At 46.2% G+C, this 144179-nt stretch overlaps 2 protein-coding genes across 2 annotated transcripts in view; both read right to left on the bottom strand.

Annotated features, from left to right (window-relative positions):
- Nucleotides 1–18138: 18138 nt before the first annotated feature.
- RBM19 (RNA binding motif protein 19) lies at nucleotides 18139–60666 on the bottom strand. The gene is made up of 25 exons (XM_075568826.1): nucleotides 60555–60666; nucleotides 58424–58606; nucleotides 58212–58343; nucleotides 56926–56958; nucleotides 56394–56598; nucleotides 54272–54495; nucleotides 53827–53901; nucleotides 53239–53317; nucleotides 51675–51746; nucleotides 51232–51432; nucleotides 49330–49460; nucleotides 48788–48906; nucleotides 47472–47568; nucleotides 46989–47099; nucleotides 45304–45504; nucleotides 43463–43577; nucleotides 38015–38175; nucleotides 37536–37596; nucleotides 37111–37190; nucleotides 36919–36974; nucleotides 31611–31727; nucleotides 30539–30644; nucleotides 27149–27269; nucleotides 22273–22370; nucleotides 18139–18889 (listed from the first exon to the last, which is right to left on the bottom strand). The coding sequence occupies exons 1-24, from the start codon at nucleotides 60588–60590 to the stop codon at nucleotides 22288–22290; spliced, it is 2799 nt and encodes a 932-aa protein (XP_075424941.1). The 5' UTR covers nucleotides 60591–60666; the 3' UTR covers nucleotides 18139–18889; nucleotides 22273–22287.
- Nucleotides 60667–125097: 64431 nt separating this feature from the next.
- TBX5 (T-box transcription factor 5) overlaps nucleotides 125098–144179 on the bottom strand; it is a 49010-nt gene continuing 29928 nt past the window's right edge. Inside the window, 3 exon segments of the mRNA XM_075568827.1 lie at nucleotides 125098–127353; nucleotides 135176–135405; nucleotides 138400–138491. Of these exon segments, the coding sequence (XP_075424942.1) occupies nucleotides 126782–127353; nucleotides 135176–135405; nucleotides 138400–138491 (894 nt within the window). The 3' untranslated portion in view covers nucleotides 125098–126781.

Consider the following 144179-nt stretch of genomic DNA (forward strand, 5'->3'; position numbering starts at 1 on the left):
TCACTACTATTCCAGTATTATCCTCACCCACCACCTGCACCGCTTCATCACTGCAACTCAAACCCGCACTACATCTCACTACTATTCCAGTATTATCCTCACCCACCACCTGCACCGCTTCCTCACTGCAACTCAAACCCGCACTACATCTCACTACTATTCCAGTATTATCCTCACCCACCACCTGCACCGCTTCCTCACTGCAACTCAAACCTGCACTACATCGCACTACTATTCCAGTATTATCCTCCCCCACCACCTGCACCGCTTCCTCACTGCAACTCAAACCCGCACTACATCTCACTACTATTCCAGTATTATCCTCACCCACCACCTGCACCGCTTCCTCACTACAACTCAAACCCGCACTACATCTCACTACTATTCCAGTATTATCCTCCCCCACCACCTGCACCGCTTCCTCACTGCAACTCAAACCCGCACTACATCTCACTACTATTCCAGTATTATCCTCACCCACCACCTGCACCGCTTCCTCACTGCAACTCAAACCCGCACTCCATCTCACTACTATTCCAGTATTATCCTCACCCACCACCTGCACCGCTTCCTCACTGCAACTCAAACCTGCACTCCATCTCACTACTATTCCAGTATTATCCTCACCCACCCCCTGCACCGCTTCCTCACTGCAACTCAAACCCGCACTACATCTCACTACTATTCCAGTATTATCCTCCCCCACCACCTGCACCGCTTCCTCACTGCAACTCAAACCCGCACTACATCACACTACTATTCCAGTATTATCCTCCCCCACCACCTGCACCGCTTCCTCACTGCAACTCAAACCCGCACTACATCTCACTACTATTCCAGTATTATCCTCCCCCACCACCTGCACCGCTTCCTCACTGCAACTCAAACCCGCACTACATCACACTACTATTCCAGTATTATCCTCCCCCACCACCTGCACCGCTTCCTCACTGCAACTCAAACCTGCACTACATCGCACTACTATTCCAGTATTATCCTCACCCACCACCTGCACCGCTTCCTCACTACAACTCAAACCCGCAATACATCTCACTACTATTCCAGTATTATCCTCCCCCACCACCTGCACCGGTTCCTCACTGCAACTCAAACCCGCACTACATCTCACTACTATTCCAGTATTATCCTCACCCACCACCTGCACCGCTTCCTCACTGCAACTCAAACCCGCACTCCATCTCACTACTATTCCAGTATTATCCTCACCCACCACCTGCACCGCTTCCTCACTGCAACTCAAACCCGCACTACATCTCACTACTATTCCAGTATTATCCTCCCCCACCACCTGCACCGCTTCCTCACTGCAACTCAAACCTGCACTACATCGCACTACTATTCCAGTATTATCCTCCCCCACCACCTGCACCGCTTCCTCACTTCAACTCAAACCCGCACTACATCTCACTACTATCACAGTATTATCCTCACCCACCACCTGCACCGCTTCCTCGCTGCAACTCAAACCTGCACTACATCGCACTACTATTCCAGTATTATCCTCCCCCACCACCTGCACCGCTTCCTCACTGCAACTCAAACCCGCACTACATCTCACTACTATCACAGTATTATCCTCACCCACCACCTGCACCGCTTCCTCACTGCAACTCAAACCCGCACTACATCGCACTACTATTCCAGTATTATCCTCACCCACCACCTGCACCGCTTCCTCACTGCAACTCAAACCTGCACTACATCTCACTACTATTCCAGTATTATCCTCACCCACCACCTGCACCGCTTCCTCACTGCAACTCAAACCCGCACTACATCTCACTACTATTCCAGTATTATCCTCCCCCACCACCTGCACCGCTTCCTCACTGCAACTCAAACCCGCACTACATCTCACTACTATTCCAGTATTATCCTCCCCCACCACCTGCACCGCTTCCTCACTGCAACTCAAACCCGCACTACATCTCACTACTATTCCAGTATTATCCTCCCCCACCACCTGCACCGCTTCCTCACTGCAACTCAAACCCGCACTACATCTCACTACTATTCCAGTATTATCCTCACCCACCACCTGCACCGCTTCCTCACTACAACTGAAACCCGCACTACATCTCACTACTATTCCAGTATTATCCTCCCCCACCACCTGCACCGCTTCCTCACTGCAACTCAAACCCGCACTACATCTCACTACTATTCCAGTATTATCCTCACCCACCACCTGCACCGCTTCCTCACTGCAACTCAAACCCGCACTCCATCTCACTACTATTCCAGTATTATCCTCCCCCACCACCTGCACCGCTTCCTCACTTCAACTCAAACCCGCACTACATCTCACTACTATCACAGTATTATCCTCACCCACCACCTGCACCGCTTCCTCACTGCAACTCAAACCCGCACTACATCTCACTACTATTCCAGTATTATCCTCACCCACCACCTGCACCGCTTCCTCACTGCAACTCAAACCTGCACTACATCTCACTACTATTCCAGTATTATCCTCACCCACCACCTGCACCGCTTCCTCACTGCAACTCAAACCCGCACTACATCTCACTACTATTCCAGTATTATCCTCCCCCACCACCTGCACCGCTTCCTCACTGCAACTCAAACCCGCACTACATCTCACTACTATTCCAGTATTATCCTCCCCCACCATCTGCACCCTTCCTCACTGCAACTCAAACCTGCACTACATCTCACTACTATTCCAGTATTATCCTCACCCACCACCTGCACCGCTTCCTCACTGCAACTCAAACCCGCACTACATCTCACTACTATTCCAGTATTATCCTCCCCCACCACCTGCACCGCTTCCTCACTGCAACTCAAACCCGCACTACATCTCACTACTATTCCAGTACCATCCTCACCCACCACCTGCACCGCTTCCTCACTGCAACTCAAACCTGCACTACATCGCACTACTATTCCAGTATTATCCTCACCCACCACCTGCACCGCTTCCTCACTGCAACTCAAACCCGCACTACATCTCACTACTATCACAGTATTATCCTCACCCACCACCTGCACCGCTTCCTCAATGCAACTCAAACCCGCACTACATCGCACTACTATTCCAGTATTATCCTCCCCCACCACCTGCACCGCTTCCTCACTGCAACTCAAACCCGCACTACATCTCACTACTATTCCAGTATTATCCTCACCCACCACCTGCACCGCTTCCTCACTACAACTCAAACCCGCACTACATCTCACTACTATTCCAGTATTATCCTCCCCCACCACCTGCACCGCTTCCTCACTGCAACTCAAACCCGCACTACATCTCACTACTATTCCAGTATTATCCTCACCCACCACCTGCACCGCTTCCTCACTGCAACTCAAACCCGCACTCCATCTCACTACTATTCCAGTATTATCCTCACCCACCACCTGCACCGCTTCCTCACTGCAACTCAAACCCGCACTACATCACACTACTATTCCAGTATTATCCTCCCCCACCACCTGCACCGCTTCCTCACTGCAACTCAAACCTGCACTACATCGCACTACTATTCCAGTATTATCCTCCCCCACCACCTGCACCGCTTCCTCACTGCAACTCAAACCTGCACTACATCGCACTACTATTCCAGTATTATCCTCCCCCACCACCTGCACCGCTTCCTCACTTCAACTCAAACCCGCACTACATCTCACTACTATCACAGTATTATCCTCACCCACCACCTGCACCGCTTCCTCACTGCAACTCAAACCCGCACTACATCGCACTACTATTCCAGTATTATCCTCCCCCACCACCTGCACCGCTTCCTCACTGCAACTCAAACCTGCACTACATCGCACTACTATTCCAGTATTATCCTCACCCACCACCTGCACCGCTTCCTCACTGCAACTCAAACCCGCACTACATCTCACTACTATCACAGTATTATCCTCACCCACCACCTGCACCGCTTCCTCACTGCAACTCAAACCTGCACTACATCGCACTACTATTCCAGTATTATCCTCCCCCACCACCTGCACCGCTTCCTCACTTCAACTCAAACCCGCACTACATCTCACTACTATCACAGTATTATCCTCACCCACCACCTGCACCGCTTCCTCACTGCAACTCAAACCCGCACTACATCGCACTACTATTCCAGTATTATCCTCACCCACCACCTGCACCGCTTCCTCACTGCAACTCAAACCCACACTACATCTCACTACTATTCCAGTATTATCCTCACCCACCACCTGCACCGCTTCCTCACTGCAACTCAAACCCGCACTACATCTCACTACTATTCCAGTATTATCCTCCCCCACCACCTGCACCGCTTCCTCACTGCAACTCAAACCTGCACTACATCTCACTACTATTCCAGTATTATCCTCACCCACCACCTGCACCGCTTCCTCACTGCAACTCAAACCCGCACTACATCTTACTACTATTCCAGTATTATCCTCCCCCACCACCTGCACCGCTTCCTCACTGCAACTCAAACCCGCACTACATCTCACTACTATTCCAGTATTATCCTCACCCACCACCTGCACCGCTTCCTCACTGCAACTCAAACCCACACTACATCTCACTACTATTCCAGTATTACCCTCACCCACCACCTGCACCGCTTCCTCACTGCAACTCAAACCCGCACTCCATCTCACTACTATTCCAGTATTATCCTCACCCACCACCTGCACCGCTTCCTCACTGCAACTCAAACCCGCACTACATCTCACTACTATTCCAGTATTATCCTCCCCCACCACCTGCACCGCTTCCTCACTGCAACTCAAACCCGCACTACATCTCACTACTATTCCAGTATTATCCTCACCCACCACCTGCACCGCTTCCTCACTGCAACTCAAACCCGCACTACATCTCACTACTATTCCAGTATTATCCTCACCCACCACCTGCACCGCTTCCTCACTGCAACTCAAACCCGCACTACATCTCACTACTATTCCAGTATTATCCTCACCCACCACCTGCACCGCTTCCTCACTGCAACTCAAACCTGCACTACATCTCACTACTATTCCAGTATTATCCTCACCCATCACCTGCACTGCTTCCTCACTGCAACTCAAACCCGCACTACATCTCACTACTATTCCAGTATTATCCTCACCCACCACCTGCACCGCTTCCTCACTGCAACTCAAACCCGCACTACATCTCACTACTATTCCAGTATTATCCTCACCCACCACCTGCACCGCTTCCTCACTGCAACTCAAACCCGCACTCCATCTCACTACTATTCCAGTATTATCCTCACCCACCACCTGCACCGCTTCCTCACTGCAACTCAAACCCGCACTACATCTCACTATTATTCCAGTATTATCCTCACCCACCACCTGCACCGCTTCCTCACTGCAACTCAAACCCGCACTACATCTCACTACTATTCCAGTATTATCCTCCCCCACCACCTGCACCGCTTCCTCACTGCAACTCAAACCCGCACTACATCTCACTACTATTCCAGTATTATCCTCCCCCACCACCTGCACCGCTTCCTCACTGCAACTCAAACCCGCACTACATCTCACTACTATTCCAGTATTATCCTCCCCCACCACCTGCACCGCTTCCTCACTGCAACTCAAACCCGCACTCCATCTCACTACTATTCCAGTATTATCCTTGCCCACCGACATGGTAGAGTAAGCAGGGAGAGAGCTCTATATAGCGGTATCTCAGTCTACAATGGATCCCCTCCTATCCCACTACTGATCTATCCCACTGCCACAGTAGGTCTCTTGCTGCTACCTCTCCTCTCCCAATATCTACACATCACTTCCACTGCTTTCTAACCCTGCCCTGCACCTCTTCTGCAATTCCAGCACTGGGCTCTCCCATCCGCAAACCACAGCCCTCTCTGCTATATCACTACTGCCCTCTGCCCCCCAGCAGATCTGTCGCTGTATGTTAGCCCTGCAGCTCCCTCTGCTGTACACCTGCACGGAGACACTAACACAGACAGGTGCACAGCAGGACAGGATTGGGGTACTGCAGGCTATTCTGCAACATGCAATATGTATACATTTACATATATGTACACATAATACAAACACACAAATGTGTATTTATGTATGTGTGCGTGCGTGCGTGCGTGCGTGCGTGCGTGCGTGCATGTGTATTTATTTATAAAATGTTTTACCAGGAAATAAAACATTGACAGTTACCTCTCGTTTTCAAGTATGTCCTGGACACAGAGTTAAGATGAATATATATATATATATATATATATATATATATATATATATATATATATATATTATAAATCAACACACACGTGTATATCCATATCTCGGAGAAGGCACTCCTATAATTAACAAAGCCAAGGTGTCACGGATGAGTGAGTGTGTTCAGCATATAAGATAATAGATCCAGCACAATTGGAGTTTACAATATAGGTGAATCTATTAAGTGGCTTGATAAATTCACCTATATTGAAAACGGCAAGTGTGCTGGATCTACTCAGAGACACGTTCAAAGCAGTGAGATTTACAGTATTATCTTCACATTTCAGACCACACTGAAACATTGAGCTAACACAATCTCACTATGTTTAACATAGGAGTGCCTGTCCTGTTTTGCTTTTTGTGTACTTTTTGGACGCTACGAACACTTTTTTTTATCTTTATTCCATTTTTTTTATTTTACGAGTGCCCTGTGTCTGATATATATTATAATATATATATGACAGAAAACACAAAGTATACCGCATCAACACTATTAATAATGGTGGCCCAAAAACTGTCCTGAATTTATGATAAGATATCAAAAGGCAGTGGTGCTCAAGGATAATTAACGAGAAAGTATCCTTATAATGAAGCACACGGGCATACCAGAGATAGAATTAGTATAACAAATGTATTATTATAAAAACAGGGGGAGAGAAATATATAAAAGAGGAGGGGGACTCACAACTGACAATACATATATACCATGAGGACAAAGGCACATAAATTGGTCAAAAGATCACCAGTGGCTATTCCAAATATGTTCAATCCAATGAGTAGGTGGCTCTATGACAGGCACTGTTCTATAAAGTAACACATTCTGCAGAACTGTGAATAATGGGTAAAGATATGCCTATAGTGTACCCTAGATTCACATGGAGACAATATTGCCTAAAGTAAGAACAAGGAATCCAGGACAAGAGCATGTATCACAATATTGTACAATTATGATACATCACCACAATCTGGCAGATTGATGAAACCAAAAAACGAGTTGCAGAGGCCTCTTGTGATGGAAAAAGTCAGGGGTCCCCCTCCACAGACTCCCACTCCAACGCGTTTTCGACAAACAGTCTTCTTCGGGGAGGGGAGTTGTGGGGAATGAGCATAGTATTTATAGTGGAGTCAGGGAGTTTGAAATTCAAGTTTCGCGCCAAAATCAGGTCAAAAACAGCTGAAAGGTATGGTAATAATGAAGAGGGGCGTAATCGCGGTGGTACGACTGACGTGTGTTCAGCATATTGCCTTTGTCCTCATGGTATATATGTATTTTCAGTTGTGAGTCCCCCTCCTCTTTTATATATTTCTCTCCCCCTGTTTTTATAATAATACATTTGTTATAATAATTCTATCTCTGGTATGCCCGTGTGCTTCATTATAAGGATACTTTCTCATTGTGACAAAGTAAGGAAACAAACGTATAATCTGACACTGATCGACAGAAGAGCCATAGAATCACTAATGGCCAACCACAACATAACAATCAAACCTGCGGACAAGGGAGTAGCAGTGGTCATAATGAACACCACAGACTTCCTGCGGGAAGCACACAGACAACTCTCTGATGCAAAGTATTACACCCAACTGCAGGAGGATCCAAATAAAAAATACATGAGAGAACTCAACGGGATCATTAAAACACTCCCGACCCACACAAGAGAACAAATTCTGGACCTGATACCAGCTAACCCAAAACCTGGCACATTTTACATGCTCCCTAAAATTCACAAAGAGGGTAACCCTTTTTATCTCTGGATCTGGCACACTGACTGAGAATATTTCTGGCTGGGTGGAGGGCATTCTAAAACCACTTGTCAGGAACACACCCAGCTATATCCAGGATACCACCGACCTGCTAAAGAAAAACTTAATGCCATTGCCCCCTCCCAACAGGAACACTACTAGCAACCATGGATGTAGAGTCACTTTATACAAACATCCCCCACGAGGATGGGATTTCAGCCTGCAGATACTGTCTGGGACCGCAGGAGCCACTCACAGCGACAGTGACTAAATGCTAAACTACTTCACATTTGGAAATGACACATACCTCCAGACAACCGGGACCGCTACGAGTACTCGGATGGCGCCACAGTATCTGTTCTGCGCAAAACTGGAAAGTGACTTTCTTGCCACCGGTCTCTTGAAACCCCTTACATACCTTTGGTACATCGATGACATCCTCCTGATTTGGACCTCTGGTGAACAGGACCTCATACAGTTCCATGAGAACTTCAATACGTTCCACCCGACCATCAACCTCAAACCCATCCATTCCCCGGACGAAGTACATTTCCTAGACACCACCATCACCATAAAGAACAACCAACTACAGACTTCTGTATACCGCAAATCTACAGACAGAGCCAGCTATTTGAGGGACAACAGCTTCCACCCCACACACACCAAGCATGCAACCATCTACAGTCAAGCCATACAATACAACCGGATATGCTCCGACAGAGCAGACAGAGGCCAGCGGATTACAGCCTTGAGATCGGATTTCATAAACTGTGGATATAACCATAGAATTGTAGACCAGCAAATCCACAAAGCCACCAGAATACCAAGAAGTGATCTCCTTGAATACAGACAGAAAGAGACAAGCGACAGGTGACCTTTGGTGGTCACATATAAACCACACCTAGAAGCCCTACGCAAGATCGCCAGGGAACTACAACCCATTCTCCAGGAAGATACAAGGCTGCAACAGGTCTTCCTTGAAACACCCTTATTATAATACAGACAACCTCATAATCTCAAGAAAATGATGGTGAGGAGTAAAGTATTCAACAGTAGAACTGAATGCGGGACAAGACCATGCCAGACGCAAGATGCAAAACCTGCGCAATGCGCCACACAGCAGGCACAATACAAATACCACACAGGAATCTGGGGTACACAATCAGAGGAAGGTTCACCTGTTCCTCCAGCAATGACGTGTACCTCATCATGTGCATGAAATGCCCAGGGGGCTGCTACTACATCACAGCATCACACGCGGAACCAGAGATAGTCCTGTCGGCAAACATTTCTCTGACTCTGGCCATAAGATGAACGATTTGAAGGTAGCCATACTCAAAGGTAATCTTGGAACACCGAAAGAGAGACGGTTGCATGAACACAAATTTCTGCAACTGTTCGGGACACTTAGCGGTGGCCTAAACAGAGACCGCAGCTTCTACCCTGACACAAGAGAACGCTCTTCCCATGACTGCTAAAGGCCATTTCTATACATACTGCGCTATATGAATGCACACACAGTTGTCTCTTACACATACAAATGTACAATGTAATTCTATCCCTATATACCAATAGGGACCACATAGTATCTACACACATTAATAGTAATGCAACACCTTCTTACATTTCCACACCTACCCACACCATTGGTATACACTCCCACTCAACACACCTTTTGTAAAGCGCTGTATACACTGTGGGCGCTTTATAAATGAATACTTGCACACATACTCTTACATCACTAACATTCAGGGCCCATTTGACACATTAAGTCATAAAACTCATACTGCACAGGGGGAGAGATTGGCTTCAGTCACAGATACATTCCAGGATGCAGTTTGTAAGTAAAAAGCTCTCTTGCTTTATTCAGTGTAACATCGCCGGAAGAAGAGATCAGTGTATCTTGAAAGCTTGCACAAATAAAAGCATTTCGTTAGCCACAGAACGGTATTGTCTATTCATTTTTGATTATTAAGCTTGGCAAACACGGTACAGATACATACATACATACATACATATATATATATAGTTATGTTTAGATTATAATTTTTTTTCTGGAAAGTACCACATTTAGACGAATGACAAAACCCCAGGGTTAACCTTTTAAGTGCCGGGGGAGCCTGCTTAATAGGATGTGGCGGGGGAGAGAGAGGGGGTGATAGGGTGTGTGTACAGATTTGTCCTGCCCTTTGAGGGTAAGAGAGAGGACAATTGTGTGGCGTCCCCCGGGGAGTTGTCCCCAGCCTGCTGCGAGCTGGTAAACAAAACGATTTTGCCGAGATCTGAACCAGCGGCTCACGCAGATAGCGCTAATCCCTGCGGCTTTGATCGGAGGCAGAGGGGGGCCGAGGGGGAGCATTATGCTGATGCTGACCCACACATGTCTCTCTCTTGCTAAGGCCACAGCGACTTCCCACAGGAGCAGCTACAGCGGGACATGCCTTCTCTTAAAGCCCAAATTATCAGACAGGCCGGCTAGAACGTCAAAGCGCTCAACATCTTTATATTCTCCCCCCTTCGCTGCCGGAGGGGCCTGCACCTCAGTGCAGAGCAATGTGTTGCAGGCCCAACCGGAAGGGCTAACAGCAGTTTAATAATGGAAAGGTTTTCTTTTTTAAGAGGTAATTTTAGGAACCCACATTGACTTTCTTGTCTTTCATCACCCCTCACTCTCCTCTTTATGAACCACTTTCTTCTCCCCTCTTTTTCTCTCGCCCCCTCACTCTTCTCGCCCCATTTCCTTTCCGCTCATTCTCTCCCTTCATCCTGTCTTCACCTTTCCTCTATTACGCTACCAGTCTCTCCATCTTCTCTCTATGAATATATTTTTCTCTCGCCAGCTTCTCCTTTCTCCCCCTTTCTCTCTTCCCCTCCCACTCTCCCTTCTCTCTCCCTCTCCTCTCCCCACTTTCTCCGGATTTTTCCTCTCTGCTTGCTTCTCCCCCCCCCTCCCTTCTCTCTCTCTCTCCTTGCTCAGCTTTCTCTCACTGAGCAGTAAAACTGATTAACCCCGGGTCATCCCCCTCTCTCCCGCTCCCCATCGCTCCCAGCTCTTCTCCTCTCCTCTGATTTACATGCTGTGTTCCGCTCAGCACATTTGCATATGATTCTACGCCGGGATTTGTGTTTTAAAGGGACTGTACGCGTGGCCCAAAAAAAAAAAGATGCAGGGAAAACGCAACGAGCATGAATTAAGTAAGAGGCAGTGAGCTGGCGGTGCAGAGGGTGTCAGTACTGAAAGATCTGGGGCAGTCGGTCTTGGCTAATATTTTGCAGGTGCACACTTATTTGGGGGGGGGGGGGGTGGGGCGTGGAGGGGAAGAAATGCATTGCAGGGTGATGTGACATCTGTTGCTGGTGCCTCCAGCACTGAATAGGTTAACCCCACCGATACACACACACACACACACACACACACACAAACCGAGCAGTGCACACAGAACGTGCTCACAGACCCACGCATGCTTATATACTGCAGATATTGTAATCCTGGTCTCTTATTTCTTATAGGGCCTGTTTGCATGTTTCCTTTACTGATGAAGGTCTCAGTGTGAGACCAAAAGGTCGATGTGCTTATAAATATGTACGTTTATTTTCATGTCTGTTGCCCGGTACATATTATTGCCATGCTTTGTGTGTTGTGCTGCATACACAGACTCTTAGCACCTCTGCAATTTCTGCTTCCACACGTTCCTTTTATTGGGAGTGTGGAAGGATATATAGAATTGCTAGTGTAATGCAACAATGTGTTAAAAGGCCATTGCTGTGGGTGTAGGGGAGCAGGGAGAAACACGGGCTCCAGTAACAGCACAGATAGCAATGTCCCACTGGAGGTTTCAGTTGCTGTGTGCAGGGTGGGGACATTTGAGGAATAGTAGTGGATGTAGGGAGTGTTGTTGTTTTTTTTGGAAGGGGGGGTCATAAACTCTTACAGTGCCAGTGACAGCTGAGAGCACCTAACCGGTTTGAATTTGGAGGTTAGCGCTGGAATAGAAGGGAACGCTGTGGCATAAGATCTTGGTGTTTTTGAAGAAAATTGTGGGAGGCTACAGTAATGGTACAGCGGTGCTGTGTCAGCACAGGAATAGCAGAGCAGGATGGAGATGTAGTGACAGAGCTGTGTGTGTGTGTGTGTTGCGTCAGTATAGGAATAGCAGAGCAGGATGGAGATGTAGTGACATCTGTGTGTGTTGAGCTAGCACAGGAATAGCAGAGCAGGATGGGTTGTAGTGACAGAACTAGGTGTGCTGGGTCAGTATAGGAATAGGAGAGCAGGCTGGAGATGTAGTGACAGAGCTATGTGTGCTAGGTCAGTATAGGAATAGTAGGGCAGGATGGAGATGTAGTGACAGAGCTGTGTGTGTTTGGTCAGCACAGGAATAGCAGAGCAGGATTGAGATGTAGCAACAGAGCTGTGTGTGCTGGGTCAGTATAGGAATAGCAGAGCAGGATGGAGATGTAGTGACAGAGCTGTGTGCGTTGGTCAGCACAGGAATAGCAGAGCAGGATGGAAATGTAGCGACAGAGCTGTGTGTGCTGGGTCAGTATAGGAATAGCAGAGCAGGATGGAGATGCAGCAGATGGATCATCACTAAAATAGCAGAGCAGGATGGCGATGTAGTGACAGAGCTGGGTGTGTTGGGTCAGTATAGGAATAGCAAAGCAGGATGGAGATGTAGTGACCGTGCTGGGTGTCTTGGGTCAGCACAGGAATAGGAGGGCAGGATGGGGATGTAGTGACAGAGCTGGGTGTGTTGGGTCAGCACAGGAATAGCAGGGCAGGATGGAGATGTAGTGACAGAGCTGGGTGTGTTGGGTCAGTATAGGAATAGCAGAGCAGGATGGAGATGTAGTGACAGAGCTGGGTGTGTTGGGTCAGTATAGGAATAGCAGAGCAGGATGGAGATGTAGTGACAGAGCTGGGTGTGTTGGGTCAGTATAGGAATAGCAGAGCAGGACAGAGATGTAGAGACAGAGCTGTGTGCGTTGGGTCAGTATAGGAATAGCAGAGCAGGATGGAGATGTAGTGACAGAGCTGTGTGTGTTGGGTCAGTATAGGAATAGCAGAGCAGGATGGAGATGCAGCGATGTAGCAGATGGATCATCACCGGAATAGTAGAGCAGCTCTGCTCCCCATGACCCCTCACTGGATGATCGGGGGAGATGGGGTCCCCAGAGCTGTGAAGGTAGTCTGCCCCCCACCCTGGGGGAGCGCCACACGTTGACAGGAGGCCAAAACCATTTAACATCTCATCAGCCATCGGGCAGGCAGCATCCCTGGTCCGTCTGCGGGCAGCTGTCACCGTGGCAACGCTGGGGCTCAATTTCACAAATGTCACATTGCGTTAGCATCTTCACACTGCTCCCCCGACCTGTCCCAGCCCCGCTCAGGAGATCCTGCATGCTGACTGCAGCCTTATTAACCCTTCACTGGCAGAGACCTCACTCCTACAGATCTTTCTCTATCACTCCTAGTTACACCGAGCTCTCTCGCATCTAGTTACACAGAGTTCTCTCACTCCTAGTTCCTCCGAGCTCTCTCGCATCTAGTTACACAGAGTTCTCTCACTCCTAGTTCCTCCGAGCTCTCTCTCACGCTCCTAGTTAAACTGAGCTCTCTCTCATGCTTAGTTACAATGAGCTCTCTCTCACGCACCTAGTCAGATGGAGCTCTCTCTTGCTCCTAGTTACACGCTCTCTCACACTCCTAGTTACACTGAGCTCTATCTCTTGCTCCTAGTTACACCGAACTCTCTCTCCGCTAGTTACACAGAGTTCTCACACTCCTAGTTACATGGAGCTCTCTCTCACACGCCTAGTTACAGAGCACTCTCTCTGCTAGGTACACAGAGCTCTCTCTCTTGCTCCCGGTTACACAGAGCTCTCTTTCTGCTAGTTACACGGAGCGCTCTCTCTTGCTCCTAGTTACACAGAGCTCTCTCTCTGCTAGTTACACGGAGCTCTCTCTCTCTTTCTGCTAGTTACACAGAGCTCTCTCTCTTGCTCCTAGTTACAGAGCACTCTCTCTGCTAGTTAGACGGAGCTCTCTCTCTTGCTCCTAGTTACACAGAGCTCTCTCTCTTGCTCCTAGTTACACAGAGCTCTCTCTCTGCTAGTTACACGGAGCTCTCTCTCTGCTAGTTACACGGAGCTCTCTCTCTTGCTCCTAGTTACACAGAGCTCTCTGCTAGTTACACAGAGCTCTCTCTCTGCTAGTTACACGGAGCTCTCTCTCTTGCTCCTAGTTACACAGAGCTCTTTCTGCTAGTTACATGGAGCTCTCTCTCTCTGCTAGTTACACGGAGCTCTCTCTCTCTTTCTGCTAGTTACACAGAGCTCTCTCTCTCTTGCTCCTAGTTACAGAGTACTCTCTCTGCTAGTTAGACGGAGCTCTCTCTCTCTTGCTCCTAGTTACACAGAGCTCTCTGCTAGTTACACAGAGCTCTCTCTCTTGCTCCTAGTTACAGAGCACTCTCTCTGCTAGTTAGACGGAGCTCTCTCTTGCTCCTAGTTACACAGAGCTCTCTGCTAGTTACACAGAGCTCTCTCTCTTGCTCCTAGTTACACAGAGCTCTCTCTCTTGCTCCTAGTTACACAGAGCTCTCTCTCTGCTAGTTACACGGAGCTCTCTCTCTTGCTCCTAGTTACACAGAGCTCTCTCTCTGCTAGTTACACGGAGCTCTCTCTCTGCTAGTTACAGAGCTCTCTCTTGCTCCTAGTTACACAGAGCTCTCTCTGTGCTAGTTACACAGAGCTCTCTCTCTTGCTCCTAGTTACACAGAGCTCTCTCTGCTAGTTACACAGAGCTCTCTCTCTGCTAGCTACACAGAGCTCTCTCTCTGCTAGCTACACAGAGCTCTCTCTCTTGCTCCTAGTTACACAGAGCTCTCTCTCTTGCTCCTAGTTACACAGAGCTCTCTCTCTTGCTCCTAGTTACAGAGCACTCTCTCTGCTAGTTACACGGAGCTCTCTCTCTTGCTCCTAGTTTTACAGAGCTCTCTCTCTGCTAGTTACACAGAGCTCTCTCTCTGCTAGTTACACAGAGCTCTCTCTCTGCTAGTTACACAGAGCTCTCTCTCTTGCTCCTAGTTACATAGAGCTCTCTCTCTTGCTCCTAGTTACACAGAGCTCTCTCTCTTGCTCCTAGTTACACAGAGCTCTCTCTCTTGCTCCTAGTTACACAGAGCTCTCTCTTTTGCTCCTAGTTACTCAGAGCTCTCTCTCTTGCTCCTAGTTACACGGAGCTCTCTCTCTTGCTCCTAGTTACACGGAACTCTCTCTCTTGCTCCTAGTTACACGGAGCTCTCTCTCTGCTAGTTACACGGAGCTCTCTCTCTCTTGCTCCTAGTTACATGGAGCTCTCTCTGCTAGTTACACGGAGCTCTCTCTCTTGCTCCTAGTTACACTGAGCTCTCTCTCTGCTAGTTACACAGAGCTCTCTCTCTGGCTCCTAGTTACACAGAGCTCTCTCTCTTGCTCCTAGTTACACAGAGCTCTCTCTCTGCTTGTTACACGGAGCTCTCTCTTGCTCCTAGTTACACAGAGCTCTCTCTCTTGCTCCTAGTTACACAGAGCTCTCTCTCTTGCTCCTAGTTACAGAGCACTCTCTCTGCTAGTTACACGGAGCTCTCTCTCTTGCTCCTAGTTACACAGAGCTCTCTCTCTTGCTCCTAGTTACACAGAGCTCTCTCTCTTGCTCCCAGTTACAGAGCACTCTCTCTGCTAGTTACACGGAGCTCTCTCTCTTGCTCCTAGTTACACAGAGCTCTCTCTCTTGCTCCTAGTTACACAGAGCTCTCTCTCTTGCTCCTAGTTACTCAGAGCTCTCTCTCTTGCTCCTAGTTACACAGAGCTCTCTCTCTTGCTCCTAGTTACTCAGAGCTCTCTCTCTTGCTCCTAGTTACTCAGAGCTCTCTCTCTTGCTCCTAGTTACTCAGAGCTCTCTCTCCTGCTCCTAGTTACTCAAGAGCTCTCTCTCTTGCTCCCAGTTACCCAGAGCTCTCTCTCTCTTGCTCCTAGTTACTCAGAGCTCTCTCTCTCTCTTGCTCCTAGTTACACAGAGCTCTCTCTCTCTTGCTCCTAGTTACTCAGAGCTCTCTCTTGCTCCTAGTTACACAGAGCTCTCTCTCTCTTGCTCCTAGTTACACAGAGCTCTCTCTCTTGCTCCTAGTTACATGGAGCTCTCTCTCTTGCTCCTAGTTACATTGAGCTCTCTCTCTTGCTCCTAGTTACTCAGAGCTCTCTCTCTTGCTCCTAGTTACACAGAGCTCTCTCTCTCTTGCTCCTAGTTACACGGAGCTCTCTCTCTTGCTCCTAGTTACTCAGAGCTCTCTCTCTGCTAGTTACACAGAGCTCTCTCTCTGCTAGTTACACAGAGCTCTCTCTCTTGCTCCTAGTTACTCAGAGCTCTCTCTCTGCTAGTTACACAGAGCTCTCTCTTGCTCCTAGTTACACAGAGCTCTCTCTCTGCTAGTTACACAGAGCTCTCTCTCTGCTAGCTACACAGAGCTCTCTCTCTTGCTCCTAGTTACACAGAGCTCTCTCTATTGCTCCTAGTTACACAGAGCTCTCTCTCTTGCTCCTAGTTACAGAGCACTCTCTCTGCTAGTTACATGTAGCTCTCTCTCTTGCTCCTATTTTTACAGAGCTCTCTCTCTGCTAGTTACACAGAGCTCTCTCTCTGCTAGTTACACAGAGCTCTCTCTCTCTTGCTCCTAGTTACACAGAGCTCTCTCTCTGCTAGTTACACAGAGCTCTCTCTCTTGCTCCTAGTTACACAGAGCTCTCTCTCTTGCTCCTAGTTACACAGAGCTCTCTCTCTTGCTCCTAGTTACACAGAGCTCTCTCTCTTGCTCCTAGTTACACAGAGCTCTCTCTCTCTTGCTCCTAGGTACACAGAGCTCTCTCTTGCTCCTAGTTACACAGAGCTCTCTCTTTTGCCCCTAGTTACTCAGAGCTCTCTCTTGCTCCTAGTTACTCAGAGCTCTCTCTCTTGCTCCTTGTTACACGGAGCTCTCTCACTTGCTCCTAGTTACTCAGAGCTCTCTCTCTTGCTCCTAGTTACACAGAGTTCTCTCTCTTGCTCCTAGTTACTCAGAGCTCTCTCTCTTGCTCCTAGTTACACGGAGCTCTCTCTCTTGCTCCTAGTTACACTGAGCTCTCTCTCTGTTGCTCCTAGTTACACGGAGCTCTCTCTCTTGCTCCTAGTTACACGGAGCTCTCTCTCTGCTAGTTACACGGAGCTCTCTCTCTTGCTCCTAGTTACACTGAGCTCTCTCTCTGATAGTTTCACAGAGCTCTCTCTCTTGCTCCTAGTTACACGGAGCTCTCTCTCTGCTAGTTACACAGAGCTCTCTCTCTTGCTCCTAGTTACACAGAGCTCTCTCTCTTGCTCCTAGTTACACAGAGCTCTCTCTCTGCTAGTTACACGGAGCTCTCTCTCTTCCTCCTAGTTACACAGAGCTCTCTCTCTTGCTCCTAGTTACACAGAGCTCTCTCTCTCTTGCTTCTAGTTACAGAGCACTCTCTCTGCTAGTTACACGGAGCTCTCTCTCTTGTTCCTAGTTACACAGAGCTCTCTCTCTTGCTCCTAGTTACACAGAGCTCTCTCTCTTGCTCCTAGTTACACGGAGCTCTCTCTCTGCTAGTTACACGGAGCTCTCTCTCTTGCTCCTAGTTACACAGAGCTCTCTCTTGCTCCTAGTTACACGGAGCTCTCTCTTGCTCCTAGTTACACAGAGCTCTCTCTCTTGCTCCTAGTTACTCAGAGCTCTCTCTCTTGCTCCTAGTTACTCAGAGCTCTCTCTCTTGCTCCTAGTTACTCGGAGTCTCTCTCTTGCTCCTAGTTACTCAGAGCTCTCTCTCTTGCTCCCAGTTACTCAGAGCTCTCTCTCTGCTAGTTACACAGAGCTCTCTCTCTCTCTCTCTGCTAGTTACACGGAGCTCTCTCTCTTGCTCCTTGTTACTCAGAGCTCTCTCTCTCTGCTAGTTACACTGAGCACTCTCTCTTGCTCCTAGTTACACGGAGCTCTCTCTCTCACGCCCCTTGTGCAGATCCTTTTTTGTTAGCGTGCAGGCTAAATGAGCAGTCTGCCCATTACTAGCCCAGCCCAGGCTCTTACTATTTAACAGAATCTGTGTCATAAATATGGACAATGGGACTTTTAATTAAATAAGCAGCTCATAACGGCCCCCGGGCCTAACAGTCTTTGGTTTAAATATGATTCATCGGACACCGGCTCCTCACTTTCTCACCGTCAGGGAGCGCCCATATCGCCACAGAGCTGGCGCGTGACAATGCCCTGGGAGTTCCGTGGCATGCCACTGGTTGACCTTGCCACGGTCCCGCCGTGTCACTTAACCCCTTCGCTGCATGCAAGGCACTGAAACACACAACTCCGCTGCCACTTCTTTATGGGCACTATTTCAGTTTCCACACGGGTACAAAAGTGGAACATATATAAATATAAAAATACTTTAGAGACACATCCAGGCCAGGAAATATACTTTAAACATTTTAAAACCAGCAAATCTTTCCCTATTGAGCCACTGAAGTTGTAAAATAAATCCACGGTGCGTATTACCTGATGTTTACTCCACTCCTACAGTATGCAGGTATAATTAACCTCTTGGCTACCACAGGGGCCAGGAATACAATGCTGCGGGGTCACTTTGCCAATAGAGTTCAGTGAGCAGACGAAGGGTTAATACAGTCCAGTGGTTTCAAATGCAAAGGCCAGCATTGTCACATGACCGCTTCAGTGGGTCCGTAATGCATGGAGTGGGACCCGCCACCTTGATGTCCCCCTGCCAATGAGGTCCCGCACATGTAGAGGTCCCACACTGGTGTCCCTTAGAAAGCGGCAGAGCCGAGGTGAAGGGTCACAGCCCAGGGAACCTGCAGGGAGGAAAAGGATTATTCTGGCTGCCAGGAACAAACCAGCTACACCTGTCAGGGCCCTGCACAGGCAAAGCGCCGGACTGAAGTGCTGCCTGCGCTGATCAATCGGACACGCGGCGAGAAATAAAGAACGTATGTAGTGTTATGACACACGGTGCTATGCGATGCACACACAGCGCTATCCGATGCACGCGAACACAGCGCTATGCAATGCACGCAGACACACGGCACTATCCGATGCACACACAGAGCGCTATCCGATACACGCGCACACACGGCGCTATACGATGCACACGCACAAACAGAGCGCTATCCGATACACGCACACACGGCGCTATCCGATACACGCACACACACGGCGCTATACGATGCACACACAAAGTGCTATCCGATCCACGCGAGCACACAGCGCTATCTAATATATACACAGCGTTATCCTATGCACGCGCACACTGCGCTATCCGCTGCACGCGCGCGCACACTGCGCTATCCGCTGCACGCGCGCGCACACTGCGCTATCCGCTGCACGCGCGCGCACACTGCGCTATCCGCTGCACGCGCGCGCACACTGCGCTATCCGCTGCACGCGCGCGCACACTGAGCTATCCGCTGCAGACGCGCGCACACTGCGCTATCCGCTGCACACGCGCGCACACTGCGCTATCACACTGCGCTATCTGATGCATGCGGGCACCGCTATCCGCTGCACGCGCGCGCACACTGCGCTATCTGATGCATGCGGACAACGCTATCCGATGCGTGCGCCAACAGGGCTATACGATGCACACAGTGTTATCCAATGCACACGCGCGCACACAGCGCTATATGATACACGCGCACACAGCTATCGAATGCACACGCGTGCCAACAGGGCTGTCTGATGCGCACACACACACACGCACACAGCGCTATCCGATGCGCGCACACAGCGCTATCCGATGCACACACACAGCGCTATCCGATGCGCACACACAGCGCTATCCGATGCGCGCACACATCGCTATCCGATGCGCACACACAGCGCTATCCGATGCACACACACAGCGCTAGGCGATGCACGCACACAGCGCTAGGCGATGCACGCACACAGCGCTAGGCAATGCACACACATACAGTGCTAGGCAATGCACACACACACAGCGCTAGACGATGCACAAACACACACACACACACACACACACACACACAGCGCTAGACTATGCACACACACACACAGCGCTAGGCGATGCACACACAGCGCTATGCGATGCACACACACACAGCGCTAGACGATGCACACACACACAGCGCTAGACGATGCACACACACACAGCGCTATGTGATACACACACACAGCGCTAGACGATGCACACACACACAGCGCTAGACGATGCACACACACACAGCGGTAGACGATGCACACACACACAGCGCTATGTGATGCACACAAGCAGCTTCTCTGTTTTATAAACCCTATACTACTTATCCCAGTTCCTACTCTGCACACACACAGCATCCTATGCTAATCTCATTTCGTCCTCTCCACATACACACAGCATCCTATGCTAATCACAGCATCTGTTCTGGCAACACACACAAACATTAAATAAACAAGAAAGAGCCCCAAACACACACATAGTAGGGGAGCGTGACATGCAAAGTAAGAGAGACACGGGAGAGAATAAGGGTATACAACAGGGAACATGAAAATGGTATAGGGGAGAGGTACAGAAGACATGGGGGGAGGGAGAGGGGGCGATACAGGGGGAGAGATGGCACTACAGGGCGATAGGGGAAAGAGAGGTGGAGAGCGGGCGATACAGGGGAAGGAGGCTGTGAGAGGAGGGGTAAAAGAGACCATCTGGCCGCAGTGTTACATGGAGATTGCTGGTATTAAAAGGTTCTCGCGGCTGAGTGGAACCAGGGGACGGCTGGTGTAATGAGATGACAAAACGCTGCGAGTCTGGGATGAGCGCGGCACGGTCACAGCGCGGCACTCTCAGCTGGGTAATTTGTAAGTGTCAATCTCACCGTGCCTGCCGGGGGGGGGGGGGGGGGGGGTGGGGGTGGGGGAGGGAAGCTGTGGAGCATTATCCCACCTCATCTGTCCCAGGCTAATACCGAGTAGGCCGGACAGCACATACTGCAAGGCCACGTGTGAATATATCCATCTATATACATGTATATGCATATGTGTGTGTGTGTGTGTGTGTGTGTGTGTGTGTGTGTATATATGTATATATGTATGTATATATATATATATGATAATTTGTGCGCACACCTAAAACACCTCCCAGTTGTACGTGTGGGTGCTTTATAGCATCTAACGGTGCTCTTTGATGTTGCTGCTTAATGTCTGAGGTCCCACACGCCATTCTCACAAAGGGAGAACAACAAAGACAGTGACATAAGCGCAAACCACAAAAAGGAACATTTGCTACCTAAGTAGGTGTACGTAATGAGAAATTAGTCTCTAGAGAGAACGGGACTGGTCGAAACCAGAAGTGAAAGTCCAACTCAAAGGGACGGGATGGTGGCGAGAAAACGGGTAAAAATTTTTTGGAGTTGCGCTCCCCTCTCTCCATTCTAACACGGACCTACATCATCGTACCCAGGAGGTCTGTGTTCCCGGCTTTAGTCTCCGCCTGAAGGTTCCAGCTGATGAGCCCCGAGAGTGATTCTCAATACGCGCGTTTACCCGTTTTCTCGCCCCCATCCCGTCCCTTTGAGTTGGACTTTCACGTCTGGGTTCGACCAGTCCCGTTCTCTCTAGAGACTAATTTCTCATTAAGCACACCTATTTAAGTAGCAAATTTTCCTCTTTGCTGTTTGCGCTTATGTCACTGTCATATACATATATACACACACACACACACACACACACACACACACACACACACACACACACACACACACACACACACACACACACACACACACGTAGTTCCAGCCATGCCCTATGCGCAAAACCTCAACAAACAGCATGGCCAGTGCCAGTCCGAGCTATCAATGTCACATATATTTTAGGCAATGGACAGGGACAGTACCAGGCTCCCCCTAACATAGCTAGCACATGCGCAAACTCATCACTGCCCACCCAAACCTTCCATGTACACAAACACACTGCAGACTGTGAGGGCAGCAGCGGTATCAGGCTGCTCCAATGCCCTTCATACAGATAGTCAATGCCCGCCAAACAAACCCTGGTAAGCACCGTCCCCCCATCTAAGTATACAAAAGACCGAGGCCAAGGGGCAGCAGCAGTGCCAGTCTACCCTCCCTGTATCTCCACACCATCGCGGCATGCCGAGTACAAGGACAGTGCGCACAGCTGCCTCCCCCTATCCCTGGCCTGTCAGATCACCCCCCAGAGAGCATGCTTGTTAGCTAGGAGCTCGTACACAGTGCTCTGCCTCCTACTCATCCTTATCCTCCTGCTCCAGGCTCTCGAGGAAATCATCCATCACCGTGGAGGCCTTCCTTCTCTTCTTTGGAGAACCTGTATGAGGAAGTGGGAGAGAGGAGGGGAGAAGGCAGGGGCACGGGAGAGAAAGTGGGGGAGACACAGGGGAGAGAAGGGGGTGACAAGAGATAAGGTGGGAGAGACAGGGGGCACGGGAGAGAAAGGTGAGACACGGGAAAGGGGGCACGTGAGACAAGGTGGGGGAAACGGAAGAGAGGGGGGACGACACAAGGTGGTGTCACGTGAGAAAAGGGGGAGACAGAGGAGGGACACAGGAGAGAATGTAGAGATAGGAGCGAGGTAGGAGAGAGAGCGGGGACACAGGGGAGAGAGGGGAGGAACACAGAGGGAATAGGGGACAGACGGGGGAAACACAGGGAAAGAGAGGGGGTGAGACACAGGGAAGAGGGCAGGTAGAGCAGAGTGTTATATCGTGCAGACATCTATTCCACCCTTATGTTTCCCTGTTCAAATTGCCTATGTTTCCCCCAATGTTTTTATTGAAAAATCATGCCGTCATTTTTCTTTTGGACACATTTTGCTGGAAGACCATTTTTTTGTTGGAGTAAAAAATGGCTGGCATTGGGACGTTTATAAATAAACCTCTCTGGCACTGAGCTCAGGTCACCGATAAAAGCTGGATGCGTTCTAGACTTGAGGGTGTTATGTTGTAGAAGTGGTACCCAAATGCCCCAGTTTTGCCTGTATTCTCTACCATTGTTTTCTGCCCCTCCTTAAGGAAACCCACACTGAGTGACATGTTTACAGAGCGCGGAAAACTAGTCAATAGTAATTAACCTGCGAGGAGACACAGGAGCTGACAGAGAGGGAGAGAGAGATGGAGAACGTGGGGGGGGGGGGGGGAAAGAGGGAGAAAGAGGGGGGGGGGAAGAGGGGGAAGAGGGAGAGAGGGGGGGAGAGGGAGAAAGAGGGGGGGGGGAGAGGGAGAAAGAGGGGGAAAGGGAGGGGAGAGGGAGAGAGGGGAGAAAGAGGAGAGGGAGAAAGAGGGGGAGAGAGGGAGAAAAAGGGGGGAGAGGAGAGAGGGAGAAAGAGGGGGAGAGGGAGAAAGGGGGGAGAGGGAGAAAGAGGGGGCAGAGAGGGAGACAGAAAAAGAGAGGGGGGAGGGAGAAGGACAAGAGAGAAAAAGAGAGGGAAGAAAAAGAGGGGGGAGGCGAGAAAGGGGGAGAGGGAGAAAGAGGGAAGGAATGAGGAACAAAGAGGGAAGAGAGAAAGTGAATGAAAGAGATGGGAATGAGGAATAGGAAGACGGAGATAGTAAAGAAGTGGGCGAGGAACATATTAGTATATTAGAGGACATGTAATAACAGATTCGCTCAGCATGACATGTTGCAAGTGTCAGCATTCTACATGCAGGGGGTGTGCATGAAATCTGATGACCTAATTTCCCCCCCCCCCCCCCCTCCCCATTTTGTGGAACGGCCGTTTTGTCCCCAGCACCAACATGTAGATAGGAAGTTTTGAGAACATATAACACAGAACTCTCCCGCTCCCTCCTGCACCACTCAGGGTTCTTACAGCAAGAGAAAATGTACAGACTTTCAGAGATTACTCATCAAATAAAAATATCACTCGTGAGCACATTCACTCGTCTCAGACAGGTCGTCAACCCCCCCGCCTTTCCCCATTATCTCCCAGCTTCCAGTGCTTCCAGTGAAGAAGCCAGGGATTCTGGGTAACGACATGCAAATGAGCACAGTGGGTTCACCTTTTACTTCTTGTCCATTTCAACATGGGACCCCTATCTGCGTATGCCTGCCGCATTACACAGCTTTTCAGCACAGCCTGGGTTAAAGAAGTGTATAGCCAGTAACCCTAAGGGCAGACAGCAGTTTTGACCTCTTGGGTTGGTTATACTGGCTTTGCGATGTGATGCTGGGATAGGTTTCAACTACACATTAAGTAAGTTATGGTGGGTAAAAAAGTAACAAAAACCCTCTACCATACAGTGCATAGCAAATAAATATCCCACTTGTGAGCACATTCACGTCTTAGAAAAGTCTGCTACCACGCCCTTCCCCATTATCTCTTAGCATGTGTCCACTACAGCTAGGGATTCTGGGAAATTACATGCAAATGATCACTGTCACCTTTTGCTTCCTTCCAGTGACGTAGCAATAGCCCAGGGATCCACGCTCTTGGGTGACCATATTTGCGGCTGACTGCGCATGCGCAAATCTGCTCGCCGACTGCGCGAATGGCACTTGCGCAATCGCAACCGGCAAGCTCCGATCGCGCATGCACACGAGCAGCCGGCAAGTGCCGATCGCAGATGCACAGTCAGCGAGCAGATCGTCAGATTCGCGCAGGCGCAGTCAGCAAGTGCCGATCGCGCATGTGCACGAGCAACCGGCAACATTTTGCACAGGGGGGCACGCGCATGGCCCGCTACGCTACTGCTTCTTATCCCTTTTCACATGGATCACCCCTATAAGCTGACGCAAGAGATAATTTAAAAATAGCTCAGGGCAAAACGCGTAGCTTAGTGGTGAGAACACAGCCTTTGAAGTGGGTGAACTCAGTATCAACCCCAGTGTCAGCTCTCCTTGTGACCTCAGGCAAGTTATTTTATCTCCCTGTGCCTTAGGCACCAACATTAGATTGTAAGCTCTACGGGCAGGGGCTCCTTGTGCCTGCAAAATCGTATGTACAGTGCTGGGTACACTGTCAGCGCTATACAAGAAAAAATCATTTATTAATATTATTATATTTGTTGTATGTTGAAGGCCCCAATCCCATGTAGTCGGCCAGTTGAATGTCTTCTGGGCCTCACAATGGGGAAGTGTTTGTCAATCAAGTGTCTTGGTTTCCCTTACCACCACCTCTCCCCCCCCCCCCACTTCCTTATCAGAGAGCCAGTAAAGATAAGGGGAGGTGGGGAGGGGGGGCTCTGGCTGTACAAGCTCTTGCTGATCACACAGGGACATCTCACACAAGGGAGCAGCCAGAGGCAATCACCCCCTCCCGATATACTTAGGCACAGTCTATAGTGCTGTGCGCGCGGAATTTCAGTTGGCTGACGTCAGTCATCCTTTCTATAGAAGGGCCGCGCGCGCGCGCATAACAGGGAGCGGGGAGCCGACAGACGGCGGCGAAGATGAAGAAAATCATTTTTCGCGCCGATACCGGCGCTGAAATGTATGTATATGTGTGTATGCATGTATGCGTGGATGTGTGTTTGTATGGATGTGTGTGTGTGTGTGTGTGTCAATGATTGCGGAACTAAAAAAAAAAATATATTTATTAAACTTTTATTTTCTTTAAAAAATCTTGCTTAGGTCTTCCTTTCACTCACACAACCCATGCACACACAAACACGCATACACACACACACACACACACACACCCATACCCACGTACACACACACACACACACCCATACCCACATACACACATACACCTCCCTGCTCTATAAACATGAAAAGCATGCGGCACGTGCACACGCGGCCGCACGCTGTGTATAACAGTCCTTAGAAGTGTTGGATTTGGGTAAAATAGGTATTCATTACCCAGATGTGACCCCTTAAACATGTCACTTCGGTCCTAGGAAGTATTGCCCCTGTAAGTTTGCACCCATGAAACATCCCAAGATGGGTCCCACACAGAACAGCCCGGTCTTTAGTAATAATATAAATATATATACATATATCATTTGTTATACACACACACACAAACACACACACACACACACACTATATAGGTATGCTTAAAAGAAACCCATGGGAGTGAAATTATATATATCTTTTTTCTTCTAAGCATACCTGTTTAATATTTTTTTTTTAACAGTTTATAGATTATTGAATGAATTACACAATGGAGCGTTCGTTCTCCTTTTTGGTGTGTGTATATGTGTATATATATGTATATATATATATATATATATACACACAGAGAGGTCATGGTGATGGCCCCTTGGGTCATAAAGGCACAGATCAAACAAACAGCAGATTTGTTGTTGCTTGAGAAACCTTTTCATGGCCCAACATGTCTCCATAGCTAGAACTGTGGTGCACAGAGCTTTCTGCGATCTTTTCTTCTGTCCTGCAGAGACCTGCAACATGCTGCCGGTTCTCCACACGCTATCACGTCTAAAAATAAGCTTCTAGAACATTGATGGGCAAAAGGCAACCCTCAGGGGGGCTTCACCAGTGCCCCCCAACCTCTGGCCGCCCCAAGCAGCCCTCTCTCCCGATGCAGAGGGAGCGGAGATGTTGCTGGTGTGGATTGTAGCTTCTCCCTGCTCCCTCAGCTGCTTAATGACCGTGCCCTGATAAATAACGTGTTGCCCTGCTCCTCTCTTGGGCTGATCACTAGTTCCCAGTGTAAGGAGAGAAGCAGGACAGTATTCATCCCGGAGCTGGGAGAAGCGCCTACCCATGGCGGCAACGTGCCTTCTGCCTATATATGATGCGTGTGTGCGTGTGCGCGCGTGTGTGTATGTGTGTGTGTGTGTGTGTGTGTGCGCGTGTGTGTGTATTTTGTGTGGCCAGCCAGGGCAGGTGGAATGGACTGGAGGCCAGTTTCTTTGGGTCTTAGTCATTAGCTGTGATAGTGCCAGTCACAGCAACACCGCCTTTCATTATCTGCCCCGTGTCTCGCCCCTTCCTTCACCCCTATATGTCTCGTCTCCCCTCTTTCTCTTCCCTGACTTTCTCCCCTTCTCTTCCCATCCCCCCGGGTCTCCCCACCCTCGCTCCCCTTGGCATGCCCACCTCTCTCCCCTGGGTTTCCCCCCCATTATATCGCAGTGTAATGACCAAGAACCAGTGCGTCTGCTCCTATGTGTTCCTGCGTACCGTGATATTGCTCCGCGGTTTTCCTCCTCAGTGACTCCACGCTCTCCTCCGCCTCTGCCCACTCCAGAACCAGCCTGCGTCCGTATAGATGGGTACTATGGCATAGGGCGCTGAACGCTCTCTGTAGGGACATAGGGAATTCCAAGAGGTCAGTATCACAGGCAGCAATATACATACACCTATATCAGTGTCGAGATACAATAGCGCTTGATGAGCTGGTTTATCTAGTCCTAGCGGTTTGACTCTATAACCTCTAGGTCTCCACGCCATGGGGGATTATAATCTGAGTCCAATAAGCTTGTTATTCTGATCTGTGTGTAGTCAGAGGTCCGTGTGTCTGTCCCTCTTAAGATGTGCAGCTTAGAGGAGAGACGGGAGAGGGGGAACACGATCGAAACTTTCAAATACCTAAAGGGGTTCAACAAAGTGCAGGAGGGAAACGTATTTCAAAGGAGAAGCGATAGAACAAGAGGTCGTTCTCTGAGGCTGTAGCATTGGGTATCTTTGTCTTTTGTTGTATATATTTGGCCACGCTCATTACCACTCCTTTTGACACACACAATTTTTTTAAATATTATATATATATATATATATATATATCTATATATATATATATATATATATAAATATCAGAGGCAGCACTCCAGGTAAGTGGTCAAAAGAAATTTGTATTAACAAGACATCTTATCCAACGTTTCGGTCCTCGTGCGGGACCTTTCTCAAGGTGATGTGATGTGATGACCTTGAGAAAGGTCCCGCACGAGGACCGAAACGTTGGATAAGATGTCTTGTTAATACAAATTTCTTTTGACCACTTACCTGGAGTGCTGCCTCTGATATTCGTTTTCGAACGGTATCGTATTGCCTATTCTATACCATACAGGATTTGCACTCACATTGTTTAAACCAGACGGAGTGCCTATTGTTCTGCAACATCTACTATATATATATATATAGTATATACTGTATATATATATTTACATACATACAATGTGGTGGGTTCTGGGGTTAGAGCTTGCTGGAATTGTGTGTTTATTAATTTTCAACTGTATCAGTTGTTTGGAGGTTAGTGACCGCTCCTCCCAGGGTCTAAGCTCATCCCATCCTACTTTTTAAGTAGCAGGTTTTTCCATGTACCTGTGCAGGACAGGTCCACTGAGGTCATTCTCCCTCCACTGCAGAGGTAAATGAGAATGTTCACAGGTAGTGTTAGGACCTGCATACTGGTCACGCCGTGACGTGGCTGCATACTGGTCACGCCGTGACGTGGCTGCATACTGGTCATGCCGTGACGTGGCTGCATACTGGTCATGCCGTGATGTGGCTGCATACTGGTCACGCCGTGACGTGGCTGCATACTGGTCACGCCGTGACGTGGCTGCATACTGGTCACGCCGTGACGTGGCTGCATACTGGTCATGCCGTGACGTGGCTGCATACTGGTCATGCCGTGACGTGGCTGCATACTGGTCATGCCGTGACGTGGCTGCATACTGGTCATGCCGTGACGTGGCTGCATACTGGTCATGCCGTGACGTGGCTGCATACTGGTCATGCCGTGACGTGGCTGCATACTGGTCATGCCGTGACGTGGCTGCATACTGGTCATGCCGTGACGTGGCTGCAGACTGGTCATGCCGTGACGCGGCTGCAGGCTTATAACGCTTTGGTCAGAGGGTTTAAATAAATGACCCTTACTCATGAGAATACTGACACTGAAGTATTTAACCATGTATTTTGTCACATTGGATGTAGCATTGGGTAGCTTTGTCTTTCATTCTCTGAGGCTGCAGGGCGGCAGACTAAGGGATTACTTCTTCACAGAAAGGGAGGTGGATTCGTGGAATAGCCTCCCAGCAGAGGTGGTAGGGGCTAATACAGTAACATGCTCGGGATAGTCAGACGTTTATGCTAATTACGGAAGAAAGTCGAGGATCAAACAAGGTCTGAGGTTTCACTGGCGCTGAGAAAATGGGCAGACACGATGGGGCCAAGTTGTTTCTTATCTGCCGTCAAACTCTGTTCCTATGTTAGGAGACTTAGAGGTAAGGCTCTCTATGTTCCTTCAAACCCCGAGTCTTAGGCCACGGGCATGGTCAGCGCTTAGGTTCTGACCCGCGCTGACGCTCGACAGTGAGCCCCTGCAGCCGCAATGAGAACGGCTTTAGCAGGGGCTCGAGCGCACTCCCGACAGTGAAATTTTAGATTGAGAGCTGAGTCCGCACACGTGACCTCCAAAGCAACCAATGAGGAGAGGTGAGTGGAGCAGGGGGAGAGATGTGGACGGGAGCGGGGTGAGTTGTTGCGTGGGGGGGGGGGGGGGGGGAGGAGAGAAGTGTCCCAAGGGGACGCGGGAGAGACTGGCTGCCAGCGGGGTGGGTGAATTTATGCTCGGGGGAGTTGGGGAGGGGGGGGGGGGGGGAGTGTCCCAAGTACCGCCTCCCTCGCAAGCGCGCTCACTGCCTCGCCGGCCAGGCAAAAGCTCCTGCTTGTGCTGGCCACGCACAGCGTGAGCGCGCCTCAGCATGAGAGGCAGGAGTATGGACGCGGCCTTAGAGGCATGTGTTGGCCTTCGCTTGCATCGAGTCCTAGAGGTGAAGGGGGCTCGGGATGAGAGAGAAGAGAGAGAGCGAGAAGAGAGAGAGAGAAAGAAAAAGAGAGAGAGAGAGAAAGAGGAGGGGGCGACCGTCTGAGCCAAAGATTGCGAGAAGTGAGAAAGTTAAAAGTAATAATGAGCCGGGAAGGCTGTAATTAGACTGAGATCTTGTGCCAATGTAAACAGCATGTAAACACCACCCTCCCTCCGCCTGTTTATTTAAACAGGCGCATCACTTGTTAATTGGAGAACAGTCTGTGTGAAAACAGCTATTTAAAGGGGGGATGACAGGGGGGGGGGGAAGAGACGTAAACAGGATCCCCGCATCTGGAGGAAAACAGAAAGAAGAGCAGGCACGGGGAAAACACAGGGAGGGAAAGAGGGCTGTATAAGAGGGGAGGGAGAGAGCGCTCTATGAGGGGAAGGAGCGAGCAGTATAAGAGGGGAGGAAGGGAGAGAGAGCTGTATAAGGGGAGAGGGAGGGATGTAGAAGAGGAAAGGAAGACTAAATAAAGAGAGGTAAAAAGAAAGCTTTATAAGTGAGGAGGGAGAGGAGGACTCTATATAGCAAGTAGCAGGGTAACAATGGACCAACTTCCATTCCCTTAAATAGAAGCCAATGCATTATTCCCTATACAAAATGTTGGGGATACCCAGCTACAGAGAGAGCACCTGGTAAGATATGCTGATACTAAGCCCGGGCACAGACATAGCCGTATACTGGGGCACAGGTGAGCAGCTGGCAGGAGGGGGTCACTGTGCACTGGTTACTCCCGATCTGAGACTGTCCTCACCTTGGCATCTTGTTTGGTGACAAAGTCCACAAAGCCAAAGCCGCGGTGTGTCCCAGTGCCCGCCATCTTCCTGGGCAGGCGCACCGTCTTCAGCTCGCCAAACGTGCTGCGGAGCAAGACAGGAACTGGTTAACAGGGCGGCGCGGGACCCCTCACCCTGCCTGCCTCGGACTACAGAACCCCGTCTCACCCAACCATTTGGACAAGGCACTGGTCTTTGAAGGGGTTCAACACAACCCCGACTTGTGACATTGGGCAAATCCCTTCATACTCTGTACCGCATGAGACTGTAAGCTCTTGGGGACAGGACTGAGCCACAGTATTAGACGACTGTTATTAATGGCGGGTTTGAGAACATGTAACACAGAACCGTCCTCGCCCCCCCCCCCTCCCCCTCCCCGCACAGCTCTCACCCCCCTTCTCCGCTCATGGTTCTTACTGCGGCCAGTAATCCTGTTACATGAAAATAACGTATCTAATGCGGGATGCATAAAATCCTCATCGCAATGTTCCCTCCGGCTGGGAAAATAATCTCGGTCCAAGGCGGGATATCTCTGAACCCCCAGCGTCCAGCCTGTGTCAGCATCTACCCAAGAGCCCGTCAAAAACTGCGTAGAAGGTGAAGCATGTAGCTTCCCACCAAGGTCACATGGAGCAACAGAGCATAGCCGTGCGTGAACAGTAGGGCATAACTCTGTGCAGTCCCTAAACACAGTGACATCAAAGTGACAAGGTCACACAACAAAACAGCGGCGGATTAAGACCATACACCTTGCAAAACCCAACACGCAGCACAACAGATGCATGCAGCAACAAACATGACAACGTGTTGTGGGTCTCATTACACATAGCAACACACACACTGCTTCACACAACACAATGACACAGCCTGAGCCTTATCACGCACACCATGCTAAAAAACAAAACAAAAAAAACCCCGGTACGCAGCACAATCAGTGCAAGGGCTCCCCCTGCTGCACCGACCTGGGAACACCAGGGGTTTAAATAACCTGCAAGGAAGGCAGCATGTTGGCAGCTGTAGTGCCATGCTCCCCTGGGCCGCTCCCCTCACCTGAACAGCTCTCGGACCTCACGGACGGTGGCTTGGAAGGGGACATTCCGTACGAGAATCTTTGAACTCTGCTGTTTCTTGGTGGTCTGTTTCTTGCGCTCTGTAGAAACTGATTGCCTGTGAAGGAGGTGACAGCCAGGAGTTAGAAGCTCGGTACTGTCCTTAGGCACATGACTGCACTTATTGTCTCTATGATAACTTGCTTACGTGGCCTTAAATATAGAAGTAACCCTACAAGTAAAATAAATATTTGAATCAAGGAAACGTGTGGCATTAAAAATGCAGCCCCCCCCCCCAAAAAAAACCTCCCACCTCAAAGAGAATAAAAAGCTGCATAATATAGAAAAGCATTTTTTATTAATCGTAGTTGTATTTCAAAAGATTTTACATTCTTAGGCCGCGCTGACAGTACCGGCGACGGCGACGCTGACGTCACACTGCAGTCGCTGAAAAAAATCAAATTGACGTGACTTCCAGCGATCGCGACCAAGCCGTCGTGTCGCTTCTACTATAAGCGCACGCAACGGGTTCAGTACATTTGTTTTGACACGATGTCGCACAAACTGGGGGGGGCAGTTTTTTTGGGGGGCGGCACGGCGGTTACAGGGGCCCCACGCTCTTCAGCACGAGGCCTCTGAAAACTCACCTACCCGGCTTCGGTCCACACGTCTCCATGGCAACGGGCGTCAAATGATGCTGCGGGGTCACGTGACATGACCCTGCGGCGTCGTTTGTCGCTGCATTAAAGCTAAGGCCCAGGGGGAGAGCAGGCACGGGAGGTGCAGGAAGTTTGCGCACCCCATATCTGGATCAATATACTGGAAATCTATCAAAAACAGGCTCAAGACCTACCTGTTATCCCTGGGAATTTAATTAATGACCCACAACCTGTCCGGCATTTAATACCTAAAGTACCGTCCCATCCTGTATTGGATCTTTCCTTGTGTTCGGTCTCATTTATAACCTTAAATATTTTGTTCTTTTTCCCTTTTTGTAACTGTGAAGCGCTTTGAGTCCCGTTGGGAGAAAAGTACCATATAAAGTTATTATTATTAAATACAAATGTAGGATGAGTACCTGGCGTCTAAATTTAACATGGCCTGAACTCGATGAGAAAAACAAACGTGAGTATATTCCTGCGCACCAGATAATAGATTAATGAAATAATGTCAATATTAGTGATTATACAATATAAACAGTGATGGAGTGATGACTTCAATAGTGAATAAATCCCTATTGAATCGTGATACCAGTGATCACACACAAAATGAAAATGTACCACCTGTATAAATTGAGATGATGCTGCTGCTTACAGAGGGTGGCCCAAAATCCTATGAAGCTAGTATAAGAAAAAAGAAAACAGAGCAAACATCTCATGGTGAAATATCTAATGATTATGTTCGTTAACCATAAATGAAGGTAAGTAATATGCGTACATCAATTCAAAAGTTTACAAGCAAGACATGCTATGGACATGTTACCAGAGTGGCAAAGGACCCCCAATCACCAAACCGGTCTCTCCTTCCTGCAGACTGCAGCCAGGTCAATGTCCCGGATCTCCTCGTTCTGTCCAGAGTGGTTCTTACAGGCGACCAACGGATTGATATCCTCGGTTTCCTTGCTTCTAAGGATGGCGGTTCCTGGCGTGGTCGGGGTCTATTTCGCTAGAAAATTACACTCCTCCATTGTGGAGTACTACTGTAGGGACACACGCTGACGGCAAACGCCGATTCCTCCTTCCTCACCTTGGCGGCTACTAGTGACGTCACCACCTAAGTCACGGCTATGGTGGATAGGACAGTCAGAATATGGGTATTGCCGAACGGAGGCTAGAAACAGCGTGTCTGGTGTCCATAGATAAAATGATGAGTATGCACTGAATAACAGATAATCCTACGCGTTTCATAGTGGAACTACTTCTTCAGGGATAATGATTACACAACATAGAACACCATATATGCCCAGCGGGGGCAGGGGAGGGGGTTGTGTGATTGGACCAGGTAGGGGACAGTTTCTGTCCAATCATAACACACCACCACAACAAAAAAATTAGAGAAATCGGAATGGGAATTAGAGAGACACCCGAGAGGTCTCAAAAGATGTCATTCACCAGAAGAGGGACGAGAGGAGGGAGGGCGTCCTATACAACAAAGAAAGATCAAAAATGGGAGAAATGACCAAATCTAATAGGGTTTTATTTTTTTAATTTGTCCTCAGTCATCCTTACAGAACATTAGGAACATATTTTAAAAAAGGGCCCCTTTTTCAAAATCTTGTGGTCCCAATGGATTTCAGTTATTTTCTGATGCATATAAGTTCACAAGAAATCTTACGTTAAAAAGACACTTTTTGAAGTCAGATTTAGGCACAACATCTGAAATTTCGGAAGGTGACATTGCAGTGCAATTGAATATTGATCCAATACCTTGCCAACATACCAATTTTAAACCACAATCAAAATTTTATCCTACACAATCAAAAGGCAGTTTTATTGATTAATTTTTTAATGTGGTAAACAATGAATTTATGGAGATGGTCAAGAATCTTGCCTCCAAGTGCAGATCTAAGAAGTCACTAGTAGCCGGCAAGGTGAGGATTAATCGGCGTTTGCCGTCAGCTACAGTACAGTCCCTACAGTAGTACTCCACAATGGAGGAGTGCAATTTTCTAGCGAAATAGACCCCAACCACGCCAGGAACCGCCATCCTTAGAAGCATGGAAACCGAGCCTATTGATTCGTTGGTCGCCTGTAAGAACCACCCTGGAAAGAACAAGGAGATCCGGGACATTGACCTGGCTGCAGTCTGCAGGAAGGAGAGACCGGTGTGGAGATTGGGGATCCTTTGCCACTGTGGTAACATGTCAATAACATGTCTTGCTTGTAAATTTTTTAATTGATGTACGCATATTACTTACCTTCATTTATGGTACATGGATATAATCATTAGATACTTCCCCATGAGATATTTGCGCTGTTTTCTTTTTTTCTTATGCTGAACTCGATGGACACATCTTTTCGGTCAACCTCATCTACTATGTAACATGTTCCGGCAAAGATGGATGCAGAAATATGGTTTTACTAAAACGTGAACAATTTGAGATTTACAGTACCAATTCCAGACTAAAACACCTTGGAGTCTCAATGAACAAATATATATTATCCCAAGTGTAGGTTTTTTCTTTTCATTTTATGGATAAATGTAAGATAAACGCATATCCATTGTGGAGGGATATAACTTTTTGTTATGATTATTAATTAGAAAGAAACGGTTTGGTTATAATAATAAATATTAGAGAAATAAAGATTTTGATCAAATAATTCATATATATTCCTTTTTCTTCCTCTCCCTTGCTTCATAGGTTATACAGCTGAACCCCGTTATAACGAGGTGCTCGGGTTCCACATAATGAGACTGCGTTATTACCGGGATCGCGGGGGAAAAACAAAATGGCTGCCACGATCAGGGGTTCCTCGTCCGCCGGAGGGGGAGAGCTGGGATCATTTTCCCAGCGTTCCCAGACCCGGCGGCAACCCCACGCACGATTTACCCATCTGGCAGCTCTCGTCCTCTGCTTGGCATCTGGCAGCTACTGTACCAGCTCTCTGACTCTCTGCTTCAGCTGTCAGCTTCCGGCTGATAGTTCAGCGCGAGAGCCAGCTCCCTTAAAGGGACAGTGTGTGTGTGTGTGTGTGTGTATATGTCTATGGGATCACAGCAATTGATCTAGAGTATCCATTTAATTTGCAGTCCACATTGAACCTGTAGCACATATACAGTATTGTATTTGGCATCTGCAATAGTCATCCAAATCCCTGAATGCAGATATCAGTACACAGTTGTACTCGGGCAGCACAATAGGTAAATAGAGTCAATACTGCTTTGCGATATAAGTATAGTACAGTAGATGGTACTGTACATTCCTGCATCTGCGTTGATCATATAATGTGATATCAACGCTGATGTCAATGGAAACGTGCTTAAAACAGTAGTAGATGGTACTTTCCTGCATCCGGGTTGATCATTTATCATTATCAGTGCTTAAATATCAATATAAATATCAATATCAGTGCTTAAAAGCTAGATTTCCTGTTCTTGTGTATCTATGTAGTTCTACCTAGTAAGCACCTCACTCATCACTTTATTAGCTGTAGCGGGGTATCTCTTGTGTTGCTCGTGTGTGTCTCTCCCAGTGTGTGTCTGTTAGCAATAAAGCATTGAATATTTGTATTAAATAAATGCAGCTTACCGTTTAAAAAATGGGAGCCACGCTTACACCGTGTTGTAGCGGATCACGCTATAACGGGGTTGAGCTGTATTTGTATTGTTACTGATTATAAGGAACCATTCATTAAATTATTCCTTAATGTATGTATCAAGTATTATTAGCACTATGTATGCACTTAATTAGTATATGTAAACGAATCCCAAGCTGGATATATTTTTATTGATCGTTTTGATATGTATTTATATTTGACAATTTGTATTTGGGGATTGTTTGAAGTATAGTTTGGCATGCCCTTGACAAAGTGATGAATCACGAAATGTGTCCGGTTGGATCAGCTCACATCACCACACTGTGACATCACTACACACAACTGAGAGGGCGGAAGTAAAGAAGTACGGGAACACAATGGAAAATATAGGCACAGAGGGAGGACCACTGTAGTCCGGCCGGGTATCGATCAGCAATTCTGCATTTCCAGCAAGACCAGTTGCTACCCGAGTGATTCATAAACTGGTACATTTTTGCTACTATATCAGAATTGTCTGCACTATTGTTATAACAGAGTGACTTTTTACTTACCTTGGTTGCTTTTAGTCTCGCTTTTATCGTTACAGATAACAAGACCCTTCTTTTGGGGGGCTTTACTCCCCTACCTTACCAGGACGGATAGACTTAAAATATATATAAAATGTATTTATTATTAAAGTCATTTGTTTGGTCCAATGATAAACCAGGATAGTTCTAGACCCTATGTTAAACTAAAAGACCATTTTACTTAATAGATATTTATACATATATATTTAGGCACTGTACCGTGTATGAGTTTCACTGGATGTGCTAAAACTGAGCTTTGTCTGTGTTTTATGTTCTGTCTCTGGTTTTAAATATATTGCCATGCTCAGTAGCACTCCTCTGTGACACTCATATGCTTATATATATGTTGTGGTTATATTGGGGGTTCAATAGGAGCTTGTTAGGTGTCCATTATGTTTTAGTTCTAGACCCTCCCTGACCCCCAAAATAGTCCCTGCACTGATGCGGCCCCGGAAAACAGGGGTGGGACACACGGACACGCACTCACCTGGTTGCCCTCTCAGACAGTTTCACCTCCAGCTGGTGCCCATCCACAGTGCAGTGCTAAGGGGGAAAAAACAGAGGGCACGTCACAATGAAGCAGAGCACCTACCAGCTGTGCCCAGTTACAGATGCAGCGCTTATTTACGGCACAGCCCACTCCCCACCCTCCATACCCGATGTTGCAGAACGCAGGTACCTGAAGTTGTCGCAGAGCTTTCTGTGCCTGCTCCGCTTTCGGATACTCCACAAAGCCAAAGCCCATTGACAGGAGAGAACCTGGTGGGGGGTGGGAGAGAGAGAGGGAGAGACCTCTTTTCACATCCATCAAACTGCAAATTCACATGCTACTTTATAAAGCATTACTGATTATGAGAAAAGTTTTCTTCTTGGAGAACACAGCATGGTTATAAAGCTAGTGACATCTAACCGCTTCTTCAACTACTCTAGAAAAGTTAATTTGTTATAACGGCAGCAATAGAAAACCCAGAGTAGTGTTATAAAGTGAATTTTAATGTTCAATGAACATTATATTGTAGCTTCACAATGCATGACGTATGTCCTGAGCTTGTACAGGGGGCTTTTTCCTGCATGGTTCCTCTGGATTGTGTGGAAGATGCTCACCTGATTTATCCTTCTTTCGTGAGATGCTGCAGCTCCTCACAGCTCCGACCTTAGAGAAGACCTGGAGAGAGGAGAGAACGCGAGGTGCGAAATGTCATACACCTAACCTGTCAAGAGACCTGCAGACTATCGCTCCCCACAGCTGACAGAATCCAGCAGAGTATCACACAACCAACCCTCACTCCTCTTCAATGCCTGCAGAGCATTGCTCAGGTGTACCTCACGCTACCAAAGACCAATGTAGTATACCACACCCCAGCCTCGCCCCTGGACGAGACCCGCGCACACTTCATCCACACCACCCTGTCAGAGACCGGCACAGTGTCTTACAACCAATTCATCCCCTTCTAGAGCATCACCGGCAGCCTCTTTATACCCATGGCCTGCAGATCATTGCTCCTTTATCACTCCCCTGCCGATTGGATACAGAACATTGCGCCTTGAACCCTTTCCATCTGAGAGCTCTTTGCAGGCTGTACCTCTTTCAGGGTTTCCTCGTTTGTGCTGAAGTTCAGGTTTTTGACGAATAAAGTACAGCCAGGAAGTGTCTCCTCCTCCTCCTCCTCCTCTTCTTCTTCTTCCTCCTCCTCTCCATCTTTCTCTATCCCGCTCTTCTCCTCTGCTTGGGTCTCTGCACCCTCTGCGAGAAACAAACAGGAAATGCTTCAGAAAACCTCCCCCCGGCTACGCAGGAAACAGGGGCAGGACTGCTGGCCAGCGACAGCTTGGGAACAGTGATGCTACAATACTGGAGGCGTATGACGAGCAAGGCAGGGGCAGACCTCACCAGAAAGGAATTAACGAGGAACACGGCAGGAGAAGAGTCTCTCTCTCTGTTGTTTGAAGCTACAGAAAAAACAGTGCAACGCAATGAGATAGGATGGGATGGCGTAAACACAAGATGCTACGGTGCAGATGGAGTTCTTTTTATTCCTTCCTTTTAAAGCGGCATTATCTCTTTTTCTTTTGTGTTCCGGTTTTGAAGCAGGGGGGTCTCCATAGCGGAGCCGTTTTAATTTCAGCTCCGGGGACCCGCTGGTTCCCAAGATACATACTGAAGGGTCTGCCGGTAGAAAATGTTTGTGCAAAGGTCCACCGAGCCAATAGGAAGGCACGTCGTCATCCCTTGCTGCTTCCTATTGGCTGCATGCCGCGGGAACTTTAATACACCGTGAGCGCCTTTAGTGGTAAGTATCTCGGTAAGCAGGGGGTCCCCAGAGCTGAAATGACAGCGGTTCAACTCCGGAAACCCCGCCTCCCATCAAGGGGGGGGGGGGGGGGGGAAATATAACGACCCATTAAGGTCGAAACAGTCTGTCTGTGGGTGAGTTTACTGGCTATGCATCTTAACCCCATCTCTGCTACAGAAGCTGTGATATACAGCAAGCTTAAGCCTATAAAGGGGAACCATGTTGAATGGTTTTGAAGCAAAAGGTGGCACTGTGTGCTCATTTGCATGTCATTTCCCAGAATCCCTTGCTGCCGTGGAAGTGCTGGGTGATACAGTGGGTGCGTGTGTCAATCAGTGGGTGCGTGTGTCAGTCAGTGGGTGCGCGTGTCAGTCAGTGGGTATGTGTATCAGTCAGTGTGTGTGTGAGTATGCGGACACGGAAGGGGTCTGTCTGAGTCCCCCGGCCCCGAGCAGCCCCCACTCTCTTCCCCCTTCCCCCCCGCCGGCCAAGGTACGGAGACAGCGGCCGGATTGTGTGTGTGTGTGTGTTTCTCTTCCTTCCTCCTCTCCGGTGACTGCTGGTGTTGGAAGCTGACACTGCTGACGGCCTCTTCTGCCAGCAGTGACGTCACTTCCGTCACCATGCAGTCCCTTTCCTGCCAGGGAATTTTTCTCATCTGATAGGTGCCGCTAAAGAAATTTTGCTTAAAAAAAGGCCTCTCAGAGGCAGGTGTGGTGCACGGTAAAGGTTAAATAATTACAGTCTGTAAGGATCCCTAGAGATCCAATACACCGACACAGCACAATTGATAATCACAAGAAATGGTTTATTGGGTCCAAAATGCACACACGTCTGACGTTTCCATTCCCTGAAGAAGGTCCCCCTGGGGACGAAAACGTCAGACATATGTATGCATTTTGGACCCAATAAACCCTTTTTTGTGATTATCACTTGTGCTGTGCCGGTATATTGGATCTCTAGGGATCCTTACATAATATAATATAACATAATATATATATACACACACACACATACATACAGTGGGTTTATTGGCTTTGCATCTCATCCCAGGCTATGTTTAAAAGCTATGTTTAAAGCAGCATCCATTGGCTTAAGCGTTTTCCATGTAATGTGGTCTTGAGACAAAAGGTGACACATTGTGTGCTCATTTGCATGTCATTTCCCAGAATCCCTTGCTGCAGTGGAAGCACTGTATGCTAGGTGATAATTGCGAAAGGCAGGGTTGCAGACCTGTCTAAGACATGTGAATGTGCTCACAAGTAATATTTTTATATGCTATACGGCGGAGGGTTTTTAATCTCCTTTTCACCCACCACAACGTAAATAATATATTTTTTTTTTTGTAAAGGCAAAGCTCCTTTAAATTACTAACGGGGTCAACGTCAGAACGATTCAATGCAACCAAAAATTGCATGTATTATGGAGTTTCACACATCCCACTCCCCCTCCAGAGTAATAAGGGTGATTAAGCAGCGTTCTCATTATCTTTGTATGTATTTGCGCATGCTCGTCCTTATTTGCATGTCATTCTGTTTATGTAATTATTAAATCTCTGCACCCCCGCTGTGGAACAGGTGGTCGCTTTACAAATACAGGTTAATAATGAACCCTCTTCCCTGGATGTCGCAGACTCCTTTAGCACGGAGCGCCCTATTCTGTATAGTCCCAAGCAGCCGTTCGAGCCGTTTTTCGGCTGCAAACCACTATTGAAGTCAATTGTGATTTTGGCCCCTAACTATATAGAATGACGCCCCTGATGAAGTTGAATAGGCAAAGCAGTTTCTTATTACACAATAAATTGGTGCAGCTAAGCCCCTATTAACCCCATCTCTGCTACAGAAGCTGTGATATACAGCAAGCTTAAGCCTATATAGGGGAACCATGTTGAATGGTTTTGAAGCAAAAGGTGGCACTGTGTGCTCATTTGCATGTCATTTCCCAGAATCCCTTGCTGCAGTGGAAGTGCTGGGTGATACAGTGGGTGATTTCAGAAACACTGAAATGCATTTCAAGCTTTTTTTTTTTTTTATAACTGTAAGGAGCGTCTCATTGAGTAAAGACACCGAGTTTGAATCGGGGGAACCTGGTTCAAATCCTTGTGACCTTGGGCAAGTCACTTTCTCTCCTTGTGCCTCAGGCACCAAAAACAGATTGTAAGATCTACGGCGCAGAGACTGTGTCTGTAAAAGTCCTATGTGCTGCGTACTGCACATTATACTGTAATGTGACCCACACTGAGTCCCATTGGGAGAAAAGCGCTATATGAAATAAAGTTATTATTATAACAGAGATACAATTGGATTTCTGCGGGTTCCTTGTCAGCTGCATACACAATAAGGTGTGCTGGGTAATCCTGGAAAATCTCTGCCCTCCTCCTCGCTCTCTTAGGAGTGTAATATAGTGCGTGTGCGCTACCGTGCACACGCGCGTCAATCATAATCGACTGTGTATAAACCTGACGTTCTATACTTCCGACGCACGCACGTACGTACGGCAGTGAGCGTTGAGCCGGCAGATCGGAGGAAAGACATGAAAAGTGTCTTTTCACGCTGCTGTCGGTGCACGTCACGCTCTATTAACCAATCACAGCGAGGCTGCAATTACTTTGTATTTTGCGCAGAAGGGAAAGGGTCAGGGTGTTGTATGCAGCAAATGAGGACAATGTTAAAGATGATTAAAATCAATCACAAAAAAGAGAGACCGCTGCTGGATCTTTGATTCTAACTGGTGGAAAAGTAATATGGTTTATATGCAATAGAGAAATTAGAGAGAAAAAGGAGGAAAGGAGTAATTTGTAATGTCAGCAATGTTGTTCTTCACCTTCATAAGGAATGCCTTATTTAAGTAATAATCCCCGAAGAACAGGGCATTACTGGCCAATAAGAGTTGAAGGCCCGAGGCGAAGCCGAGGGACTTTAACCCAGCCAGGTCATTATTGGCCAGTAATGCCCTGTTCTGAGGGGATTATTACTATTATAGGCTAAATATAGCCTTTTTTCATAAATAATAGACACTTTTGTATAGTTATATAGATTTTTTTAAATTAAAATAAAATGGTAAATACATGAAACCACCTCTATATACGTTTACACTGCAGATATCTATATCCACACACTGCAGCCCCCTCTGTGTACACACACACACACAGCAGCTCACCACACACAAACTGCTGCTACACACACACACACACCACCTCCTCTACACACACAAGCACACCACACACACACACACACACACACACTGGAGCTCTAGACACACAACATGGCACCTCCTCTACACTCACAACACAGCACCTCCTCTACACTCACAACACAGCACCTCCTCTACACTCACAACACAGTACCTCTACACACACAACACAGCACCTCTACACACACAACACAGCACCTCTACACACATGTTACACCCATAAACACTGCTGCTGACGCTGACACTGACACACACACACACACACACAAACTGCTGCTACACATACAACAGTACAACACACACACACACACACACACACACACACACACACACACACACACACACACACACACACTGCAGCCACAATCAAAAATGCTGCCACTTACTAAACTTTGCACTCTCCCCCCCCCCACCTCTACACACAACACAGCACCTCTACACACAATACAGCACCTCTACACACACCCCACTGCACCTCTATACACAACACAGCACCTCTACACACACAACACACACACAAACACTGCACCTCTATACACAACACAGCACCTCTACACACACACACACACACACTGGAGCTCTATACGCACACAGCACTTCTACACAGATATACAACACAACAGCACACACTTACACACAAACTGCAGCCACAAAGAAACTGCAGGCAGCCACTGACTCCTCCCCCTCCCGAGCGGACAGATTTTCTGAGCAGATTCAGTTGAATTGGGGGGGAAGAGGGGGAGGGGGGTGAAGGGGCTCCAGTGTGTGTGTGTCAGTAGCAGTGTTTATGGGTGTAGCAGCAGAGTTTGTGTGTGTGTAGAGCTGCTGTGTGTGTAGAGCTGCTGTGTAGTGAGTGTAGAGGAGGTGCTGTGTTGTGTGTCTAGAGCTCCAGTGTGTGTGTGTGTGTAGAGGCACTGTGTTGTGTGTGGTGTGCTGTTTTGTGTGTGTGTAGCAGAAGTTTGTGTGAGAGCTGGTGTGTGTGTGAGAGCTGGTGTGTGTGTGAGAGCTGGTGTGTGTGTGTGAGCTGGTGTGTGTGTGTGAGCTGGTGTGTGTGTACACACAGAGGGGGTGGCAGTGTGTGGATATAGATATCTGCAGTGTAAGAGTATATAGAGGTGGCTTCATGTATTTACCATTTTATTTGAATAAAAAAATCTATTTAACTACAAAAGTGTCTATTATTTATGAAATATGCCTACATTTAGCCTATAATAGTAATAATCCCCTCAGAACAGGGCATTACTGCCCTGCTTCGCCTCGGGCCTTCAACTCTTCCAGCCAGGGCATTATTGGCCAGTAATGCCCTGTTCTTCGGGGATTATTACTTAAATATAATTATAGGCAACTTTTTCTTATTTTCTTATTGCTATTGCCGTAACTAACAGATGTGATATATAATGTTATGCTTATTACAGGAGCCGGGTGTGATGTCATAGCCACGCCCATCTGTTGCTCACAGCACAGACCTGTACACACAAAAAGTGTGATTCACGCGCACGAACAATAGCACACGTGCGAGCGCGCCAACTATACAACAAGCCTTACCTGCTTCCTGCTCGTCTGGTAGTTGTTTATCTGCTGGTTCAGGTTTCTTCTGGGCAGGGGGAGTGCTGAAAACGTTCACGGGAGCCCACTCCAGGTAGAGAGGGACGTGCTGAAACTGATGGGGAGAGAGTGGGAGAAACGTACTGATGGGGAGAGAGTGGGAGAAACGTACTGATGGGGAAGAGAGTGGGAGAAACGTACTGATGGGGAAGAGAGTGGGAGAAACGTACTGATGGGGAAGAGAGTGGGAGAAACGTACTGATGGGGAAGAGAGTGGGAGAAACGTACTGATGGGGAGAGAGTGGGAGAACCGTACTGATGGGGAGAGAGTGGGAGAACCGTACTGATGGGGAGAGAGTGGGAGAACCGTACTGATGGGGAGAGAGTGGGAGAACCGTACTGATGGGGAGAGAGTGGGAGAAACGTACTGATGGGGAGAGATTGGGAGAACCGTACTGATGGGGAAAGAGTGGGAGAACCGTACTGATGGGGAGAGAGTGGGAGAAACGTACTGATGGGGAGAGAGTGGGAGAACCGTACTGATGGGGAGAGAGTGGGAGAAACGTACTGATGGGGAGAGAGTGGGAGAACCGTACTGATGGGGAGAGAGTGGGAGAACCGTACTGATGGGGAGAGAGTGGGAGAACCGTACTGATGGGGAGAGAGTGAGAGAACCGTACTGATGGGGAGAGAGTGGGAGAACCGTACTGATGGGGAGAGAGTGGGAGAAACGTACTGATGGGGAAGAGAGTGGGAGAAACGTACTGATGGGGAGAGAGTGGGAGAACCGTACTGATGGGGAGAGAGTGGGAGAACCGTACTGATGGGGAAAGAGTGGGAGAAACGTACTGATGGGGAGAGAGTGGGAGAACCGTACTGATGGGGAAAGAGTGGGAGAACCATACTGACGGGGAGAGAGTGGGAGAAACGTACTGATGGGGAGAGAGTGGGAGAAACGTACTGATGGGGAGAGAGTGGGAGAAACGTACTGATGGGGAGAGAGTGGGAGAACCGTACTGATGGGGAGAGAGTGGGAGAACCGTACTGATGGGGAGAGAGTGGGAGAACCGTACTGATGGGGAGAGAGTGGGAGAAATGTACTGATGGGGAGAGAGTGGGAGAAACGTACTGATGGGGAGAGAGTGGGAGAAACGTACTGATGGGGAGAGAGTGGGAGAACCGTACTGATGGGGAGAGAGTGAGAGAACCGTACTGATGGGGAGAGAGTGGGAGAACCGTACTGATGGGGAGAGAGTGGGAGAAACGTACTGATGGGGAGAGAGTGGGAGAAACGTACTGTAGGGAGGTGTGCAGGGTACGCAGCGAGGAGGTGGAACGAGGCAAAGGAGACAAACACTAATTTTAAAGATGTGAAAGGAGCAGTTCCTTCTGTTCGTTACTTTTGGGGGAGGTATGGGAAGTAGGGGGTCTTTGTGGCTGAACCGCGTTCATTTCCGCTTCGGTGACTTCTCTGGTTCCCGAGATCCTTACCGGAAAAGGGGCCGCTTGTATCATCCCCTCCAGGGGAAACAAAATGGCGTGTAAATCTCCTATGGTACTCGGGCCACCCGTCGCGGCTTACTATTGGCCCACGTGATGCAGCTATTTTTAACAACCAGGAAATAACCGGCGGCACCTCTCCCGGTACGGATCTTGGGAAGCAGGGGAGCTGAAATTAACACGGTTCAGCCACAGAGACCCCCTGCTTCCCACCTACGTATATTAAAAAGTGAATGGGCCATAAAGTGTCTTCAGGCTCTGGAAGTTGTCTTAACGCCATAGCACTGCTTAGCAAATATGGGCTGGGCTAGATCGAAGGCACACGTAACATGGTGGGTTACCTTGGTGTATGCCAGCTTGCTGAATGCCCGCTTGGCCTCGGTGGGTTCCAGGAACTCCACGATGGCGGTGACGCCACCCTCCGGCAGCAAAACCCGACCCAGGTCCCCGAAACGCCCGAACACCTCCTGCAGCTCCGCCGCCCGTGTGCCGGCCGGAAGGTTCTTCACCAGGATCACCGACTTGCTGCGCGGCCCTGTGGCCTGGACGAGGGAAGGTGGAGAGAGGGTCAACAGGCGTCATGAAATCCAATCTGTAACTTTCCTGCTACTACAGCATCCCCCCCCTTCCCTCCCCTGGCACTGGTGGGGTCATTCATTGGGGGAACCGGTACCCCACATTTATACAGGAAATCCTGGGTAATAACCGCTTTGCCTTCAGGAGAGGGGGGCAGCAGCACCCAGAAAAGTGAATTAAAACTAATTTTATCATATACAAGTAAATGCATGAATATAACAGCTACCAAGATTGTTATCTTCTACACATGTATATGTACATGAACATAAATATATATGTTTGAACATTATATATGTACACTTATATAGATATACGTATGTATCAGTAGCTTACAGTAAAACAAATGTTAACATGAAAACACAAGCTAATTTAATCCTATAGTAGTAGAAAAGGGTGTATTTCCTGCCCCTTACTGCCCCGGGCGTTGTACTCCCCCAGCAGGGGCATTACAGCACAGTACAGGACTGACTGCTCTGACAGTCGCCGGGAGGTCGTGTGCAGGCATTTCTGCACGTCGGGAGTGTGTGTGTGTGTGGGCTCTGCTGCACGTCAGGAGGCTGTGTGTGCACAGGCTCTGCTGCTTCCCAGGAAGCTTATGTGTGTGTGTGTGTGTGGGTTTTGCTGCTCGCTGTGAGTGTGTGTGCTTGCAGATCTACTGCTCGCCAGAAGTTAGTGTGTGCGGGCTCTGCTGCTTGCCGGGAGGCTGTGTGTGCGGGCTCTGCTGCTCGCCGGGAGGCTGTGTGTTCGGGCTCTGCTGCTCGCCGGGAGGCTGTGTGTGCGGGCTCTGCTGCTCACTGGGAAGATATGTGTGTGCACGTGCAATGCTGCTCGCTGGCAGGCTGCGTGTGTGCAGGCTCTGCTGCTCGCTGGGAGGACATGCGTGCGCGTGCAATGCTGCTTGCTGGGAGGACATGCGTGCGCGTGCAATGCTGCTCGCTGGGAGGCGGCGGGTGTGCTGGCTCTACTGCTTGCTGAGAGGCTGTGTGTGTGTGTGTGTGTGTGTGCGCGTGCAATGCTGGTCGCTGGGAAGATGTGTATGTGCAATGCTGTTCGCTGGGAGGCTGTGTGTGTACGAGCAATGCTGCTCGCTGGGAGGCTGTGTGTGTGTGTGCAATGCTGCTTGCTGGGAGGCTGTGTGTGTGTGAAATGCTGCTCGCTGGGAGGCTGTGTGTGCAATGCTGCTCGCTGGGAGGCTGTGTGTGTGTGTGTGTGTGTGCAATACTGCTTGCTGGGAGGCTGTGTGTGCAATGCTGCTTGCTGGGAGGCTGTGTGTGTGTGTGTGCAATGCTGCTTGCTGGGAGGCTGTGTGTGCAATGCTGCTTGCTGGGAGGCTGTGTGTGTGTGTGCAATGCTGCTTGCTGGGAGGCTGTGTACGTGTGTGTGTGTGTGTGTGTGTGCAATGCTGCTCGCTGGGAGGCTGTGTGTGTGTGGATTCAGTGATGTTCTTTACCTGACCAAAGGAATCCAGGCTGACCCCGTTCTGAAGGAGGAACTGGCGCACATCTTGTACCAGCTGGGTCTCCCCCAACGCTACTCTCACAGCAACGCTGCCCTTCCCTTCCTGAGGGAGGGAGGGAGAGAGGGAGGGAGGGAGAGAGAGAGGGAGGGAGAGAGAGAGGGAGGGAGAGAGAGAGGGAGGGAGGAAGAGGAAAATGTAGGCAGTTAAAAGTTATACACAAAATAATATATATATATATATATATATATATATATATATATATATACACACATACAAAACTATATAAATATACTGTATAAAGTTTTGTCCCAATCTATGGGATTATGAATCTCTGCTACTATTCGGACCCCTTTGAACGTGTGAAGCTCGTGTATGAGCCACATCTACAGTAGGAAGAGCTCTTATGTTCCCCGGTATCGCCGCCTGCATAGGAACAATCTATTCTCCCAGCAGGTGATGAGGACGGACACTCACGTGATCCAGCACTTGGCTCTTGCTGGTGCTGTACTTCTGAGCGATCGCATCTGCCACTGAGCTGGTCCCCATGAAGAGCGTATTCCAGTTGTGAGAGCTGATGACAGGGAGGCGATATTGAGCAATTTGCTGATGGAGGGTCCTGCTACACATTACTATGTACTGGGTATAACTTTACTTGTTCTACTCGAGACCTTGGACATAACCCAGTGGTTCCCAATTTGTTTGAACTGTTTTGCCTTTAGGACTCCCTTCTGTATTTGATGCACAAAGTAAGGCCGCGTCCAGACTGATCTCGCGCGATCTGCGCGATCAAACAGATTATGGGTAATGCGATTGTGTATAGTGTGCGCGCGCACCCTGAGTGCAGTTTGAGGAGACAAATTATTTTGTATTTGCCGCACGATGGCCGGGTCACTTGAGCGGTTCGCCCCAATGAGGGCGAACCAGCTCTGTGATGTCACGCCCATGCCCCCGACACACGCCCCTCCCTTCCTCCCCGTGCGTGCACAACAGCACATTTTTACAGGCCAGGAATCGTCCCAGCTACATCAGCACGTGACGTCACGGCGCTCGGCGCGCGCGAAATCTGTCTGGACGCGGCCTTTGAGCAACAGTTGGGTATTTTGCCTCCATAATCCCCGATAAAACCGTAAGAGCTTCACTTTGTGGAGTATATTAATTGGGTTATTGATGCAAAGACACTCTCCTATCTTCCTCTCTCTCTCTGTGCCTCTCTGTCCCCTTACGTATCATTGGCGCCCCTAAGGGGGTGCCCGCTCCGCAGGTTGGGAAAACCAGACTTAACCTCATCCTTCATTAAAATCCCCACCGTAACACTTCAGGCCATATTTATTAGGCAGTCTTCTATCACAAGACACTTTCAGTCAAGTCAAAGTGTCTTCCAGCGCCAGAAGAAGATGTCTAATGGCAGAAGACTACTTAGTAAATATGGTCGTTAATCTTCCCAGACCCCGAACCATCACCTAGTTCTTCTCTACCCACTTTCCTCATCTCTAATGCCTCAACCCTTTCTTATATTCATCCCTCCATAAGTACCCAGAACAAGCAGCCCTTAACCTATTCCTTGTTGGAAAGTCCACTAACCACAAACTTGTCCATTCTCTGCTGCAGAATCGCTGAATACTGCAGATAAGGGGCGACGCTCTTGCACCGCAGGGTAACCCGGTGGCACCCAAACTATTGCAGGTTTACAGAACAACCCTTACGGTATCTATACACTGAATGCACTCCATGCCCAACACGGCATGTCACCTCCTCCTGTATTCCCGGGTCTCCTGGTTTGGTCCTTGTACCTGGAGCTTTTGGCTTTGTCTTTTAATGCCTTCTGCTTCTTGAACGCAGAGGACTCCGCTCCCGGCTCCACCTCTTCCTCCTTCTTCACGGTGGAGGGTAGGACATGAAGCATCCTGCCCTGAGGGAGGAGAGAGGCCAGTGATCGATCACACACACACTCACTCACACACACTATACACTACAGCCTTGCCTTTCTGGAACTTATATTTGAAAGAACTCTATTTGCAATAGCTTAGCAAGCACAGGGTTAAAACCGAAGGTCAGCAGCTGCAAGAGCATTAAAAGACAGTTCTAAGGAAGGCATACGGATGCCAGAAAAAATGGAGACGCGTTAGAGCCCTTGTGGGACTTGTGTGTCTAAATCTGTGGATTCTAATGTATGGAGGATGTTTTGGGGTGGGGGGGTTATCCCTGGTGCCTGCAACATCAGTAAACATCTGAAACCCCAGCACACACTGTTGAGCCTACAACCCCACATGCAGTGTTTGCTCCCATGCCCTGCATGTTCAAGATGATACATTCACCCCCAAGCACTCGTTACCTGGAAGATCTGTCCGTCCACCTCTGCGTACGCCTTCACCGCGTGCTCCGTGATGAGGAAGGTGACGAACGCAAAGCCCTTTGGCTTCTTGGTGAGGCTGTCAATGGGGAAATGGATCTCGGAGATGGGACCTGAAGGGAAAAGGGGGGAAGAGACGAGACTTGAAATATCCGGAAACGTCTGAACGTAAAGGGACTAGAAGGGCAAAAATCAGGGAGGGGAGACTGATGTTCCTGTTGTCCACACCGTGCCTCTCCAATGCATGAGGAAACTGGGGACTTGGTACCCCGAAACGTTGTGCCCCCTTTGTCTCCTGTATACTCCAAATGTATATACCAAATGTATCCTATATAGACGTCAGTTTAACGGTCACAGTGAAACCAGTGATTGCACTAGGACACGGTGAGTGTGTGTATACACACACACACACGTGTATGTATATAGGCAGTGTTCGACAAACCTATACATTTGCACGCCCCGGGTGAGTGGATTTAACATCGTGGCGAGCTCCTATTGGCCCAAGCAGCACACGTGTGGTACTAGGTGGCGAGTAGATTTTTTTGTTCAGCGAGTAGATTTTTTGGTGATTTGTCGACCACTGTATATAGGCATAAATACACACATTTATACAGGCACATATGTTTAGCAGGCTTGGCATTATTTTATCAAAGGATGTAACCAAACGTCTCCTTTGTCTTACAGATTTAGTTTGCACTATGTATATTTATTTCCCCATGTATTGCTATCCCAATGGGAGAAGCGCAGGGTTTCACTTTCTGTTTTTCACATTTGTATGGCCAATCCCTTCGCCAGCAGCCTGCTCCTTACATGGAGAAGCGCGGTGAATATATATTTGTTTTACATTTTCTGTTGGGCCAAATTAAATCCTTAGCAGCACGCTCCTAGAGGGCACCATTATTAGGGTGCGAATAATGTATTTAGCCAAATCACCTGCAACTGCTTATAGAGCAGCTTGTGGGAGGCCAGTCCCTCCTTTTTCAAGGTATATAATCTCCCAGTAAGGTGCCTGTAAATTCACTTTTCACTATACTTGCATACAGGTAAGTAGCTTCACTGGTATATACCAGTTTTTAACAGCACTAAGTTACATAAGCTTATGTTTAGAATATTAACCCCTTCAGGGTATATTTCACAGAACATTTGTATGTATTTAGCATAGGGACCTGCAACTGAGATTTACCTTGACGTTGGTTAGCAGGCCTGTCATTATTTTTTCAAAGGATGTAACCAAAAGTCTCCTTTGTCTTACAGACTTGGTTTGCACTGTGTATATTTATTTCCCCATTTATTGCTATCCCAATGGGAGAAGCGCAGGGATTCACTTTCTGTTTTTTCACATATGTGTATATATATGAAAACTCTCCAAATAAAAAGCACTGCATAGTAAATATGGCCCCAGGTCTGTAGACAAGTCAGTTCACCGCAGAGCACCCATATAGCACCCATACGAAACAAAAAAGCGCAAGCTTACAGTTTCAGCCATTTTTCAGTATACAAGCGTGTGGGTTTGTATATATTTGCTCACATACATCCTCTGCGACTTGAAGGGACAGCAGTTCCCCGAAACGCGTTGTGACAGGAGTGGGGTGAAATAGCCTCACACGCCTCTTATTTCACTTGCGTGAATAAATCTACCCGTTTTGCAGACAGCGTGTGCGTCGACATCTGTCTTTTTCTGAGTGCTTGTTCCTAAACCATGTTTTTGTGTTGCTTATAGTGCGATATCCAGGAACGGCAGCACCACTATATTCGGAGGCAACTTTTGATACTATGTGGTGAGTGCAGAATAGCCCCTATTATTATTATTACATATGTATGTATATCCATGAGTGTGTATACAGATGTATAAAGACACACACACACACACACACACACACTCACCATATTTGGAGAAGAGTTTTTCCAGGTCGTCCTCGCTGCAGCTATATGGCAGGTTCCTGACAAAGAGTCTCCCGGACTCGGACACGTCCTCCTGCAGCTCTCCCTCCCTCTCCCGCTGCTCCCAGGGTCTATCTTGGGCCTTTGCAGGGATCCGGGGCTCCTGGGGTCGCTCGTCCCGGAACACCTCAATGTACCGCCCGCCTGAATGGGGTCCAAGGGTTAGAACAAGCCCAGGCTGCCGACTTCCATGTGCTCGCCAACACAGCCTGCAACCAGCCACACAGCACCTGCCACTCTCCCTACCCATCCCACCCCGGCTGTGCGATGCCACCGGGGTCCAGCGATCACTTCCTCCCTGTCCTCTGGTTTACAGCCAGCCCAAACAGCTCACACTGTCATCTCATGGCTCTATCTGCCATGGTCTGACAAGCCAACCTCCTCACCCATGTAATCCTTGTTCCTTGTCAGAGCTTTCTGCACCGCCTCTTCACTGCTCAAATCCACAAAGATATAACCTGGGAGAGATAGAGACACAGAGGGCGAGATGGAGAGATAAAAGGATTAGCGGAGTAGTGGTAAAGAGAGATGGTTTTTAATACACACACAAGCTTATCATTTCAGACATTTAAACTCTCAGTGAATTTGGACAAATCCCTTTATTTCTCTAGGGCGCCTGTAACTGATTAATAACACTGGATTTCTACCCTCGTGGCGCAGCAGTGTGCAAAGTGGGGGGCGCAGGTTGCAGAGGTCCAGCTCTCTTCCCAGAGGCATTTAAATTAAATGACCGGGGGGGATCGCATGTTGGCTCTGCAACTTACTTACCGGGGTTCAGACGCGTTGCTGTGACGCGTCGCCATGGTGTCAAATGACACCGTGGTGTCATGCTGGGTGACGCCACATGACTGTCTCCATGGCTATGAGGTCTCATGACCCGCGGCGTCATTTGAAGCCGCCAAACCAGGTAGGGGGGGTGCGAGAGCGAGCGCAGCTCTAAATGTTTGCGCTCCCCTGCTCTAGGGGTTGCTGCTCAGACCAGTGAAACAGAAATGTACACCGCCACAGAGCTGGCTCTGATTAGTGTAACTGTAATGCGAAGGATTACAAGCCTGGGGAAGGGGGGGGAATGGGGGGAGGGGGTACTGGTTCAGTTATAGGGTTTGGCAAAGTTATGGGACTTAACACCACAGAAACTACAGTACTTGATGTCTGGTTACATGGTTGATGAGGGAAAAAAAAACACATGTCTATCGAGTTCAACCTATGCTAACTTTAGACAGATACTTTATCCTATATATTTTTACTTATAGTATATTGATCCCGAGGAAGGCAAACAAAAAACCCCAGTGACACATTATCCAATGATGTCTCATAAGGGGCAAAATAAATTCCTTCCTGGCTCCAAATAACGGCAAATCGTGTTTCTCCCTGAAAACCTTGACTTTATAAAAAGATGTCTATTGTATCTGCCATCACAGTCTCCATGGGTAATGAATTTCACATTGTAACTGCCCTTGCTGCAAAGAACCCTTTCCTTTGTTGCTGGTGAAATCTCCTTTCCTCCAACCTTAAGGGATGACCCTGAGTCATTTGTACTGTCGTTGGGATGAATAGTTCTTTTGAATGCTCCTTGTACTGTCCCCGAATATATTTGTACATAGTTATCATATCCCCTCTTAGACGCCTCTTCTAATGTAAATAAAACTAATTTAGCCTCTCCTCATTTGACAGATTTTCCATCCCCTTTATTCACTTTTCTAGTTCCATAATGTCTTTTCGATGGAGTGGTGCCCAAAACTATACTTCATATTCAAGGTGTGGTCTGGCTATTTCTTTATGCAGTAGCATAATTATACTGCCTTCCCTTCCATTTATACCCAATTTAATGCAAGATAAGATCTTATTTGGTTGCCGTTTCCTTAACTATGAGATGTTTTCATGGATGTGCGAAGTGTTGGAGTGTGAGTCTCAGTGTCACTCTCAAAGCAGGTCTAGCTGGGCACTTACCAGTCTTGTTCCCGTGAGTGTTCCTCACTATTCGGATGGCGACTGGTTTTATTGGCACGAGGAACTCACGGACGTTTTGCTAGGAAGGGAACACATCATAGGTTTGGGTCACTTTGTGACTGTGTGAAAAGTACAGGCTTAATGGTCCTTTGTGTCACTCACACACTCTGCCGAGTTTCAAGGGACAGAGTCTTAGGGGCTTATTCTAGATCAGCCATAGCGCCAATCTGGCTATTTTCGGAAACTTCCGCTGAAAAGGGTCCAATCGGCCACTTTGGCTGAAATAGAATAAGCCCCTTAGACCTTTTCCTGTGTCAATGTACAGTGAGGAACAGATGGGAGAGGCTGTACATTCATTTAGTCACTATGTTACTCTATAAAAGGGACAGACTAGATGGCTCTCTCGTGTGTGTCACTGCATCACCCTGCAGTAGGACAAATATACGGGCAATAAATCTGTTCTGCCTGTTTCATCTTGCAAGGGGAGGGACAGATTAAAAGGGCCATAGCTTCCTTCTGTCCCCCCGTGGTGGGCTGGCTTGACTGCCTTCTGTGCCCCTATGTCAGTCTGTGGCAAAGGGGACTCACTTCTGTAACGTTGAAGGGTGCTCCTCGGAGTTTGACAGTGTAGGGAGTGGTGGGTGAATTCGGAACAGCAGGTTTCTGGGGGAAAAAACAAAACAAGAATATGGTCTCTGTATATATGGGATTGTGAATGAACTGACCATGCACGCAACGCTCGAATACAATACAAAAAACACAAGCGCCAGGCCGAAAATAAACATAATAATCGGAAAAACAAATAACATTCCTTACACAGCGCTGTACATAGTATTTTGCAAGCAAATGAGTCCCTCCCCAGAAGAGCTTACAGTATCATTGTGGTGCTCAGGGGACAGGGACGTGCATTAAGATAAAGGAATTTCTGCCCTGGAGAGAGGGCTCGAGAAGTAAACTCGTGCAGCCAGCTCCTTGGCAAGAACTTATTGCAGCCATGCTGTTAAAACACTATTACGTTTGGATTCTGACTCACCTCTTTCTTTGCTACTTTGCTCTTCTCAGATGAGCCCTGACTTTTGTCCTTTCCTGCGGGTTTTGACTGTGTAGCCACCTTTTCTCCCTCTGGCGTCTCCGTCTCCTCTTCCTCCTCCTCCTCTTCTCCAGATGTGGGATAGGGATCCTTCACCACTTTGGATTTAAGGTATTCCATGTCGGAAATCTCCAACCGCAGGGCGAGCTTTCCGGCAGCGTCCTCTCCTTGCACCCAACGAGAGACAACATGCATTACGATGAACAAACATACAGTATTACAATTCACATATAGTGTCGACTCTGTACTTAACATTATGGGGGAAAACGAGGGGATAAAATGCACCCATCCACATATCCACCTACCTTTCCTTCCATATGTCCATCCATATATCCACCTACCTATCCTTCCATATGGCCATCCATATATCTACCTACCAATCCTTCCATATGGCCATCCATATATCTACCTACCTATCCTTCCATATATCTACCTACCTATCCTTCCATATGGCCATCCATATATCCACCTACCTATCCTTCCATATATCCACCTACCTATCCTTCCATATATCCACCTACCTATCCTTCCATATATCCACCTACCTATCCTTCCATATATCTATCTACCTATCCTTCCATATGTCCATACATATATCTATCTACCCATCCGCTATTCATCCACCCAAGTGAGGAGATAGTGGACTGTACTTCTGAAAGGCTTTCCTGAAGGACTGTTTTAGGTTAGCTTTTGAAGGGAGGGAGAGTTGATAGCTGCCAAATAAAGATTGGTAGGGAGCTCCAGAACTGGGTTAAAGCAAGGGGAGAATCTCTTCAGATGGCAGGTGGGATAAGCCACATTTCTCCATTTGACAAAACAGGTAACTCATGTCAAACACATACCACAGAGAACTAGTATGCCAGTTGCTAATATAACTGTTTAATTTGAGCCACTACCACATAGCATACGTTATAAAATGCACAAACATCGATATATGAAGATATACTGATATATATTAGAAAAGAAAAAAGAGAAAGAGCGCATGCCCCATAGCATAATACAGTACATTTATTGGGAAAGGGGAGGGGGAGGGGGAGGGGGGGTAGAAAATCCACTCACAAGGATAGGTTAAAATTAAGCAGTGTGTGAAATATATCACCGCCAACTCTGGTCACTCAGCCTCCAGACCCTGCAGTCCAACTCTCACTTGAAGCTGCTGGTAGATGTTCTCTGGTGCATGAGTAGAAAGGCTCCTTAAAATCAATGATGCAGTCTTTGAGTTTCAGGAAAATCTCCAATCTCTGCTGGCCGCAATGTATATCAGCGCTCTATACGGCCTGTCATGCGCTTGCGTGATGACGCAGTTCCGTTCCCCAACGCGTTTCGTCACATGCTGTGACTTTCTCAAAGCAACCCATGACAGGCCGTATAGAGCGCTGATACACATTGCGGCCAGCAGAGATTGGAGATTTTCCTAAAACTCAAAGACTGCATCATTGATTTTAAGGAGCCTTTCTACTCACGCACCAGAGAACATCTACCAGCAGCTTCAAGTGAGATTTGGACTGCAGAGTCTGGAGGCTGAGTGACCAGAGTTGGCAGTGATATATTTCACACACTGCTTGATTTTAACCTACCCTTGTGAGTGGATTTTCTACCCCCCACGCCCCTTTCTCAATAAATGTACTGTATTAAGCTATGGGGCGTGCGCTCTCTCTCTTTTTTCTTTTCTAATAGGTATCATCTGGATGTGGTTCATCCTATTTGAGAGCTGCCAGAGATCCCCTCATACCAGGACTATTTTTTCCTATTTAAGGATTTTCACTCAAGGACTGGTTTTTATATCAATTTTTCTTTTTGCTTGTATTTTATGTTATCACATGTTTTTGGAGTGTTGTCTTAAATTGTTTTTCACGAAATAGGAGCACATAATATATGTTATATATATTTATTTTAAATTGTAGTATACACATTTATAATTTTTAGTGATTTTGCCTATTTAGAAATATTCATTTAAATTATCATTAATAATATCTTTACACTATTTCAACACTTCTTATTTGGCGCTACTTCACTCCCTTTTCTTTTTCATTCATATACTGATATATATATATATATAGAATACCTGTGGCATTGGGGCTGTCGTCTTCACCCCCCTCCTCCTCACTCACACCACTCTCGGAGTCGGAGTCAAAGTTCAGGTAATCGTCCCTCGAGCGGCTCTTTTCTTTCCTGATCCCGACTTCCTGGGTGTCATTGCTCCAGGTGGCTGTTGTAGTTCTGTTCTGGTGCACGGAGAGGAACTCCTTGAAGTCATTGTCCCCTTCCAGCTGCAAGAACCAAAAAAGGGGACATCACCGATGAGCATTACCGAGAGAATCAAAGAAAAGCTACAGTGCGCATTTGCTTATCAATACAAATATACTGCAGCTGCTTTGTTCTATGGATCATCCCACTATCAAACACAAATTTACTGCTGTGACCAGAGAACCTAACCGAGTCCCTGTAATGTTTCCAATGTCATTCGCATTCTATAGCTTTATGCCTTCCATTCCGGACACTTTGTAACAGACTCGGATATAAATCAGGGTGAAAGTAGCAATCCCTTTGCTTCCCATGTACACTATGTAACCATGACATAGGGTTGTGGCACTTACTTCTTCCAAGGCTGTGGCTTTCTGTTTTTTAGGCTGGGGAGAGACAAAGGATAAGGAAACACGGATTAGCCAAGCAGTTAGAAGGCATAGCATGGAGCCGGTCATTTATTTGGATAAACGTATTTAATAATTGAATTCATTAATTATAGGGAAATGTTCTTATAATAGAGAGTCATTCCAAAATAAGGGGGAACCAATGGGCAGGTGTTCATTTTATTGGGATAGTCTTTTAAATGAGTAGTTGCTATACAGAAGTATTTTCTTAAAGTGGAAATCCATCTTTAGACCAAAGTGTACTAATGGCAGTGACATGTTTAAGGGGTCAGTCCCTCCTAGGAGCAAAGTGTACTAGTGGCAGTGACAGGGTTAAGGGGTCAGTCCCTCCTAAGAACAAAGTGTACTAATGGCAATGACATGTTAAAGGGCTCCATCCCTTCTAGGAACAAAGTGTACTAATGGCAGTGACATGTTTAAGGGGTCAGTCCCACCTAGGAGCAAAGTGTACTAGTGGCAGTGACATGTTAAAGGGGTCAGTCCCTCCTAGGAGCAAAGTGTACTAATGGCAGTGACATGTTAAAGGGCTCCATCCCTCCAAGGAACAAAGTGTACTAATGGCAGTGACATGTTTAAGGGGTCAGTCCCACCTAGGAGCAATGTGCACTAATGGCAGTGACATGGTTAAGGTGTCTGTCCGTCCCTTCTATGACCAAAGTGTACTAATGGCAGTGATATGTTTAAGGGGTCAGCCCCACCTAGGAACAAAGTGTGCTCATGGCAGGGTCATGTTTAAGGGGCCACATCTGGGAGATTGGTGCCTTTTAAACCAAATCTGACATCTATAAGTGTTTTTAAAGTTAGTTTGTAAACATGGTGAGACTTGGGAGCAGTGTGATTCCCTTTGGCTGCTCCCTTTTGTCTGATGTCATGGTTTGTTCAATAGAGTTTGCACAGGCAAAGCCCCCCTCCCCCTTATCTTTAATTCTCTGATAAGGATAGGGTAGGCTAAGGTAAAAGAAAACACTTGATTGGCAAAAACTCCCCCATTTTGAGGCCCTTAAAAAATGCCATTTTAAATAAATTCCCAGACAAAAATGATGGCAATTTTTTGCTTTTAGCCAGGTTAGATTAGTTTAGGGAAGCCAATTGAGTTGTTAAACTGTTTAGAAAATGTTGTTTTCAAGACGGCGATTTAGGATTGCACTGTTAAGAGTGGTGTTGATATTGGGAAATCTTCCTAAAAAAGTGTAGGTTATTATAGGGTTCACTGATGTGTGGAGTTAACTCACTGTCTTGGGGTCAGCAGGTGTCTGCTTTGTCCCCTGCTTCTTCCCAGAATCCTGAGCCTTGGCCTCTCTCTGCGAGTGTTTACTCCAAGCTTTGGACTTCCCAGGATCACCAAATGATTTACATAACTCCACCTTCGGAAGACAAGACAGGGTGAGTTCAGGGTACAGTTGGCATCCACGTTACAGCACAAGATCACAACAGCCCCACTCACCGAGACCCGGGACGTGTCGATGAAGCTCTTGTTGAAGTGGCTGAGAGCTTCTCTGGCTTCATCTTCCGACCCAAAGCCGATGAAACCAAACTTCCGAAACTTGCCTTCCTTGGTGTATTTGAGACTGCAGTCCGTCAACGTGCCGAAGGCAGCAAAGAGGTCCCGGAAGCGGTCTTCCTTTATCTGGAGCACACAGGTAAATAAGGTAATTTACACAGGTAAATAAAGGACTTGTTCAGCCTTACCGAACCAGCACACAGGTAAATAAGGGACTTGTTCAATCTTACTTAACCAGCAGCCGGATGAAGGACTTGATGAGCCTGAAGCAGCACCAGAATAAAAGACTTGTTCATCTTAGGCCACGTTCCATAGTCAGCACGACTTCGCGCGCCGCAAACAAAAGGCAGGGAGTCAATCAATGGGGACGGCCATAGAGCGCAGTCATGCACGAGAACGATGGTGCAGCCAATTTTTCGCAAGACATTTTTGGGGTTTTGTTGAGCGCGACGGACGTGTCAAGTGCGTGGTTCAGCCAATGAGAGTGAACAGCTCACGTGACGTCACGGGCACGCCTCTGACATGCCTCCCAATCGCATCTCCTCCACAGGCAACGGATCGCCTCTGCAGCAGGCGCTTGACTCCATGCGCTAAAACTATATTCGAGGGCTTACCGTAATATTCCAGTCTATAATTTACCATACCCAAAATGATAGAATGGGTAAACAAAGGCAGTGCTGCCTGCAAATGATGGAGGAGGCTATTGGTAGCAAAAAAATCCTTTTAATGAATGAAGGGATCAAACATCACCCCTGGATCACCCAGAAAACGCTCACCTACGCGTTTCGGGCCGTACGCCCTTTATCATTGGATAATGCATTCCGGCGTTGAAAAACGGCCCTTAGGGTTGCATTGTAAAGCGAAACGTTGGATAACGAGGACTACCTGTACCGGCTAAATGAGAGAGGGGGGATGTATTCGAGCCGGCTGCTGGGTAAAGAGACACTTCCAACACAGAAACATATACACCCTCATTGCAGAAGGAGTGTACCTGTTCCGGTTGAGGAGAGGCAATTCAGCGGGCACCACGAGGCAGGGAAAAAAAGTTGCGGAAGCTGGACTGTGCTGTATAACATTTCCTTTATTAAAGCATAGTTAAAAAGAGGGTGAAACGCGTTACAGGTGCAGGGGTATGCTTTTCCCCCCCTCTTTTTAACTATGCTTTAATAAAGGAAATGTTATACAGCACAGTCCAGCTTCCGCAACTTTTTTTCCCTGCCTCGTGGTGCCCGCTGAATTGCCTCTCCTCAACCGGAACAGGTACACTCCTTTTGCTTACTACATCAGCCATGGAGCACACAGAACCGGCGTCTATACCACATGTGAGTACAAGTGCTGCTTAAAGAGAGCTACCCCAGGCATATAGGTTTATCTAGTTCAGGGAGACTGCAGAGGTCAAGGGGGGGGGGGGGTTCAAAGACTCCCCACTTACAACTCCGCACATCTCTGCCATACCTTGTGCCATCTAGGGGGTTTATGCATATAGCCTCAAGCATGCATCATCACACCAAGTGATCCGGTTTAAATGTAGTCAGAAATATTCATTCTCCAATTATTGTGGGTTTATACAAAGCTCTGTAGCACTGGTTGATTGGGGCCATCCACCCCATATACTTTTTTACACCCTCATTGCAGATAACCCCAAATGTGGACCACCTCGCCTGCTCATTGTACATGTAGCTGCTGTAAAGCATTAGACTTTATTTCATCCCTGATTTTTCTCCACTTCCACAATCTGCTTGAGTCTACCCAAGAGGATTGTATTTCCTTTACTATATTATATCACTCTACTAGCCTCAATTACATACACATTACATGCTGCGGATTTAAAGCGTTCGGGATTGACGTGTGTGTGTGTGTGTGTGTGTGTGTGTGTGTGTGTGTGTGTGTGTGTGTGTGTGTGTGTGTGTTTTTGTTGAGAAACCCAGGAAAGCTTATTTTCTTAGGGATGTACAATAAACTCCATATTGTAAACCTATTAGGATTGGAGCTGAATACAGACTGGAGGAGAAAGACATTCCCTCCCTATAACATTGCGTTATTTAACCACACACTACACACACTAACTGCGTACCCCGCTCGGGAGATTCTTTACGATCAGTCGCGACATGTTGCTCAGTCGCTTCTATATTCCGTCTCCCAGTGGCAATTCACGCTTTCCTCACGGGCGCCGCCATCTTGTTTGAGTCACGTGACCAGAGGGGCGGGCTGGCGGTTTCTGAGTGCGCAGGCGCAGGCACTCATCCTCAGTGTGGGGGTAGCACAGGCTCGCACAGAGTGAGGGGCAGGCAGAGCTGCAGTGAGTGTGAGTGTGTCCTGAAGTGAGTGACTCGTTGAAAGGATGTTTCACTCAGGTGTCCCACTCAATATAAGGCTGTCTCTTCAGTGGCTTGCTCATTATAAGGCAGTAAGGATCCTCACTCACTGGAATGCGGTTACATTCATTTGGAGGCTGTCTGATTTATTTAGTCTTATTGGAAGATCGTCTCTCCTATAGAATAAGTCTCATTGTGAGCCTGTCTCCTATAGAAATATCTCATTCATTGTGAGACTGTCTCATATAGAATTAATCTCATTCATTGTGAGACGGTCTCCTATAGAATGTCTCATTCATGGTGAGTCTGTCTCCTATAGAATGTCTCATTCATTGTGAGGCGGTCCCCTATAAAATTAGTGTTGCTCATTTTTAGACTGTCTCCTTTAGCATTAGTCTCACTCATTGTGAGACTGTCTCCTACAGAATAACTCCCACTCATTGTGAGGCTGTCTCCTACAGAATAACTCCCACTCATTGTGAGGCTGTCTCCTACAGAATAACTCCCACTCATTGTGAGGCTGTCTCCTACAGAATAACTCCCACTCATTGTGAGGCGGTCTCCTACAGAATAAGTCCCACTCGTGAGGATGTCTCCTATAGAATAAGTCCCACTCATTGTGAGACTGTCTCCTTTTTGAATGTCTCACTCCTTGTGAGGCTGTCTCTCCTTTAGAGTGAGTGTCATTCATTATCAAGCTCTCTCCTTTAGTGTCATTCATTGTGAGGATGTCTCCTATAAAATAAGTAGCTCATGTTAGACTCCTATAGAATAAGTCTCACTCGTGAAGCTGTCTCCTATAGAATACGTCTCGCTCATTTTGAGTGTCATTCAGTGTGAGGCTGTCTCCTTAGAGTGAGTCTCACTCATTGGAAGGCTGTCTCTGATATAGAAAATGAATGAGTTTTATATATATATATATATATATATATATATATATATATATATATATATATATATATATATATATATATATATAAAACTCATTCATTTTATGTATATATATATATATATGTATATATATATATATGTATATAACAGATATAGCCATGTTAGTCCAGTTGAGATAGTGCAGAATAAATGAGTACTTCAGTATTAGGTGATAACTTTTTTATTTGGACTAACAATTTATGTCATAGGACAAGCTTTCGAGAGTTCTCCTCTCTTCCTCAGATCAGCAATACTGGTTTATAAAGGAATCTATGGCTAAAACAGAGGTTAGGAAAGCAGGGAAAAAAACAGATGTAGATAAGGTGGGGTGAGAAAGGGATGTCTGAAGACATAGGAAGGGTAATAAAACGGTGACAAGGGACAGCATGGAGGAGGAAGGGGATGCTGTGGGGGGTAGGAATGTGTGGATAAGGACATTGGCAGAGAGGCAGGCAGGATGATTACACACAATTCTGATAGTGTGTGAGAAACCTCATATCCGCATTAAGTCCCCTTGTTTTAGTGTCAAAGAGTCTTATTCTGAGTTCAAATGTTTTCCGTTCTTGGGTGCGTTTAAACATTCCATTGAGGATTTTGATTTTTAAATAATTTATGGAATGATCTGGTTGTGAGAAATGATGTCCCACAGGTGAGCAGTATCTTCCTTCTTCGTGGTGGAGTATAGTGTTTGTGCATATTCATTCTGCCTTGAAGTTTTTGGCTGGTTTCACCAATGTAGCATCCTTGGTCATATTTGTTACATTGTATCATATATACTACATTCCTGGATGTGCAGCAGTATGATCCTTTAACATTGAGTCTGCGCGTATAGTGACAGCGACGCAACGTCGCGGCAAATCAAATGCATTGCCGCTGTCGTGTGCCCTTATAGTAAGCGCGACGCGACGGCTTGGGCGCGATCGTTGGAAGTCATCTCAATTAGATTTTTCCAGCGACCGAAGCCTGCCGTCGACGTCGCCAGCACTATAAGTGTTCCATGGTAGTGACTGGCTGTGGGATCTTGGCATATATGTTTGCAGAGTTTGCAACGGGTGTTGTTGCACGGTTTTGTGCCATTATCAGTGTCTTTACATTTGTTGTGAAGTTTTCTGCTGACTAATTTCTGTTTGCGGTTTGGTGGTTGCCGGAATGCAAGAATGGGAGGTTTGGGAAAGATTTCTTTTAATGTTGCATCCTCTGCCAGCATGGGTTGCAGATCTTTGATTATTTTTCGTATACCCTCTAGGGTAGGGTTTTATGTGGACACTAGTGATATGCGTGTGGTAGGTTCTTTCTGTCTGTATTGTAGCAGGTGTTCTCGTGGGGCTTTTAGTGCAGATGTAATAGTTTTGGCAATGGTCTTTGGTTTGTATCCCTTCTGCCTGAACGATTCGGTCAGGGTTGTGAGATGCCGGTTTCTGTCTTTAGTGTCAGAGCATATGTGGTGGTATCTTATAGCCTGGCTGTGTATGATAACTTGTTTTGTATGAGTGGGAGGGAAGCTGGAGGTGTGGAGGTAACTGCATCTGTCTGTGGGTTTCTTGTATACAGGTGTGTGTAGTTTGCCATCTTTCAGTGTTACTGTTGTATCTAGAAAGTTTACTAGGTTTGCCGAATAATCCATTTTGAGATTAATTGATGGATGGATTGAGTTCAGGGACTCGTGGAATTGTTTTAGGGTTCCTTCACCCTCTGTCCATATTATAAACAAGTCATCAATGTATCTGTAATATTTGTATGGTTTGTGGGGGCGTGTAGTTAGGAATATTTGTTCAAGATTTGCCATGAAAAGATTGGCATATTGCGGTGCCATCTTGGTACCCATTGCAGTCCCCATTAGTTGTAGGTACATTTCCTTGTTGAAGCTGAAGTAGTTGTGTGTGAGGATGTATTCTATCAGTTTGGTAATTACTTCAGCGATTTATTTCTGATCCAGGGGAGATGCTGTAAGGAATTGCAGGCGTGACACAGTGCCATCCTTGTGGGGGATGTTGCAGTGAAGGGACTCGACATCCATGGTAACTAGCAGTGTGTTGGGTGGTAGTTGGTTGATGTTGTTAAGGTTATTCTTATTGCTGACCTGAGGAAGAGAAGAGAACTCTCGAAAGCTTGTCCTATGGCATAAATTGTTAGTCCAAATAAAAAAGTTATCACCTAATACAGAAGTACCTATATATATAGGCCATGCTGGCGGCGTGTGCAGCTGTGATCCCCGGTCTGTGCAGAGCTGCAGGGGGAAAGACAGGGCAGGTTCCATGACATCACCCGGCAGGTTCGCCCTCAATGGCTGAATCGCCGGGGACGTGGCTAGCGCTCTGTCGCCAGTTCTGAAGACAGTTTTACTGTTTTCAGAAAAATCTGGTCGCGCAGCGCGGTGGACAAGGCAGCAAGTGGGCCCAGCCCCATTGAGGGGCACCGTGGACCACCCTCTTCTCCTTCACATTCTTCATACTCTTGGTATTCGGAATAAAGCTCTATCCTGGATCTCCTCTTACCTCTCCCATCATACTTTCAGTGTCTCTTTGGCTAACACCTCCTCCTCTATTGATCTCTCTGTGGGGGTACCCCAGGGCTCTGTCCTGGGACCCCTTCTCTTTTCTCTTTACACACTCTCTCTAGGTGACCTAATCACATCTTTTGGGTTTAAATATCACCTCTATGCTGACGACACACAAATTTACCTTTCAATCCCTGAGTTTACACCTGCTATACAGACCAAAGTTTCTGAATGCCTCTCTGGAATATCATCCTGGATGGCCATCCGCCGACTGAAACTTAACATGGCAAAAACAGAGCTCCTTATACTTCCTCCCAAACCTGGCCCTACTACCTCCTTCCACATTACTGTTGGAAATACGATCATTCACCCAGTAGCCCAAGCACGCTGCCTATGGGTTACACTTGATTTCTCTCTCTCATTCTCCTCTCATATTCAAAACGTTTCTAAAACTTGTCGCTTTTTCCTCTGCAATATCACAAAGATACGCCCTTTCCTCTGTTACTCGACTGCTAAAATTCTGACTCAGGCCCTCGTTCTCTCACGTCTCGATTACTGCAACCTCCTGCTGTCCGGCCTTCCTGCCTCTCACCTGTCTCCCCTACAATCTATCCTAAACGCTGCTGCCAGAATCACTCTACTCTTTCCTAAATCTGTCTCCGCATCTCCCCTCCTGAAATCCCTCTCCTGGCTTCCGATCAAATCCCGTATCTCACACTCCATTCTTCTCCTCACTTTTAAAGCTTTACATTCTTCTGCCCCTCCTTACATCTCAGCTCTAATTTCTCGCTATGCACCATCCCGACTCTTGCGTTCTTCTCAAGGATGTCTTCTTTCTACCCCCTTTGTATCTAAAGCTCTCTCCCGCCTTAAACCTTTCTCACTTTCTGCCCCGCACCTCTGGAATGCCCTTCCCCTCAATACCCGACTAGCCCCCTCGCTATCCACCTTTAAGACCCACCTTAAGACACATCTGCTTAAAGAAGCATATGAATAGCACTGGATAATCCTGGACACATGATACATAAAGCTTGGCCCCCTGCAGACGCACTTACCAGAACTCCCTCCTACTGTCTCTGTACGTTCTCCCTACCTACCAATTAGATTGTAAGCTCCTCGGAGCAGGGACTCCTCTTCCTTAATGTTACTTTTAAGTCTGAAGCACTTATTCCCATGACCTGTTATTTATATTATTTGTTATTTATATGATATGTATTACTACTGTGTAGCGCTATGTACATTTATGGCGCTATATAAATAAAGACATACAATACACTTCTTGTCCCTGCAGCAGGCACACCGGGACAGCTACAGCTGTATTGTATGAGTGAAACAGCAGAGGGCAGCAGAGACCTGGCAGACCATGCTATTGTTCCAGTGTTTCCCCAACGATTTTCTACTGCAACCCTAAAAAATAAATAATGTTTTCCTTGTGAACCCCTAATTCAGTGGTTTCCAACCTTTTTTTTGGTTAAGGAACCCTATGTGAAATTCTGAGGAACCCCCAACCCTCTCTTATAGCGCGTTTGAGATCAGATGCATTGCACATTCTTCTGTAATTGGTACAATTTACAATGACCTGAAAATTACAGGGAACCCAAGGGCTCCTAGGAACACTGTCCTAATGAATAAATCTTACTGCTGACTCATCAGACTGTCGCTATCAGAGCTGTGTGACTGATCCCAGGCAGTGTCGTGTCCTGAGCCTGTGGGGGGAACACGCGCTTAATAAGTCCCCGAACTGCCCGTCAGTGTGTGCAGGCAGCATGGGGGTGGGGGGAGGGGGGTAGAGCTGTCACTCACTGCGGGAGCTTCCAAAGTCACGTCCCACAATGCCTTGCCGCTGTGGATGCAAAGCATTCTGGGTAAAGACTTTGGGAGCTCCTGCTGTAATGATAGCTACATCACCCCCACGCTAAGGTGCAGTTTGGGATCTTACCAAGTGCGCAGTCCCCACACGGGCTCAGGACCCCGCTATACTGCCCGGGACCCGCCATTGCACATTTTATTTGGCGAACCACTTAGAGACACCTCCCCAACCCCCTGTTGGGAATCACTGGTTTACAGTGAGCTATGGCTGGGAATATGCATGGGTTGGTGGTAGCTAATTATGTGCAAGAAGGCCGGATCACCCCGCACCAGCATTAAATGAGGACTATAGAAATAGGCTAAAGTGCTCTAATGCAGGTATTAATGAAAATTACATGTGCCAGACCACTAAACAAGGTATAAGGAATGAGTAATAATTAGTACTTAATGTCCAATGGTATGGGTACTATCCTCCTGAAGACAGGTGGTAGATGGTACTCGCCCACCCACCATCAGTCTCATTGGCAGGTTCCCCTGAACGATATAATACTCATTATTCCCTTGAAGTGGTAGGCAGGCCGTGCAGCTTCCAATGTATGGTAGATAAGGTAATAAAGGAAGGAAAAAGCGCACAAGCAAAAACGGAGCAGGAAGGACCCAAAATAAAAAAAATGAATTAAAAGGGCACTTTAATGTGACAAAGACTCATCCAACGCGTTTCGAACGTCACAACGTTCTTTTTGAAAACGCGTTGGATGGGTCTTTGTCACATTAAAGTGCCCTTTTAATTCATTTTTTTGATTTTGGGTCCTTCCTGCTCCGTTTTTGCTTGTGCGCTTTTTCCTTCCTTTATTACCTTAAATGAGGACTAGCCCTTTGCTACCAGAGGGGCATGCAATGTTTTGCAAATGGGCCTCTGGCAGTCAAATGGTTAAAATACGACACAGGCAAACCTGTTTTTACCATATATATATATATATATATATATATATATATATATATATATATATATATATATATTTGTATGGGAAATACTATATTGGCAGATTAAGAAGTGTAAGTAAATCTGATTAAATTAATATGAATTAGGCATATAAAAAAAGGGACATTGTGGGTTATTCATGAAACTGATAGTGCTGATCGGGGCAGTATCACACACAAACTCCCATGGAAATCGATCGGCACTATCAGAGTTCAGTGACCAACCCCCTATTGCGTCTATTTCACTGTGTTTTCAGCTCTCAAGAAGCAGAGTCCAGAAGGATACGTGGGGAATCTCTGCGTTCTGCAGCCTCTCCGCCCCGTCACCAATCAAAGAGGCCTGGCTTCAGTGGACAAAGTAAGGAAGTCTCATTTTTATTTTTATTTGTGCTGTTCTGACACAATAAATTCTATGGAAAATCCGCAGTGCCCTGGATCATCTATTTTCACTAAATATAGGAATTTATAGACCGGTTTCTCTGAACCAGGAGCGCCGGTTATTGCAAGTATCTTTACCTTATATATTTTCCGGTGTGCAGTATAGCTATCTATTACTCATTTTTATTTAATCATTAATATATACATATATGTTATTCCTGAGTGCTGTTGGTTCTCCCTTCACGTGCCGTCACATCTTATCCCCCGAGGTGATGTGATTGTCGTCCCTGTTTTACCGACGCTGCGTGACTTCCCACCTCAAAGGCTAGCGCGTTAACCTGAGTAGTCCGTCCCTTCTGGGTCTGTGCAATGCTGGAGGATGTTATAACGTTGCTGATGTTGTGGTAATGTGGAATGCCCATGGGTAGAAGACAGGGAGGGCACCTGAAGAAGGCCCCGTAAAGCCTAAGGCCTTGTTTATACCCGGTCCGTGTGATCGCCCTCCTGACGTCACTAGGGCGATGCGCGTGCCTGAAAGCTTCACTGCAGGCAGGAGGCAAACGGAGGAGACAGGGAGGCGTGGCGGAGGCGTGGTTGCGAGAGGTTCGCCCTCATTGGCTGAACCACTCACGTGACGCGGCCGCCAAAATCAAAAATGAAAACCTGCTTGGTAGAAGCGCGAAGTATAGGCAACTGCATTAGGTTACATTCATTTGTTCCAGCCGCCACCGGTATAAGCACCGCCCAAGGCCGCGATTATAGTGCGGGCGCGTGCCACGGACACAGATGTGTGTTCCTCAATGAGGCCACCCATAGCGCGCGCGCAAGCGTGCAGAGCGACCACGCGAGCTAATTTGGAAAATACAATCCAAATTGTTTTCTTCGCGCGATGGCTGCGTCACAATCACGTGAGCTGTTCAGCCAATGAGGGCGAATGGCTCACGTGACGTCACAGCCACGCCTGTCGCCTCCCGCTGCCTGCAGTGCATGTTTGGCGTGTGCGTGACTTCACGCGGTCGCGCGCGCACGCCGGCACTATAATCGCGGCCGAAGGCGACGCTACATTGGTCCATTTTCCCACGCAAAATATAATTATTTAAAGCCGCATTTCCTCTTGTTTGTTGCTTTATGTTTCTTGCCTGTACGGTAATGCAGTTATCGAAGCTGCCAATCCACCCGTTCTCCCGCCATCCGTTCTCCCGCCACCCGTTCTCCCGCCATCCGTTCTCCCGCCATCCGTTCTCCCGCCATCCGTTCTCCCGCCATCCATCGGTGAAGATTCTGCTTCCCTGGGCACGCAATATGGCTGCCTATCTCAAAAGAGGAAGTGGCACAACTTCCTAAATAGTTGCTATAGCGGCCCAAGGAAGCTTAATACATTAAAACTCATTACAATGGGCATGAAGTGTGTGGGGGGAGGGGAAATGCAGTGAGTATTATCTGATACTACACAACTGATTTGTATTTATGTCATTTTTTTAAACATTGTATTTTGAATAAAATGCTGTTTTAAAATGATGCTAGCGCCTATTCTTTTCTTAATTTTGATTGCTGATATATCATTTAGAGTTGACCCTTTAGCTGCCAGATGGGCTTACAATGCATTGCTGCGCAAATGGTTACAAATGTTCCCTGGGTGAGCGCTTTCACCAGCATGCTGTGCTGAGCAGCACTGCTGTTAATACTCTTGGGGCAACTCATCTTCCTTCATACCCCAGAGGCATCTGTTGTTTCTATAACCATGTTGTATAGACGTGTGCTCCATCCTTCCACTCAGTGGGGGAACTCTGCTAAGGTATAGGGAATATTCACTGGCAGCTGGGGGGCACCTGCAGCAGATAAAGGGGATTATCAGGGACAGGTTTGACCCGCAAGTTCCACCTGTGCCAATGAAGTCAGAGGACTTCCGCAGGCACGGTCAGTCCTGGCTTTGTAGCTCTGATTTTATTCAAATGTCTTGGTGGGGCACTGCGGATTTATCTTGGGACATGTATTGGGAGCGTATGGTACAAAAGACTAGCACATGTTAAGGGAGCTCCTCTCCGTGTGTGTGTGTGTGTGTGTGACACTGACGGAGCCCCTCACCCTGTGTGTGTATGACACTAACAGACTGACGGAGCCCCTCTCCCTGTGTGTGTGAAACTGACGGAGAACCCCCTTCTGCGTGTGTAACACTGACAGACTGACTGAGCCCTTCTCCCTGTGTGTGTGACACTGACGGAGAACCCCCTTCTGCGTGTGTAACACTGACAGACTGACTGAGCCCTTCTCCCTGTGTGTGTGACACTGACGGAGAACCCCCTTCTGCGTGTGTAACACTGACAGACTGACTGAGCCCTTCTCCCTGTGTGTGTGACACTGACGGAGAACCCCCTTCTGCGTGTGTAACACTGACAGACTGACTGAGCCCCTCTCCCTGTGTGTGTGAAACTGACGGAGAACCCCCTTCTAAGCGTGTGTAACACTGACAGACTGACGGAGCCCCTCTCCCTGTGTGTGTGAAACTGACGGAGAACCCCCTTCTAAGCGTGTGTAACACTGACAGACTGACGGAGCCCCTCTCCCTGTGTGTGTGAAACTGACGGAGAACCCCCTTCTAAGCGTGTGTAACACTGACAGACTGACTGAGCCCTTCTCCCTGTGTGTTACAAGGACAAACTGAGGGACCCCCTCTCCCTGTGTGTGTGACACCAACAAATTGAGGGAACCCCTATCTGTGTGTGTAATACTATAACTAATAAGGAATCTGTGTTCTGATGTTTGACACACATTAGACATTTATTAGGTAAACAGTGAGATAGTGAGAGTCGGAGCACAGATGTTTGCAGAATATTCAAAGGCTCAGAAAGGTTAAATAAAACAGGATCAGGGAAGCTTAGGGACCGCACAGCACAGGGGACAAGGTGACCGCTCACCTGAGGGCAGAGGAGACCTCAAACCTTCATGTCATTTCCGAGAGGGGGACAGGAGTGGAGAGGAGAGCTGGCATGCCTGGTGACACTCACAGCCCTTGTCCTAGCTGCCACAAGGCGCCTGCAGGGCGCTGCTTACCATGAAGGTGACCAGGGAGGTTAGAGAGACCTGCTCCTTTGGTCCTGTGTCCCCTAAGGTGACTCGTGTCACGCTGTGCCTGTCCTTATTCAGTGCCACTTCTTGCAATCATCACTGCAGCTCCCTGTGTCTGGAACCAAGCAGCTGCTTAACCTAGCACGCAGCCTGACCATTGGTACCTCTAGGACTTGTATGCCTCATAAGGGGAGCACAAGATAGGTCGGCTTAAAGGACAGGCAAGACAGAGTCAGATCTGTAGGACACAATACTGTGAGTGTCTCTCTTCTCCTGGATGTCTGTCACTCTGTGGGTGTCTATCGGTCTCTCTCTCTCTTCTCATTGATGTCTCTCAGCATTTCTCTTCCCCTGGATGTCTCTGTCAGTCTGTGGGTGTCTCTCAGCATCTCTCTCTTCCCCTGGATGTCTCTGTCACTCTGTGGGTGGCTCTCAGATAAGCCCTGAACGCCCCCAACAGCTTTATCAGCTGGGACAGAGCGCACCCCTCCTTATGAAAACAATCAGCAGAGAGATGAAAAGAGAGAGTAAGGTCCAGGAGATGGCGGTGATCTACTTCACCTGCTGCACATGCGTGCTACACACACACACACACACACACACACACACACACACACACACACACACACACACACACACACACACACACACACACACACACACACACACACACACACACACACACACACACACACACACGTGTCCTGGGTAGAGACATTCTCCTTATATGTTCTTCTTTGTCCAGTTCACTTGCTCTGTATGGCATTGAGTTAGCACTTCAGGGTTTGGGTTACCAGGCAGGGATTGGCTGCTTTGGAGGTAGAATAGTATGGGCGAGAAATATATATATATATATATATATATATATATATATATATATATATATATATATATATATATATATATATATATATACACGTCTGACATCTGAAAGCGAAGAGGAGTGACACAGATACGGGGCTCTGTGCAAGAAGATAGATGAAGACAGAGAGGGAGAGAGACTGCAAAAGCAACAAACAGGGAGATAAGGGGAGCGTGGAGCAGCCGCGGTGTGTGGTCACCGTGAGAGCGACAGATACAGTGACACATCACATCCTTTATTTCTGTATACTGGTAAAGGTGCATTCAGCAACACTCTGCAGAAGGGAAGTTATTAAAGCAGTAATGCTCTGCAGATCTCTGGTATGGAAGGGGTTAATTCCGCAACGATCTGCAGGGAAAGAGGTTATTAATGCAGCGATACTCTGCAGGTGGGGAAGGGGTTAAGACAGCCCGTCCCGATTCTTGGGGTATCCCAGGGGAGTTTGACCCGCTGGGTGAGCAGCAGATGACAGGGGGATGTGATTACAAGGTTTGCACTGCGGTTTGTTCTTGTATGTACATCCAGCTAAAGTGATAAGAGCTTAATACAGGCACTTCAGAGAGGCCTCCCGGGGCAGGGCAGAGAGAGGCCAAGGGGTCAGAGGGCACCGAGCTCGAGATGTCCCTAACCGGAGAGCAGCTAAATTGTGGATGGCTACAGAGTCTGAGGAATCACCTACTGGGAATATAGAGAAGCTACACAGTGAGTGAATCAAGCTCCCCCTATACCCAGGACATAAGTCCATGATGAGTAAAGAGAGGAGACCTTTGGTACGGGCACACAGACTGAGCTGTCTCTTATCCCTTAAAGCAGCGTTTCCCAAATGAGGTTCCGCGGAACCCTGGGGTTCCGTGAGGTAAAATTAAGGGTTCCGCTAAAAAATATTAAAAAAATAGGCCGCTGCTCCTCCTTCGTTTAACCGGAGCCTTTGGCAGGCTGCGGTGTCCGGCGGGGGCCCATCCGGTTGGTGGAGGCGGCAGGCTGCGGGAGATAGCGGCGTCGGAGCGGCCTGCCGGGGGTTCACTGAAATCGATCCCAGCAATTCCAAAATGGCCGCCCGGACCGCACGGAGCGCATAGGCAGGGGATCAGAGGAGACCAGCTGTCCTGGAACTAGATTCCATATTCCTCTGTCTCTCCTTTAGTTTATGGGATTCACTTCTCCCTTGTTCAGTTGCCTGTCATTTTCCCCTGTCACAGCAGCTTGCTGTATCAGAAATGCAACATTATTGCTACATGTTGTGGTTTCCTTAGACATTTCAGTGAGTTGCTATAGCAACCCCAGCCTTTCTCCCAAATGGGCTAGTCTGCTTTCTCCCCCTCTGCTCTGCCCACAGATGGTCTGTCCCCAGGCTATCTTGCTACCCAGAATACATTAGGACTTCCTTTCCACCATCATCACTGGCTTAGTGAGTACCCTCTGTAACTGCTCTAGTGGCAGGATTACCCTTTTCACCTGTCCTTAACTACAAAGCACCCACAGAGAGACATTATCTAAACACCAACATCTCTTCACAAGTGCCTGTCTTTTATGCTGCTTTCCCCAAATAAAGTGAAGAAAAGATACAGGACTTGTTGTGCTTTGAAAAGAGGGCCGAGTTGAACCTATCTGGGCTAATCATCCTACACATGACCCTGGCCTCCAGAATACCGGCAGAAAGCAGATCGGGAGCTGGGTCTCCTCTCCCCCCCACCCCTTGCCGGTGCCCGTGCCAGATATATCCCCAGAGGCAGTACTTTGCAGCCGCGAGGAGGGACGGAGACACCAACACCACTGTGGGCTCCCTGTCCCCCCAACACCACGGGGAGAGAGGTAGTACGGAGCAGCACAGCAGTGAGTGGCCGCAGGTAGCATTCGGGTAAGGAATGGGAGGAGCAGCAGCCGAAGCAGGTGTAACTTTCAATTTAAAGGTATTTGATCTTGAACCAAGAAAAATGTTCACCTGCGGCACGTTTTTTTAAATTTTTTTTAATGTGCTAAGCTAAAAATATTTAAGGGGTTCCATTATGTTATTCAAAATATAAAAGGGTTCTGTAACTACATTTAATTGGGAAACGCTGCCTTAAAGCATCACCCAATCATAGTTTGGTGAAGGAATGGTGCTCAAAAGTGCTGTGGTCCGTGTACATTAAATGGAAGGGGAGCACATACTGTACTGGGTAATGACTATTCAGATTATCACAGTACTAAGCCTATAAGGGGGCTCTAGGATTACCCTGAAGGTTGGAGTGGGTTGCCCAGAGACACCCTCCCCTACCTCATTGGGTTGGCCCCAGGTAATGTACTCACGATACTTTTATCCCCCAGTGGCTCCCTTCCAAAGCGTGCTGCTGTATCCAGGTAAAGAGTCCAAATGCGAAGAGTGTGCAGCGCACAGCAATGAGTGAGGAAAGCAGGTCTGGCAAACGAAATCCCTTATTGAGAAGCCATAAAATAGAGGGCTGCAACCCTTCTACGCGTTTCGTGCTAGTGCACTTTATCAAGAAGTCTTGATAAAGTGCACTAGCACGAAACGCGTAGAAGGGTTTCAGCCCTCTATTTTATGGCTTCTCAATAAAGGATTTCGTTTGCCAGACCTGCTTTCCTCACTCATTGCTGTGCGCTGCACACTCTTCGCATTTGGACTCATCACCCAATCATACAACTAAAAAGAGACACCCAAACACCTGAAGGGATGGGCACCCCCAGAGCGGTCTCTTCCAGTGGATATCTCTGTCACCCCCAGAGCTGTCTCTGTCACTCTGTAGGTGTGCCTCAGCCCCTCTCTGTCTTTCTGTGGGTGTCTTAATATCTGTCTGTCTCTCTTTGTCTTGATGTCACTGTGGGCGTCTCTCTCTTTCCATATATGTCTGTCACCCCAGAGCCGGAGAGACGGGCGCCCCCTCCCCCCCCAGAGCCAACGAGACAGGCATCTACGTGCACCCCACGAAACACCATGTGCAGAGCAATTTGAAAAAGACACCACACCACATTTTAACCTTGTGTTTTGCAGCCACAAGATGCTTTTCAGTCTGCGACCATATACAGCTCTTTAACCCTTGCTGTGCTAGAAGGCCACCCTCATTGCACAGTCGAGCACCACGAGTGTTAGGTGAAGTCCAGACCCTATAAAATTGGGAGACGGAGGACTCAGACAGTTAATGCTCACTCCCCCCAACCCCCTCTCCTTCCATCCCTGCGCTCAACTACATGCGTTATCATTTGCCCGCTACCTCGGCCTACCTGTCAGTGTCCACCTGCCTGAACACACAATCGTTCCTTGCCTCTCTCACGGGTCACGGAGCTTCCAGAGAGAAAAGCGTCTCTCTCTCTTCACTTCCCTGACCTGTTCGTTTTGTCCGCGGTTATTTTGGGAAATAAAAGCTTTTCTTTTTTTTGTGGTTTGTTTTCTTCGGAAAACACGAAAATTGCCATTTTATACCTCTCTGCCCAGCCAGCTGGAAAAATAGAGTGTGTGTATGTGGGGGGAGGTGGGGGTGAGAAAGACAGACAGACAGCATCCTCCTCCCTCTCTCTCTCCTCAACTTCGAAATACACACAGACAATAAGTCCCTTACCTTTTGTAATGCACCAGTGGTGTTTTGTAAGGTATAAGGTGTGGGGATTGTAAGGAAAGAAAAAAAAAATAACATTTTCTCTCATCGACAATATGTAATCCAGCTTTAAATAAAGAAATGTGGTAGGGGGGGGGGAAGCATTTATCCACCGGTCTAGGGCATTTTGGTCGTGGCCGTTTTGCCGCAACCAAATCACCGACGGTGTTTAGCCTCTACTCACCTTGCTGCCGGGACCTCTCGCCGCCAAGGTATGTCCCTAATCCTACCCTTTACCATAAAACCCCCCTAATACGCTACCCCTTACCCTAATCCCTTGTCCTAAAAATCTTAACCCCCTACCATAAAAAGCTAACCCCTTACCCTAAAGCCCCTAATACCAACGCTAACCCTTACCCTAAACACCTTAACCCCCTACCAAAAAATCCTAACCCCTTACCCTAAAGCCCCTAATACCAACGCTAACCCTTACCCTAAACACCTTACCCTAATCCCTTATCCTAAAAATCTTAACCCCCTACCATAAAAACCTAACCCCTTACCCTAAAGCCCTTAGTACCAACGCTACACCTTACCTTAAACACCTTAACACCCTACATTAAAAACCTAACCCCTCACCCTAAACCCCCTATCCTTAACCCTCTGCCCTAAAGTAGGTCCATAATTAGAGGATGACAGGGCTATTGGGTCAGTTAATCAGAGCAATCCTGGACTCTGCATTTGTGCTTAAGGCGCATGAGGGTGCCCACTGAACCCAGGGGCAAACACTGGAAGAAGCGGGCACTATGGGCCTTCCTTGGTCTCACTGACTGCCCGCACCATGGCACCCCCAAACCTCAGTCCGAAGACACAGGATTAAAGTCCAGATTTAGAGTTCAGATGGGTCAGGGGTCACAGGGCCAACAACACTGTTAGTTGTAACATCAGACACTGCGTTCAGGAGATATAAGCGTTTGAAATATTAAGTGTCTGTGAGGTTAAAATGGAGCTCTCTCCGGAGCCCAGTGCAGTCTACAGGTTACCATGGTAATCTCAGCAGATGAAGATGAAGGAAATTGTAATTTTTATAGAGCAGGACCTTTTTTATGTTGTCTTTTCTAACATTTACATGGGAAGATCTGTCTAAATCAGCAAAGACGTTACTCTGTCATGTATGGGCGGAATTACTGGAGAAATATGTTTTTTGAACTACATATTGAGCAGAGCTATCAATGTTATTTATTTTGTTAGATGATTATCTCTGATGAGTAGAGATATCTTCAACCTCAATTGCTAAAAAAAAAAAATATCCCTGAAGTCCATCTATATGAACAAATGTACAATAGGCACACCTAAATGAAGTACTCCCGCAGTATTAGCGTGTGCACGTATCATAAACAATACTCAAGACTCATACATTTACCCAGACCAATGGCTCGGAGAAAGTATACAGCACAGCTATGCAAGTTATATTTTTAAAATGTGTATTTAAAGATACAGGTGACGGTGTTTCGTCCTCTAAGGGATTCTTCCTGATGAAGGTCCCTTCACCTGTGTCTTTTAAATACACATTTTAAAAAAAATATAATATAACCCTGCTCACCCGGCTCTAAAAGGAAGTCACATCAGATTGATGCAGTGCTCAGTCTCAGGCCTTTGCAGGGTGCTGGGTGGGTGCAGGCTGGGCGTGGGTGCTTGAGTATAACAAGGATGGACGCCAGGCACTTTTATAAACAAAAAGGTGCTTTATTGGAAATCCATCAATAATGCATCACAGACACTGCTGGTCACGGCACAGGAACTTGTGGCAAAGAATAATATTCCAGACTTCATCCCCTTGTAGCTCTCACTCCTACGCTGGGGCGGTTCTTAAACTTGTTACTCATAGTAAGAGATAAAGTGACAGTCTCTTGAATGGGATTAGTAATTCTGCACTAGTGGGCCCTTCTGGCATACACTTTAGGCTCCTGATTTAGCAACGCACTGCTGTGTACTACATACAGTACTTTCTCCATACCTGTTTGAACTGGAATGCACAAGGAACCTTCCGGTTGGGCGGGTACAAACATACTCCGGAGTTACTATGCCGAGAGCTCCTTACCAAAAGTATTCTTCCTCCTTTTCAATAGCGAGAACAATTGAGAGCCTTTACTGCTGGCGCTTACTTAGGGGCACGTTCCTAGCTGAAAACAACGAACTGTGACAGGACACATCTTAATACACTTGGCTATACACACACACAAACCCATTTACAGGACTCACAGTGAGGACCCCAGTCAAAACTCTGAAGACCCTGCTTCTAGAACATAGGGTGGAGCTTCATATACCCTCTATACTCCCTATAGTGACGTCACTGGTCTGAAGACATACAAGGGAGTGGCAATCCCTTCTGCATAAGCATCCTACATCACATAATGGGGAGTAACCTGAATGAGGCCTCCCAGTTAACCCATTAAGGCCGTTAACCCCTTAACTGAAATAGTAGTCCCCAAAGAGGGGGCTACAATAACTTTTACGGCTGTGCTGTATCCTTTATCCACGCCTTTGGTCCGGGTAATGTACGAGTCTATCTCTCTTTCTATACATTTTTTTTTTAAAGTTATTTTTTATGTGTTCACTCTTATTTTTTTTTTACTAATATGACATTGCAAAAATCAGCGGGTACAGTTTTGCTGGCTAATTGTCTGTACTTCTCTAGCAAGGAGAGAAGAAAGCAGAATCATTGAAATGTTCAAATTTAGTTTTTTTATAACGTTGAAGTTTCCCTTCTTCCTATATAAATTAGTTGCTACATACACACCATCCCAAGGCTTTCCCACTTTAATCCGGAAGAAAACAGAACAGAAAAAAGAGTTAGTGTATCAAGGGCATTACATTGACACTAATTGAGGCATAGTTTGTGCAGCATTTTTTAGAAGCCGCGTGTCCGTGTGTCACTAATTCCTCGGACAGGAAAAGGGTTCTTTGTGTTGATACATACCACCCTATTCAACATATTGCCGCACAGTGAAAAAAGCATCAACTTTTCATCTATGTACATCAATGGCACTATATAAATAAAGATATACATACATACATTCATACATACAACTTCAATTTAAGGATCCACAGAGCTCTGTGAAGTCACTTAACATGGCATTAACCTAACTTCACGTTAAGCCATGTTTTCTCCTGAATAGTGTTAACTGTAAGGGAAATACATATCAACTAAAACAGGGGAGGCCAACTCCCGTCCTCAAGGGCCACGAACAGTTCAGGTTTTAAGGATATCCCTGCTTCAGCACAGGTGGCTCAATCGTTGAGCTGTTGGTGGCCCTTGAGGACGGGAGTTGGCCACTCCGGCTGTAAAGTCAGTTTAGGTTAACGCGAAGACTTACGTTAGTTACGTCATTGACTCCAATCCAGACCCTGATATGGGGCTTTAACAGGTTGTGGGTAGGTGTGACATCACATTATTTCCCAGGGTTTCCCCCCCGTCCTCTCTCTCAACCGAAGCTAAAGACCAATTTCAGTCTGGATCGGAGTAAAACGAAGACACGTTATAGGAAGATAACACAACATTGTGCTACAGTAACGTGACGTTAACCCTATGCTAATGGGATGTAGCACGGACGCTGTTCCATATAATTAGCTGGATACGAGCTAACCTCAGGGAACAGAACCTCCGCTCCTGTTTTAGGCAACGTTACCTTATGAGTAGACATTGATGTGCTAGGCTGCGCTTATAGTGCTGGCGACGGCGACGTCAGGCTGCGCTCGCTGGAAAAATCAAATTGAGATGACTTCCAGCGATCGAGACCAAGCCGTCGCTCCGTCGCGCTTACTATAAGCGCACGCGACGGCGGCAATGCATTTGTTTTGATGCAACGTCACTGGCACTACAAGCGCAGCCTTATGTTAACTGTCTGTTACCCCAGCTCCCACTGTATTGTGTTGGACTCCCGAAATCTACGTTATGAGATTGCCAGTCTTGCTCTCTGCTTTCCACAAGGTGGCGCTAGAGTGCTTGGGCGCAAAGTAAAAGGGGCCGTGGAAGGATGCATTAAATTGGTGAAACATTACGTCAAGGGCAGTGAGAGAGCCCTGTGTAAACACTGCTGCCTTTCCTTTCCCTCGACAGACGTATTTGGCTTACACCTCAATAAAAAAAAGCTTGCTAATCGCATGTCTTACTTTTCATGCAGATCATTAGCCAGGGAGACTAAAGCCGCCTCAGACCCCGGCAACTTTAGTTTCTTTATACTTTAGGCGGAACAAAATAAATCAAAAGTATGGCAGAAGGTGCAGAATTGAATTCCATCACCATTCGGCATTGTTGAACCTTTTCAGTGGTGCTTACCTCCGCGTCAGGTGATCGCTCCTGGTCCCAGGATACAGGACATAGTCGTTTCAAATCGGGCTGACCGCACCACCGTCAGAGAGGTCAGCGTGATCACTCTCTAGAAAACACACATTATTTACCCGTGGTATCTCAGACCGGCACGGAAAATGTTCCGTCGCCTCAAATCGCAAACACACAGAGCAGAACATGCACAATGTATCTTGTTAGATTGACGCCAACACGCACATTCTGAAATTTCCTCTACTACTTTCAGCACGAATACAGCAAACCCTCAAGGGCACGGGTGGGTAACTCCAGGCCTCAAGGGCCAACCATACAGGACACCTGCAAGCTCATATCGAACCCCCAAAATAACCACAGCATATATATAAGCATATAAGTGTCACAGAGGAGTGCTACTGAGCATGGCGATATATATTTAAAACCAGAGACAGAACATGAAACACAGACAGAGCTCAGTGCACATCCAGTGAAACTTATACACGGTACAGTGCCTAAATATATATGTATATATATATATATCTATTAAATAAATGGTCTTTTATTTTAACTTTGGCCAAAATGTTAAACTAAAAGACCATTTATTTAATAGATATCTATACATATATATATTTAGGCACTGTACCGTGCATAAGTTTCACTGGATGTGCACTGAGCGCATGTTCTGTCTCTGGTTTTAAACTCAAGGGCCAACCACCAGGTCAGGTTTTAAGGATATCCCTGCTTCAGCACAGGTGGCTCAATCAGTGATTGAGCCACCTGTGCTGAAGCAGGGATATCCTTAACACTTGACCTGTTCGTGGCCCTTGAGGCCTGGAGTTGCCCACCCCTGCTCTAGAACCAGAGGACATTACAAATCAATATTATTTTCTAGTAGAGGGATGATAGTGATATTCTGATGACAGTGATATTGGTTATAGTGACCTTGAAGAATGTATAGAATTTGCACATTTTAGTAACAAAAAGTACTTGTGAGTGTTTCCTATGCAAAAATCAAGGCTGAATTTGTACGTTTGGTTATTTTGTTGATATTTGTCTATTTTCTGCACACATAGTAATATCAGGATGAGGGGAGCTTTGGTTGAACACTTAGTGAATGGCATCTTTGAAAAGGTGGGAGAGTTCACAGGAGATTTGAAAGCTGGGAGAGTAGGTTCCTGACATAGTGTGTGAGCTGGAAGGTGGGGTGTTTTCAGATTTGGGAAAGCTTTGGAGAGCACAGAGGCAGCATGACTTGACCAGTCCAGAAGGTGCAAGTAACTGTAGCATGAGTTCTGTAGAGCAAATAGGCGCAATACTCTGAAGCTAAGGACTATGGCTGAGCTCAGAAACGAAACATTTTGTAAATCTATATTTTTATTTTATTTTGAGAAATTAAGAGTGTTTTCTTTCCAGAGGAGACTCTGAAAAAAACAGATCGTGGGCCATATTTACGAAGAACTGCTATTTCACAAGATGCCTTCCAGGGGGACTGGAAGAAACCTTCTGACATATTCTCTTTACTTGGCTGTAAGGAGTCTTCCAGCACCAAAAGGTGTCTTCTCTACCTTTGGCCAGTCTCTCTTCCCTGTCAATGGACCAGGCAGGAGAGTTGGAAGTGCTTTGACTGATGAAGAGGAGGGCAGGTTCTGTTCACCAGGCAGTGACATCACATATAATGGAGACGCAAAAATGAAGTCAAACCTCAGACAGTTTCAGCTTACCAAGTTTACAGAGTAACTTTAAACAAAGTGTAACCAATGTGCTGCTAGAGTGGCAGCAGAGGGGTTGAAAATGCATCAATAACCCAGATTTAATCTCTTAAACGGGCTACGGGTCTTGGTTGGTCACCTGTAAAGAAGGAATCCATAAAGGAGCCAGCTGACAAATGTGAGGGTGGTTATAGAATGTAGTTCCAAGAGCCAACCCAGATCTTGCAGCCAAAGTAGGTAAGTGAACAAATTGGTAGAACAGCAGAGTCCAAAAACGTGAGCACCGATCAACTCATCAGGTAGAGAAAAATAAAAAATAAAAGTTTATTCATTACATATTTAAAAAACATAAAAACAGAACAGGACAATTCTCCCACGCGTTTCAGGCTCTGCAGCCCTTTCTCAAGGAGACACTTACCTTCATTGTTTGCCAATTGGAGTGACGCACATCCGTAGCGCAGGTACACACGCGATGCATCACGGGAGAACACCGACGTAAGACGGGCACCTCCACGTGTTAGCGGAAGATCCAGCAACAGCCAGGAGTTTTCCCAGACGGGCGGAAGCCTTAGTCATCACTTCGGCTCCAGCACTCGGGATGTCCACAGCCACACGCAAAGGAATCAGGTATTTATCTATACCTCTGGATTATAGGGGATGTAGAAGTGAGGACCGAGAACGACACAGTGGACTGGGGAAGTAGAGGTATGCTTTATTCACGGCTTCACTTTCCCCACCAGTTCTCTATTAAGTGTCCATCTTTCCCCTCCAGCTATTTCCTTATTCATCACCATTACGTGACAATGTCCATTATTGTTTCTTTACCTGTTTGAAGCTACCGATGCAAGTCCACAGTATACTATTCAAGATAATACACATGGACATTATTTTGGGTTTCTTTGCCATGCTTTGAACATTCCCATTCATGCTATTTTTTGGAGCCGAGAGTAGTACTTTCCCATACTTGCAGCCAAAGTGTCTGGCGGGATTGGAAGGGTTAAGGCTGGCAGATGCAGACAGGATGCTCTCTCTCTCTCTCTCTGCTAATACCCCTACCAAGGCTGGAGCCGCTGCCTTCCCTCATTAAAGAAGCTCTCGCCCTGTCAGCTCTGGCCCGCTAACTGGAGCTGACTGGATTACAATATGGCTCCCAGCAGGTGGGAAAGGGAGAGGGCAGCTCAGCTCCTAGTGTTTGGACTAAAAATTTACTCTCATTAGGGCCAAAGTGCAGTTGATATGACCAGTGTCTTCCTAGTTCCTGTGCTGTCCAGATCCTCCCACCTCTCTTCCTATCTCATTAGTGTCTACCTCTCTGTCTACGCTCTCGCCTTCGTAAGTTGAATGCTGCATCTCCTTTCTCTCCAGGGCTGTTTGCACAACTTAGGCTACGCTTATAGTGCCGGCCACGGCAACTGTGACGTCAGGCGACTGTCGCTGGAAAAATCAAATAGAGATGACTTCCAGCGATCGCGACCAAGCCGTCGCGTCACGCTTACTATAAGCGCACACGACTGCGGCAATGCATTTGTTTTGACGCAATGAAGAAGCAGCTTTATAGCACATTGAATAAGAGCTTTAATGTCTGCAATTGCAGCATAGGGCCGCGTTTATAGTGCACGCTGCGCCGCTGGAAAAATCTAATTGAAGTGACTTCCAGCGATCGCGACCAAGCTGACGCGCCTACTATAAGTGCACGCGATGGCGTCAATACATTCGTTTTGACGCAACGTCGCCAGCACTATAAGTGCGGCCTACGAGGGGTGGAGAAGATAGGTTGTCCAAGTCTCCCTCTCTGTAAAACTTCCTGAAAATTATATATAATTTTCCCTGCTTTCTCTGTGATAAAAATGCCTTGCTCCCAATGCAAGGCAAGTCCATGGAAGATGAAAACATTACCTCCCTGTTCCTCCAAAATCTACATAAACAGAAGCTTCCACATATGTACCTGTTCTGTGCATTACAGGAGTGTTTGGGGCAACCTGTACTATCTGCAGAAGGTTTCCTTCCTAAACTTCTCTGATGTCAAACTTTTCAAACAACTTTAGCTGCATTTCACCCTTTGACCTCTACTTGAGACCTGTTGCATTTCACTTTCATTTCAGTGACCCGAGGTCATCTGTCCTGGGGAGTGTGGGAGAGGAGTCACCAGTCCTTAGATAAAGCCTTCGATGAGTCTCATCTCACTCTGATAATAAGGAGGGATAGTAAGGAGCACTTAAGCTCTGTTTCTGTTTCCACTTCCATTATTTTACCAAGATAGACTCCTGCAAATCCACCTTCCAAATCCCGGACTCGATACTGGATCCTTTATCTCCTGAAGATACTGTGTATCCCATGTTGCTGGCAACTATTTCTTTTCATTTATGTTGACATTCTTATTTAGAAAGAGAGTTAAATGTGTAGTTTTATCTTGTATGCATGTATGTCTTTATTTATATAGCGCCATTAATGTACATAGCGTTTCACAGCAGTAATACACAGGATATAATCATATAAATAACAATTAATACAAGTTACACTTAATGGGGAGAAGGGCTTCAGACATAAAAGAAGCATTTAGGAAGAGGAGTCCCTGCTCCGAAGAGCTTACAATCTAATTGGTAGGTAGGAACGCACAGAGACAATATGAGGGCGTTCTGGTAAGTGCGTCTGCAAGGGGCCCAGGTTTATGTATGAAGTGTAAATTATCAGCCATTGAGCAACTCATATGCTTCGTTAAGTACATTTCTAAAACTAATAACGTGTTTGTTGCATTCAACTGTTGATTGTAATTATTATTCTTGTGATTTATTTACATGTCTTTGTAGCATTGCTGTTTTTAACTTGTTAAACCAATACATTAAACACAAACATAGATGAGTGGGACACCGGGGTTCTCACCTCTAGGACAGGGTGTATAAAGGTATTACAAGGACAGGCTGTCACAGAACCCATAGCTTTTAGGGCTCAATCAGGGTGAGACTGACACCTCTAGGATCGGATGAATTATGAGCCTGTCACCTGTAGGACTGGCTAATTTACAGGTGCAGTCTGCTTCCTTTAGGAATGGGTGGCTCAGAGATGTAGAGCCTGCTACCTTCAGGACTGGATGGGTCAGATGTGTAGAGCCTGCTAGGGTACCTCTAGGACTGGATGGGTCAGATGTGTAGATCCTGCTTGGGTACCTCTAGGATTGGATGGCCTAAAGATGCAGGGCCCTTCGCCTCTAGAGCTGAACTTCAGGGAAGAGGCGCAGAGATCCCCTGAACTGCACAGATTTTCAGTTCTCAGAATCCTGTGTATACTGCTCATGTTTCACGTGTTTACATTAATACCGAGGGGAATTAGGGAAGAGCTATAATAGCCAAGCTCTGTATATGTTATGCAACGGCAAGGAGGGGTCCCTGCTCCCTCACGGCGCCCACCTCAAAGCTTCTCCCAGGAATCTTGTTTTGACATGTGAGCATTAAGGGTCTGAAAGTGATAGCCCCAAAGCTGGGATCCCTTTGATCAGCCTGCACGTAACTATGCAGTTGGACAGATTGTGTATATTAGCTTCGAAATTCATTTTATTACAGCATTGGACACTATTCCTCAAGCTATTCCCAACCGTGTATGAGGTCCCCACCCAACCCTTTTGTGGCTGCTCTGATTCCCAGCCTATAAATGACGTGATGTCATGTTAAGCCTGGTCCTCCCACAGTGACTCAGAGACACAATGAACCTTCCCTCTGGTGACAGTGACCCACAGAAAGGAGTTGACGGATGGCCCTTGGAGCCTGTCCTTCCCACTGCACGGTCACTATGTGACGCAGAGAAAGAAGGATACCAGTGACAGTAACATAGAAAAAGAAGAGGCTCAATCAGTCTGTCCTTACATTGGGACAATTGGAAAAAATGAGACACATTGTCCATGAAGTGTATCCCTCTTACAACAGGGTGACATGACAGAGGCACAAAGGACCTGTAGCCCACCAAGGCTGTCCGCACCATAGCCCTGACATAGAAAAAAAGATGTGGACGATACGTCTGTCCTCTCAAGGCTGTTCCTCCTGCTAGTGATACAAGGACAGAATTAACCTATGTACCATCAGATAAATCCACCCCACACAGTGTGAAATTGTGATACAGCAACCTATAGCCCATCAGATATGTCCGTGTGAACAAGAATTGACCACCCCTCTGTAAGATAACCATTTAACTTAAATGGCAGTCAACGCCGTATCAGGGTACAGTTGATACCCCACATTCCAGCTTAGTGAATACGGGCATAAGAATGGTAATACCTCTCCCTACACCGCCCAATATCCTACACTCCAATCCTACCGCTTTGTTACATGACTTGGCCACCGAACCCCTTCTCTGCCAGAGCATTGCATAGGTCATGCGATATAAAAACCATATGATATCAGGATGTGTGAAATTCTGTCTCTCAATCATTTCCCTGTTTTCTTAGTGTGGCAAAGGCATTACCTTTCCGTGCTAATTATCCACAAGCAGAAACTTTCAGATAAAAACTAACGCTTAAAGCAAACCTTTTCCTTTTTACGGAGACCTCACCAAGGTGCAGTGACACGTAGGACCTCTTGGAAGTGCAACGTTGATCGTTTTATTGATAAGGGAGGTCTCCGCTGCCCTCTCTCTGTGAGGGGTGAGCAGGAGAGGCGAGAGGAAGCCGGGGTGACTGCGTCTGCGTCCCCATTTCCCTCGGATCAATAGCAGATTGGTGCCCCGTGTGACCAGCTGTCTGAGTATTGACCTTAAGGAGCCAAGGGAGAAGGGTGGATTAAGCGAGACGTGTATGTGTGTCTATAAGTAACCCATTTAGTGCCAGGGCGGCCTATTGTAGGAATACAACAATGAAAAAAAATAATCTTGTGCACTCCGAAGTAGAGAACTTTTAAGTCCAATTCACATATCTGGCTGGTGCTCTCATCACAGGTGCCCCCCTGCTGTGATCCAAACATGTTATGATTTACCATAGAAGAGAAAGGTGGAACACAACGGCCTTGTTCAATCAAGGGGTGGAAAAAATAGGGGAATGAACATTCTCCCCATCCATCTTCCCCCCCCCTTTTTTTTTACCAAATTTTGTTTTTTCTCCTCCCAATTTTTGACTTGCCCCCCTCCCAGTGATCCACTCCTTTTACCATTATTTTCTCCCTTTTTTTTTCTCCTTTACCTTGTTGTTCTGTCCTGCGGCCATCTTGCATGAGGCCAAGCTAAGTATTCGTTGCTTTCATTTTCACAGCCTTTGCTATTATGAAGAGCTCACCATTTGTACAGATCCACTTGGTATAGTGTCTTTACATGAATTTTGTGACTATATATATATATATATATATATATCCATTTTGATTGACCTTCTTTGCAGCGTCTCTTTCTACGAGTGTGCGGGTTCCCTCCTATGTTTGTTGTGTCACTGTTACGAAGGGATTCGGGGGCCCTTGTGGGTTCCCTGCATCTCTAACTCTGCTTTGCAATTTTTCGTGGGTGTGCTGATTCTCACCTTTGTATTGCCATTGATCAATACACTAATCGGTATTGTCAATGTTGTTTTTTTTTTTTTTTTTACGTATTTTGAGACGTGCTGGTACCCATTACATTTTTCTTGTCCGTTATTAGACGTCTGCACATCAACAGTAACTAGTATGCCATATCACCTTTTTCTGTCTGATATATTTTATGTGTGTGTGTATGTACAGTTGCGTGAAAAAGAAAGTACACCCTCTTTGAATTCTATGGTTTTACATATCAGCAACTCCGGTAGAGAAGAGAACGCTCGTCCACTCGCTCACTCGCACCGGCGGGGGCTCCTGCCCGTTCCAACGTATCGCGTCAAGGTAGCGTGGCGACGCATGGCCCAACACGTTTCGACAGCGCTAAAGCTGACTTCATCAGGGCAAGCTTGTCTTGTCTGTTATATATATACCAAGAATAGGCAAAAAAATGTATTTTACTGGTCCTTTATCCTGAATACTCCGGACCAGCAAACTGCTAAAACTTCGGCTTTTATAGCGGTGGTCACACTTGCTGATGATAAATTAATCAAGGGCATTTGATTAGCAGCACGTGTCTGCTACATAGCATTTTAATTCCTATGGAAGCAGTAAGGGTGTACTTAGTTTTTCACACATAGCTTCTCCATTTTGGCTTTATTTTTGTTAAATAAATCATGACACGGTGTAATATGTCATGTGTTGTTGTTCATCTGAGGTTGTATTTACCTAATTTTTAGACCTGCTAAGGGACAGATGATTGTTATTATGTCCTGATATGTAAAACCATAGAATTTCAAGAGGGTGTACTTTCTTTTTCACACAACTGTATGTATGTATGTATGTGTGTGTGTGTGTGTATATATATATATATATATATATATATATATACAGTGTTCGACAAACCTATACATTTGCACGCCCCGGGCGAGTGGATTTAACATCGTGGTGAGCTCCTATTGGCCCAAGCAGCACACATGTGGTACTAGGTGGCGAGTAGATTTTTTTGTTTGGCGAGTAGAGTTTTTGGTGATTTGTCGACCACTGTATATATATATATAATTATAATATAATTATTGCTAATTCAATTATATATATATATATATATATATATATATATATATATGCTGGGTGACAATGGGGAAAGACAGGGTTGCAGACCTGTCTAAGACATGCAAATGAACATACAGTAATATTTACAGTGGCTTTATGCTTTACTGTGGAGGGTTTTTGTCACTTTTTTTACCCACCATAACCTTAATGACAGTGGTGATTACCTAGTCTAGTCTCAAACCTGCTTGCCATTAAGACCAGCCTCACACTGATGATACCCATCAAGGTTGAAACATGTATGTGAGTAGGTCTAATGGCTTTGCATCTCATCCCAGCCCCTGTTTAAAAGCTGTGTTTAAAACGGCATGCATTGGCTTGAGGATTGGCTTGTGTAATACGAGCTTGAGACAAAAGGTGGCACTGAGTGCTCATTTGCATGTCATTTCCCAGAATCCCTTGCTGCAGTGGAAGTGCTGTATGCTGGGTGACAATGGGGAAAGACAGGGTTGCAGACCTGTCTAAGACATGCAAATGAACATACAGTAATATTTACAGTGGCTATATATTATTTTCATTGCAAGCACTGCATAATTATTGCTAATTCAATTATATATATATATATATTTATATAATTATTTATATATATATAATTGAATTAGCAATAATTATGCAGTGCTTGCAATGAAAATAATTTACCAGACTAGACTTTACATATACATATTTATGCCTTTAGACAATAATGACGAAGTTATGACTGGTACATGTTTTTCTGGTCCACGCAATTACTTTAAATTGACTTTACATTGTACTGTAAAGCTGCTATTTCACTTCTGCTGTGCCCTCAACGTTCCTCCATCCAATGTTACTCACCCTTGGCCTTGTCAGCACTGGTCCCAGACAGAGCTGCTCAATATAGTTGTACCCCTTGCTCTGGCATTGCATTGACATAGTTAACGTCAACGCTTTTCCCACACCTCCTTCCAACCCCTTTCTTCTTCACAACACAGCACCTCAGTGGAACTCAATCCAGCAGTAGCTCCTACAGCAGGGCTTCTCAACCAGTTCTCCGAAGGGGCCAGATCAGAAAACATTTATGAGTAGAAGGGCCACAAGGTTATTATTATGTACATGGCATGTATAACATCTGTACCATATATGTTTACATTACCTCAACTTACAAGTGCGTTGTTGTGTACAAATTGGCACTTTGCTTTTGCTCATTTCATACTAGTTGCTTGGGCACATCAAAGCCTTTCGTAGGCCACCAGTTGAAGAGCCATCCCCTACAGCATGGCTGCATCTTAACTCAGTCTTATACCCTGCTATTTCAGTACAGATCTCCCCACACCGCTCCTCAATGAGCGTAATCAAGCCATAGGGCCTTAATCTATAAAGTGTGATAGCACTGATCTGGCACCACTGTATGGAAAGTCTCATTTCTGCGCAGTAGTGCAAGAATAAGGCCCATAGTCCATATTCTATTGATGCCCCTCAATCCATTTATACCTATTTTTCTTACTGGTCACCTCAATCTAGCCCATGCTGGTCACGGCTTCCCAATGGAGAAGAAAGGAAGTATCCAGGCACATGAACTTAATCATCAAGTGATTTATTCAGCAAAACATCCAACGTTTTGACTGCCACTCAGTCTTTGTCAAGGAGAGGGCTCAGTAATGATACTTACTTCCTTCTCCGTGACTCATTGGGATATAACAGGATTCTCCCCATGTCCAGAAGCACCAGCGGCTTACCTTATTTTTCCATTGATGAGATGTGTACCTGCAATACTGAGTATTACACTGCTTCCCAATCTCAAGGGGGGGGGGGGGCAGTAGACTTTGAAGGGGATCCCAGAGTAACCCAATTAATGGGTTCTGCTCTATGAAATCTCTATTCTCTTAAATGGGATTTTCTGGACGCCCAACCCCGATATCTTGGTCGTCTTTCTTTGTGCAATGAATACAGAATAGGGGTCCCAACGGCAAAACAATTGCTTTCGGGAGGGCGATCCCATTTAAAATGATTGGGAACCAAATAAGGCATATTCAGTGAATGCATGTTAATCCAGCCGGACCCCTGCTAATACAGCACTGATCTCCCCCTACCCCCTCAGCTCTGTCAATACACCATACCCCCCTGCTATTCCCAAACCACATTAGTCCTGTCTTGTCACACTTCTGTAACACAGAGAAGAAAGACTCGCAGGGACTGCATTACACTGTAACAGTTACAAAAGTTGCTAAATTGCCTTTCTTGTGTCCCGGGGGTCTGTCTCAAGTTGTGATGCCTGAGCAGATCCCTCCTGCTGGAAATAGCCTTTCCCCCGACCGTGTAGTATTAATGGCTTATTGATCAGAGCTAGGGGAGGGATTGGAGGAGGGACCCATGACCTCTAGCTGTGCCTTAGTGCAAAAAGCGCACGTTATATCCCATGCCAAGTGATGTGAACATTGTGTCTGACAGGCTGCTACCCGCAAAGCTGCCTGTCCCCTGTCAAAACACGCGGTGCCTGGTGTGTCCCTGAGGGATATCTGAGCTGTCTGCGGAAGAGAAGAAATATCACCCTAATGCTGTTGGAGAGGGATGCAGAACATCTCTCCAACGATGTAACCTGCTGGGGAGACACGCAGAGCATCATTTCAAACCCTTAACACCGTTGCTGCCAGAAAGGCTGGCAAAGCATTGTGCATCAATTTAAATGGTGAACTTTTGAAAAGACCCATAGAGCATTCTTCATACTTTAAACTAGTGGAAGTATTAACAGGGCATTACTTCATACTATATACCACTGGAGATATTAGCAGGGCGTTACTTCATACTTTATACTACTGGAGATATTAGCAGGGCGTTACTTCATACTTTATACTACTGGAGATATTAGCAGGGCATTACTTCATACTTTATACTACTGGAGATATTAGCAGGGCGTTACTTCATACTTTATACTACTGGAGATATTAGCAGGGCATTACTTCATACTATATACCACTGGAGATATTAGCAGGGCATTACTTCATACTTTATACTACTGGAGATATTAGCAGGGCATTACTTCATACTTTATACTACTGGAGATATTAGCAGGGCATTACTTCATACTATATACCACTGGAGATATTAGCAGGGCGTTACTTCATACTATATACTACTGGAGATATTAGCAGGGCATTACTTCATACTTTATACTACTGGGGATATTAGCAGGGCATTACTTCATACTTTATACTACTGGGGATATTAGCAGGGCATTACTTCATACTTTATACCACTGGAGATATTAGCAGGGCGTTACTTCATACTTTATACTACTGGAGATATTAGCAGGGCGTTACTTCATACTTTATACCACTGGAGATATTAGCAGGGCGTTACTTCATACTTTATACTACTGGAGATATTAGCAGGGCGTTACTTCATACTTTATACCACTGGAGATATTAGCAGGGCGTTACTTCATACTTTATACCACTGGAGATATTAGCAGGGCGTTACTTCATACTTTATACTACTGGAGATATTAGCAGGGCGTTACTTCATACTTTATACTACTGGAGATATTAGCAGGGCGTTACTTCATATTTTATACTACTGGAGATATTAGCAGGGCGTTACTTCATACTTTATACTACTGGAGATATTAGCAGGGCGTTACTTCATACTTTATACCACTGGTGATATTAGCAGGGCGTTACTTCATACTTTATACTAGTGGAGATATTAGCAGGGCGTTACTTCATACTTTATACTACTGGAGATATTAGCAGGGCATTACTTCATACTTTATACTACTGGAGATATTAGCAGGGCGTTACTTCATACTTTATACTACTGGAGATATTAGCAGGGCATTACTTCATACTTTATACCACTGGAGATATTAGCAGGGCGTTACTTCATACTTTATACTACTGGAGATATTAGCAGGGCGTTACTTCATACTTTATACCACTGGAGATATTAGCAGGGTGTTACTTCATACTTTATACTACTGGAGATATTAGCAGGGCATTACTTCATACTTTATACTACTGGAGATATTAGCAGGGCATTACTTCATACTTTATACCACTGGAGATATTAGCAGGGCGTTACTTCATACTTTATACTACTGGAGACATTAGCAGGGCATTACTTCATACTTTATACTACTGGAGATATTAGCAGGGCGTTACTTCATACTTTATACCACTGGAGATATTAGCAGGGCGTTACTTCATACTTTATACTACTGGAGATATTAGCAGGGCGTTACTTCATACTTTATACTACTGGAGATATTAGCAGGGCGTTACTTCATACTTTATACCACTGGAGATATTAGCAGGGCGTTACTTCATACTTTATACCACTGGAGATATTAGCAGGGCGTTACTTCATACTTTATACTACTGGAGATATTAGCAGGGCGTTACTTCATACTTTATACCACTGGAGATATTAGCAGGGCATTACTTCATACTTTATACCACTGGAGATATTAGCAGGGCATTACTTCATACTTTATACTACTGGAGATATTAGCAGGGCATTACTTCATACTTTATACTACTGGAGATATTACCAGGGCATTACTTCATACTTTATACTACTGGAGATATTAGCAGGGCATTACTTCATACTTTATACCACTGGAGATATTAGCAGGGCGTTACTTCATACTTTATACCACTGGAGATATTAGCAGGGCGTTACTTCATACTTTATACTACTGGAGATATTAGCAGGGCGTTACTTCATACTTTATACCACTGGAGATATTAGCAGGGCGTTACTTCATACTTTATACTACTGGAGATATTAGCAGGGCATTACTTCATACTTTATACTACTGGAGATATTAGCAGGGCGTTACTTCATACTTTATACTACTGGAGATATTAGCAGGGCGTTACTTCATACTATATACTACTGGAGATATTAGCAGGGCGTTACTTCATTCTTTATACCACTGGAGATATTAGCAGGGCGTTACTTCATACTTTATACTACTGGAGATATTAGCAGGGCGTTACTTCATACTTTATACTACTGGAGATATTAGCAGGGCATTACTTCATACTTTATACTACTGGAGATATTAGCAGGGCGTTACTTCATACTTTATACCACTGGAGATATTAGCAGGGCATTACTTCATACTTTATACTACTGGAGATATTAGCAGGGCGTTACTTCATACTTTATACCACTGGAGATATTAGCAGGGCGTTACTTCATACTTTATACCACTGGAGATATTAGCAGGGCGTTACTTCATACTTTATACTACTGGAGATATTAGCAGGGCATTACTTCATACTTTATACTACTGGAGATATTAGCAGGGCGTTACTTCATACTTTATACTACTGGAGATATTAGCAGGGCTTTACTTCATACTTTATACTACTGGAGATATTAGCAGGGCGTTACTTCATACTTTATACCACTGGAGATATTAGCAGGGCGTTACTTCATACTTTATACTACTGGAGATATTAGCAGGGCATTACTTCATGCTTTATACCACTGGAGATATTAGCAGGGCGTTACTTCATACTTTATACCACTGGAGATATTAGCAGGGCGTTACTTCATACTTTATACTACTGGAGATATTAGCAGGGCGTTACTTCATACTTTATACTACTGGAGACATTAGCAGGGCATTACTTCATGCTTTATACCACTGGAGATATTAGCAGGGCGTTACTTCATACTTTATACTACTGGAGATATTAGCAGGGCGTTACTTCATACTTTATACTACTGGAGACATTAGCAGGGCGTTACTTCATACTTTATACTACTGGAGATATTAGCAGGGCGTTACTTCATACTTTATACCACTGGAGATATTAGCAGGGCGTTACTTCATACTTTATACTACTGGAGATATTAGCAGGGCGTTACTTCATACTTTATACTACTGGAGATATTAGCAGGGCATTACTTCATACTTTATACCACTGGAGATATTAGCAGGGCATTACTTCATACTTTATACTACTGGAGATATTAGCAGGGCATTACTTCATACTTTATACTACTGGAGATATTACCAGGGCATTACTTCATACTTTATACTACTGGAGATATTAGCAGGGCATTACTTCATACTTTATACCACTGGAGATATTAGCAGGGCGTTACTTCATACTTTATACCACTGGAGATATTAGCAGGGCGTTACTTCATACTTTATACTGCTGGAGATATTAGCAGGGCGTTACTTCATACTTTATACCACTGGAGATATTAGCAGGGCGTTACTTCATACTTTATACTACTGGAGATATTAGCAGGGCATTACTTCATACTTTATACTACTGGAGATATTAGCAGGGCGTTACTTCATACTTTATACTACTGGAGATATTAGCAGGGCGTTACTTCATACTATATACTACTGGAGATATTAGCAGGGCGTTACTTCATACTTTATACCACTGGAGATATTAGCAGGGCGTTACTTCATACTTTATACTACTGGAGACATTAGCAGGGCATTACTTCATACTTTATACTACTGGAGATATTAGCAGGGCGTTACTTCATACTTTATACCACTGGAGATATTAGCAGGGCATTACTTCATACTTTATACTACTGGAGATATTAGCAGGGCGTTACTTCATACTTTATACCACTGGAGATATTAGCAGGGCGTTACTTCATACTTTATACCACTGGAGATATTAGCAGGGCGTTACTTCATACTTTATACTACTGGAGATATTAGCAGGGCATTACTTCATACTTTATACTACTGGAGATATTAGCAGGGCGTTACTTCATACTTTATACCACTGGAGATATTAGCAGGGCGTTACTTCATACTTTATACTACTGGAGACATTAACAGGGCATTACTTCATGCTTTATACCACTGGAGATATTAGCAGGGCGTTACTTCATACTTTATACTACTGGAGATATTAGCAGGGCGTTACTTCATACTTTATACTACTGGAGACATTAGCAGGGCATTACTTCATACTTTATACTACTGGAGATATTAGCAGGGCGTTACTTCATACTTTATACCACTGGAGATATTAGCAGGGCGTTACTTCATACTTTATACTACTGGAGATATTAGCAGGGCGTTACTTCATACTTTATACTACTGGAGACATTAGCAGGGCATTACTTCATACTTTATACTACTGGAGATATTAGCAGGGCATTACTTCATACTTTATACTACTGGAGACATTAGCAGGGCATTACTTCATGCTTTATACTACTGGAGATATTAGCAGGGCATTACTTCATACTTTATACTACTGGAGATATTAGCAGGGTGTTACTTCATACTTTATACTACTGGAGATATTAGCAGGGCGTTACTTCATACTTTATACAACTGGAGATATTAGCAGGGCGTTACTTCATACTTTATACTACTGGAGATATTAGCAGGGCATTACTTCATACTTTATACCACTGGAGATATTAGCAGGGCATTACTTCATACTTTATACAACTGGAGATATTAGCAGGGCATTACTTCATACTTTATACTACTGGAGATATTAGCAGGGCGTTACTTCATACTTTATACTACTGGAGATATTAGCAGGGCATTACTTCATACTTTATATTACTGGAGACATTAGCAGGGCGTTACTTCATACTTTATACTACTGGAGACATTAGCAGGGCGTTACTTCATACTTTATATTACTGGAGATATTAGCATGGCGTTACTTCATACTATATACTACTGGAGATATTAGCAGGGCCTTACTTCATACTTTATACTACTGGAGATATTAGCATGGCGTTACTTCATACTATATACTACTGGAGATATTAGCAGGGCATTACTTCATACTTTATACTACTGGAGATATTAGCTGGGCGTTACTTCATACTTTATACTACTGGAGATATTAGCAGGGCGTTACTTCATACTTTATACTACTGGAGATATTAGCAGGGCGTTACTTCATACATTATACTACTGGAGATATTAGCAGGGCGTTACTTCATACTTTATACTACTGGAGATATTAGCAGGGCGTTACTTCATACTTTATACTACTGGAGATATTAGCAGGGCTTTACTTCATACTTTATATTACTGGAGACATTAGCAGGGCGTTACTTCATACTTTATACTACTGGAGACATTAGCAGGGCGTTACTTCATACTTTATATTACTGGAGATATTAGCATGGCGTTACTTCATACTATATACTACTGGAGATATTAGCAGGGCATTACTTCATACTTTATACTACTGGAGATATTAGCTGGGCATTACTTCATACTTTATACCACTGGAGATATTAGCAGGACTTTACTTCATGCTTTATACCACTGGAGATATTAGCAGGGCGTTACTTCATACTATATACTACTGGAGATATTAGCAGGGCGTTACTTCATACTTTATACTACTGGAGATATTAGCAGGGCATTACTTCATACTTTATACTACTGGAGATATTAGCAGGGCATTACTTCATACTTTATACCACTGGAGATATTAGCAGGGCGTTACTTCATACTTTATACTACTGGAGATATTAGCAGGGCGTTACTTCATACTTTATACTACTGGAGATATTAGCAGGGCGTTACTTCATACTTTATACTACTGGAGATATTAGCAGGGCGTTACTTCATACTTTATACTACTGGAGATATTAGCAGGGCGTTACTTCATACTTTATACTACTGGAGATATTAGCAGGGCGTTACTTCATACTTTATACTACTGGAGATATTAGCAGGGCGTTACTTCATACTTTATACTACTGGAGATATTAGCAGGGCATTACTTCATACTTTATACTACTGGAGATATTAGCAGGGCGTTACTTCATACTTTATACTACTGGAGATATTAGCAGGGCATTACTTCATACTTTATACTACTGGAGATATTAGCAGGGCGTTACTTCATACTTTATACTACTGGAGATATTAGCAGGGCATTACTTCATACTTTATACCACTGGAGATATTAGCAGGGCGTTACTTCATACTTTATACTACTGGAGATATTAGCAGGGCATTACTTCATACTTTATACTACTGGAGATATTAGCAGGGCGTTACTTCATACTTTATACTACTGGAGATATTAGCAGGGCATTACTTCATACTTTATACTACTGGAGATATTAGCAGGGCGTTACTTCATACTATATACTACTGTAGATATTAGCAGGGCGTTACTTCATACTTTATACTACTGGAGATATTAGCAGGGCATTATTTCATACTTTATACTACTGGAGATATTAGCAGGGCATTACTTCATATTTTATACTACTGGAGATATTAGCAGGGCGTTACTTCATACTTTATACTACTGGAGATATTAGCAGGGCGTTACTTCATACTTTATACTACTGGAGATATTAGTAGGGCGTTACTTCATACTTTATACTACTGGAGATATTAGCAGGGCATTACTTCATATTTTATACTACTGGAGATATTAGCAGGGCGTTACTTCATACTTTATACTACTGGAGATATTAGCAGGGCATTACTTCATACTTTATACTACTGGAGATATTAGCAGGGCATTACTTCATACTTTATACTACTGGAGATATTAGCAGGGCGTTACTTCATACTTTATACTACTGGAGATATTAGCAGGGCATTACTACATACTTTATACTACTGGAGATATTAGCAGGGCGTTACTTCATACTATATACTACTGTAGATATTAGCAGGGCGTTACTTCATACTTTATACTACTGGAGATATTAGCAGGGCATTATTTCATACTTTATACTACTGGAGATATTAGCAGGGCATTACTTCATATTTTATACTACTGGAGATATTAGCAGGGCGTTACTTCATACTTTATGCTACTGTAGATATTAGCAGGGCGTTACTTCATACTTTATACTACTGGAGATATTAGCAGGGCATTATTTCATACTTTATACTACTGGAGATATTAGCAGGGCATTACTTCATATTTTATACTACTGGAGATATTAGCAGGGCGTTACTTCATACTTTATACTACTGGAGATATTAGCAGGGCGTTACTTCATACTTTATACTACTGGAGATATTAGCAGGGCGTTACTTCATACTTTATACTACTGGAGATATTAGCAGGGCATTACTTCATACTTTATACTACTGGAGATATTAGCAGGGCGTTACTTCATACTTTATACTACTGGAGATATTAGCAGGGCGTTACTTCATGCTTTATACCACCGGAGATATTAGCAGGGCGTTACTTCATACTTTATACTACTGGAGATATTAGCAGGGCGTTACTTCATACTTTATACTACTGGAGATATTAGCAGGGCATTACTTCATACTTTATACCACTGGAGATATTAGCAGGGCGTTACTTCATACTTTATACTACTGGAGATATTAGCTGGGCGTTACTTCATACTTTATACTACTGGAGATATTAGCAGGGCGTTACTTCATAGTTTATACCACTGGAGATATTAGCAGGGCATTACTTCATACTTTATACCACTGGAGCTATTAGCAGGGCGTTACTTCATACTATATACTACTGGAGATATTAGCAGGGCGTTACTTCATACTTTATACTACTGGAGATATTAGCAGGGCGTTACTTCATACTTTATACTACTGGAGATATTAGCAGGGCGTTACTTCATACTTTATACTACTGGAGATATTAGCAGGGCATTACTTCATACTTTATACTACTGGAGATATTAGCAGGGCGTTACTTCATACTTTATACTACTGGAGATATTAGCAGGGCATTACTTCATACTTTATACTACTGGAGATATTAGCAGGGCGTTACTTCATACTTTATACTACTGGAGATATTAGCAGGGCATTACTTCATACTTTATACCACTGGAGATATTAGCAGGGCGTTACTTCATACTTTATACTACTGGAGATATTAGCAGGGCATTACTTCATACTTTATACTACTGGAGATATTAGCAGGGCGTTACTTCATACTTTATACTACTGGAGATATTAGCAGGGCATTACTTCATACTTTATACTACTGGAGATATTAGCAGGGCGTTACTTCATACTATATACTACTGTAGATATTAGCAGGGCGTTACTTCATACTTTATACTACTGGAGATATTAGCAGGGCATTATTTCATACTTTATACTACTGGAGATATTAGCAGGGCATTACTTCATATTTTATACTACTGGAGATATTAGCAGGGCGTTACTTCATACTTTATACTACTGGAGATATTAGCAGGGCGTTACTTCATACTTTATACTACTGGAGATATTAGTAGGGCGTTACTTCATACTTTATACTACTGGAGATATTAGCAGGGCATTACTTCATATTTTATACTACTGGAGATATTAGCAGGGCGTTACTTCATACTTTATACTACTGGAGATATTAGCAGGGCATTACTTCATACTTTATACTACTGGAGATATTAGCAGGGCATTACTTCATACTTTATACTACTGGAGATATTAGCAGGGCGTTACTTCATACTTTATATTACTGAAGATATTAGCAGGGCATTACTTCATACTATATACTACTGGAGATATTAGCAGGGCATTACTTCATACTTTATACTACTGGAGATATTAGCAGGGCGTTACTTCATACTTTATACTACTGGAGATATTAGCAGGGCATTACTTCATACTTTATACCACTGGAGATATTAGCAGGGCGTTACTTCATACTTTATACTACTGGAGATATTAGCAGGGCGTTACTTCATACTTTATACTACTGGAGATATTAGCAGGGCGTTACTTCATACTTTATACCACTGGAGATATTAGCAGGGCGTTACTTCATACTTTATACTACTGGAGATATTAGCAGGGCATTACTTCATACCTTATACCACTGGAGATATTAGCAGGGCGTTACTTCATACTTTATACTACTGGAGATATTAGCAGGGCATTACTTCATACTTTATACCACTGGAGATATTAGCAGGGCGTTACTTCATACTATATACTACTGGAGATATTAGCAGGGCGTTACTTCATACTTTATACTACTGGAGATATTAGCAGGGCATTACTTCATACTTTATACCACTGGAGATATTAGCAGGACTTTACTTCATGCTTTATACCACTGGAGATATTAGCAGGGCGTTACTTCATACTATATACTACTGGAGATATTAGCAGGGCGTTACTTCATACTTTATACTACTGGAGATATTAGCAGGGCATTACTTCATACTTTATACTACTGGAGATATTAGCAGGGCATTACTTCATACTTTATACCACTGGAGATATTAGCAGGGCGTTACTTCATACTTTATACTACTGGAGATATTAGCAGGGCGTTACTTCATACTTTATACTACTGGAGATATTAGCAGGGCGTTACTTCATACTTTATACTACTGGAGATATTAGCAGGGCGTTACTTCATACTTTATACTACTGGAGATATTAGCAGGGCGTTACTTCATACTTTATACTACTGGAGATATTAGCAGGGCGTTACTTCATGCTTTATACCACCGGAGATATTAGCAGGGCGTTACTTCATACTTTATACTACTGGAGATATTAGCAGGGCGTTACTTCATACTTTATACTACTGGAGATATTAGCAGGGCATTACTTCATACTTTATACTACTGGAGATATTAGCAGGGCATTACTTCATACTTTATACTACTGGAGATATTAGCAGGGCATTACTTCATACTTTATACTACTGGAGATATTAGCAGGGCGTTACTTCATACTTTATACTACTGGAGATATTAGCAGGGCATTACTTCATTCTTTATACCACTGGAGATATTAGCAGGGCGTTACTTCATACTATATACTACTGGAGATATTAGCAGGGCGTTACTTCATACTATATACTACTGGAGATATTAGCAGGGCGTTACTTCATACTTTATACCACTGGAGATATTAGCAGGGCATTACTTCATACTTTATACCACTGGAGATATTAGCAGGGCGTTACTTCATACTATATACTACTGGAGATATTAGCAGGGCGTTACTTCATACTATATACCACTGGAGATATTAGCAGGGCGTTACTTCATACTTTATACCACTGGAGATATTAGCAGGGCGTTACTTCATACTATATACTACTGGAGATATTAGCAGGGCGTTACTTCATACTATATACTACTGGAGATATTAGCAGGGCGTTACTTCATACTATATACTACTGGAGATATTAGCAGGGCGTTACTTCATACTATATACTACTGGAGATATTAGCAGGGCGTTACTTCATACTTTATACCACTGGAGATATTAGCAGGGCATTACTTCATACTTTATACCACTGGAGATATTAGCAGGGCGTTACTTCATACTATATACTACTGGAGATATTAGCAGGGCGTTACTTCATACTATATACCACTGGAGATATTAGCAGGGCGTTACTTCATACTTTATACCACTGGAGATATTAGCAGGGCGTTACTTCATACTATATACTACTGGAGATATTAGCAGGGCGTTACTTCATACTATATACTACTGGAGATATTAGCAGGGCGTTACTTCATACTATATACTACTGGAGATATTAGCAGGGCGTTACTTCATACTATATACTACTGGAGATATTAGCAGGGCGTTACTTCATACTTGAGTAGATAGACCTGTGAACCGTAATTCTAACTCGTCCCACTACAGGCGAGATCTACAGAGCATTGCCTAAAACCTTTTAGATTGTAGTAACCGTTGGTGAGCAGCGTCCCAAGCTGTTTTGAAGCAGTGAATTGCTGAGTAGTTTGAACCTGTAGCATTCTAATTGGTGTGTCTGCATCATGTAGACTAGAGTAATGTGTATGTGCAACACGCAGAGCAGTGTGCATCTGCAACAGGCAAAGCAGTGTGCATCTGCAACACGCAGAGCAGTGTGCATCTGCAACACACAAAGCAGTGTGTCAGTGTAACACAAAGATGTGTAGCTGCAGAATGCAGAGCAATGTGTGCCAGTAACACACCACACAATATTCATATGTTACAAATAGAGTAATGTATCCCAGGCTCTCCCCCAGCAGCGAGGGGAGTCCCCCGTCTTTCAGCAGAGCGTTCAGTAAAACAGGATAGTGAGAGCAGCTGAGGTCCTATCGATCTTTTGACACCTTCCGCATAACTCCTCTCTCACGGCTCAGCGGTGGCACTCCCAGTATCAGAGCTGCGCTCCCTTTGGATAATATGAGCTTCATCACACCCAATACAAGGAGAGGATGAACATGTCCAATTCCAAGTCACCTTATCCCCCTATTCGATTGTAAGCTCTTCGGGCACTATGTACATCACTGTGCATACTGGCCTGTCACCCCTTACTCATTCGTATCTGTGGTCACCCTACAGATCTCCATGAAGTCTTGATTGCCTGTTACTCTCCAGTTGTAATCCAGGGGGAGCATGAAGGGAAAAGAACATAAAACAAGAAAAACAATCTAAGTGCAGACAATAAAATTCAAGTGATATAAATTCTGCGTTCTTTCTTGGCTCATATGTGATGTTTACTTACAAGATGTAAGTCAAAATCAAGCGGTTTTGACACTCAATGGTCTCTGCTGTGCAGGTATTCCCACCAGGTGATAGGGTCTCCAGCTCTCACCTCCGCAGCAAAGTGTATATAAAAGAAATACAAACCATAGTGCAGACCAGTATAATGTAAAAAAACTAGACTTTATGGGGTTTAAAAAATGAACACTTACAATAAAAACAAGTATTTCAGGCATGTACCACAATCATTGTGATCAAAGAGAGAAGATTTTTTGGTTTACACTTCAGGCTCACCCGCCTCCTCCGGTGTGACTTGGTGTGGACCACCACTCTCAGGGACTTTGTACCTCCAGCGGTGGGCGCATTGATCCAGGTCTCTCTCCCCTCGTGGGTTCCCTCTTCTGTGGGTCGATCACCTTCCCATAACAGCTGCCTGCAGGCACTGTGGAGTTCTCCACTGGGATACAGCCTCTCGGATGGATGTTTCAGCTTCACTCGCACACCGATGCGTCACTTCCGCTCCGTCCCGATACGTCACTTCCGGTCGCGGTTCTGTGAGTATCTGTCAGTAAATTTCTCCTCTCTTCTCTCTCCTCTCTGGGCGGCTAGAGGGTGGTAGCCGCGACCGGAAGTGACGTATCGGGACGGAGCGGAGCATTTTGTTCTGGGCGCAGATGACACAAGACGACACAAAGTTCCTGATGTCCTTACGCATACCAGAGATATGAAGAAGAAAAAAAGGCTTACGCATACCAGGCCACCAGAAGGTGTGTTCCAAGAGGTCGATTGTCTTCCTTGTACCGGAATGGCCCGCCGTTTTGGATGAGTGGCTCCATTTCATTACTCTTCTGTGGAAAGTGAGTGAACAGGCGTCCCTCTGGTACCCTAAGGCAGTCTGGAATGCTGCTCTGGGCCCTTGTGATATCTGGTAGAGCGCCGAAGACGTTAGCTGAAAGGATACAGGCCGGGGTAAGTATAGTCTTCTGGAGATCCTCCAATTTATCCTCTTTTAGGAATTGCCGAGAGAGTGCGTCCGCTTTTATATTCTTGGAACCGGGAAGGTAAGATATGATGAAATCGAAGTGGGTGAAAAACAAGGACCATCGTGCCTGACGTGACCCCAAGCGACGCGCACCTTCAATATAAAGTAAGTTCTTGTGATCGGTCAAGATGGTAATGGGGTGTCTCTGTGCCTTCGAGTAGGTGTCTTCATTCCTCCAAAGCCATTTTTTTTCCAATGTTTTTATTAGGCATTTTTAGAAAATACAACATTTCTAACATATATCGTAGCCTAATATTTTCCAAAACATATTTTTTAAGGGGGGAAAAAGAAAGGCAACCTAAGTTGTCCAGGAAAGAGAGGGGGAGCCTTCATAGAGAGAAGGTAAGAGGGAGGGTGATGGGGTAGATGAAGGGGTGTGAGGGAGGGGAGGGGAGGGGGAGGGGGCTGGGGAGGGTTGTTGTCGACCCACTTGGCTGTTAGGGTGTTTCTGGTGAGATTCGTGTGAGTTTTTTCTTATGGAGGGGGAGTTGGTCTCCCTCTCACCTGGGATGGTCGGGGCGCTCTGGTAAAGTGGAACCAGGGTTCCCAGATATCCTCAAAGGCCGGGGTTTTTTGTCTGATGTTGGCTGTGAGCCTTTCCATAGTCATTACATCCCCAATCCTTTTCTTTATCGTGTTGAGCGCCGGCGTAGTCGTTTTCCTCCAGGAGGCCGCAATACAGCATCTCGCCGCAGTGAGAATGAAGGATATTAATTTCCTGGTGGGCCGAATTATATTCGGCATGGGTGCAGCCAACAGGAAGGTCAGTGGTTCAATAGGAAGTTCTAGGTCGGTGACCTCTTTTATAAGAATTTGGACCTTGGCCCAGTATTTCACAATTTCTGGACAGGTCCACCAGATGTGGGCCATGTCCCCTCTATTACCACAGCCTCTCCAACATTGGTCTGATGCCAGAGGGTAGATCTGGTTTAATCGTGCTGGGGTAAGATACCAGCCAAACATAATTTTGTAGATGTTTTCCTTAATTGTGGTGCAAAGGGAAGTTTCTGAGGCTGCCTGCCAGATTTCCTCCCATGTCTCTCTTTCTATGTTAACGTTTAGATCAGCTGACCATCGTAGCATATAGTCGTGCTGTGTCGGGGACGTTGAGCGCATTAGGATATTGTATATGTCCGAGATAAGTCCCTTCTGGTAAGACTGGTCCTCACATAGATGTTCAAACGTAGTGAGAGCGGGGTATTCTGGATGAGGGCACGTAGCTCTAACAAAATTTCTAATTTGTAGATATTTAAAGGTGTCCAATTCTGTAATTTTAAATTTGTTCCTCAGTTCTTGGTAGGTCAGGAGCTTCCCTAGGCTCAGTACGTCGGCAATCGCCTCTATACCCCGTGTGTGAAAGTGGGTGAACAGCTTAGATCCGCATCCTGGAGGGAATTTAGGGTTATTAACGAGGGGAGTGAGTTGTGAGTTTGTGGATGAGAGATTAAATTTAAGTTTGCATCTGGACCAGGTGTCCCACGTGAATCGTGAGGCCTGTAGTTTAAGATTGTGTAAGTGGCCCTCTCCTCTGTTCAGGCTCCAGAGGGAGGCTTGCAGAGAAGGCAATTTGGCACACCGAGTTTCCATTCCCACCCAGCAACATCGGGTCGGGTCTGAGTTCCACATTAATACCTGCCTGAGCTGAGCGGCTAGATAGTATTTGTATAGGTCAGGCACCCCCATCCCTCCTCTGGATCTCGTGGTCATCAGGACTGATCTGGCGACCCTGGGCCGCTTACCCTGCCAAATGAAGTGGAGTAGTCTATTCTGTATATATTTTAGATCGGCGGCCGGGACCTGGATTGGGAGCGTCTGGAATAGGTACAACATTCTTGGGAGTATATTCATTTTGGTAGAGATCATCCTCCCAATCCATGAGATCTGATAACCTTCCCACCGATCTAGATCCCTTTTGATCTGCTCCCATAGTTTCGGGTAGTTATCCCTATATAGGTCCCGATAGTGCCTAGATACATTAATTCCCAGATACTTAATGCATGAGGGGCACCATCGGTAGCTGAAATTTAGCTTAAGGAGTTTGACTGTGGGGTCGGGAAGACTAAGATTTAGGGCCTCAGATTTGTCGCTGTTTATTTTATACCCTGATACCTTTCCAAACTCCGTCAGTTCCATCTGGAGGTTGGGGAGGGAAGTTAGGGGTCTGGTCAAGGTCAGGATAATATCGTCAGCGAATAGGGAAATTTTGTATTGTTCAGTGGCCATGGGTATACCCTGGATGTTTGGGTTTTGTCTTATTTTGGCCGCCAGTGGTTCAATCGTGAGAGCGAAAAGGAGAGGGGAGAGGGGGCAACCCTGTCGGGTGCCATTTCTAATGTGAATTTGTTCCGCTCCTCCACCCGATAGTCTAACTGAGGCGGATGGAGTTTGGTAGAGCGCCTGGACACCCTTAAGAAAGGAGTCCCTGAATCCGAATTTTTTTAATGTTTGGTCTAGGAACAGCCAGTCAATTCTGTCAAATGCCTTCTCTGCGTCTAAGCTTAGTAACATAGCTTGTGAATCTGTAAGGTGGGCATGGTCAACTAAGTTAATGATTTTACGGGTATTGTCTGAGGCCTGGCGGCCCAGGACAAACCCGACCTGGTCCACGTGTACTAGTCTCGGGAGAATTGGATTAAGTCTGTTCGCCAGTATTTTACTGTATAGTTTTAGATCATTGTTCAACAGCGAGATTGGTCTATAGCTACCGCATTGTGTGGGGTCCTTCCCTTCTTTGAGGATTATGGCCAAATTGGCGGACGACATTGAAGATGGGATAGGACATCCTTCTAGAAATGAGTTGAACAATTGTAAAAGGTGGGTGGACAGAATGGGGAGAAACTTCTTATAGTAGGCATTCGTGAAACCATCAGGGCCCGGTGCTTTAGAAATTTGGGAGGCCTTAACGGCCCATTCTAGTTCTTCCGCCGTTATTGTGGCGTTCAGGAGAAGGATTTCCTCCTCTGTTAATGAGGGGAGGTCGCAATCAGCTAGATAGTCAATGGTAGACGATAGCTCCTTCGGGTCTGGGCTAGCAGAGTGAGCCCTTAGGTTATATAGTTTAGAATAAAATTTAGTAAATTCCTCTGCAATTTTTTTTTCATTATGTAGGAGCTCCCCAGCACTATTCCGAATCGCCGTTATTTGCGATCTTTTGTGTATGCCTCTTAGTTTGCTAGCAAGAAGTCTGTCGGCCTTGTTCCCTTTATCATAATGCCTCTGACCCGTCCATTTAAGAGCTTTTTCGACATTGTCCATTTGGATTATTCTTAAGTCGCTTCTGGCAGAAGTCAACTGTTTATAAATTTTCCGGGAGGGGTTATTTTTGTGCTGTTGTTCTAAGCGTATTATTTTGTCTGTTAGCTCTTTGGTTTGTTTAAGTTTAGTTTTTTTCCGATGGGAGGCAATCGAGATGAAATGTCCTCTGATTGTCGCCTTATGGGCTTCCCACAGGCTCGCTGGAGAGGCAACAGTGCCTATATTTATCCGGAAATATTCCTTAAGGGATTTTTTGAGCTCCCGTACTGTCTCCGAGTGATTCAGTAGGGAGTCGTTCAGTCTCCAGGAATATGAGGTTGTTTTCACGAATGGAATGGATAGGGTCAGGGTGATAGGAGCATGATCTGACCACGTGATGGGGCCGATGTCAGTATCTAGGGCGGCTTCTAGAATGTTCTTGGTAGCAAGAAAGTAGTCTATACGGGAATATGTCTGGTGAGGGGCCGAGTAAAAGGTATAATCCCTTTGCCCCTGGTGTTGTGTTCTCCAAATGTCTAAAAGTGAAAAGTCCCCCATTATGTCCTTGAATTTTTTCCCCAGTCTTTGTGACTGGGTGGAGTGTTGTCGTCCTGGGAGGCTCGATTTGTCTTCTATTGGGTTAAGAGCCATGTTTAGATCCCCCGCGATAAGTAGCGAGGATAGGTACTGTGGGTCAATTTCTTCCAGAACTTTTTTTAAGAATTCTGTCTGGTTCTCGTTTGGGGCATATAGGTTAATAAGGGCGATTGCCGAGCCTGAAAGTGAGCCGTATACCACAATAAATCTACCCTCTGGATCGGCCTGGATTTTTGTTAGATTAAATGGGGTGCCCTGACGAATCAGAATGGCAACCCCTCTTCGTTTGCTACTAAACGATGAGAAGTAACTCGACGGATACGCTTGCTGAAATGTTTTAGGCGGCTCCTTAGATGTGAAGTGAGTCTCCTGGAGGAAAACCACATCGCCCCCCGACTTCTTTAGTTCCTGGAGGGCTAGGCGTCTCTTCTTATTGTTATGCAAGCCCTTAACATTTAGGGAAACAATTTTTAGCGCTTTTTGTTGAGACATTTTGTCTTAAGTTTTCGTTGGGCCAAGGGTGGGGTCCCCTCTGGTTTGGGGGGGGGGGGAGGCTTGAGAGGGAGTCTTAGTGACTGGGGTTGCCTGCTCTGTCGGGGAATCTGCGTGTGTGTTGTCGTTGAAGAAGAGCTTAGAGACAAGCAGCCGAAATGGGGGGGAGAGGGGGGGGAGGGAGGGAAGGTTGGGGGGGGAAGAGGGGGAGGGTTGGGTGAAGAACCGCTGGGACAGTAACAGCGGGTAGGAGAAGAAGAGAAGAAGGTCGACCCTTATGGGGTCTTAAAGATTGAAAACTGGTCTAATCTAAGGACCGGCTGGAGTGGTATAAGACCCTTGGGGGCGGGTCCGGTAACGGCCTCCAGCAGAGGCGGGCTGGGCAGAGACCCATAACAGTCTTCGGTTACACCCGAGCATACTTTCTCTAGGGTGCCCGAGTTGAAGAAGCTTCTAGGGAACCTGCTGCCGACAGGGCAGGTCTGGGCTATGCTCCCATCGCCCCCTTTTCCTTCATGTGGGGAAGGCTGAGAGGGGATAGCATCTCTTGGTTGCCTGTGTATTGAAATGCGGGTGAGATTGGGGGGGGGGGAGTGGGTTGGGGCAGGTGGGAATGGGGGAGTGAGTTGCGTGCAGGAGGATGGGTGCCTAAAGATAAAGGGGGACGAGAGGGGGGGGGAGGGAGAGCCACAAGGGGGAAGGAAAGATAGAATGGGGAGGGAGGGGAGGGGGGGAAGAGAGAGGGGGGGTAGAGTCGCGCAGTCAGCTGACGTCGGCTGTGGCGCGCCGTCAGACCTCGTGGAGCTCCGCAGACGGGGACGTCTCTCTCGGGCGCCATTTTGTGGAGGGAGATGTGCAGCTCAGCCAGGGAAGCCACGAGGACCGGCATGCTCGCTTCGGACGCCATTTTGGGAGAGCCTTGGAGCAGGCGGTAGTGTTTACCCCGACGGACACCGGGGGCAGCTGTGGGGATCCGAAGTCGGCTGTGCGGCGTCTGCCCTCCGATTGCCCATGGTAGGATTTCTGGAACTGGGGATGAAGAGGGGCCCCCCCGTGGCTCCGGCCCGGAGGTCTTCTGCCTGGGCTAGTGAGATCACGTCCGACGCCATTTTGGAGGAGTTTCGGGGCTGACGATGGCGTGGGCCCGGGCGGGAGATTGATTTGCCGGTGAGTCTTTTCTTATCTGTCCCGGGATTGCCTTTGCTCGGCTATCCGCTCCGATGCTCTCACAGGCTGATCCTCTTTGTCCTGGTCCCGGTTACCAGCTGGGTGGGCAGGTTGGAGGGAGTCCACGGGAAGGCCCAGGGCTTTTGCTAAGTGCACCATATCTTCAGGGTGCCGGATGGTGAGAAATTTGCCCTTGTGGGGAATAATCAATTTAAAAGGAAACCCCCATCTGTAGTTTATTTCTTTCTCACGAAGGAGTAATGTTAGGGGACGTAGTGCTTTGCGTCGGTCCACTGTGAGCTTGGAAAGGTCGTTATAGACCTGAAGCGGGTCGCTTCGGAACGCGATCGTGTCTCTCCCCCTGCTAGCTCCTATTAGTTTATCTTTGGTGGAGTAACTGTGGAGTCGCACGATCACGTCCCGCCGGCGGTTGGGGTCCTCGGAGCGCGGGCCCAGGGCTCTGTGCGCCCTGTCCATTTCCAAATCCCGGGAGTCAAGGTCTGGGCATAGGGAGAGGAAGAAGTCCTTCAGGTATGCTCGCAGATGTGTGGGTAGCACTGCCTCAGGGATGCCGCGGATCCGCAGGTTCTGGCGGCGATCCCTGTTTTCCTGGTACTCCAATCCGTCTCTTAGTGTATTTATTTCTTGGCCCAGGCGTATGATCTCATCATCGGCCTCTGACTGGTGGTGTAAAGCCTCGTCCAGTCTGGTCTCCAGTGTGGTAGTGCGTTCCTGCAGCCCCTGGATATCCTGCCTAATTTCTGCCACTGCGTCTTTTATATTGGCCTGTAATGACCGTTGGAGCTTGGCAAGGAGTTCCTCTAGGTATGTCTTTGTGATCCCCCCGTCCGGGGAAGAGGGGGTCTCGGTAGGGCTCGCTGAGTCTGAGAGGCCTTGTTTGCCTCGTGGGCCTGAAGCCTGGGGGCCATCTTGCCTTCTATTCCCTGTCTCACCAGGCTGTTTTGCAGGAGAGAAGAACTTCCCCACTCCCTGAGTCGGGGGATTTTTCCCCTTATTAGCCATCCCTCTGGTTTTAGAGGGTCGTCAGGGGCTTTTTTCGGGGTTTTTGCCCGGGGTAAAAGGGTTTAAATCAGCAGTTATTCAGGAGGGTCTCTGGAGCTCAGCTTTTACCCGACTGTCCTGGATGACGTCATAGACACGCCCCCCCCTCCAAAGCCATTTTAATAGCGAGGAGTTCCCGATTTCCCACACTGTAGTTTTTCTCAGCGGCAGAATTTTTTTCCGAAAAGATTGCGCACAGGTGAAGCCTGGTCTGGGGCTCTCTCCTCTGGGAAAGTACAGCCCCTGCTCCGACATCTGAAGCGTCTACTTCGAGGGTTAAGGGTAGTTCCGGGTCTGGATGTACCCGTATAGGTGCGGAGATGAAGGCCTTTTTTAGCTTTTCAAAAGCTCTGATGGCTTCAGGAGACCACTGGGCCGGAATGGCTTCCTTTTGGGTCAAGGCCGTAATGGGCGCTACCACAGAGGAAAAACCCTGGATAAACCTCCGGTAGTAGTTTGCGAATCCGAGGAATCTCTGCACAGCCTTGAGGGATAGCGGACGTGGCCAGTTTATGATTGCCTTGACCTTGTCTGGATCCATGGCAAGTCCTGTGTTGGATATGATGTATCCCAAGAAAGTACTTGAGGTCTTCTGAAACTAGCACTTCTCTAGTTTGGCGAAGAGGTGATTTGCTCGTAGTCTTTGGAGAACTTGTTTCACATGTTCCGGGTGCTCAGAAGTATCTATGGAAAAAATCAGGATATCGTCCAGATATACAACCACGTGTTGGTTGAGTAGATCCCTGAAGATCTCATTCACAAAATCTTGGAACACCACGGGTGCATTGCAAAGGCCGAAGGGCATCACCAAATATTCGTAGTGCCCGTCCCGAGTGTTGAAGGTCGTCTTCCACTCATCCTCCTGATGGATTCTTCTCAAATTGTATGTTCCCCGCAGAGCCAGTTTAGTGAAGATGGTGGCCCCTTGGAGCCTATCGAACAGCTCTGAGTTCAAGGGCAGAGGATAACGGTTTTTAACCGTTATTTTGTTGAGCCCCCGGTAATCGATACACGGCCTGAGCGACCCTTCCTTCTTTTTTACGATAAAGAACCCCGCACCAGCGGGTGAAGAAGACTTCCGGATGAAGCCCCTCAGAAGATTCTCTTGAATGTATTGCTTCATAGCCTTGGTCTCCAGGGCTGACATAGGATAAGAGCACCCCCTGGAAAGAGTAGCTCCGGGCAGAAGATCTATAGGACAGTCGTGGGGACGATGGGGTGGTAGTTCCTCGGCCTGCCCTTTATCGAAGACGTCCCAGAACTCTTTGTACATCTCAGGCAGCTGATTCGCTGATTCCAGCAGTAGCACTCCAGCAAGACTTTTGGAAGGAGACAGACACTTCCCTTTTCACTGAATGTACCAACGGATCGGCAAAACTCCAGTCCAATCGATTTGCGGGTTATGTCGCTGGAGCCATGGTAATCCATGGGAGTGTCACACCTGTATGCCCGCAGACCTGGCAGGACCCCAGTACTGAGGTGGGAACGGTATGACACCACACACCCACAGCAGTGGGAGAAAGCCCGGAGTGTGGTATAGCGTTGCTGGGCCTATAGGAAGAGAGTTGTTGTTATACTTGCAACGCTTGGGGTTGTCCGTGAGAATAGTCGAGTCCGTATGCCAATGTCCAGGAGTAGAGAGAGTAGAATCGTCAGTGTACCAGCCAGGTCCTAAGAAGCCAGAGGTAAACGTAGTGAAGGGCGGAGCAAGGTTCAGAGGGGTACCAGAGAGCAGAGTAGTCCAGGACAAGCAGGAGTCAGGAGCCAGGGAAATCCAAGAGCATACAGGAACAGGGAAACAGCAAGGACATAGAGGGAGCACAGCATAGGTCAGGTACACACAGGGAAACAGGAACTATGCAGAGCGAGGAAGAAGTGGACAGACAGGGGTAATAAAGGAGGGAACACATATAGGAAAGAGGGGAGTAGTAGACAGAGAAGTTGGAGACAATAGAGATAGGTCAGGAAGAGAAGAGGAGGAGACAGAAGGGACAGACAGGTGAATGGCCTGCAGGGTTTGGGAGGCAGAAACATGACAGCCAGGATAAGAGTAGCGTGTGCGCGCGCCCTCTGTAAAGGGAGAATGCGAGCGCACAGGCTGCAGCACAGAGACAGCCCGCAAGGAGTGAGGGGAGGAAGCAGCGGGGAAACCGAGCCCAGAGGAGAAGGATGCACGCGCGCGCGCCCTCCGTGGGCGGAGTAGACGCACGCACCGGCTGCACCAGGCAAACGGCCTGCAGGGAACAAGAGGGAGACGCAGCTGCGTATAGACGTCCTTCTGGTACCCTGAACCTGCTGGGAGTATGGGCTTGAGCCTTGGTGATCTCGTCCAACACATCGAAGTTGTTAGCAGAAATTATGCATTTGGCGGGGAGAATAGGCTCCGAAACTTCCTTGGCTTCGGCCTCAGTGGCGAACTGACGAGAGAGAGCGTCTGCTTTAACATTTTTGGTACCTGGAATATATGAGATGGTGTAGTTGAAGCGGGAAAAGAAGAGTGACCAACGGTCTTGGCGGTAACCCAGGCGACGAGCCCCCTCAATATATAACAAATTTTTGTGGTCGGTGAGAATAGCGATAGGTTCTTTGGAACCTTCCAAAAGGTGTCTCCATTCTTGGAGAGCCAGTTTTATGGCCAAAAGTTCACGGTTACCGAAATCATAATTCCTTTCGGCCGCTGAAAACTTCCGTGAAAAAAACCACAGGGATGAAGTTTCTCTTGAGGAGACGTCTTCTGAGAAAGAACTGCGCCAGCTCCTACATCCGAGGCATCGACCTCCAAGGTAAATGGAAGGGAGATATCCAGATGACGAAGGATGGGAGCAGAGACGAATGCCTTCTTGAGAATTTCAAAGGCGGAGATGGCCTCGGGTGACCAGGATGAGACGTCGGTGCCCTCAATGCAAGGGAGCCAGGATAATGTCCACGGAGGGGGTGTGAATGACATCTAATTGTATGCTCTCAGAATGGGCTCCAATGGCCTGCAAGAAAAGGGGTAAAGTTTGTAGAGTGATAATGGTGGGTTGGAGTGGATGACCATCGATACCTTTGAGACCTACAGGGCGATCCTTATCTGTTAGGGGTATTTTGTTTTTCTCCGCAAATCCCTGGTCAATAAAGTTGCCCCCTGACCCGGAGTCCAGGAAGGCCTGTGGGGCAGTCCTAAAGTTGTCCCGCATAGAATGATAGGGATGTGACCCTGGATGGAAGTTTGGGAGGAGAAGAGATGGTTCCCAGTGTGGTCCTCCCAGCTTTCAGTGGGCTGTGGCATTTCCCGGCTTCACAGGGCAAGTAGCAACTAAGTGTCCACTGTTACCACAGTACAGACATAGTTCGGAGCGGCATCTACGCTGTCTCTCACCAGTGGACAATCGAGTGAGTCCCAGTTGTATGGGTTTGTCCATGACTGCAGGTGGAAGATTTCCTCTTGTAGCCGGCTGAGAAAAGAATGCAGGTGTACTCCGTTGGCGCCTTCCTTTCTCCATCCTTCTCTCCTGGAGACGTTGGTCCATACATATGTAGAGGGCCACCAGAGCTTCAAATCCCATGGGACATTATAATGCTGCCAGCTCATCTTTGAGGTTCTTGGAAAGCCCTTGCCAGAATGCCGCCATCAAGGCCTCGTCATTCCAACCGGTCTCGGTGGCGATGGTACAAAACTCGAGAGCGCAGCGAGCCATGGTACGATCCCCCTGTGAGATATACAAAAGAGTGGAGGCTGCCATTACCATCCTCCCTGGTGTGTTGAAGACTCTTCGGAACTCTGTGGTGAACCGGTCGAAATCGGAGGTCAGATCTGGTCTCTGCTCCCAGATCGTGAGGCCCATGCCAAGGCATCGTCTGTCAGATGGGACATTATGTAAGCCACCTTAGAGCGCTGGGAAGGAAAATGTGCAGGTAAAAGTTCAAAGTGAATAGAGCACTGATTGAGGAACCCCCGACATCCCTGAGGGTCACCCTCATAGCGGTTAGGGGTAGGCAAGCGTGGCTCAGAACTTGGGATCAGGGGAACAGTGGCAGGAGCCGACACCGCAGGTGTAACAGTGATCGGATTGAGAGCTTTAACCTGGGTATCCAGGTCCCCCAGAGCACGTTGGAACACCTACATACGCTGGTTATTCTGATTCAGACATCCCTCTACTTGATTAAACATAGCCTGAATCTTCTGCAGTTGTCGACCCACCTCAGCAGGGTCCAGGTTTGTTGGGCTGAGCATAATGTCACTGATGCTCACTACAACCTGGACTAGGCAGCGAGGCCGAGGTAGGGATATATATAACTGCCGCCCTACAACCACGGGACCAGGTCCGGATAGCAGAGTCAGGCACGGGTAGCTGGGTCAGGGTAGGAGAGTGTAGGTAGGTCGGAGTACTTGCCGTGGTCCGGGGTTGGAGAGAGAAGAATAGTCGTAGTCCGTAAGCCTTGGTCGTGGGGTGGAGAGAGCAGAAGTCCAATTACGAGCCGAAGTCCAGGGGTATAGAAGAGAAGTGCAGAAGAGAATGAGTCATTTTCTTTCCCCCTGTCTCTGCGGACATGTTTATGTCTTGTATCTTTCCATCTATGACACATGGAGGAGTTTACCTTCCGCCAGGTGTATGAGATGAAATGTTCACTGAGCTCCTATTGGCTATTCCGCAGGGCAGGTTGGGTATTTTAAGCTGAACTGTCTGTGTGTTAATTGTACTCTTTGATAAAGCGCGGCTAGCCGTGCGAAACGCGTAAGAGTGAGTCTATGTTACTTTTTATGCCAATAAAGTGTTTGCAGTGATTTCAGTGGTCCCGGTCTTTTACCTTCCTCATCGGGCAGTTGCTCCGCTTTACCTTCTCTTGTATAGAAGAGATGGGTCGGGTACAGGCAGAGGTCACAACAAAGATCAAGGCAGGTTCCAGATACAAGAAAAAGAATATAGTATTAAAAAGGCGCCGGCAGGTAAAGGATATATTCACTGCTACTGCTCCGGATTCAGGGCCAGGGAGATAGCTGCACACGCCTGGCCCTGAATCCGGAGCAGTAGCAGTGCAAGCAGAAAAGAGAGGGGATACTCTCAGATATATCCACCGCTTGATTTTATTCTTCGTCCGGTGAGTGGGCATTTCATCTGGTGAAGCTGACTACTGGTCCCACACCAATTGTCCTAATAATTGTCATATTTCATTGTGTTTTTATTATTTGTATATGTTTTTTTGTCCAGTGTTTTTTAACCTATTTTTATTAAATGTTTTTTATCATTCCAATCACCCTTGATCTCAGCTGATATATAGTTATTTGGTATTAGTGTTTATATTATATGTTATTTCATTTTTATTTGCAGTATTACACTATGTTTTGTGTTTTTTTATATCTTTTTTAAGCACATCTTTACCGTCTGGAATCCACATCGGTTTCTTCCTGTTGGTGAATATATCCTTTACCTGCCGGCGCCTTTTTAATACTATATTCTTTTTCTTGTTTTGCATCTGACCAGGGGGTCAGTTTTAGTATTTAGGCAGCCCCCTATGTGAGGTTATTCCTCATATCAGGGTTTATTCATTTATATAGTTAGCGCTACCTACCCTGTGTTTGCATCTGTAGGTTCCAGATACAGGCAAACTCAGGCTGCAATGAGCACAGTGCATAAACAACAGTCCATGCTCAGCAACAAGACAGAAGGATGAGTAGGCATAAGTAGAGTGAGGAACCAATGAAAATGAGGCAGACGGGAGGACTCTAGAAGTAAGTAGAAAGCCGATAGGAGGAAGTTACCTTTAGTTCAGGTGTGACACAGCTGAGGATGGTTCCATCATCAGTCGCTGAACAGCGTGCGTGCTACCGCTAAGGCTTTGCCCTCTGGGCGCGCGTCAGAGGGTTTCGTTTATTTTGCGGTCGTGTGCACGCCTGCAGGAGTCCACGCACCCCTCTGGATGATTGGCGTGACGCGCAGAGGGGGGCGTGAACCATGCGCGATCCCGACATCCGCACGGATTGAAATCGCCCTAATCCGTTTGCAGATTTTACGCCGCGAAACGGATTTTTGGGGTAACTTCGGTCAAGAATCCGGGGAAATGGATTTTCGGCGGATTCGCCCGTCTCTACTTCTCTCCAGGATGACTTGCAATTGTCCGACTCTCTACTCTCCCCTAACGCATTCGCGTGCGTCTTCCCCCTTCCGTGCTGCAGCTACGCAAATCCCTGATAATTCCCTGCAGCTGGGCTGCGGTAAGGCAGTGATAAGATTCTGCTGCGTGGGAGAGCAGACGGAAGAGGGAGCTGGGCACAGCCGCTGACCTGCATATGGAAGATGTTGAGATCTCAGTGTGAGCTGTGAGAGGTTTCAATGTCATTGACTGAGCCACTGATTGAGCCACCTGTGCTGAAGCAGGGATATCCTTAAAGCCTGACCTGTTGGTGGCCCTTGAAGACTGGAGTTGGCCACTCCTGGGCTAAGCAATAGGCTTGTGCGAATGTATTCATTTTCCACAACCTTGACCAGAATCACGCACATATGACAGTTACTAATCTATATGGATGGATGTACATGAGATATCCAATGGCAACCCAACTCCTGAGTGCCTTAACAACCTGAAATATCAGTGCAAGTGAGCCCAAGGTTAGTTGACTATACAAACTTTATATGAAGACATTATTTTGGGAGGGGCTGTATCTCCCAGTCGCCCCCTCCCCCCCCCTCCTCCCTTTACCCCGCATTGGCACAGAAACTCTCAACCCGTCCGTTTAGGTAATGCAGATGTTTATAAAAAATTCTTCCTGCCACTAAGAAAAATGACCATTTTCTCCCACCCCCCCACCCTTGCCTGTTTCCATCATTCCTTGCTCTCCCCGCCCCCTCCTCCTCCTGTTGTGTCGCTGCCCGCGGTGTGCGCTCCCATTTATCAGGATTCCTCATAACGTGTCCACACAGCAGCCACACACCCATATGGAACTAGTTCTTGTAAGAAGCAGGAGAGGGAATCTCAAGGTAACGCCAGGAGATTCCGACCTTCCTACCGGAGGGCTCTGCAGAGCATCCGATATAGCCCAGGCCTGCAGATGGTTGCTCCATTGTCTTTATAAAAAAAAAAAATGGGTAGGTAGGATTGCTGCTTTAAAACTATTGATTTTTTTTTTCAAAAAGAGAGTTGGAACTGGTTGGTACTCCGGAGCGGAGACATGATATATTTAGCTTTGGGGTCCCCTAGGTCCGCGAGATACTTACCAGTTTAGCTGCCGGTGTTGTCCTCCCGTTTAGGGAAATCAAAATGGCAGCCAAGTCTCACGGGCCGAAACGTCATGGCGAGGACAACGTTGCGGCTTCCTATTGGACAACCGTTTAAATGTCCAGGAAGTTACGGCAGTAACTGAACCGGCAAGTGTCTCGGGGGGGGGGGGGAGGGGGAAGGGGGGAGTGGGAGGAGGGGGAAGGGGAAGACACCAGAGCTGGAAGATCCCCAATTAGAATTCTGTAAAAAAAAAAAAAGAATACTGGAATTGAGCGGGATTGCTGCTTTTACCCCGTTTACATGTGCTACAGGCTCCGTTGGCAGTGAAAGAGTTAACAGATACATTACTGACCAGCAGAGCATCGCTCCTTTATCAGCTAACAGATATGCTGGAGACTTGCTTCATTGTCAATAACAGACACTGTGCAGACCCGCAGATCATCGCTCCATTATCATGAGCAGATACAGTATAGAGCATTGCATCAATATGCCTAGGGGATACAGTATAGATCTGCAGAGCATTACTACAGTCTCTATTAGGTCATTTTCTCTCCCTCTTTTTCCTCTCTCTTTTTCTCTTACCCTCTCTTCCTCTCTCTTTCCCTCCCTCTCTCCTTTTTTCCCTTTGTCTCTCGTTTCCCTCCCTCCCTTTGTCTCTCATTTCCCTCCCTCCCTTTGTCTCTCATTTCCCTCCCTCCCTTTGTCTCTCGTTTCCCTCCCTCTAATGCTTCCTTCCCTCTTTCTCTCTCTCGTATCCTCCCTCTCTTCCTCTCTCTCATTTCCTTCCCTCTCTTTCTCTCTCGTTTCCTTCCCTCTCTTCCTCTCGTTTCCTTCCCTCTCTTCCGCTTCCTTCCCTCTCTTCCGCTCTCGTTTCCTTCCCTCTCTCTCATTTCCTTCCATCTCGTTTCCTTCTCTCTCTCATTTCCTTTCCTCTTTCTCTCTCTTGTTTACCTCTTTCTCTCATTTCCCTCTTTCTCTCTTGTTTCCTTCCTTCTCTTTCTTGCTCTCATTTCCATCCTACTCTTTCTCGTCTCATTTCCTTCCCTCTCTTCCTCTCTCGTTTCCTTCCCTCTCTTTCTCTCATTTCTTTCCTTCTCTTTCCCTCTCTCATTTCTTTCCTTCTCTTTCACTCTCTCGTTTCCTTCCCTCTCTTTCTCTTGTTTCCCTCTCTCTCTTCCTCTCTCATTTCATTCCCTCTTTCTCTCGTTTCCCTAACTCTTTTTCTCTCATTTTCTTCCCTCTCTTCCTCTCTCATTTTCCTCAGTCTCTTTTGTTTCCTTCCCTCTGTTCCTCTCTCGTTTCCCTCCCTCTCTTTCGTTTCCTTCTCTGTCTTCCTCTCATTTCCTTCCCTCTCGTTTCCCTCCCTTTTTCTTTCTCTCATTTCCCTCCCTCTCTCATTGGCTTACCTCACTTTCTCTCTGTAGTTTCCCTCTCTCTCTTTCCTTTCCTTCCCTCTCTTACTCTCTCTTGTTTCCCTCCCTCTTTTGTTTCCTTCCCTCTTCCTCTCTCGTTTCTTTCCCTCTTTTCCTTGTTTCCATCCCTCTCTTTTGTTTCTTCCCTCAACCTCTCTCTCGTTTCCCTCCCTTTAACTTCCTTCCATTTCTTCTTCTCTCGTTTCCTTCACTCTCTCTCATTTCCTTCCCTCTCTCACTCATTTCCCTTTCTCTTGATTCTTTCCTTCTCTTTCTCACCCTCATTTCCTTCCCTATCTCTTTTCCTTCCCTCTCTTCCTCTCTATAATTTCCCTCTCTCTCTCTCTTTCTTTTGTTTCCCTCCCTCTCTTTCTCTCTTGTTTCCTTCACTCTCTTCCTCTCATTTCCTTCCCTCTCTTTGGTTTCCTTCCCTCTCTTCCTTTCTCTCGTTTCCCTCCCTCTTTTGTTTCCTTCCCTCTCTTTCTCTCTCATTTCCTTCCATCTCGTTTCCTTCCCTCTTTCTATCTCTCATTTCCTTCCCTCTTTCTCTTTCGTTTCCGTCCCTCGTTCTCTCTCGTTTCCTTACTTCTCTTTCCTTCCCTCTCTTCCTCATTTCCGTCCCTCTCTTTCTCTCGTTTCCTTTCCTCTCTTCCTCTCTCTCTCATTTCCTTCCCGCTCTTTCTCTCATTTCCTTCCCTCTCTTCCTCTCTCTCATTTCCTTCCCTCTCTTTCTCTTGTTTCCCTAACTCTCTCTTGTTTCCTTCCCTCTCTTCCTCTCATTTCTTTCCCTCGCTTCCTCTCTCTTGTTTCCTTCCCTCTCTTCCTCTCATTTCCTTCCCTCTCTTCCTCTCTATCATTTTCCTCCCTCACTTTTGTTTCCTACCCTCTCTTCTCCCATTTCCCTCCCTCTCTTTCATTTGCATCCCTCTCTCTCTCTCTCTCTCTCTCTCTCTCTCTCTCTCTCTCTCTCTCTCTCTCTCTCTCTCGTTTCCCTCCCTCTCTTTTGTTTCCTTCTCCGTTTCCCTCCCTCTCTTCCTCTCTCTCATTTCCCTCCCTCTCTTTCGTTTTCTTCCCTCTCTTCCGCTCTACTTCCTTCCCTCTCGTTTCCCTCCCTCTCTCTTATTTCCGTCCCTCTCTTTCTCTCATTGGCTTACCTCTCTCTCTCTAGTTTCCCTCCCTCTCTTTCCTTCCCTCTCTTCTGCTCTCGTTCCCCTCCCTCTCTTTTGTTTCCTTCCCTCTCTTCCTCTCTCTCGTTTCCCTCCCTCTCTTTCGTTTCCTTCCCTCTCTTCCTCTCTTGTTTCCCTCTCTCTCTTTTGTTTTTTCCCTCTCTTCCTCTCTTGTTTCCCTCTCTCTCTCTCTCTCTCTCTCTCTCTCTCTCCCTCTCTCTCTCTCTCTCTCTCTCTCTCTCTCTCTCTCTCTTTCGTTTCCTTCCCTATCTTCCTCTCTCGTTTCCTTCCCTCTCTTTCATTTCCTTCCCTCTCGTTTCCCTCCCTCTCTCTCTCATTGGCTTACCTCTCTTTCTCTCTCTAGTTTCCCTCCCTCTTTTTCTCTCTCATTTTCCTACCACTCTTTCCCTCTCTCTCGTTCCCCTCCCTCTCTTCTTCTCTCTCGTTTCCTTCTCCCCTTTTCTCCCTCTCATTTCCCTCTCTTTCTCTCTTGTTTCCTTCCCTCTCTTTCTCTCGTTTCCAACCCTCTGTTTCCCCCCCCCTCTCTCCATCCTCTTCTCTCCTGGGCCCTACATCTGTGCGAGTAAACCTTTCATCTCTCAGACCCTGTTGACACGAGTTAGAAGTAGCTCTCTGCAGCCGGCGGCCTCCCCTCACCGCACAGCCCAACTCCTTCTGCCAGGGCTCGGCATGCAGAGCAGTATCTGTGCTCCCCCCTTCTTCAGCGAGCATTCCCGTTAATCCCCCGGCTGCACCCAGCGGAGGTTGGGGGGTAGCTCTGCGGTGAGCCACGGGGCTTTCCTCGACAGCACGATTATAAAGAAGGCCGGGCACGTCTGGAACAGATTGACGGTCTTTGCGTTCTTGGCTAGCGCTGGAAACTCCTTCGCTGCCTCTTTTCCTGAGAGCCCCCTGAGAGATAGCTGCGGTTTCTCCTTCTTCGTGTGTGCACGCTCAGGCGCAGGAATCCCGGAGAGGGCAAGGCCAGCGGTTAACCCCTGCGACGCTGGGAGAGACCTTTCTCGGTAGGCGCTTTAACCCCTGCAGTGCCAGAGGCGTCAGCAATGAATTGCAAGCAAAGGGCCGTCGTGGGTCAAAGAAATAAATACATTTAACCACTTATCGGTTTTAAACGGCTTCTTTAGAAAGATGCAATTGCCTTTAAAGTAACCGTTTGAATTATTTGTATCTGGTGCAATAAATGAATGTTTTGCTTTACTGCCGGGAACACTGAAATACAAGCATATCCGCTGCTGAACTCTAAGGCTGAGTTCAGACAGGCTGTGATGCGACGTGCGCGCCCTTATGCGCGTGCGCACGTTCGCCGCTCTTTCGCTGTGTTCTATGGGAGTTTTCAAACTGAAAACGAACCCTGGCGGAGAAGTACAGTGTTGACGCCGCTGCACTTGAAGAAGACAACTGAAATTAGCATTTCTAGCGGCAGCCGCGTCACGTGTACGTCGCCAGCCAATCACAAACACACACACTTTGTTTCTTTTTTTAAAAAAAATTAAATAGCTGACGTGGTCCAGCCTCCAATCGCCTCATTCTGCCTGCTGGGCATGAGCACACATCGCCCAGCAAACAGAGGCTCGCAAACGCAGACGCGCGGTAGTGTAGCAGCCTGTCTGAGCTCAGCCTTATCTGTTTGACTGCTGAAGGCTGTCCTAATTACTTCATCAACAAAGCAAAAAACGACAGCTCGCCTCTAGTTTTGACGACTGACTAACAGTCTTACCACCACATAAAATAAATAAATACAAGATCAGATTATGATTGTGCAGCATGAAAATGTTGAGTTGAAAATAATGTTTGCAAATATTTATACTTGTGTAAAAAAAAAGTCGCCCACATTTATAAGCATTTAATCACGCCGCCTCTATTAGTGTGCAACACGCCACGTGTATTAGTGTGCTACACTCCACCTCTATTTGTGTGTAACACGCAATCTCTATTAGTGTGCAACACGCCATCTCTATTAGTGTGCAACACGCCACCTCTATTAGTGTGCAACACGCCACGTGTATTAGTGTGCTACACTCCACCTCTATTTGTGTGTAACACGCCATCTCTATTAGTGTGCAACACGCCACCTCTATTAGTGTGTAACACGCCACCTCTATTAGTGTGCAACACGCCACCTCTATTAGTGTGCAACACGCCACCTCTATTAGTGTGCAACATGCCACCTTTATTAGTGTGCTACACGCCACCTCTATTAGTGTGCAACACGCCACCTCTATTAGTGTGCAACACGCCACCTCTATTAGTGTGTAACACGCCACCTCTATTAGTGTGCAACACGCACCTTTATTAGTGTGCTACACGCCACCTCTATTAGTGTGCAACACGCCACCTTTATTAGTGTGCTACACGCCACCTCTATTAGTGTGCAACACGCCACCTCTATTAGTGTGCAACACGCACCTTTATTAGTGTGCTACACGCCACCTCTATTAGTGTGCAACACGCCACCTTTATTAGTGTGCTACACGCCACCTCTATTAGTGTGCAACACTACCACCTCTATTAGTGTGCAACACGCCACCTCTATTAGTGTGCAACACGCCACCTCTATTAGTGTGTAACACGCCACCTCTATTAGTGTGCAACACGCACCTTTATTAGTGTGCTACACGCCACCTCTATTAGTGTGCAACACGCCACCTTTATTAGTGTGCTACACGCCACCTCTATTAGTGTGCAACACGCCACCTCTATTAGTGTGCAACACGCACCTTTATTAGTGTGCTACACGCCACCTCTATTAGTGTGCTACACGCCACCTTTATTAGTGTGCTACACGCCACCTCTATTAGTGTGCAACACTACCACCTCTATTAGTGTGTAACACGCCACCTCTATTAGTGTGCAACACTACCACCTCTATTAGTGTTCTACACGCCACCTCTATTAGTGTGCAACACGCCACCTTTATTAGTGTGCTACATGCACGTGTATTAGTGTGCAACACGCCACCTCTATTAGTGTGCAACACGCCACCTCTATTAGTGTGCTACACTCCACCTCTATTTGTGTGTAACACGCCATCTCTATTAGTGTGTAACACGCCACCTCTATTAGTGTGCAACACGCCACCTATATTAGTGTGCAACACGCCACCTCTATTAGTGTGCAACACGCCACCTCTATTAGTGTGCAACACGCCACCTCTATTAGTGTGCTACATGCCACCTCTATTAGTGTGCAACACGCCACCTCTATTAGTGTGCTACACGCCACCTCTATTAGTGTACAACACGCCACCTATATTAGTGTGCTACACACCACCTCTATTAGTGTGCAACACGCCACCTATATTAGTGTGCTACATGCCACCTCTATTAGTGTGCAACACGCCACCTATATTAGTGTGCTACACGCCACCTCTATTAGTGTGCAACACGCCACCTATATTAGTGTGCTACATGCCACCTCTTAGTGTGCTACACGCCACCTCTATTAGTGTGCAACACGCCACCTCTATTAGTGTGCAACACGCCACCTCTATTAGTGTGCTACACGCCACCTCTATTAGTGTGCAACACGCCACCTATATTAGTGTGCTACATGCCACCTCTATTAGTGTGCAACACGCCACCTCTATTAGTGTGTAACACGCCACCTCTATTAGTGTGCAACATGCCACCTATATTAGTGTGCAACACGCCACCTCTATTAGTGTGCAACACGCCACCTCTATTAGTGTGCAACACGCCACCTCTATTAGTGTGCAACACGCCACCTCTATTAGTGTGCAACACGCCACCTCTATTAGTGTGCAACACGCCACCTCTATTAGTGTGCAACACTACCACCTCTATTAGTGTTCTACACACCACCTCTATTAGTGTGCAACACGCCACCTCTATTAGTGTTCTACACGCCACCTCTATTAGTGTGCTACACGCCACCTCTATTAGTGTGCTACACGTCACATGTATTAGTGTGCTACACGCCACCTCTATTAGTGTGCCACATGCCACCTCTATTAGTTTGCCACACGCCACCTCTATTAGATTGCACATCTATTAGTGTGCCACACGCCACCTCTATTAGTGTGCCACACGCCACCTCTATTAGTGTGCTACACGCCACCTCTATTAGTGTGCAACACGCCACCTCTATTAGTGTGCAACACGCCACCTCTATTAGTGTTCTACACGCCACCTCTATTAGTGTTCTACACACCACCTCTATTAGTGTGCAACACGCCACCTCTATTAGTGTGCAACACGCCACCTCTATTAGTGTGCCCGCTGTGAGATGCAAAACCTGTGCAATGCTCTACACAGCGGGCACAATACAAATACCACACAGGAATCTGGAGTACACAATCAGAGGAAGGTTCACCTGTTTCTCCAGCAATGTCGTGTACGTTATCCTGTGCATGAAATGCCCAGGGGGCTGCTACTACATAGGTGAGACGTGACAGGGACTAAACAAGAGAATGAATCTACATCCTGTTGGCGAACATTTCTCTGACTCTGGCCATAAGATGAACGATCTGAAGGTGGCCATACTCAAAGGTAATCTTGGAACACCGAAAGAGAGACGGTTGCATGAATACAAATTTATTAAGCTGTTCGGGACACTTAGCGGTGGCCTAAACCGGGACCGCAGCTTCATGAGCCACTACACAAGGGAACTCTCTTCCCATGACTGCTAAATCACATGTCTATAAATACTGCGCTATATGAATGCACACACAGCTGTCTCTTACACATACAAATGTACAATGTAATTCTATCCCTATATACCAGTAGGGACTACATAGTATCCACACACATTTATAGTAATGCAACTCCCTCTTACATTTCTACACCTACGCACACCATTGGTATACACTCCCACTCCACACACACCATTTGTAAAAAGCGCTGTATACACTGTGGGCACTTTATACATTTATATTTACACACATACTATTACATCACAAACATTCAGGGACCATTTAACACCTAAAGTCATAAATCGCATACAGCACAGGGGGGAGGGATAGAGACTTGAGTCACAGATGACATTCCAAAATGCACTGTTTTAAAGTAAACCTTTTCTGCTTTATCCATTGTAACACCGCCGGAAGAAGAGATCAGTGTATCTCGAAAGCTCGCACAAATAAAAGCATTTAGTTAGCCACAGAACGGTATCGAGTATTTGTTTTTGTATATACAGTGCAGCAAGAAGATACAAGCACACACAAAAATCCTTCACAGACAGACCACACGGAAAAAATCTATGTTGTTTACCCCTGACGAAGTCTTTCGAGATGAAAGGTGCTTTGTGGACGTGATATTGTCCAGTTTTAATACTTATTTGCTATCTCATTTACGGGACTTTATACATTTGGTAAATCTATACCAATCGCAGCCATTACTTTGCTATCTCTGCGGGGGCTGTTACTATCCATCCGGTGAACCCAGTGACGTCATTGAGTTCTCGCGGGATTGTGATCGGAGACTCATTGTAGTGACTAGGGGCTTGGAGTGGGACGACGCTCCTTACCTCCTCCGGTACACGAGTACATTGTGGGAGCTGCTGAATTCCCTCCATATCGGACGATCTTACCGGAGTGGCTTGGTTCCTGCATTCTGGCTGGCGATTGAGTATTACTCATAATTGCTTGTATTCCCGTTATGTTTGTAAGTGTGCATTTTTATACATTCAACTCCACATAAATTTTTGTAAACTTTACTACGCTATGAGTGCGCCTGTTTTTTGATTGTTTATATATATATATATATATATATATATAAATATATATACAGTGCAGCAAGAAGATACAAGCACACACAAAAATCCTTCACAGACAGACCACACGGAAAAAATATATTATCTTTTATTATATAACAATGTCAATGTTAACACGAAATTCAACAAACCTAGCACTCTCTTTTGTGTGTTTGGAGGGGGGACGGCAAAGTCCCATTGCCATGTCAGGTATAGTTGGGGCTAGGGTGCTGGAAAACTAGGGATGGGTGGAAGTGTTGCCCCCCGAAAATAGAGAGAGAGGGGGGCACGTGAGGAGGAGTTGGTTGGGAATGAGATAAAACAATGATACATTGTGATGGAACACAAGAACTTGTGGATATTCACTGAATGGGAAGCAACAATACCAACATTGGGTGGGGGGGGGGGGGGTGTGCAAGGCAGACATGTCCACTCACTGATTTTGAGTTAGTTTCACTAATATCTGGCATCGCTGTGTTACTAATAAAATTCAGTACTTTTGTAGCACATTAACATTTCAGATTTTGGCCCAGAAACCCCAAATCTCACTTATTTGTGCACTGCCACCAGGAGTTTGATTTTATAACAACTGGGGATGACTAGCTAACCTAACACCTAAAGTGCCTTATTGGTATACATGAGCCCCCTTCACCACCTTGAGAATGATCATTAAGTATAAAGCAGTCCTAAGTATGACCGTACACTCTCACCCACGAACAGCCTTTTTTATGAGTCAAAGACCAAAAATAAACCGGACACTATCCTCCTGAAATGCTATTTAACCTCATCAAGGCCATGTAGGGCGTTGCAGACACAGTGCTGCAATGGTGAAGGGCTATCCTTTTTGTTACAAGTTTTGGTTTTTATAGGGTAGAGAGATCCAACATACAGAATTAACATGGCAGATCTAACAAGCTTGGTTGGACTTGTATATCATCACATGTTGAGAAGAAGCTTTGTGGGATGCTGGAACTGTTACGAATACTCAATATAGCTATACAATACAGCCTGTTGATTTAAAAGAAAATATCAACCTGTTTTCCACCTATATTACCTCCTGGGTGTACATATACCCTTGCGTATACATTTCTATGAGTGCCTGTGTTTGTATATGCCTCCAGATGTACATGTGTCTGTGTGTTTGTGTACCCTTTTAATATGTCTATATTCCAAACGGTAACCCAACTGCTAAGTGCTGCTTTAACCTGGGTTTTATGGTGATGTAACCACACAGCCCCTCTCCAACGCAATATGTGATTAAGCATGAAGAACGCTGTAGAACTTCTCTGCGTGCTTTACATGGCCTGTCACAGCCTGTTCCAACCTCCTAAATATCACACTGTGTAATACACACTGCAAACACCAAATATTTTTGGCACGGGCGTGCAGATGAGTACATGAAGTGCATCACTTTTTAGCTTTCCTGGTCCTTTCACGTGGGCGAGGGGGAGCCCCTATGGTGTCAGTCTGCTACATGAAGTGCAAAGCCAAAGGACCCTTTCTGAGACAACTTTTCATTTCACTGTCCCCTTTTGGGAAAGGCTGCCAACACAGAATCCCTCTCCATCTTAGTTATGATCCAAATGAAAGGGGAAGGAAAAAATAGGATGGCAGCGGCAGAAAGTGAAAGAATAGGGTGAATGTTTTTTTGAGGTTATGAGGGAATAAGGTTCAGCATATAAACCCTGCTCTCCCCTCAAACATGAGTCCACCCCACAAGGACCAAGAGACCCTGCGTTTGTGTTTTAAGGGTTGCCCCTTTTTGACCAAGTCCTTCACTCCAGTAAAACCTTTTCTGCCTCTCTGTGCCCTGTTAGCTGTTCTCACTCCAGTCTGGCACCATGCTCACCCCATGGACGGAATGGTACTGGTGCGGGGAGAGGGTCCGGGGCACGCCGTGCGGGTAGAGGAACTCGGAGGGTTGGAGAGCTGATGCCTGTTGCAACCCGGACTGAGGAGGACACTGCCTCACAATGGCCTGGTGAGAGGGCTGGTGCTGGAACATGGAATGGGAATCACCAGGCTGGGTGCCCGCGTGGTTGCCCAACCTGGAGACAAGGGAGCCGGAGGTGAAGTGGGCAGAGAAGTGCTGGTAGGGCAGACGTTCCATGGGCTGGATCCCGCTACCCACCGTGCAGCTGCTGTAAGAGGGCACACTTGACCAGCTGTTGCAGGAAATGTCCTCCAAAGGTGGCACGGGTTCCGTGGCGGGCGCCGAACTGGCATACATGCAGGCCTGGCGCTGAGCGGATTCTGTGCGGAAGGAGGAGGAAGACGATGACGATGAAGGCTGTGGGTACCCGGACCGATAATACGAATCCTCTTCCCCTGGTGAGGTGTCCATGTAGGACTTCTTATAGGGGTGCTCAGCTGATTCTTCATTTGCTGCAGGGAAAGCATAAACGTGGTTCATTGGCAACTGTTGTGTTGTTGTGGTTATAGTCTTACTTGACAACATATACCGTATTTGCCCGATTATAGGTCAACCCTGAATATAAAGCGACCCCCTCATTTCAGTAGTAGTTGGAAAGAAAAAGCTGCAGCTTTTGTTAGGGAGCATATGTTAATGCAGCCAGTCCTATACATACATTGATCAGCGCTGATCACCAGGCGCAATGAGGTTATGTTGGGAGAGACGTCGGGGGAGAATCATTAAGCTCCGATACAGGTTATCCCACCAGAAGAACTGCCATTCACATCAATGGCAGTTATCGTGGGATCGCTGTCTGATAACTCATATGGGAGTTTCGTAAATCTCGGCAAGAGGCCTATAATAAAGGGGCATCATTAAACTTATTGCAGTAAAATTAACACTTAGAGGCACTTTCCCCCCTGTGCGTAACTTGTGTCTTTGGGGAATGGTTACAGGAACATCCATGAGACACACACATTATAACAAAATCTCTGTGTCTGGGGGAGGACAATTCTCGCACAAATCTGACCTGGGGCAAACTCCTCTCTTGCTTCTCGTTTTTACCCCTCCATATATTTGTGTGCCTTATTTGAAACGGGGCGCCCCCCGGAGCTATACCGCAGTACTCGAAGCCAGAGGAACCTGAGATTTTTCATATTGAAATTCCCTTAAAACAATTCTTGGACGGGATAAACAATATGGCCATTTGGGTCAGCTTCACTGGCAGCCAATAAAATGCAGTTAAAGCTTCTGATTGGGTGACCCCGCAGCCATCTTTGTTTTTCCTTCTCAGTAATTGGGAGGTTGAATGCCACGATTCAGCTACCGGGGACTCCCTGGTTTAAATAGGGTACAAAAATACTCGATTTTAAAGGGGGGCGGGGTTGCTGCTTTAACTAGTCTCTTACATTTGGCACAGGTGTAAATATATTTTTGGGGTGCTACTGTGCATTAGTACCTCTTTTATACATGGCCCCCAAAACTGTCATGGTGCAAGGGACTATAAGAAAGGCTGGAGTTGATCTTCATGTCTTCCGCATGTCATTCTGTAAGCTTTGCAAACACTACTAGCGCAGCTTGACAATGAGTCAGTGACCAAGGACAAACTCGGGAATACACAAGAGCTTTCTCTGAGCGGGTGTTCTGCTTCTGTTCTTTCCCCGGGCTGTGCTGTGTATTACAGAAGCTCTAGGGGAACATTCCTGTTTGAATTGGATTGGAAGCTAAAAAGTGACATGCATTTGCATGACATTAGCCAGAATCTGTTTCTGCAGTGTAACTAAAGTATGACATGTGACAATTGGGTGAAAGAAGGGGGCCTGTGGAAGACATATAGATAACACTCCTCTGTGTCTTACATTTGCTATAGCCATTCATAGAAAGTTTCTCTCGTGTTAATAGTACACTGGAATTTGTACCTTCTCTGCCCGATGGGCTTGCAACACATTGCAGGGATTGTATTTTGAAATGATTTGAATCCCAAGAATGGGGAAAGGGCAGCAAGAATTTAGCAGCAGCTCTTATCTGTCTTCAGGCTACATAAACTCAGCTTGTAGTTGTAGGGCTGAGATAGCCCTATAGAGATGGATAGGTCACTGATTTCATTGATGGCTGGCTTCGCCCATAACTCTCCTCCCCCTCCCCCCCCCCCCCCCCTCACAGAGCCTTTGCTATCTCTGTCTGAGCTTGGTGCATTTGGATGCTCGTGATAGAAAGGAGGAATATAGTTACCCTAATGTCTGCAAAATAAGATGGGGACGTAGAAGGCTAGGAGTGTACAGAGCACACAGATGTCAAGGTTTGATTCTGCCTGTTTGGACACCTATAATAATAATAAATATTATTATTATTATATTTATTATTATATATATTCTTAATATAGGGGGGGGTCGCCGGCCTTAAACTCTTTTCGTGGGCCCCATGAAATCTGTCGGTGGCCCTGTACCCAGCACTTGTATTTGCCAATGTTCTTACCACAGAGCTAATCCTTCACCACTTCACGTTTCCTCCGTCTCCAGGGGGACAACAGGGGGAGCGCTGAGGGGATTCTTTATTCAGTCCAAGATACACGCATGTTTTTACTTATTAGATAATAAAAGGGATGGGGTGTGCATCGTATGTTTTGCAAGCACAAGATCTCTTCAGCATCAGAAATATGCTGCATGGGCGTAGCTGCAATAAGGAGCATCACTCTGGGGCATATGTATTGTGGCAAAAGTGCAGCAATTTTATATTGCACTATATGCATCAAAGAATAAAATCCTATTCTTTTCAATGGAATTTTGTCATTTTTATACATATGCTGCATATTCTTTGCCCCCCAATTCCACCCCTTTTGCCTTGATATATATATGCCTCTTTGGGGCTACTAGGTGTATTAAGATCATATTTGACCATTTTTCGTGCGTCAACATTTTAGTGCTAAAAAGTAGTACAAACCTTCATATAGTGTGCGTGGCATGTATGAAGGTCGTTATGTGACTTCTACACAGGACGCATCATTTGTCTGAAATTAATTTGGACGCATCGCGTCATGTTCAATGCCTGATTGATGCAATTTCAATTAAAACAGATGTATGTGTATTTTTATTTATTTATAACTGATGTTGTAAATATTAATCATTGGCATAATAATATTTATAAAAGCCACGCTCAGAAAATAATACATTTTGTTATTTGTTACCTATATAATGAAACATCCTCGCTACGTCAAATACATTTTGGGGTTGATACATAGCAACTTTATTCTGTGCAAACACTAGTAACAGACTTTTCAGGGGTTATGCCAAGTTCAGTTTGGCAAACGATATTGACGCCATTTCAACAATTTTATTTTTGGGCACACTGATACACTTTTTTTAGTACATTCTTTTAATATCAGTATGCCAAGCGCAGTCTGTGTCTATTCACAAGAATATATGACTAAGTCTACAATCATTTTTTATATTTAAGGCGCCCATTGAAAAAAAAAGGTTAGTATAAAGGCGCACGCATGCGCAATGCAATGTGTGATTTGCTTGCGTCAATTTGACACCAAAATTGTGCCATTTGCGACTCTTAGTACATAGGAATACATATAGAATAGTAACTGTAAATATAACTGTATGCTCATTTGCATGTCACAGACAGGTCTGCAACCCTGCCTTTCACCATTATCACCCAGCACATATAGAATAGTGTGTATATATATATATATATATACACACTATTCTATATGTGCTGGGTGATAATGGTGAAAGGCAGGGTTGCAGACCTGTCTGTGACATGCAAATGAGCATACAGTATGAGCATATATATATATATAGCAAATGGAAATATTCCTGTATGCTCATATATATATATATATATACACACACACAAAAATATACAAAAAAGAGACAGTTGGCACTCCGGTAGTTGGTGTATGGTCTGGTGCATTTTCCATAGAAATGACACAAGTAAAGGTATGATCCCCAAAGGGAAATCACTAAACCGCACACAGTGGGTATGGTACAAAAAGTGTATTGAAAAAGATGGCACACAAAATTCAACGTTTTGGTCCAAATAGGAGGACCTTCTTCCGGGACGTGCTGCAGCACTATGACCATGACAGATTTATATAACCATAAACCAGTAAAAACAATCAGATGATGTCAATTCATTAATCATAAAAACCATGAAAAAACACCACCAGGAGTCTCCAGTGACATGCAGCGGCCAATCGGAACAGCGCTATTTAGCTTATACTCTCTGCGCATGCGCGATCAGGCGAGAGAAATTAATTCAAATCTACATAATACAAAGCACCCTCCGTTGCTAAGTGTCCAGAGCACTGGCGTCTAATCACCACGGGAGACAGGTAAGACTGCGCATGCGTGTACGGAGTGCTGGCCAATGGTAGCGCTGAATGGTAGGCACAGCCATCACTGGCTCCGTCGGATGAAAATCACAGTCCTGCAATAGAACAAGTGATGGAACACTGTGAGTGAAGGGTAAGGGAAAGATAAAAACACAAACACACAATGTTGCAGGCAGCGAGTAATTCCAATCGCTGGACAGGAGGCAGTAAGGCAAAGGACTCTGCTGGCAGCAAATGGTTCACTTCATGAAGTACCGGGCACACCATCCATAGTTAACAGAACCAAAGTAGATAGAAGTCTCTCCACGAATGCCCACAGTTCTTGGCTGCTCAAATAGACTGATTTCATTTGCTGCTGCAGTTGTTCAGAAATCTCCTAATAAATATTGCAGAGCAATCACAGAAAATACCCCAATTTAAAATCTTCATTGAGACCCTTTGGTGTCATTGTACTTAGCTCAAATATCGTCCTTGCTTCCAATTGGAGTAAGAGATTTCCCCTGTCCCCGCCCCTTACTGGAGCACATACATGGCGAATGAGCATACATCTCAATGTAGCTAAACTGTGCTTGAACTGTTTAAAGGGTCTAGCAACCGGTTGTAGTTTAAGATCTTCCGCATCATTTCTATCTTGCAGAGCCTTTCTGATTGTAGATCGATGTACGCACGTGCGTTCTTTGAACATCCGTGTGGTTTTGCCTACATAATATACTGTAGACCACACGGGCATCGAATCAAATCCACGATGAACTTGGACTCACAATTCATATAGTCCAATATCCTCATAGGTTTACCACTGTGCAGATGTGCAAAAGTTTTGCCCAGTATCAAATGCTGACAATGTGTGCACCCATGGCATTTATGCACACCAGGCGTCCTGCTCAACCAATTACTGGCACTAGTATATTTAGATGCAGGTTCAGATTGGGCAAAGGAATCCCCTAAATTCCTGCCTCTTCTATAGCAGAAAAGTGGTGGTGTAAAGAAAGGGCTTTCAATCTTCCTATCGTTAGCAAGGATGTGCCAATGCTTCAAGATACTTGACTTGATGAAGCTGATGCAGTGCTGAAGGTGCTGTTGACATTAAATCATTTACTCCCTTGTGTTTTAATAGTGGGAGCTAAAAGGTCACTGCAATTCATGCCCCTTACCTTGGAAAGAGCTATATTAATCTCCTGGCTATCGTAACCTCGATCCAAGAACCGTGTGGCCATTGCATTCAGAGCCTTCTCCACATCAGCCTGTTTCTGGTTATCCTACGCACCCGTAGAAACTGGGAGAAAGGGAAACTCCTCCTCAGCGGTGCTGGATGGTGGCTGGTAGCCAGAAGAAGGGTATTCTTGTCCGTTTCCTTATGATGTAACCTCGTAAGCAAAGAACCCGGACCTTTGTATACCACCGTGTCTAAAAAAGCAACCTCAGTCTGGCTATAGCACATAGTGAACCTAATGTTGGATGGGATACTTTTCAAATGTTCCTTGAATAACATAAGGTCTTCCTCAGTAGCCCCCCACAGCATGAACACGTCATCAATATATCGCATATACCGAATGATGTAATGGGAAAACTGAGTGTCGTTGAGGATATGCGTTTGTTCATACTGCTCCGTGTATAGATTGGCATACGACGGGGCCATATTAGACCTAACAGCCGTGCCCATCAGTTGAAGGTAGTACTTTTTCTCAAACTTAAAGAAATTCTTGTGCAACACAATATCCAACAGAAGTAACAGGAACTCAGGTGGTGGGCCTGTATGTTCCCCAAATTTACTGTACAGATCCTAATGTAGCGACCCGTGCGCTGTTATGTGCACGTCTCCCAGATTCACAGTCTCTCTCTTAGGTCAACTCGCGATTTAGACAAGGGGGCTGATCTGCATGGTGTCCACAGTACTCTTACCACAACATGTTTCGCAGACTGATCTGCTCCGTCAGGCAGATCAGCCCCTTGTCTAAATCGCCAGTTGACCTAAGAGAGAGACCATGAATCTTAGAAACATGCACATAGTGCAAGGGTCACGCGGTACTGCGCATACCCGGAAGTAGCAGAGCAAGACGGAGACACCACTCGATCCCAGCGCGGGATAGACTGTCTCGAGCTCGGCGTTGCCTCCCTTCTACTCACGGACAGGGCAGCATGGACTGTACCACTTACGATCTCACTGGATTTCAGATTTATTATATGTAAGTTGATACTTGTTATTTACTTTTAATATATATTTCTTCAACCTTGGTGCTCTCTGTGCTTTAGATTTCTGAACAACTGCAGCAACAGCAAATGAAATCAGTCTATTTGAGCAGCCAAGAACTGTGGGCATTCACAGAGAGACTTCAATCCACTTTGGTTCTGTTAACTATGGATGGTGTGCCTGGTACTTCATGTAGTGAACCAGTTGCTGCCAGCAGAGTCCTTCACCTTACTGCCTCCTGTCCAGCGATTGGAATTACTCGCTGCCTGCAACATTGTGTGTTTATGTGTTTTTTATCTTTCCTTTACCCTTCACTCACAGTGTTCCCTCACTTGTTCTATTGCCGGACTGTGATTTTCATCCGACGGAGCCAGTGATGGCTGTGCCGCGTTCAGCGCTACCATTGGCCAGCACTCCAAACACGCATGCGCAGTCTTACCTGTCTCTGTCTCCCGTGGTGATCAGACGCCAGTGTTCTGGACGCTTAGCAGCAGAGGACGCTTTGTATAATGTAGATTTGAATTAATTTCTCTCGGCTGATCGCGCATGCGCAGAGAGTATAGGCTGTATAGTGCTGTTCCGATTGGCCGCCGCATGTCACTGGCGACTCCTGGTGGTGTTTTGTGCGGTTTTTATGATTAATGAATTTACATCATCTGATTGTTTGCACTGGTTTATGGGTATATAAATCTGTCACAGCCATAGTCCTGCAGCACGTCCCGGAAGAAGGTCCTCCTATTTGGACCAAAACGTTGGATTTTGTGAGCCATCTTTTTCAATACACTTTTTGTACCTTACCCACTGTGTGCGGTTTCGTGATTTCCCTTTGGGGATCATACCTTTGACCGCTCTGGCTTTGCATCAGGAGCCGATAACTCGTTGATAAAAATGGACCACGTGTGTTTTGGGGAAGGAGCAGCAAGAATGACATAGATTACACAACCTGCTTCTTAAAAAAAATGTATCACCCTGAAGGTGAGTGCCAGTGATGGATGGATGTGCTGCAGGGAGAGCGACACTCAGGAGGGCAGCGTCTGCTAAATATGTGTTACGGTCACCTTCCAATACAGCCACCCCACGTTTGATCGACGTGACTTACAAACAGATCCGGGGTGCTGGGCACGATTTATTTTAAACAACCTCTGCATTTATTAAACGTTGGGGACAAGGTTCTTTGGACTGTATTTTAGATTTATTTCTTTTTAGGCAATATTTATGCTGTAATAATATTTTTAAGAAGAAAAACGTTTATACTAAAACATAGCTCCTTTTCTTTTAAAAAGAAAGTGGAATGGTACATTTACAAAAATAAAACAAAAAAAAACTAGCGGTCCTCTGGGTGTGAAAATAAAAAAGTAGGGGTCGAAGGACTAGCTCAGTGGTAATGGCCTTTGAAGTGGGTGAACCCGGTTTAAATCCCGTACTCCTTTGTGACCTTGGGCACGTCACTATAACTCCCTGTGACTCAGGCACAAAAATTAGATTGTAAGCTCTACGGGGCAGTAACTCCTTGCACCTCCAAGATTCTATGTACAGCGCTGTGTATACCGTCAGTGCTATATAAGGAAAAGGGGGGGGGGGGAATATGAATATTCGTGCTGTCTCACTGTGACCACTGCATATCTGCCACCTTTTTTTTACCCACCATAAGTTGAGACCGCTACAAACGTCACCATGAAGAATCGATCAACAACGTCGCTGATGAAACAGACAGGAGGGTGGTATTGGGGTTAAATCCAGAGCGAGACGCGGGCACCTGTGCACTTACCTTTCCTCTTGGTGCAGTGGTAAATGGGCCCAGGCTCGTGTGGCAGGGCAGGGTACGGGTTGGAAGGGGGGAGCAGGTCTTGGGAGGTGCTGCTGACTCCGTTCTCGCACTGGTATTGGGAGCTGTGGTTGGAGGAGCCAGAGAGAGCCCTGGATTCGGAGCCGAAGGGGCTGTGATTAGAGGATACTTTCTGCCGGACCGTGCTTCTCGGCACCACTGGATACTCCTTGCTGGTGGGAAGACAAGAGAGGGGAAGCGCACTGAGAACTCGGCGTTGCAGAGATCGGAGCTTCCGAGGGGAGAAAATTTGGGGGTTTGTGGACCAAAAATGGCATTTAAAGGGCCGGTTTTGAACAATGAGAACCTTCAAAGTCTGTGAGACGCTGGTGCTATAAAACTGAGTCTGACCCCAAATCAGTGAGACTCAGAAAATCAAGGAGAGTTGGCATGTCTGGCAGTGTAGATATGAGATGATTGTAATATATATGATGCTTGTGGACATATACAAACCCCCCCCCCCTCAAAAAAATATCAAATATATATAGCTAAAGACTGTCCCTAATTAACCCCAAGATGCAGCTTCTTACTCACTACCTAGCAGTGTGCTAGAGCAGAGGTGCGCAAACTGTGAGGCGCAGGGTTAGCGTGAGATTCTCTGCGGGGGGGGGAGGCGCGGCGGTTACAGGGGCCCCGCGCTCTTCCCGAAGGCATTTAAATTAAATGCTAGGGAAGCGGCGAAGGCCTCTGTAACTTCACTTACCTTGGCTCAGACTACTTCTGGCGACGCTTCGACATGGCAACGCTGGGATGTCGCGTTGCCATGGCAACGTGACATCAGAACGCTGGAGCCAAGGTAAGGAGGGGGGGGGGCGCGAGGTGGGGGAACAGCCGGCAGGGGGAAAAGATTGCGCACCCCTGTACTAGAGTACAACTTTGGGCCCTGTGTACTAAGCATCGCAAAAGGCATTTTGGGTGTAAAAATTTACGCAGAGACATCTCAAACTTTATTGCGCTTGTGCGCACCTATGTACTAACTGTCACCCTAAATAGGAGTATTAAGCCTCAAAAGGGGTTTAAGTCAAGTATATTTGGGCGCACAAAAATGGGCAGCGCTGGGCATACAGATGTAAATGCGACATACTCAAAAATAATGTATCAGTACATTAAGAAAAAGTAGTAAGTGTGTCAATATCGTATGCTAAATTAAACTCAGCGTAATCCCCCAAAAGTCTCTTACTAGTGTTAGCGCAGAATTAAGTTGCTATGTATCAACCCACAAATGTATGTGACTCGGCACAAATGTTTCATTATATAGGTAACAAAATGTATTATTTTCACTGCTTGGCTATTATACATACTATTACACTAATCAGTTATATTTACTAAACCTAGTTAATAATTAAAACAAAAATACTGTTTTAATGTAAATTGTATCAGTCAACATTTGATTTGAAGCGTTAATGTGTTAAAATTCCTAACTACAGTATATATCATTTTTAGTTAATACATAGCAACTTCATTTTGCGGTAACAAAATAACCTTACTTTTTCGGGGATTACGCCGGATTCAACTTTTGACGCAAGCTTAACTTTTTTTGACGCACTGAAACAATCTTTTTTTTTGTTTTTTTACTACATCTCTTTAACATCTGTACATAGGGTGCCAGGCGTCTTCTCCAAAAATACTGGACACATTGGTGAAAGGGGCGACATGCTCAAGACACACGCACACACACATACAAATTCACACACACACCTCTCTTGCCTCCATGCTGTTTCCTTCACTCCTTGGCCCCACCCTCAGGATCCTGACACCACTTCCTGATTGGCTGCATTAACTAGCAGCAGCCAATCAGGATGGAGGACGTTGCCCAGCCCCCTAGCCAACAGCCATGCTCTCTCTGCTGGGGGAAAATCCTGCGGCCCCCCAAGCCAGTCAGGTCACTATGTCCAGAGAGGTAATACCAGTATACACATACATGTCTAGAGAGGTTATACTGGTATACACATACATGTTCAGTATTACAGGCAGCCCTCGTTTTACAACGCTTCGCTTTACAACGAATGGCTTATCCTACACTGTGCAATGCATACCTATGTTCATTTTTACAACGGCAAAACGGCTTATCCAACGCTCTTACGACGCTTTGCAACGTTGTTTATGTGTATATAATATATATATTATATAATATTATATTATATTATACTATATAATATACTATATTATATTTTATGTTATATTGTATATATAATACAGTATATACACTATATAATTTATGTGTGTGCTGCGTATCTTATTGCCTGCATAAAATATTTGGTGTATTTTAGTGTTAAAAATGCCTTCAGGAACGGAACCTTTCATTTAAACAGTGTTCCTATGGGAAAACGTGTTTCGCTTTAAGACGTTTCGCTATCCAACGCCATTTTGAGTAACGCATTGTGTCGGATAACCGAGGACTGCCTGTACTTCCAATTTTTTAGTGTCCAAATACAGGACAGTTCCTTATCTGTACGCCCAGCGTGGGCCATTTCTGTGCGGCAAAGGAAATAAAAAATAAAACACAATAGGCCGCTGCTGGTGCAGACGGAGAAATGTCCGGTTAGCGCACAGGCAGAATTTTAAATAAACATGTTGTGTGCCAATTTTGTGGCGAACAGCTGCTTGCAACGCTTGGTGCAAAAGGCGCCCCTGTGCTCTAATTTTCCATTCCAGTTCTGATTAGAAATGATAAAATAGGCATTTAATGACTCAGGCCTCATTCTACATCACTGGGGCTTTAAACTAGCATCTTTCTCCGGAACAAGCTTCTTTTAATGCATAGGAAGCAGGGGATCCCTGGAGGTGACCCGCAGTATTACAGCTCCGGAGACCCCCTAGTTCAGGGGTGGGCAACTCCAGTCCTCAGGGGCCACCAACAGGTCAAGTTTTCAGGATATCCCTGCTTCAGCACAGGTGGCTGCTCACTGAGTGAGCCACCTGTGCTGAAGCAGGGATCTCCTGAAAACCTGACCTGTTGGGGGGGTCTTGAGGACTGGAGTTGAGAACCCCTACAGTAGGAGGAGCTCATTCATTAAAATGTCTCACCCGTACCTCTGGTGTCCACGTTGTACAGTATTGTACAATGTTACCATGTATTCCTCCTAGTACCAGAGCAGGTGCACTTGTAACTTGCAAAGATCCACTGGAAATGAATAGAAATCAATGATGCGAGCAGGATTTTTTACCTCTGCATCCTGGACATGCGGTGCAGCTCCATGTCATCGCTCCCTCGGAAACCCTTGGCAAACGGGTTGTTTTCTATCTTTAACTGTGTGATCTGGTAAGAAGACGGGACTGAAATCAGGATATTGCAGTGTTATATACACAGAAACACAGCACTGCTTATACTGCCAGTGTTATATACACAGAAACACAGAGCTGCTTATACTGCCAGTGTTATATACACAGAAACACAGAGCTGCTTATACTGCCAGTGTTATATACACAGAAACACAGAGCTGCTTATACTGCCAGTGTTATATACACAGAAACACAGCACTGCTTATACTGCCAGTGTTATATACACAGAAACACAGCACTGCTTATACTGCCAGTGTTATATACACAGAAACACAGAGCTGCTTATACTGCCAGTGTTATATACACAGAAACACAGCGCTGCTTATACTGCCAGTGTTATATACACAGAAACACAGCGCTGCTTATACTGCCAGTGTTATATACACAGAAACACAGCGCTGCTTATACTGCCAGTGTTATATACACAGAAACACAGCACTGCTTATACTGCCAGTGTTATATACACAGAAACACAGCACTGATTATACTGCCAGTGTTATATACACAGAAACACAGCACTGCCTATACTGCCAGTGTTATATACACAGAAACACAGCGCTGCTTATACTGCCAGTGTTATATACACAGAAACAAAGCACTGCTTATACTGCCAGTGTTATATACACAGAAAAACAGCACTGCTTATACTGCCAGTGTTATATACACAGAAACACAGCGCTGCTTATACTGCCAGTGTTAAATACACAGAAACACAGCACTGCTTATACTGCCAGTGTTATATACACAGAAACACAGCACTGCTTATACTGCCAGTGTTATATACACAGAAACACAGCACTGCTTATACTGCCAGTGTTATATACACAGAAACACAGCACTGCTTATACTGCCAGTGTTATATACACAGAAACACAGCACTGCTTATACTGCCAGTGTTATATACACAGAAACACAGCACTGCTTATACTGCCAGTGTTAAATACACAGAAACACAGCACTGCTTATACTGCCAGTGTTATATACACAGAAACACAGCACTGCTTATACTGCCAGTGTTATATACACAGAAACACAGCACTGCCTATACTGCCAGTGTTATATACACAGAAACACAGCGCTGCTTATACTGCCAGTGTTATATACACAGAAACACAGCACTGCTTATACTGCTGGTGATACTGTATACACACAGAAACACAGCACTGCTTATACTGCTGGTGATACTGTATACACACATAAACACAGCACTGCTTATACTGCTGGTGATACTGTATACACAGAGAAACACAGCACTGCTTATACTGCCAGTGTTATATACACAGAAACACAGCACTGGTTATTCTGCCAGTGTTATATACACAGAAACACAGCACTGCTTATACTGCCAGTATTATATACACAGAAACACAGCACTGCTTATACTGCCAGTGTTATATACACAGAAACACAGCACTGCCTATACTGCCAGTGTTATATACACAGAAACACAGCGCTGCTTATACTGCCAGTGTTATATACACAGAAACACAGCGCTGCTTATACTGCCAGTGTTAAATACACAGAAACACAGCACTGCTTTTACTGCCAGTGTTATATACACAGAAACACAGCGCTGCTTATACTGCCAGTGTTATATATACACAAACACAGCACTGCTTATACTGCTGGTGATACTGTATACACAGAAACACAGCACTGCTTATACTGCTGGTGATACTGTATACACAGAAACACAGCACTGCTTATACTGCTGGTGATACTGTATACACACAGATACACAGCACTGCTATATATGCTGTTAAATACACATCATTACAACATTGTGCAAGATTCTAAACACACGATAGTGAGAATTTTTCATCCCTTCACCTAGAGATCACATCAGGGAACCGTGTTTGGGAGACCAACTTGCACCTCAGGGGTTAAACGATTTGATAACAGGCCCAGACTGTTACTGCGGATAAATCACCGACCCCTCCCGTATTTCAGTAAAAAGCCTGGGACGCGAAGGTTTTGATTTCCGATGCATTCTTTCCGGCATCTGGGTTTTTTTTACGCAAAAACTTATTTTTTTTTTTATTCCCCACATGGGCGAAGATTTAAATTTTTTCAATATACAGATGTTAAAAAAAAAGATTTGCTGGGCCGCTCATTTCCAGAACCCATAAAAACGCGCGTTGGAACCGCGAAATGGCAGAGGCGGGGGGTCTTTTTTTAACCCCTTTGCTTCCAAAGGCGCCTGCCACGCATGGCAGGTCTCTCTGGCAGCGACGGGGTTAACTGCCTCTGCTCCGTGCTTTATGTATTTATACTTTTCCAATCAATTCCATATTCTTTAAAAAAATAAATGTGCAAGTATAAATATATTTATATATAACAAATAAAAATAGTCGGCACTGGGGCCGTAGCCTTAGACAGGTCTGCAACCCTGCTTTTCGCGATTATCACCTAGCATACAGTGGTTCCTCTGCAGCAAGGGATTCTGGGAAATCGCATGCAAATGAGCACACAGTGTCACCTTTTGCTTCAAATCCATTTTTTACATGGAACCCTTTTACGCTTATACTCACTGCATTACACAGCTGTCAGCACAGCCTGCGTTTTGATGCCAAGCTAGTAAACCTACTCACAGACAGCTGTTTTGACCTTTTGGGTCTCATCGGTGTGAGTGAGGCTGGTTGTACTGGCTTTGCTATTTTAAGGCTGGGTGGGTTTCACCACGTTTAGATGGGTGAAAAAGGTGACGAAAAAAAACTCCACCATAAAGCATATCGCAAATAAATCAGAAGTGTACCTGTAAAACCTGTGAGTAGATGAAAGGCAGGGTTGCAGACCTGTCTAAGGCCTCGGCCATGTTAGTTGCTTGCTGGCGGAAGCGCGCTAATGCGCGCTCCCGCTCAGCACTGAGCCCCTACAGCCGCAATTAGAGCGGCTTTAGTAGGGGCTCGCCTACGCTTCCGCGCGCTTGCGGAAGCGCAGGTCTTAGGGGAATTTAAAATTCCCCCGCTTGCCGGCGAAACAGGCCGGTCACGTGAGCGGTTCGTCCAATGAGGGCGAACCAGCTCCGTGACATTACTGGCCCGCCCCCGGCCAGTGACGCGCCCGCCCCCGGCCCGCCCCCTGCAGGCCCGCTGACGGCGCTTGCGGTAAGCAACCGCAAGGCCAGGGAAAGCACCCGCTTTCCCTGAGCCTCAGCGCGCCTCAGCACGCCAGCAGGAAGCATGGCCGAGGCCTTAGTCACGTGAATGTGCTCACAAGTACTATTTTTATTTGCTATATGCTTTACGGTGGAGGTTTTTTCGTCACCCACCATAACGTATCTAAATGTATATATATATATATATATATATTGAACACACAAAAGACTTAGACAATCCCCGAAAGCAGCACTCTAAATATACCACAAAATAACTGATAACATAATACCAAAAGACCAGGAAACTAAAGTCAGAATAGAAAATGAATAGATTTTAATAAAGAGCAAAAAGAACACTAACATTTAAAAACATATACACACTAAGGGCAGCAAAAAAATACAAAAAGACTGTGACTGACTAAAATTTACAAAAATCAATAATGCTGAAAAATAAATCAAAAGCAAAAAATGTGTCTGCACAATGAGCCTGATAACTATATAAAGCGACACAAAGAAAGCTGAATATTTAAAAAAAAAAAAACCTGGTAAAGACCTAAGCTAAAAAGGTAGATAACTAAGCTAAGGGCATAAAGAAAGGTATGGCATAAATAAACCTATATACAAAAATGATGTACATAAGAAAAATAATAACTTAAACCAAGGGGGAGGCACAGGGGAGACAAAATGAAACAAAGACTCAAACCCTGAACAGCAATACAAAATATCAAAATCAAAAAAAGATGCATACAATGCCTGTGGTGGCTGCACAAAAGCAAGTAAGACACGTGGCTGTAGAATCACAAAAAGCCAGTGCTGTTTGCACATATGAAACAACCTAGAGTAAGGGTTCCATAGGAGATAATGACTCCAAATAGCAGAGAAAATGATACTCAGTTGCCATATAGTGATGATGGAGTCAGTCCCACGGAGTTAAACTCCAGGATGTGTGGAAATAAGTCATACAGTCCACAGGATAAGCACCAAGAGTCACGCCAACAAAATAATGAATAGCTGCCTAGAGTGGACACTCAACGCGTTTCAGCCAAGGGGGCCTTCTTCCCGGAGTGATATATATTATAAAAAAATGTGTGACCCTTTAAAAAAAAAGAAGTAATGTCACTGTGCAGATGCTGCAAAAAGCCCGCTGCACCCGGTAACCCCCACGGGGCGATGGTCTCTAGACGGATTAATGATCATATTTGTGCAGCAAAAGTAAATTCATTTTAAAAGGAGCTGGGAGCAGTGAGTTTGCGGATAAGAGCAGCAGTGCCCCAGAGAAGGTGGAAATAAAAACAATGTGTGGTACTTCGTAGCCCATAGTATTATCATTAATAATTTCTCACAGCCACTCACTGGTTAACCATAAGGTGTCATTATTGGATAGAGCAGTGTTTTTTTTTAACCTTTTTATGGATAAGGAACCTTATAATTATATTGTCAAACCCTCTCTAATAGCGCCTCTGAGATCAGATGCATTGTAAGGAGCCCCAACCCTCTCTAATAGCGCGTCTGGGATCCGATGCATTGTGAGGAACCCCAACCCTCTCTAATAGCGCGTCTGAGATCAGATGTATTGTAAGGAGCCCAAACCCTCTCTACTAGCGCGTCTGAGATCAGATGCATTGTAAGGAACCCCAACCCTCTCTAATAGCGCGTCTGAGATCAGATGCATTGTAAGGAACCCCAACCATCTCTAATAGCGTGTCTGAGATCAGATGCATTGTAAGGAACCGCAACCCTCTCTAATAGCGTGTCTGAGATCAGATGCATTGTAAGGAACCCCAACCCTCTCTAATAGCGTGTCTGAGATCAGATGCATTATAAGGAACCCCAACACTAGCGTGACCATATTCTTCCTTGGAAAAACCAGGACACATGTTGCACATGCGCAAAAGGCAAGCGCCGACCATGCATGCGCGAAAGGCGAGCACTGACCGCGCATGCACGACAGGTGAGCACTGGTAGTGCATGCTCCATTGAAGCTTGCTGGCTGCGCATGTGCAATCAGAGCTTGCCGGTCAGGGAACGCAGACCACGCATGCGCATCAGGCACTTGCTGGCAATCGCCGCTTGCCAGCCACCCATTGCCCTATCGATCGCCAGCAAGTTCCGATCATGCATGCGCGGCTCGCAACCTCCAATCGCGCGTGCACTGCCACCAAGCTCTGATCGCGCATACACAGTCGGCAAGCTCAAAGAAAACTGGGACATTAACGGACATTTCAGAATACCAGGACAGGAGATGAAAACCGGGACGTCTGGTCACCCTACCCAACCCTCTCTAATAGTGCGTCTGAGATCAGATGCATTGTAAGGAACCCCAACCCTCTCTAATAGCGCGTCTGAGATCAGATGCATTGTAAGGAACCCCAACCCTCTCTAGTAGCGCGTCTGAGATCAGATGCATTGTATGGAACCCCAACCCTCTCTAATAGCGCGTCTGAGATCAGATGCATTGTAAGGAATCCCAACCCTCTCTAGTAGCGCATCTGAGATCAGATGCATTGTAAGGAACCCCAACCCTCTCTAATAGCGAGTCTGAGATCAGATGTATAGTAAGCAACCCCA

The sequence above is a fragment of the Ascaphus truei genome, chromosome 13, assembly GCF_040206685.1.
Source record: "Ascaphus truei isolate aAscTru1 chromosome 13, aAscTru1.hap1, whole genome shotgun sequence".
Taxonomy (NCBI): Eukaryota; Metazoa; Chordata; class Amphibia; order Anura; family Ascaphidae; genus Ascaphus; species Ascaphus truei.

Excerpts from the sequence above, each read along its gene's own strand:
- RBM19 (XM_075568826.1), bottom strand. The coding sequence starts at position 60,590 with ATGTCGCGACTGATCGTAAAGAATCTCCCGAGCGGG. Across the intron at positions 56,959-58,211 it reads CACCTGCTGACCCCAAGACA|CCTAAAAAACAGAAAGCCAC; the intron begins GTGAGTTAACTC and ends GTCTCTCCCCAG. Across the intron at positions 53,902-54,271 it reads GCAAAGTAGCAAAGAAAGAG|AAACCTGCTGTTCCGAATTC; the intron begins GTGAGTCAGAAT and ends TTTTTCCCCCAG.